Genomic DNA, 144,179 nt, shown 5'->3' on the forward strand with positions numbered 1-144,179 from the left:
TCCATGCTCAGATGATGAGGATGTTGGTGGAGATGAAGATGATGATGAGTGATCACAGCTTTCAGAGATAGCTTGCAGTCCCTTTGTCCTTAGTATGTCATTGTTGGACCTTTGTGGTGATAGATGACAAAGGGGGAGAGAGACTGATTAAAGCTTCAGGATATTTGTTTCATTTGCTTATCTTTGTACCTAAAGATATGTACTGCAGGCCGTAGTTTTTGAGCTTCATTGATGTATCTTGAGTTTGAGATAGATTGTATCATGTGAGAGATGAGACTTACTTATGCTTTATCTATGTATCTCTTGAGACATGATCTTTATTTATATATAGTGGCTTGTGGACTTGAGAAAATGTGTAATGAGTGCTATGTGTGACATACATGTGTTGTATTTATTTTCATAAGAACTATGCATGCTAGAATGAAAATATTTGATGTGATGCCTTTATATTTATTCTTGTGTGATATATCTTGTCATATGCATCACGGTTTTACTTTGTCACACACACATGCACCCCACGGATGCAATGATTTAGGGGGAGTCTCCTATATGTTTTAGTATGTGCAATTGACATTTGAGGTCATTTTGTGAATTCTAATCATAAGCACATATTAAGGGGGAGCCTCTCATAAATCATTGAACCCAAAAGCTTAAATGTTTATATTCTTTTGTAAGCTTTAATCAAGTTGTCATCAATCACCAAAAAGGGGGAGATTGAAAGTGCATCTAGCCCTTTAGTGGGTTTTGGATGATTGAATGACAACGTGATTAAAGGTCTAACCCGTTTGCTAAGTGTGGACAGGTAATAGGTTATCTCACAGGTACTTAATGAAAGCCAAAATGATGTGTTGTTGTATAAACAATCTAGTTCAAGCACAAGACAACAATGCAAATGGAATTCATGCAAAGGCTTATTTATTGTGGGATTTCCATGTACTATGTGAAAGCAAGCCCGGTAAAAATTAGTTGATGAGACATGAGGGATTGCATATGGAATGGTCTCATATTTGAAGCTTGCTAAATTGAAATAAAAAGATAACAATACAAATGAATGGATGATTCAACACAAGATGTGACTTGATGGCTTGAGATGGTGAAGATAGCAAGGAAAGGCTTCGAGGTACTAAGCAAGGGTGAAGGGCAAGCGACTGGCTTGGCGGCCGAAGAACCTAGCTAGGGTGAAGAAGAAAGTACTTGCATTTAGTTGAGGTACTAATCAAGCTATGATGGTCATATTGATGTGGAGGATCAAATCTATATTGGACAAAGTGTTGAAAGTGACTTGATGCATTTGGAGTTATTCATATTTAATGAATGGAATCAAGTCACGTGCTCAAGATGGCTATGCTCAAGTGAAAAGATCAAAGTTGACATGTTGGCACCCTCACTTGATGAAGATTGGAATACACGGCTTCGGTTGAAAGAGATCAACTCAAAAGGTTTAAATTTATTATACTCTTTAAATTTGAGTTAATAGGAATGCCGTACTATTAAGAGGGATGCATCATGTTGATAGATAATGTTTTATAAGTGCTCAAGCCAACCCATGTGAGTTTTAGAGTGTTTAAGAGATAAAAGAGCTAACTTGTTTTTGTTGGTCTGGTAATACCGGACGTGTCTGGCATGTGCCTAGCTATGATAAAATTCTTGATGTACTTGGGTTGGTTCGTTGGGAGTTCCAACATAAGTCAGGAGTTCCGACGGTCGGGAGTTCTGACGGTCGGGAGTTCCGGCAATGGTCGAGAGTTTTGACGTCTCACGCTTAACTGACTTGGAGTGTTCACTGTCCTGGTCATACCGGACATGGATGGCCAGAGGCCAACGACTAGTTTTCAAATGCCTTGAGGGTCAGGAGTTCTAGCATGCGTCGGTAGTTCCGACACCTCACATACTTTAACTCAGTTACCATAGTTTTCAAATGTGCTGAGGGTCAGAATTTCCGATGTGAGTCAGGAGTTCCGACAGTCAGGAGTTCCAGCATTCATTGAGAGTTTCGATGACTCACAACGTTATTGTAACTTAGTTACCGTTGGCGCAGTGTAAGTCATACATGCATACCGGATGTGTCCGATATGGCAATGGCTATAAACAACTAGTTTTTCCAAGGGGGCTATAAATACCCCCAAGCCTCCACCTTTGGAGGCTACTAATTCAGCTGGTTGCAATACACGTTTTTGAGCCTTGCTAACTCTCCTAAACCCTCTCTTAGTGAGTGTGTGATCCAAATCACAAAATCCATGTGGGTTAAGAGAGAATTGAAAAAGAGAGCAAGCCACCACTTGAGCACTTGTGCATATTGTCAATCTCGTGATTTGCATTTGTTACTCTTGGACTCTTTGGTCCTAGACAGTTAGGCATCACCGAAGAGCACCCGAGAGATTATGGTGTGCCTCGGAAAGTTTGTAACGGTCGATTCCGTCACCTCGGAATCAACTAGTGGAAGGAGGAAAAGGAGTTGGAAAAGACTCTCGGCTAGAGTGACCTTCGTGGTACCCTCTAGGGCTGACCTTCGCTGGGTCGCCAGCAGCCCCCTCAATGAGAGTAGGACTCGAACGAGTCCAAACTTCGGTAAAACAATATCGTGTCTCAATTCGTATTTATTCGATATTTGTGTTGCTCTAGCTCTTGTGCAGGTTCTCTGTGTATATTGTCATCTCTAGTAGATACCTGTAAGTTTGGTTTGAAGATAGAAATCGAAAGGAGCAAGTTTGGGGCTTGCTTGCAGAAACCGTGCATACCGGACACGTCCGGTATTTCCTGCCTGTGCTGAAATATATTAGTTTCTGTTCTAACTTTGTGTTGCAGGGTTGTAGCTTCTATATATATTCTTTATACCTTGTATACTCTGTGTCTAACTTGTGAGGGGTGGTATTACTCTTAATTTGGAGTTTCCATTTTGGAAACTCCCTTTACTAATAGTTTCCGCATTTAAAGGTGTTAACTTTTAGAAATGCCTATTCACCCCCTATAGGTGGCATCCTTAGGTCCTTTCACACATGGATCCTACAAACCCACTGCAACCCTAGCCTATCTCCACTGCTAGTAGCGTATGTCTCAAATTGTGTAATCATGGGTCATTGTCTATGTAATGCAAGGCCCACACTATAACACTCTCCATTGCCTCACAATGCTGAGGACATGGCATCCCATAGATGTTAGCCTACTAATGGACTATTAATGGCCTGGTTCTGGCCTAAATCTTCACACACTACTGATGTCAGCTGTCGTCCTTTGGCCCATCGCTCCACGAAAGTCCCACGGCGTACCCTAGTCGCTTAAGAGCTTGCTTGAGGAGAATGGGCTACAAGCCACATGTAGCATAGTGTGAAATCATAGAGCAAAACCTGCAAGCGGACAAACAAAAATATCAGGAAGCGCTCATGTAATAATAAGAATAAATAAACATTACTCTCATATCATATGCGACGTTCACGAAAATACCCTTAAGGTTTTAGACTATCAAGGTAGAAATTGTAAGTGTTTAGTGCATGCCTTTGACATGATGCGTAGTGTAAAACTCTCATCTACTTATATACCTACTAATGCATATGTATCCATTAAGGAAAAAGAACAATTGACTGATGCTAGCCTTATAGTTCTATTTTTTCCATTCTGCTACGAGTCTAGTAGGTTCCTAAGTTCACCATGGAAATGGTGCTATCACATTATCAGTCGCCAAAGATGACCGGGGAATTACTATATTTTGTGAGATTGATACAAATGAGGAGCACACCAAGTTGTAGAAACTCTGAACTTGCGTGAACTAAGGTTCAATGGAAACTTGGCAGGGCAAGTATGTTTGGGCTTCAGCGTATGCGAACTCGATGGTAAATGCAAGAGACAGTCGATTTATCCTGGTTTGGACCCTCGATCTTTGATCGAGTAATAGCCCTACATCTAGTCAGCGTTTAACCTTTGTGTTGGATTGATTGTAAAGTGTTGTGTTGTCAAAGTCGCCCATCCCTAGGATCCCTACCCTCCTTTATATAGTCAGGAGGTCAGAATCCTAGTCAGTTTACAATGAGAATTCCTAGTAGGATTATAGAATAATACTATTACTAAGATTACAGGGGAAGAATCCTAGTTAGACTAGATCTTCTCCCTTCCTTGCGGGGTATCCCATGGGTCCCACACCGACAAGCCCCTGAGCACTTCATGGTTGAGTTCTGGAAGCCTCGTCTTGCTCCTTCAAGTCTTGTTGAGTAGGAACAAGCGTCGTCCAAGTGCTTTCTTGAGCGAAACCGTGTAGCGCTTCATGAGATCTTCGCGTGGTGTGTACCTTTTTGAAGAAAAAAGTACTCCCATTTGGATGTAGCCCCCAAGCCTCTTGCTGTTTGGCCACGGTCACCTCGAGAGCTGGCAAATCAGCAGCTACGAACTCTGTAACCCTCACAGCCACCTCGGCGACCATGGTTTGACCACCGATAGCCTACCATGGGGGTTCCCGGGGCAGTATGTTTGGGCTTCAGCGTATGCGGAACTCGACGGTAAACGCAAGATACAGTCAATTTATCCTGGTTCGGACCCTCGATCTTTGATCGAGTAATAGCCCTACGTCTAGTCGGCGTTAGCCTTTGCGTTGGATTGATTGTAAAGTGTTGTGTTGTCAAAGTCGCCTGTCCCTAGGATCCCTGCCCTCCTTTATATAGTCAGGAGGTCAGAATCCTTGTCGGTTTACAATGAGAATTCCTAGTAGGATTACAGAATAATACTACTACTAAGATTACAGAGGAAGAATCCTAGTTACACTAGATCTTCTCCCTTCCTTGTAGGGTATCCCGTGGGTCCCGCACCGACAATCGATTTAAAGGATTCATAGAGATACAGATCCTAATGTTTTCAATCAAAGATTTCAAACAGTAAATTAGCAAGGGGCCCGATAGATAGATATTCCACAAAGATATCATTATGGTTCAGATTATAATACCCTCAAAATGATTCCAAATCTAGGATATCAAGGCACTCAGAATTTCAATTTGTAGATGGGTCAGCAATTGCCAAGAAATCCAAACTCAAATGCTGATGAATTATTGCTTAGAGTAACCAAAATGATGAAAATCAGTTAGGTTTAAAAGCAAAAGGGCAGACCTTTTCATACAAACGTCCATATCCAGAGTGGTATGATTTGGTGGCCCTTCCTTCGAACTACAGGCTTCTAGAATTTGCTAAGTTCACTTGTCAAGATAGCACAAGTACAATAGAACATGTCAGTCGATATCTTACTCAGTTGGGTGAAGCCTCTGTTGAAGAAGCGCATCGAGTTCGTTTCTTCTCCTTGTCCCTGTCAGGACCAACTTTCACTTGGTTTTCATCACTAGCGGTTTATTCTATTGCCAATTGGAGTGATCTTGAAAAGAAATTTTATACATATTTCTACACTAGGACAGGGAAAGAAAATCACATATTTAACAACTATAAAGCAAAGAGCTAATGAATTGAGTGCTGAGTTCCTTCAAAGGTTCCAAGAAACAAGAAACTTATGCTTTTCATTGAATTTGACTGATGATCAACTAGCTGCGTTGGCCATTCAAGGAATGTTGCCAACATGGAGAGAAAAGATGCTTGGGCAAGAATTTTCAATTTAGGTCAATTGGCTCAATGGGTGGCAGCACTTAATAGTCAATTCCAAAATATGCGCAGAGATACTCGATTCTAGAAGAATGCTGCAATCACAGAAGCTTGTAATACATATTTAGTCGATGATGATGAAGAAGAAGAGGAAATTACCGTAGCTGAATGCAATTGGGGTAAAAAGATAGTAATGGTTTCAAATCCTTGGGAAAAAGAAGTTGAAGAAAGTTATGATTTTGATGTTACAAAAGTAGACGAACTTTTTGATTTCTTGCTTGAGAAGGGACAGATTAAACTGCCTACCAATCATGTTATATTACCTCTCAATCAGTTGAAGAATAAGAAGTTTTGCAAGTACCATAACACTACTTCTCATACTACTAATGATTGCAGGATTTTTTGCAGCATATTCAGATGGCTATTCAACAAGGGAAGCTTAGATTTGATATAGCTCAAAAAATGAGAGTTGATAATAATCCTTTCCCAAAGGATTAGAACATGGTTGATGCTAAGTTGTTCAATGGGAAAACTAAAGTTTTGACATCAGCTAGGGCAAGAAAAACTAGAACAGTTGATCCAAAGATGCAAATATCGGCTGATGAATATAGAGAAATTAAAAGGCGTCGTGACCAATAAAAGAGCCAATATGAGCAGGGAGAAACATCGAGAGATGGTGCGATGAGACCACGTGTTACATCTTGAATTCTATTGAATAAATGGCAATGGCAGAATGAGAAAGATTATCAGCGCTGGTTAGAAGAGAAGAAATATCAACGTCAACAAAAAGAAGAGAGATATGAAAGAGAACAAGCTGAGTCACAGTGGAATTGCCTTTTCTTCAGATATTGTTGGAATGAAGGTTTGAGATTGCCTACTATAAATAATTGCCCAGAATGTAGCGAACAATATTAGTAATTTAGGCAATCTCAAGTCAACTGCCAATCTATCCATGATCGAATTGAATATCAACAAATGATGTGGATCGGCGCTTAAAAATAGAAGCATTCATGATCGGCTTGGAAAGCGAGTTGTTGATCAGAACTGGGCCGATTATGAAGAAGAAGATGATGAAGAATATATTTGGTAGGAAGGACAGTGGTGTTTAGGAGGTTTAACAAGATGTTAGAAGAGAAGAGTACAACGTCTAAGGAGCAGAGAATTAGAACAGGCTCAGAAATCTGGTAAACCACAAGTATGGCATGTTAAACAAGCAGTCGATAATGGTAAACCATTGGCTAATATTCAAATGGATTTTCTTTTACCATCTGAATTTAAAGCTCCAGCAGATTAAGAAGTCTATTCAGATTTTGATGAATTAGAGTATGAAGAGATGGCAGTCCAGTTGATATTGATCAACAAGCTATATTTAAACCAGTTAAGCATCGGCATTTGAAGGCTTTATATGTGAAAGGTTTTGTCGATGGGAAGCCGATGAGTAAATATTGGTTGATGGAGGTGCCTCTGTTAACTGATGCCTTATACTACTTTTTGCAAGGTTGGTAAAGGGCCAAAAGATCTGATTGAGACTGACATGATGCTTAAGAATTTTGGAGGTAATGCGTCCAAGACCAGGGGACAATAAATGTTGAATTAACAATTGGAAGCAAGACTTTGCTCACTACATTCTTTGTTATTGATAGAAAGGGTTCATATAGTTTACTCCTTGGTCATGATTAGATTCATGCCAATTGTTGTGTATCATCGACTATGCATCAATGCTTGATTCAGTGGCATGGAGACAATGTTGAGCTAGTTCATGCTGATGATTCTATAAGTATACCAACAACTGATCCAATGTATTGGGAATTAGAAGATTTTGAGTGTTTTCTGGCAAGCGATGGGAAGGAGGCTTCATTAGAATCAATGATGAAGGCCAACAGCCAATTCGAGCAGTTGGCTCTAAAAGTTTGTTTTAATGGATAATCTAATAGATGGTACAGATGGTAAACTAGGACATAGCTTTACATCGGCCAATGAGTTAGAAGAAATAGATATTGGTCCTGGACATAGGCCTAGGCCGACGTATGTAAGTGCTAAATTGGATCCTGAGTAAACAAGAATTGATAGATTTGTTAAAGGAATTTAAAAATTGTTTTGCTTGGGAATATTATGAAATGCCTGGCTTAGATCGATCAATTGTTAAACATCAGTTGCCAATCAAACCTGGATATCGGCCATTTAAACAAGCTCCAAGGAGATTTAATCCAAATGTTCTTAATGATATTAAGAAGGAGATTGAAAGACTACTAGAAGCAAAATTTATCCAACCTTGCCGATAAGCAGAGTGGATATCCAGTGTAGTTCCTGTGTATATTATTTCAGAGATTTGAACAAGGCTACACCGATGGATGGTTATCCGATGCCAATAGCCGATATGTTGATAGATGCAGCAGTCGGGTACAAGATAATTAGTTTTATGGATGGTAATATAGGTTATAATCAAATTTTTATGGCTAAAGAAGACATAGTAAAAACAACCTTTAGGTGCCCTGACGTAATTGGCTTATTTAAATGGGTTGTGATGACTTTTGGATTGAAGAATATTGGTGCAACTTATCAGAGGGCAATGAATTATATTTTTCATAAGTTGATCGGCAGGATTGTTGAAATCTATATTGATGATGTGGTGGTGAAATCCAAATGGTACAAAGAACATCTAGCTGATCTGCAGGAAACTTTGGAGTGCACAAGAAAGCATGGTTTAAAGATGAATCCTAATAAGTGTGTCTTTGGAGTGTTAGCTGGACAATTTTTGGGTTTTATAGTCCACGAGAGAGGAATTGAGATTGGTCAAAAAAGTATGAAAGCAATTGATGAGGCAGTACCTCCAACTAATAAAACAGAATTACAATCTCAGCTTGGTAAGATTAATTTTATTAGAAGGTTTATTTCAAATATGTCAGAAAGGGTTCTGTCATTTTCTTTTTTGTTGAAGTTGAAAAATGATCAAAAATTTAAATGGGGTGACGTACAACAAAAAGTGTTTGAGGAGATAAAAGAGTATATGAAATCTCCACCTGTGCTGGTTCCTCCTCAGCAAGGTAAGCCTTTTATATTGTACGTGTCGGTCGATAGCCTAACGATTGGATCGGCCTTGATGCAAGAGTTTGAAGGAAACGAATGTGTTGTTTTCTATTTAAGTAAAAGACTTTTGGATCCAGAAACAAGATATTCTCCTATTGAAAAGTTATGCTTATGCTAATATTTCTCCTGCACTAAATTGCGACATTATTTATTATCAGCTGAGTGTACAGTTGTGTCTAAAGCCGATGTGATCAAACACATGTTGTCAATGCCAATATTAAATGAGAGAATGAGAAAGTGGATTCTTGCATTATCAAAATTTAACTTGAGTTATGAATCGGCTAAAGCAGTCAAAGGGCAAGTGATGGCCGATTGTATTACTCACACCATAAACCAAGCATCGGCTATGTGGAACCTATGCCTTGGACATTGTTCTTTGATGGATCATCGCGTAAGCAAGGTGGTGACATTGGTATTGTTATTATTTCACCTCAAGGGGCAAGCTTTGAGTTTGCCTTTCAAATCAAACCAATGACCACCAATAATCAAGCAGAATATGAAGCTATTCTTAAGGGACTTCAACTTCTTCAGGAAGTAAAGGCCGAGCCAATTGAAATATTTGGAGATTCATAGCTAGTTATTAATCAGTTGATCGACCTGTATGAATGTAAAGATGATATTCTAAAAGGATACCATGATGAATGTCGAAAGTTATACTTGTGCCTTGGGTATAGGCAGGGCATGTGTTTTTTGGGGTACCCAGGGGGCATTGATTCGCGAATCACCGGGCAATCCGGTGCGGCTTGTTTCGTGTATAGCACCGTAGTAAGAACTGAAGATGAAAGATGGAAAAGGAAATCTGATTGCTTACCACCTGCTTGAAAGTAGTATAGGTGCTTACATAGAATGGTTAGTTAATGAACCAATGCGGCTATTAATAAAAATCGAATATAAGGATGCGCGCTTAGTAATGCTTCCTGCAAATGCAAATAACCCACAAGCCAGATAGCCTTGCATACTTGAAGTCTTTCTTTTCTCCTATCGGATAAGTCTTGCTGAGTATAATTGAGTACTCAGGGTTTTATTCCCCCTGTTACAGGTGACAGTGGATGCTAGAGCTGACCTTTGTGTGTGGATACCTCCTGGTGGGCTCAGCGAGGATTCCTTTACACTGCGATCGTAGTTGTTATTTATAACTCTCACCAAATGCTTTTATAAATGAAAGTTTCATAATCTGTTGTCATAGTTTATATATCAACACTTCATCATGCTATGAATGGCTATTTATTTTTGCTATAATTCTGATCACATGTTTATATTCTGCTGATAACTTAAATGGTTCATAACTCTGATAATATGATTACATTCTGCTGTTATAAGAATGATTATACTCTGATGTTGTATTAAAAGTGATGTAAGAAATGATAAAGAATAATGTAAGCTTTATTCTCTCATTTGTGATCCTGATGGCAAAAAAATGTGGATTTTCGAGTTCTCCCCTGGGGTGTGCCTGACGGAACCAAGTAATTTAGTGTTCTCTCTCGAGTGCTTAGTGTTTAATGGAAGACAAGCACTCTTGTGAGGCATTAGATTAGGCGGTTCTACCATAGGAACCGCCCCCTCCTTTCTTCTTTAGCTAGAAAAGGTGTTAGAAGAGATTGAAATGAGGGAGAATGCCAAGATACACCTCGCAGAAGTGGTAAACACATAAATGTGTAAGATGGTGTTCGGATGCAGATTACACAGACTCACTCTCTAGTACTCCAACAGATCCTACAAGAAATAATGTACAAGAAGCCCTAATCCATGTAAGAAATAATCTTCGAACACAACGATTTCGTCGGTGTGCGGCATCGGATAGGGCTCACCGTCGGCCGGACGCCATCTGGCGGTGATACGATCAGGAAGAATGCCGCCTCCACCATTTCGTTGAGCTCCATCTCCCCCATGAGGGATGGTACCCATTCCTTGTCATGACTCATCCCAGCGGGCGCCTTCTTCATGTTACACCTCCCCCTCTCGGCGTCATCCCTCGGATCTGGATTGGAACTGGCTTCTTTACGCAAGCTTTTTAGCCCTAGCGGTGGAAGCACGTGAGAATGTGGATGGGGGAGTGCGAGGGCAAGGAGGAAGACGAAGTGGCGGAGTGGCAAAGGTGGGAACACAGAGTGTGGCGATGCAGTTATAAAGGCACCCTCTCCACTTTTCGCATTCAAGGGTTTTTGGGAAATCACACCATGTTGATTTGCACCTTTTCAAATTCCCTGAAGTGGCGTGGTGGGCCATTATCTGGGCTTCCGACGCAACTGCAGCCCATATCGCCCATTTTTCGATGCAACTTGGTACTGCACGCCGAATATTCGCCGACTTCTCGCCAATACCATCAAGGCTCAGTAATTTCTACTTTACAGTCATTACTCCGGTTTTTTCTCCACGATTTGAGTAATCGACACTTCTCGATTTATCCAAAATTTCCACTTGTGGCTCGGGGACTATGTCATCATTATGACTTGGTTTCTCACCATACTAGGGATTTTTTGGTTGCTGTTTTCTGACCCTAGCACCATGTGACCACATCACCTACTGTCAGGCTCAGGGACTAAGTGGGCAAACTTCATCTTGCAGTGAATGTGCGCTTTTCATTTCAAGGCTCAGGCCGTGGACTGGTCGCCTGCTCGCTGGTTTTTTGCCTCTCTTCTACTTTCTGGACCCTGGCACCACGTGACCACGTCACCTACTGTCAGGCTCAGGGACTAAGTGGGCACACTTCACTTTAACGGTGAGTGTGTTTCTTTAATCTAGAAGACTCCGTGCCTCCTGAAGTTGAAGAAGATTATCTCCCTTTCTCTGGTCGAACTCTAAGTAGGCACATTTAGTTCACAACGAGAAATTTTTAATTTTGAACTTGAGATCATTACATCTTTCTGGTAAGCCTTACTTGGGTAGCTTGTGCTCGGCTGGATAGTTAAGCTGGTCGGCTACGATCCACAACTGCTCGGTGACTCATTATGGTGGTCGGACCATGAGTCTGACTGCTCGGCTTTGTTTACACCTGCTCGGACAAGCTCAAGATGGCGTTGCATAGCGGATATAAGGCGCTCGGGGACTAGCTGTGGGGGGTACGATCCGGATACCCATGGCATACTACATGGGCTGCGCTCCTAGGGGAGGTCCAGCCCACAAGACAAAGACCTATGGTGCACGGTACTACTCGGCGTGTACCACAAGACATCAAGGGCAATATACTAAAGATGCTACGAGATCTGTTAAGATACGTTCGATCTCATGATTCCTGTAATATGTTATTACTTACCGGTTATCTCCTGGATCTAACCGATTTGTAACCCTACCCCCTAGCTATATAAGGCGGGTAGGGGACCCTTTAAAACACACACAACATCATACGATAGCCAATATAAATCAACAGACCACAGGAGTAGGGTATTACGGGGGTGTTTGGTTGAGCTTTAGCTTTGGCTTTTGGCCCCAAAAGCTAAAAGCTCAACCAAAGGGGCTGCTTTTGGATGCTGCTTTTTCAGAAGCAGCTGCTTTTCCGTAGTTCATTTTGAAAGCTGGTTTGACCCTGCTTTTGGCTTTTGGCTTTCTGCTTTTCGAAATTGGTGGAATAAAAAGCTCTTCCATAGTTGTTTCAAGAGAGATAAAGATAAAAGATTATATTTTATACTTGTTTAAAACCAAACAGCTTTCAGCTTTTCTACAGCTCACAGCCCACAGCAGCTTTCTCACAGCTCACAGCCCCACAGCAGTTTTTTCCCACAGCCACAGCTCAACAAAACACCCCCTACATCGTGCTAGCGGTCCGAACCTATCTAAACTCTTGTGTCTCTGCTGCTTCTTGTTCCGGATTACGCGCACCACTACCGATCATCTACCTTCGTGGGATTCCCCTCGAAGAACTATCGACAATATTCTGTTGACAAACATAAAATGTCAGTTTCTAAACTATGTAAAAATGAAATTACAATTGCACCATTGTGTTTCCTATCTTATGATAAAATCTTTATAACAAGACCCCCTGTGTGGATACATTTGGATGATATTTTCTTAGAGGATATTTTTCTAAAGCTCAAATAATTTATTGAGTGGAAACAATATCCTTGGTTTACAGGCCTTATAGAGCAATATTAGGACAAAATGCCCTAGGTTAAAAGAAAAAAAAATTCTAGGTTGAAACAAAAGTGTTCTAGCTTCATAAGAAATGGGCTTGCATCCGCTTAGTTGTTAGATATTATGGGCTTGGCCCATTTATTTAATAACTCTATTAAACTCTATGGTCAGTACATGTGCATTAATGGTTTTTATACCATATGGGAATTTAATCGAGAGGCGACTCTACTTAAATAATTGGTTCATTGGCCGATCTGTTTGAGAAGAAAAAGTGGATCACCTGGATGCCACACGCGCACGCGCGCGCCGCCGCGCGCCGCCGCCGCCGCCCGGCCAGAGCCCGTGCGCGTGCGCGTGGGCGTGGGCGTGGGCGTGGCGTGGCGTGGCGTGGCGAGGCGAGGCAGAGGCGAGGCAGGCAGGCGGGCGGCGGCGAGGCGAGCGGACGGGCGGGCGAGGCCTTTATTTTTGAAACTGACGAATTGATTGGAATTGATTGGAGGAGTTTCTGGTAACTCCCGCTTGACTCCTGGCTCTCCGTCTCTGTCTCTCCCACCGCAGAAGGGAGGTGTGACCCCTCGGTGCCGTCGGCTTCTCGTCTTTCTGTTAAGCTCTCTTGGCGAAGTACACCACTTTCCAGCAGCGCAAGTTTCTTCCCGTTCCACCTCCGGCGAGCACCAGAGATGGAAGAGTAGGCCTCCGGAACGCGTCTCCGTCGTGGGCTTCACCTGCTCGAGGTGAAGACGGGCGATTACGTTTTTGGGGAGTGTCAGTGCTGGCACGACTACTCGCTGGTGAACCAGTAGCGGTGCTTCTTCACGGCGTCCTTGTCTGCACTGCATCGAGCGGGACGACTACAACAACAAAGCACCACCATGGCCTTTCCTGGTGCGAGCGGCTCCGCCGTAGGGTATAATCTTCTTCATCCTCTTCTGAGTTTCATTATTAATATCATGATGTTCCTAGGCAATACTGCTTTCATATTCAACATGCTCTGTTTGGTTGATTTGGATGATTATGCTAGTACTGGTTTTCTGATTCCTTTTATTTTTGTGATCATCATGATCTTGATATTTGAGAACACATCTTTTATATTTATAATCATGTCTGTGATGCTTCAGCTATGTAAAACTATGTTTCACATATGTTTTGGCTCTATAGTTTGTATTATCATCATGTTAACATTTGCCATGAATTGTTTCTGTCTTCTTATTCATGACTTTACTCTCCTTTTTGTTGCGTTATTTTTATGGATTAAAATAAATATGAAAATGCCTTATTTGTCAACATTCCAAAAACGTAATTTCAGGCCATTTTCATCTGTTGGCTTTGCGGGCATGCTAAAGCCTACGCCGTTTGAGGGCACTCACTACAAGAGGTGGCGTGAGAAAGCCCTTCTGTGGTTGTCGGCCATGCGCTGTGGTCATGTGCTCAATGAGCAGCCTGCTACTGTGAGATCCGATGAGGATGAGCAGGCTTGGGGACATGCTGAGACCATGTGCAAGGCTGCACTGTTGAGCATCATCAATGATTCTCTGGTTGATGCCTACATACCACTCCCGACTGGCAGAGCTGTGTGGGAAGCCCTTGAGGCCCGGTACGGTCTTTCCGACGCCTGGTTCTAAGCTGTACATCATGGAGCAGTTCCATGACTACAAGATGGTTGATAACCGTCCTGTAGTCGAACAGGCTCATGAGATACAGGGACTGGTGAAGGAATTGGAGCTATACGGACTGTCCTCTCCCTGACAGGTTCGTGGCAGGGTGCATTATTGCTAAGCTGCCACCTTCCTGGACTGATTTTGCTACTACCTTGAAACACAAGAGGCAACAGTTTAGCATTGCTGAACTTGTTGGCACTCTTGATGTTGAGGACAAGGCAAGAGCAAAGGATGTTAAGGGAAAGAGCAAGGGCGGAATGGTGAGGCGACTACTAGTGCACATGTGGTGCAAAAGTTTCGTCCTAAGCCACAAAAGAAGAAGCCCCAGCAGGAGCTCAAGCAGAAATCCACTACCTTCTTCAAGAAAGGTAATAATAAGAAGATGGGATTAGACAAGGCAAAGATGAACTGCTTCACTTGTGGGAACACTGGGCACTTCTCTAGAGAGTGTCCTGAGGCTAAGTGGAAGCCTCCACCAAAGGCGAAGACAGTCAACACCATTGAGACTGATGCAGACTGCTTCTGGGTACGGTAATTTATCTGCATTTACAGTTTGTTCCTCACCTGATTGGTGGGTTGATACAGGTGCAAATATACATGTGTGTGGTGATAAGTCCTTGTTTTCTTTTTACCAGACCGAGAGGAGTGGAGCCTTGCTGATGGGGAATGGCGCGCGTGCTGGTGTTCATGGTGTTGGTACGGTGGATCTGAAGCTTACTTCGGGGAAGACCGTGCAACTCAAGAACGTGCATCATGTCCCCTCAATAAGGAAAAATCTTATTAGTGGCTCTCTGCTATGTCGAGACGGTTTTAAACTTGTGTTTGAGTCGAATAAATGTGTTATGTCAAAGTATGGAACCTTTGTTGGAAAAGGCTATGAGAGCGGAGGCTTGTTCCGCTTGTCTTTGGTTGATACTTTACCTCTTGCAGTGAATAATGTCGTTAATAACGTTAATGTTGAGATGAATGTTTGGCATTCTCGATTATGTCATGTTAATCTTGGTTGCATGTCCCGCTTAGCTGTTTGAATTTAATTCCTAAATTTGACGTTGTCAAAAGCTCCAAATGTCATACATGCGTTGAGGCAAAACAACCTCGCAAGCCTCACAAGGCAGCTGTGGCGAGAGAGTTGGCACCACTTGAACTCATCCATTCCGATATTTGTGAAATGAACGGAATTTTGACAAAAGGTGGTAAGAGATACTTCATAACGTTCATAGATGATTGCACTCGATATTGCTATGTGTACCTAATTAAAACAAAAGATGAGGCATTACATTATTTTAAACCTTTAAAGCTGAGGCTGAGAATCAACTTGAAAAGCACATCAAACGGTTGCGGTCCGATCGCGGGGGAGAATATTTCTCTAATGAATTTTCTGAGTTTTGCGCGGTGCACGGTATAATTCATGAGAGGACACCTCCATACTCACCACAATCCAATGGGATTGCTGAGAGAAAGAACCGTACTCTAACTGACTTGGTGAATGCCATGTTGGAGACAGCTGGTTTATCTAAGGAATGGTGGGGTGAGGCAATTTTAACTGCGAATCATGTCCTAAATAGAGTGCCCACAAAGAACAAAGAAATCACTCCATTTGAGGATTGGGAGAAAAAGAGATTAAATATTTCTTATCTTCGCGTTTGGGGTTGTTTGGCCAAAGTGAACGTGCCAATAAACAAAAAAGCGAAAGCTTGGACCAAAAACTGTAGATTGTGTTTTCTTAGGCTATGCCATTCATAGTGTGGGCTATCGGTTTTTAATAATAAATTCTAGTGCTCCTGATATGGCTGTTGGAACGGTCATGGAGTCTAGAGATGCCACGTTCTTTGAGAATGAATTTCCAATGAAAATAGGTGCATCTAGCATGTCCAGTCATAATCCTAGTTCCTGAACTTCATGAATCGAAATATACACGCTGATGATAACACCAATGAGCTTGAGCAAAATCCTGAGGAGGATGATAATACTGTCACTCGAAGGAGTAAGAGGCAAAGAGTTGCAAAATCCTTTAGAGAAGACTTTATTATATATCTCGTGGATGACACTCCCACAACCGTTTCTGAGGCATATTCCTCTTCCTGATTCTGACATGTGGAAGGAGGCAGTGCAAAGTGAGATGGACTCCATTATGTCCAATGGGACGTGGGAAGTGGTTGATCGTCCATTTGGTTGCAAACCTGTGGGCTGCAAATGGGTGTTTAAAAGGAAGCTGAGGCCTGATGGTACAATTGAGAAGTACAAAGCTAGGCTTGTTGCTAAGGGTTATACACAGAAGAAGGTGAAGATTACTTTGATACTTACTCACCTGTTGCTCGATTGACGACCATTCGTGTGTTGCTATCCCTGGCTGCCTCACATGGTTTTATCATTCATCAGATGGATGTTAAGACAGCCTTCCTAAATGGAGAGCTTGAGGAAGAGATCTACATGGATCAGCCTGATGGGTTTATTGTAAATGGTCAAGAGGGTAAAGTTTGTAAGTTATTGAAGTCCCTGTACGGCCTTAAAGCAAGCACCCAAGCAGTGGCATGAGAAGTTTGATAAAACCTTTAACATCAGCCGGCTTTGTTGTGAATGAAGCTGATAAATGTGTATATTATCGGTTTGGTGGTGGTGATGGTGTGATACTATGCCTATATGTGGATGATATATTAATATTTGGCAACAATCTAAATGTGATTAAAGAAGTAAAAGAATTTTTGTCGAGTAACTTTGAGATGAAAGACTTGGGAGAGGCTGATGTTATTCTCAACATTAAGCTTTCAAGGGAGGAAGGAAATGGTGGGGTAACTCTTATGCAATCTCACTATGTGGAAAAGGTCTTGAACCGATTTGGGTATAGTGAGTGTACGCCTGCTCCTACTCCGTACGATCCAAGTGTTCATTTGAGGAAAAATCACAGAATTGCAAGAGACCAATTGAGATATTCACAGATAATTGGTTCTCTTATGTACCTAGCTAGCGCAACCAGGCCTGATATCTCGTTCGCTGTAAGCAAACTGAGCCGGTTTGTGTCAAATCCGGGAGATACTCACTGGAATGCTCTTGAGAGAGTGCTACGCTATTTGAAAGGGACAATGAGTTACGGCATTCACTTTTCCGGGTATCCGAGGGTACTAGAGGGTTATTGTGATGCTAATTGGATTTCTGATGCGGATCAGTTGTATGCCACGAGTGGATATGTGTTCCTACTTGGAGGTGGTGCTGTTTCTTGGAAGTCTTGCAAGCAGACTATCTTAACGAAGTCTACAATGGAAGCAGAACTGACTGCATTGGATACCGCTAGTGCTGAGGTCAGAGTGGCTCCGTGATCTCCTGATGGATTTGCCGATTGTTGAGAAACCAATCCCGGCAATTTCCATGAACTGTGATAATCAAACTGTGATCACTAAGGTAAATAGTTCTAAGTGATAACATGAAGTCCACAAAGCATGTGAAGAGACGTTTGAAGACTGTCAGAAAACTGAGAAACTCCGGAGTAATTGCATTGGACTATGTCCATACATCAAATAATCTGGCAGATCAATTCACTAAGGGTCTGTCACGCAATGTGATAGAAGGTGCGTCGAGGGAACTGGGTTTGAGACCCACATAGAGCCATCAACAGTGGTAACCTATCCTATGTGATCGGAGATCCCGTGAATTAGGATGGCGAAACAAGCTGTTGATTGACTGAGGGAGAGACCCCTTAGATTATAGCTCAGTTTGTTGGAGATGCACCGTCTCTCCAATACTGTTAGGCAGGATGATTAAGTTCTTAATGTGATCCGAGCGGCTTGGTATAGCGGGGATGTTGTCCTACAGAACATCCTATAAGGAACACACCTATATGAGCTCGATTGCTAGTCACAATCTATGAGATGTGGGTAATCTCTAGATGCTCATGAAAAGGCCTCGAAGTGTGACTTATATGCTTCAAACAGAGGGAAGGCACTTGGCAGCCTAGTATCAGTTAAGAGGCTATGTGAAACTCATCTCGCACAAAACTGTCAATTCAAGGTTCTGTCCATTGTTCAGTTGTGGATGAGTGTAGCTAGCTTTCTAGATGGATGTTCAACTTAACAGTCTCCTATCGAAACACTGGTATATAAAAGGAATGTGGTTCTGAGAACTCCAAACTGCGTACCCTAGAGTTTGGTGGGGATTGTTAGATATTATGGGCTTGGCCCATTTATTTAATAACTCTATTAAACTCTATGGTCCGTACATGTGCATTAATGGTTTTATACCATATGGGAATTTAATCGAGAGGCGACTCTACTTAAATACTTGGTCATTGGCCGATCTGTTTGAGAAGAAAAAGTGGATCACCTGGATGCCACACGCGCGCGCGCGCGCCGCCGCCGCCGCCGCCCGGCCCGAGCCCGTGCCCGTGCGCGTGCGCGTGGGCTGTGGGCATGGCGTGGCGTGCGGGCGTGGCGAGGCGAGGCGAGGCAGGCAGGCGGCGGGCGGCGGCGAGCGAGCGGACTGGGCGGGCGAGGCCTTTATTTTTGAAACTGACGAATTGATAGGAATTGATTGGAGGAGTTTCTGGTAACTCCCGTGACTCCTGGCTCTCCGTCTTCCGTCTCTCCCACCGCAGAAGGGAGGTGTGACCCCTCGGTGCCGTCGGCTTCTCGTCTTCTGGCCTCTGCCTATAAAACAAATCCTCTCCCTCTCGGTTAAGCTCTCTTGGCGAAGTACACCACTTTCCAGCAGCGCAAGTTCTTCCCGTTCCACCTCCGGCGAGCACCAGAGATGGAAGAGTAGGCCTCCGGAATGCGTCTCCGTCGTGGGCTTCACCTGCTCGGGTGAAGACGGGCGATTACGTTTTTGGGGAGTGTCAGTGCTGGCACGACTACTCGCTGGTGAACCAGTAGCGGTGCTTCTTCACGGCGTCCTTGTCTGCACTGCATCGAGCGGGATGACTACAACAACAAAGCACCACCATGGCCTTTCCTGGTGCGAGCGGCTCCGCCGTAGGGTATAATCTTCTTCATCCCTCTTCTGAGTTTCATTATCAATATCATGATGTTCCTAGGCAATACTGCTTTCATATTCAACATGCTCTGTTTGGTTGATTTGGATGATTATGCTAGTACTGGTTTTCTGATTCCTTTTATTTTTGTGATCATCATGATCTTGATATTTGAGAACACATCTTTTATATTTATAATCATGTCTGTGATGCTTCAGCTATGTAAGACAATAGTTTCACATATGTTTTGGCTCTATAGTTTGTATTATCATCATGTTAACATTTGCCATGAATTGTTTCTGTCTTCTTATTCATGACTTTACTCTCCTTTTTGTTGCGTTATTTTTATGGATTAAAATAAATATGAAAATGCCTTATTTGTCAACATTAGTAACAACTACAAATCGTTTAGAAACAATGCTTCTCGACTTGCGTGGTTTTTTATGATGTTACCACGTATCTTGGTAAGGGCTAAAATTTTTGTATGAATTTTTAATGTGAGTTCTTTATGGATCTTGGTACTCGTTAATTTTTTCTATCTACTACCTAAAATATTCCTAAGGCTATCGTCTGCTCCGCCACCTCCGCCCCACCCCACGGAAAAAAACGGTATCGCTCGCCTCGCTCCGTGTTCGTTCCTGAATTTAACGTTACGAACATGGATTAGATTAGGAGTGGGTAAGAGAATGGAAAGAAATACGAGGGTTCTGATATAAAGATACGAGAGAGAAAGAAAAGGTGGGAGGGCCTTAATAGTTTTTAAAATAGATCGAGGTTCCTGATGCAAAATGTCCAGATCCAAGTGGGTCTCCTAGTGGGCTTCTTTTTTTTTTAACCTGGGCTGAATCCTTGCAATTGGGCCAGCTTTGTTGTGGGCTAGACCAAGCCCATGCAAGACTTTTTCCTTTTCTTCGTTTTTTTTCTTTTTCTATAAAAACAAAGATCTTGCAAAATTCAGTAAAATCATAGAAAAATCAGAAAAATACCAAACTAGTTTTGTTAGCTTCAATAAAAATGTGATCTATCCATAGATGTTATGAATCTTGTTGGGTTGTTCTTTGTCTATCAGTGTGTTAAATCATCCTTGCATATATTGCATGAATATAGGTTGGCGATGACCGAGAATGTGCCAAAGGCAGACCCGAAATACGTGGAGGTGCCCGAGAAGAACGAGAAGGATGTCCTCGTCATAGGTGTTCCTGAAGCCTTCACTAACTTTTCGTTGTCCGGTTCCTATCCAATGAAGCCATGGTGTATAACCCCTACTTTTTAGTACTTTTTTTCTTCCGTTGCAACGTACGGGCATATTCCAAACCCTGCATGACCACATGCAAACATGCACGGAAAAAAACACCCCTAGAGTCCGGATCGACTTCATGAAATAGAAATGTCACCAATACACTTTACACCAATAACATCAAGTACTATGGAAAAAATAAGCATACTTCACACGAATACCTAATACATGAGGACTCTCATGCCTTACATTTCTTTAGTTTGGATTTGGACTTTCACCATTACCAGGTGTAATCCCAGGGTAATACCTTTTTCCATTGGGTTCAATTTCAATTGCTAATTAGTTTTTTTTGAAAAAAAATCAGCAAAGCGTATCATGTATATCATCGAAAATCATGCAATGAGTTAATGGGTACTGAGAAAGAGGATCCATTGCCTGATGAAATATAAAATATAGGTCATAGGTGATAAAGATCATTAATTACAAAAGTATTAAAAAAAGTAAAATCAATTTTGTTAGGCTTCTATAAACTGGATCTATATGATATAGGTGATAAAGATTATGAAACAGGCTTTATGTTTTAATGTAATTAAATTCGTACATTTCTTAATTAATTTGTTCGTTTAAGTTGCAAGCCACGCTATGTGGGCTAAAATTTGTGATTGTCGTGCAACGCACGGCACGTATCTTGGTAAGGGCTAAATTTTTTTGTATGAATTTTTAATGTGAGTTCTTTATGGATCTTGGTAGTCGTTAATTTTTCTCTCTGGTTACAACACACGAACATATTTTGCTATAAAGATGATAAGTGTAAAAACAAGGAATAATAAGAGACCATGATTGTTTGAATCTTTAACTCCATAATAAGAAACAAAGTTTTTGACCACTAAATTATTTTTATTATTACATGTTCTGTATGTAATTCGGACTCATGATCTGTGCTAATATGAATTGAACAACTCACTCACCCGTGTACCAATAATACGAAGTCCAATTCCAAGACGTATTGGATCCCGTTATTGCAACGTGCTAATTTGAGTTGAACAACTCACTCACACGTCTAGCAATAATACAAAATCCTATTTTAAGATGTATCGATCCCATTGCAGCGTACGAGCATATTTGCTAGTAAAGTAAAGATTAAAAAGAAAGAAATAAAAAAATTGCAAAATAATTATTTGAAACAAACTCTAGTCCCTTCATCCCTTGTATAGGGGTGGGTCAGAAATAAGCATAATAACTAGTCACGGAGCACACAATCATTGTGCAATCTTCTATGGTCCGCTGCCTGCTTAGCCCTTTTTGATTGGGCTTTCTAACCTGCTTTTACTTCTATAAAAGTCAAAAGCCAACTAAAGAGTTAAAAAGCCATAACTGATTTAGCCTAAAAACAACTTTCTCTCTAGTACAAATCTAAAAACAGGTTTCTCCCCCACATTCAGCTGCTTTACAGGAAAGAAATTATCTTCCTGCCCCTTGTTATGGAAAGAAAACGGTTCGTTTTGTTTCCCGACCGACTCGTCTTCTTCCTCAGTCGCGAGCGAGCGCGCATCCAGGTCTCCAGCGACAGATAGCCTCTACCCCGGCCCCGGCGGCGGGCGCTGCCCCGACCGCGGAGCGCGGACCGCGACCCTCGACCTCGTCGCGCGGGGAGACCTAGGCGAGCTGCGACGAGCACGGCCGGCTGCCGCGCTCGACGGGAGAACCCGCGGCAGCGGCGGCGGCGGGTGCTCCTTGCTCCAGCAGGCGCAATTCCGGTTGGCCGCGACGCAACTTCAGGCCGGCCCTCCCTTCCGGTGGCACGAGCGGCGAAGTCCACCAGGTCCACAGCCGGCAGGTGCGCGAGACCGGCACGCCATGGTCACGAGATACGGAATGCCATCTCGTACCTTCTGCAGTTACGAGTCCTTTTTCTTTGAGAAAGATCCGATTCATCCTTCCTAATTTTGATCCGTGCTCATGGTCCTCGGCCCCATCCGTTCAATTGTCTATCGATCTGCAGCCTTGCCATCTCCGTCAACCTGCAGAGCGAGCGCGAGCTCCGCAGCTGCCGTGCCCTCCCTCTCTGGCTGGTGGCAGCGCAGCATGTGCAGCAGGCTTGAGTGTCTCCTCTCCCTCGAGCTCGCACACAGCATGGTGCCCGGCGCCGGCGGCCTCATCCAGATGAACAGGAGCATGCTGGAGAAGACGAGGAAGAGAGAAGTGCATGACATGCATGTGGGCCATGTAGGTCCACTGTCAACAGTATTTGTAAAAGCTATAGTTCAACCAAACGGTCTTCTGTTTTTTTCACGGTTGCTTTTCACGGCTACTTTTTCACAGCCCACGGCTAATAATCTCCGAAACCTAACTAGCGACGTACTCCGCTCCGGACTCAACCACAACCAGGGGTCGAATAATCAAATTAGGCTTCGTGTGTTGGGCCAGCCCAATCGTGTGGATCATAAGCCTTGTTTTGAAGTCCGGCACAACAGCCAAGGGAGAGTGTAGACGAAGGAATTCTCTATCCTGCTTAGGCCGTGCAAGCGACGCCGGCGCAGAGAGCGTGTGCTCGTCCACGTCCCGCCTTCGCCTCGCCAAAGTTGCACCAGCGCAAGGTGCAGGAACAGGTGCGATCGGTGGCAAGCAAGGCGGACAGGTCTGCGTATCAGCGACCGGAGGCACAACGCCGGACGGGGCCGGAGGCCTGGAAGCTCAAGATACGGACCTACGGTGCCTCCATGCAGTTTCAATTTCCTAGACTAGAGTAGGAACAGAATTGCACGAATATGAATTGTTGGATGGATGTAGATAAAAGTAAACATATGCATACTGAATGAAAGCCAAATCTGAACAGAGTTGGGAAAAAAAAACGAAACTTGTCGCGCGTGCATTCCCAGAAGTGCGTTGAATTGTCGTATTTGTGGCAAAAAATTGGCTGCAACCGTGCAACGCACGGGCACATATCTAGTCTAATTATTAAAAAAAGTAAAGAGCTAGCTATATGAAACGATCTTAGGAGCTCGTAGTCGGGTGCAAACATACACAGCAAAGGGCCAAGTTAGCTCAGGAAAAAAAGACTGCTAGGGATCAACGAAGGGCACGGAATATCCCTACCCTGGTCATACAAGAGGTATATACGTCAGAAGGAAGCAGTTGAAATCCCAGATGAAGACAACCCCCATACGCGGGCAGTTAAAAACCCAGCAGGCAGCACGCTGCAAGCAAATTCGCAACAAACGGGGCCGGATTCAGGAGAGGACCATGCATGCATGACACGCAATAAGGATGACCGAGGCGAAGAACAACGAGCGAGGATAGGGAAGGGAGGCCGCCGCGCAGCCAAGGGCTAGGAGGCCTAGCTAGAGTTTCTTTTTTCTGCATGCATTGGTGAGATATAATAGGCGACCGAGAGTTTAATTTGGAAGCCATCATCGTCTCTCGTCTTCGTGGTCGTTATCGGACGAAGCTAGCTAGCTGATCATTATGGAGTCGTCGGAGGACGACTTGCTAAGCCAGTTGCCCAGCGACGTCCTAGTTTCAATCCTGCAGAAGCTCCCCCTCCGTGACGCCGTCCGGGTCGGAGTCCTCTCCCGGCGATGGCGGTGTCTTCCAGCTCAGCTGCCGAGGATTGTCCTGGATATCACCAGCTTCTTGCCGGGCAATGTGGAGTTCCTCGACCTTGACGACGGTATCGACTATGATCTTGACATCTAAGAGGAGGAGGACGCCGTCTATGATAATGACCCTGACAGCGAAGGCACTAGTGCAGGACTGGGTTGCAGGCTCGGTTGGGAAACCCGCTCTAGTCCCGGTTTTCCAACCGGGACTGCTAACCCGGGACTAAAGGCCCGCTCTTTAGTCCTGAGCCATCCAACCAGGATTGCATGGGGGCCAACCGAGACTAAAGGGGCTCTAGGTCGAGCCCGAGGGCGACCACCTCCAGTCCGAGACTAAATATCCTCTTTTTCTTTTCTTTTCTTTTTACAGTTTCTTACCATTCAATTTGTTTTCTTCAAATAGTTTTCGTATACTTATTATATGCTATACTATTGTACATCATCCATAAATAAGAATGTAACTAATTAAGAACTTATATATTACAATGATCATCCCATTCATCAAGTTCATATAAACCATAATAATTTAAAATAAGTCATTACAATAAACTAGATGTTCAACCCCAAAGTTCAATTACACACCAAGTTCATGCAAGCGCAAGTAGATCACCACCAAGTTGACTACGTCGTATTATGTACTCGACAAAATGTAGGTCACCGATTTTGTATCCACAAATATTATTGACGTAGAGCAACACATTAGTAGTGCACTCTCACTTGCTTCAAAAGTACGAGCATAGGGTCTACTAATGATGGTAAGCGGTGGTCGAGAAGTCAGTGGGTCAGATGATCCCCTCTTAGTCATAATCAACTTTTCCTGAAATCCTTCCGTAGTAAGTGTTGGCCATTAATCAGCATATTTCCAATCAAATCCCAATGCATACATTGTCTGGTTTAGAATGGCTTCAAAGCTACAACCTGCATATGTTAAGTTATAGTCCTCAACCTGTAATTGTTGGCACAAAAAATGGATATGAGAACTAAGCTTTCGAATAACAACAAATTTGAATATAAGATATGAGTTCGACTTCGACTTTACCACATCATTTTGGTTGGTTCGAGCAATCCTTGCACAGAAGCCCGCAACATCATGATACGAGCCCACATCTATTGCTTGTATCATCATGGAGGATAGTGTAGGCAGAGTGTACCCAATATTCGCAAGCTTATTCAAACATGATTTAACAACATATATAATTGCAACTTTCTTCTCAGGTGCCTTTACTCCACCTCTCAGATTTGTACAACACCTGTACCCCTCCTAGCGGCGATGGGAAAAGCCAATTCGAGATTGGACCAATCGACCATTATCTACATCAAAGCTCTCAACATCCACTCTCTCAACCGTAAAATATGAAAGTGTCTCTTCATGCCAAATGATTTGGTCAATTATCTATGGTACATTAAAGAAACACACATATATACATATCAGAAAAATATATTGTATACAAACGTATTTAAGACATATTAATGTATGAAAACATATATCGCTGCTTACTATGCTAGGATGATTGATCGGTACATCCGACAAACTTGGTTCGAATCCCCAAGCAATACAATAGCCCCAACCTGGGATAATCGGTTCATGGAGACGTCCAGCTATCTCTTCTCACTAAAGTTAATATATAAAAAATCATATCACTGGAGTCAATATATGAATTCATACACCAAAATTCATATATTCATAAGAATTTCCCTATATATATCACTGAAGTCAATATTTTTCATATACCAAAATGCATATCACTAAAGTCTACATACCAAAATACATATCAAAATTCACTAAAGTATGTTAAGAAATAAATTGCAGTTGCCTGGAGTGCCACTTGGATATGTGCAATGTATATATATACTTGTGATGTATGTTCAACGCTCAGTTTCACATAATAGGAAGGGATGAGGCGAGGCGATCGAGGTCGAATACCTGGTGGCAGCAGTGAGGACGAGGTTGAAAACGAAGGCGCCGGTGGAGACGATGTCGAGGCCAGAGATGAAGGCGCTGGTGGAGACAAGGATGATGGAGCCGTCGCACGCGCCGGACACGAGGACGAGGTCGAGGTCGAGGTGTGGCAGAATCGCCTGAAATAACACACTTTCGAAGGCGCTCGTCTTTCACTAGACACTAAGCACCCCAACAGTGGGCTAAAATGGGTAGTTCCATCAAGCACACTCCAAGGAAGAACTCGAAACAATCCACATTTTACATCCATAATCCAATAATAAGTACGAGCTTACAATACTTAGTCCATTTCATACAATATAGAGTCTTAGAAATTATTTATTACAATACCAGAGTTCAGAGTGCGATAATTAAACAGTAGAAAATGTAATAATCATCTAGCTGAAACGATACGCGGATCCATATGTGCCCACCAAAAGAATCCTCTACACAAGAGCTAACTCCTCAAGCTGCACCTACAACAGGGTAAAACAAACCCTGAGTACACAATGTACTCGCAAGACTTATCCAACTAGTGGGAATAATTTCTCGAGTCTCAAGGATATGATAGGCAATATGGTCTGCTGGTTTCTTTTATTGGCGGAAAGCATTACTAATAGTGCGTCTTTAAGGTCAAGTTTTATTAGCAGTCATGATTACTTTATTAGCTAACCATTCTAGGTAAGCACATATTCTACCTTCAAGCAAGGGTTGAGCAATCAAAACTATTTTACTATCTTTTATATTCCAGTTCTTACTACGGTGCTAGACCATAGCCAAGTCTACCTTCTCACGGATACGGTGATTCGTGAACCAATGTATCCTATCTAGGTACCCCGGAACACACGCCTCACTTGTACCCTAGGCACAAACGAGACCAACCCATTCCACTCATGTCGAGGGGTCCAGGTCCCCGCCCAAACTTAGACTCCAAGCCCCCACACTTGAGAACCGGTCTTAGCATGGTGCTTAGACCTCCATCTTTCCCCGCCTCCAATCAGTTGGTCCAAAAAAGCCAGAACCCACGACAAGAGCGTAATAAGTCTTCCCGCTCCCATAAGCAAGTATGTGCTCAGGATAATAAGTCTGTGACCTGACTATGATCCACAGTAATGGACGGTCCTTAATTGACACGGACATGGAAAACGGTGTAACCAAGCTAAGCCCCGTGGTCGCGGGTCACAACTTGTTACGCCCACCAGTAACCCATACCCTATCCCTATCCGGTCTCCATTTTCTCTTCATCCTTTTATTATGAGAGTAATAATAATCATCTATTGTGAGCAGCGGTAGGTTAGTCACGCTACCGATGACCTAAGCATAACATCTACTTGAACCCGCACTAGTAGAACCCATAGGGGTAGATATATATATGCATGTGGTTTCCACAAAATCTTCTTGCAACGTAAATGCACAACACATATATATACGGTGGATATGAAAAATAGAGGTTATGCACTGGAGCTTGCCTTGGGTAGGCGCGTTGTCAGCTGAGTCAGTCAGTGGCGGCTCCGGGACCTCCTCCTACACGAGAATCTCCTCCTCGTACTCCTCAACGATCTCCTCGAACTCGTGATCGCCAGTGGTCACGATCTCTGCCGACTCATTCTCTATATGCATGCGATGACGACGATACAACAACTTAGTATTTAAGCAACAACAACTCTTAAGATAAGAATACGCATGTTAAGCTACTAAACTAGCTCTAATGACTAAGATACTAAGCTAACTATCATCTTCATCAAGCAAAGCGTTGTGTTCAACTAACAAGCACCTAGTTTCGCAATTCAATGGTATGCCTTTATTTCTATTAAAGATTTAATGTATATTCAAACAAAGAACATTTAACTACCCTAATGTTTAGTCTAGTCTAAGGCCATAAAAATTACAGTGAGCACATAATAATACAATGAAGCTATGGTAAAAATTTTAGGATTAAAGCTATCACCAATCTACCACAAAAATTCCTACAATAATTATCCTAATAATATTAAACACTTTCAAGTGATTTAATAGACCTTGGTACCAACACAGATATGTATGAACTAACTATACTAACAGGTAGATCATAATTTTAGGAGCCTAGCAAAATTAGTTTCACAATATTTTTGGACACCGATACAATTTTATATTAAGTCTACAAATTTAGCTTAGAAATTAAATTAGAAAAGCATTAACCAATTCCTTAGAAAAAGAAAAATGATTCCAGCCGTGCGGCCCATTTACGCGCGGCCCACGCGCGAGACGGCCCGCGGCGGGGGAAGCCCGCGTGATGGCACTTTTGCAAAAGAGACCTCGAGCCTACCCTGAATTACACCTAAACCCGCTACACTATTCCTATGTCTCTCTAAAGAATTCATTAAACCCCCTGGCTTTACTCGAATTTCCTTGCGCACGCCCTGACGACTCTGTGCACGACGACACAGCGGGTGGTGGCACGAGGCGGTTACGCCGGCCACCAGAGGCCTGCGCAGGCCCAGCTGATGGGCCGACCTCCATGTACAGCCCTAGTGCCTATACTAAGCAGCGGTGAGATGAAGCGGGACGCACCGGAGCGGGCGGCAACGGTGCGTGGTCGTCCGCAACGGCGGCATAGCCGTTTCGGAGAGCTACGGTGCTAACAGAGCAATAGAGGTAGCGGAGAAGCATCAGGGGCTCACCATAAACCTAGCTGAGGTGATGGTTCGGTTGAAGACTACCTGAGTAGGGCTGGCCACATGCGACCAAACGGTGCGGCGATGCACCGCGGCAGACACGGCTGGGTTAGCGGCGCTGGGGTGGCGGTAACGGTAAGTCTAAGGCACACAGAAGGAAGAGGAGTTCTAGGCTACGCTAGTAGTGCAGCCGATGGCTCTAGGTGGTTGGCTGGAGGGCTGCCATTGGCACTTGCCGATCACGACCTTATCGGCCTGGTGGCGAGGAAACGCCCAAATTGGAGCTTGGCCGAGCGCAATTCAAGGCAGGGTGGGGATGGACGATCAGGCGACTTAATGGTGGAGCATGAGACATGACGAATCAAGTTGAGGTGACCTCTCCAAGCCAAATTGGTGAGCGGGGTCAGCCGGTCGGGATGGCAGAGAAGGGAGGGGGTAGGTTAGAGCTCGACTCGTCCTTGCCTTGGTGGGGCGCAAATGGGCCATTAGTGCGGCACACATGCAACAGCTATGGACAAAATGTGCGCATCCACGATCGGGCATGGCATGTGCGGCCGTAGTGCCATAAATGGTGAGGCGACAGCATCGGCAACGGGGCAAGGCCACACGCGTGGTGGCGAGCAGGACAACAGCAGCGTCGTAGCATGAGTCAAGGAGGACAGCGGCAGCAGCAGTGCATCAATGGATGAGGCAGCCACATGGTAGGGCGGCAACGGGCAAGGGGGCGTAGGGCCCTGCTGCTGGCCGTGCAGGTGGCCCGCGGCCAGCAGCGGGCGCTACGGCTAGAGACGACCAGGCCATGGCCAAGCCAAGGGAGGCCCTAGCCCACCAGCGCGCTGCCACGTGCGCGCGTGGCTCAGCCGAGCATGGGCACGGCGAGCACTAGAACGCGGTGACCACGCACTCTAGGCCGAGCGACCAGAAACTAATTTTAAAGCATCTGCAAAAATTAAACTACTGGAGTTGAAATTAAATCGCCTTCACTATGCTAAAGAGGGCCTATTAGACTACCAACCGAAGCTAAAACATGACACCACCTCTTAACTCAATTTCACAGGATTAATTCCCAAACATGGTGCTATCAAACTATCTTTAGACTTGAGGAATTTTCTAAGTCTTGAGCTGGACTCAATTTCAAGTTCCGTTTCTAAGCTATTAGAAATACTAGCTAGCAATGTTATTTTTCTACTACAAGAGTTGCATTGTCATCTACAAAGTTTGTACTTCAAACCTTATTTAGGTGTCACACACATGTTCTATAATACTTTTGCTTAATAAAAATTGGTTTTCAACCCTGCTTGATATATATGAGCTATTGAATCAACTTTTATTTAACATTTTTATTAGTGATTTTGGGTTACAAGAAATTGATCTACACACTTTATCACATGCTTTATCACATAAACATGATGCTCATGACATGATTTAGTGGTTTGTTACACCATGCCGGCTGGAGACAAGGGGGAGGGCGAGGCTGCGTGCGCCGGAGCCAAGGACGAGGGTGACGCTGGCCGCCGAAGATGAGGGAGAGGGCGCTGCACGTGCTGGGAAGAGAGGACAAGGATGAGGACAAGGTCGAGGCCGCACATGTCGGGGAGAGGATGAGGGCGAGGCCGGCCAGATCTAGGATGAGGGTTCTGACGAGGCCGCGCATGCCGAAGCCAAGGACGATGGCGAGGCCAGCCGCCGGAGACGAGGAAGAGGGTGCCGCGCGCGCGCCGGGGAGATGAGGCCGAGGGCGAGGCTAGCTGCAGACGAGGAAGAGGGGGGCTGGTGGCAAGCGCGGCTGGCCTGGGGGATTGAAGAAGCGCCGTGTGGCGGTGGCGGTGAGTAAAATTTTGGGGAGGAAGAAGAAAGAACACCCATATATATATATACGGTAGAACCCTATAGTCCCGGGTTGGGCCACCAACCAGGACTAAAAGGCCTTTAGTCCTGGTACTAAAGCCAGATTTTGGCGCACGGCGAAACTGCTGCCTACCACGCAGTTTCGTTTTCCGCCCATGCAACAGTTTTTAACATATCCTTTAACATAAATTGGCTAAAAATTATAAATTGCGTAGTAAAAAAATATAACTCAAAAAATTGCAATACAAAATTGCTTTCATATCCTTTAAATGTTTAATAACATATGCTATAAATTATAATTACATTTGAAAAATTGAAATTTCAAATCTAAGAAATCCAAACATAGTTTTCCTTGAAAAGATGATTTCTAATGAAAAAGTTGTCAACTACAAAGTTGCATAACATTTTGAGATCTATAACTTTCGTATTGGTTGTTTCTCCATTTGAGGTCATTTTAAAATTCAAATTTTAAATTTGAGAAATTCGAACATAGTTTTCCTTGACAAGATGACTTCAAATGAAAAAGTTGTCAACTACAAAGTTGCATAACTTTTCGAGATCTATAACTTTTGTATTGGTTGTTTCTCTATTTGAGGTCATTTTAAAAAATTTAAATTTTAAATTTGAGAAATTCAAACATAGTTTTCCTTGACAAAATGACTTCAAATGAAAAAGTTGTCAACTATAAAGTTGTATAACTTTTTGAGATCTACAACTTTTGTATTGGTTGTTTCTTTGATTTTTTTATTGCATATGCTTTTTAATCCTACACAAGTTAAATTTCAATCCATACAAACATAATTATAATATCCATACAAATAAACTTAATGAACATAATTGACATGCATACAAACATAATTAAAATATCCATACAAATAAACCAAATTAAACATAGCCATTCAAATAAACCTAATTAAACATAACAGTACGAATAAACCTAACTAAAACATTGTAAGTGTATCTAGCCCTTTAGTGGGTTTTGGATGATTGAATGCCAACGTGATTAAAAGTCTAACCCGTTTGCTAAGTGTGGATAGATAATAGATTATCTCACAGGTGCTTAATAAAAGCCAAAATGATGTGTTGTTGTATAAACAATCTAGTTCAAGCACAAGACAATAATGCAAATAGAATTCATGCAAACGCTTATTTATTCTAGGATTTCCATGTACTATGTGAAAGCAAGCCCGGTAAAAATTAGTTGATGAGACATGAGGGATTGCATATGGAATGGTCTCATATTTGAAGCTTGCTAAATTAAAATAAAAAAGAAACAATACAAATGAATGAATGATTCAACACAAGATGTGACTTGATGCCTTGAGATGGTGAAGATAGCAAGGAAAGCCTTCTAGGTACTAAGCAAGGGTGAAGGGCAAGCGATGGCTTGGCGGCCGAAGAACCTAGCTAGGGTGAAGAAGAAAGTACTTGCATTTAGTTGAGGTACTAATCAAGTTATGATGGTCATATTGATGTGGAGGATCAAATCTATAGTGGACAAAGTGTTGGAAGTGACTTGATGCATTTGGAGTTATTCATATTTAATGAATGGAATCAAGTCACATGCTCAAGATGGCTATGCTCAAGTGATAAAGATCAAAGTTGACATGTTGGCACCCTTACTTGATGAAGATCAGAATACACGGCTTCGGTTGAAAGAGATCAACTCAAAAGGTTTAAATTTGTTATACTCTTTAAATTTGAGTTAATAGGAATGCTGTACTATTAAGAGGGATGCATCATGTTGATAGATAATGTTCCATAAGTGCTCAAGCCAACCCATGTGAGTTTTAGAGTGTTTGAGAGACAAAAGAGGTAACTTGTTTTTGCTAGTCTGGTAATACCGGACGTGTCCGGTATTGATATTAGACGTGTCCGGTATGTGCCCAGCCACGATAAAATTCTCGATGTACTTGGGTTGGTTCATCGGGAGTTTTGATGTAAGTCGGGGGTTCCGACGGTTGGGAGTTCCGGCAATGGTCGGGAGTTCTGACCTCTCGCGCTTAACTGACTTGGAGTGTTCACTGTCCTGGTCATACCGGACGTGGATGGCTAGATGCCAACGGCTAGTTTTCAAATGTCTTGAGGGTCAGGAGTTCCAGCATGCGTCGGGAGTTTCGACACCTCACATACTTTAACTCAGTTACCATAGTTTTCAAATATGCTGAGGGTCAGGATTTCCAACGTGAGTCGGGAGTTCCAGCATTCATCGGGAGTTCCGATGCCTCACAACATTACTGTAACTCAGTTATCGTTGGGGCACTGTAAGTCATACCGGACGTGTCCGGTATGGCAACGGCTATAAAACGGCTAGTTTTTCCAAGGGGGCTATAAATACCCCCAAGCCTCCACCTTTGGAGGCTGCTGATTCTACTGGTTGCAATACACGTTTTTGAGCCTTGCCAACTCTCCCAAACCCTCTCTTAGTGAGTGTGTGATCCAAATCGCAAAATCTATTTGTGGGTTAAGAGAGAATTTGAAAAAGAGAGCAAGCCAACACTTGAGCACTTGTGCATATTGTCAATCTCATGATTTGCATTTGTTACTCTTAGACTCTTCGGTCCTAGACGGTTAGGCGTCATCGGAGAGCACCCGAGAGATTGTGGTGTGCCTTGAAAAGTTTGTAACGGTCGATTTCGCTGTCTCAGAATCAACTAGTGGAAGGAGGAAAAGGAGTTGGAAAAGACTTCGGCTAGAGTGACCTTCATGGTACCCTCTAGGACTGACCTTCGCTGGGTCGCCCGCAGCCCCCTCAATGGAGAGGACTCAAACGAGTCCAAACTTCGGTAAAACAAATATCATGTCTCAATTCACATTTTATTCGATATTTGTGTTGCTCTAGCTCTTGTGCAGGTTCTCTGTGTATATTGTCATCTCTAGTAGGTGCCTGCAGTTTGGTTTGAAGATAGAATTTGAAATGAGCAAGTTTGGGGCTGCTCTACAGAAATCGTGTATACCGAACACGTCTGATATTTCCTACCTGTGCTGAAAATATTTATTCTCTGTTCTAACTTTGTGTTGTTGGGTTGTAGCTTCTATATATACTCTTTATACCTTGTATACTCTGTGTTTAACTTGTGAGGTGTGGTATTACTCTTTATTTGGAGTTTTCATTTTAGAAACTAACTTTACTAATCATTTACGCATTTAAAGGTGTTAATTTTCAGAAATGCCTATTCACCCCCCTCTAGGCGGTATTCTAGGTCCTTTCAATTGGTATCAGAGCAAGGTTCTCACCTAAAGCTTCACCGCCGTGAGAAAAGGATGTAGACGCCTATTGAGTTGGAGCCGGTGCTTCTCCAAAATGATGGTTCAAACTTTCTACCTTGGTCAATTCATGTACTCAATACTTTTATGGATATTAGTCCTCTTGTTGAGCATATTGTAGATGCAAGCATACCTCTTCCTATAGTTGATTGGAGCAACTACAAAAATTTGTCAAAAGAGGAAGAGATATGCATGCAACTCAATGCTCAAGTTATTAATGTCATGTTGAGTACATTGAGTGCATAGGTTCGAGATGAGGCAATCTTCAATGGACAACCACCTCCGGAGAGTGCTCATCTTATTTGGACTAGACTTTTTGATTTATATGGAAAATCCAAATGTGATGATGCACTTGAGATTGAGTCAATGGAAAGTATGTCCATTGTGTCTTCATGCAGCGAAGAAGCCTCACAAGACCTCTAGAGCACCGAGCCAGAGCAAGAAGTGCAAGCAGCGCATGACCTGCTGTCTGCCTGCACATACCGGACGTGTCCGGTATAGTCGAGGTAGCAGAGCAGCAAGCAACTGTTTGCAACGATGCTCAAGCCCGGTGGCGACCAAGTGATGAGTCAACCTTAGTATCTCATGATACTCATCACTTGTGTCTCATGGCCAAGAAAAGCAAGAAGAAGAGTAACAAGAAAGATCAAGAAAAGGAGAAAGCACAAGTAGATGATCAAGATGAGAGTGATGTTGAAGTTGAAGACAACTACAACCTTGATCATCTCAACCGCAAGGACAAGTTCATCATCATGAAGATAGTTGTAAAGAATGATGAGCTTAAAGAAGAAATTGAGAAGCAAGAGCAATCACTTCAAAAGCAAGAATTGTTTCTCATCTCCAAGATGGAAGAACTAAAGGCTCGAAGTGAAAGGTATGAAAAATGATCAATTGAGCATGTTTTAGTTACTAACTCCTCTTCTAGTGTTTCACAACTAGAGAAGGAAAACTTGGAGCTCAAGGCAAGGCTAGATGAACTATCAAGCAAGTATAATGTGCTACAAGCAAACTATGTTCATCTAAAGTGCTCTCATGAGGAAGTAGTAGAATCAAGCATCATGCTTGAGGTAGCTCATGAGGTTGTGATCACATCGGTAAAATTTTCTCAACCTCTTACACATTCACTCACTAGTACACCATCTCAATTAATTATTTCTTGTACTAATGAGTGTGCTCCTCAAGCAAGCCAATCTTCGATTGAGCTAAATCTAATAGAAAACATAGAGCTCAAAGAAGAGGTGAAAAGATTAAAGATAGATGTGATTCGGTTGAAGGGTAAGGAGAAAGCACAACCTTCTCAAGATAACCGTGATAACATGGCAAAGAAGCTTGAGAAGGGTTCAAACCTTGCTTCCTCCAAAACCCAACAAAAGAATCACATTTCAAGTAAGGCCAACACAACCAAGAGCAAGAAACATGGAAAAAGGTTATGATATGGCTGTGGATTATATGGACATGAGTAGGCCATGTGTCCACATAAGAGTTGGGCCAACAAGTGTGAAGTGGTCGAACAAAAGGCCTCAAGCAAGTTGACCAACCAAAAGAAAAGTGATGGACAAAGCGCTTGTCTCATGAGCAAGAAACTGGGGCATCCTACCAAGAAATGCCCAATGTACAAAGAGGCAAGAAAGGAAGCCCAAGTTGCAACAAGAAGATGCTATGGATGCAATGAGATGGGCCACAAGGTTAATAGATGTCCATACAAGCAAAGCGAGCATAGAGCAAACAAAGGCCGCATATGCTATGCTTGTAGAAGAAAGGGGCACTTACGCTATGAATGCCCAAATGGTAACACACCTAAGCCAAACACATTTGTTTATAATGATATGCTTAGGAAGACTACAAATGGAGTTAGCACTAGCAAGGTGATGTGTTCACCATAAACTAGTGCTAAAGCTATTTGGGTGCCTAAGCACTTGTTGACTAACCCAAAAGGACCCAACAAGAGTTAGGTACCAAAGTGTGCTTAGGTTAATGAAGTAGCTACTTGGTGATGAGATGAAGGCTTCGGGGTGGTTGAGCAAGTAAATTGAAATTATTCACTCAATCTATCAACTAATTCTTATCATAATCTCTTATATGGTTGACCCAAAGATAATTCAATGAATATATCATCTATTTCATCCTCACCATTGGTAACAAGTACCTAAACCTTTTAGGATAGCCACTTTATTTGTTTTGTGCTCAATGACTCACAAATAGGCATATTTGTGAAATATTGAAAGTGGCTAATTAGATTCAATTGAAAAGTATTTTATTTTGCCATATAATGCTTTTAATGGCTCTCTAGTAGAGCAATTTATTTGTTGAGATGTAGGGCATAAAATAAATACTATAGCTAAAATGAAGAATCACAAACAACAGGCTATTTGTTTCTCTCCTGCACCTATCAGACATGTTCGGTATTACTATCGACGTGTCCGGTATGGCCGAGGACAGAAAGAAAGTGTTTCTATTCTGCGTATTCCAGACATGTCCGGTATTGCAGGAACCAGAACACTAATTGGATTACAAATGAGTCTTTGATCCATATATTTTCATATATCCTTAATTTACTCAGAAGCTTGTGGTTTATCAAATCTTAATGGACTGTGAGCATCTCTTGAACTCAAATTTAAATATGGCAAATTATTTGGTTGTGGTTCAAAATAGAAAATTGACTCCCAAATTCTTAATAGAATGAAGTGCTAGATGAAAGTCATTCAAATTACTTAAAGCACTTATTTAGGGGGAGCTCAGTTTCTATTTTGCACCTTGTGGACTAACAAATTTATCTTGCATTCTTTGTAGTCCTTTGGATGAAAAATTGATTTCGTACCTAGCATGATTATTTGGCAAGTAAGGTCAACATAAAGATTACCATGCTATGTATCTTCTTAGTGGTATTCTTGTGGGCTCAAGGCAAAGGTATGTATTTACATACATGCATTGTAAGTGCATCTAAGGTCCTTTATATATTAGAATGTGCATTTGTGTGACATAGGAGAGATGTTTTTCAAAACCCATAACTAACATGTGTAGGTGGTGTGAATTTGAAAAACTATTTGAATCTTGGTCTTTATGACCTAGCCTTGTCATATGATAATTATAGCTCACCTTGATTGTTTGATTGGCTAATTACACATGACATGGCTTTCTTAAGTCCACAATCTACTATGTCTCACAATATCTCTCTCAAGTAATCAAAATCTATATATGCCAAATATTTGGAAAAGAGAAGTGATACTCATGGCATTTGGATAAGAAAAGTAATTACACCTTATTTGGATAAAGGACATACATGTTTTTGGATCAAGAAATGATAGAGACGGGGATTGGAATTAAGTGAATGAAATTTGGAACAAAAATAGCCAGCCCACAAATACCGGACGTGTCCGGTATGCATCCGGTATGAGCGGGGTTATAAAACGGCCGGTACCCCTTCGACCCTGATCCTCTATCTCTCTTTTCTCTCCTCCAAGCCAACGCAACCACCGCTGTTCCACCGAATTGGTGATCGGGTGATTCCACTGAGAAAAAGAAGAGAGGGAGATTAGATCGGAGGAGATTTACATCAAGATCGAAGGCTCCAGGACTTGGTTTTCCAATCGCATCTTCATTCACTCTCCCAAGGTACTCTAATCCTGGACCTCTTCCGATCTAAGCGGTTAGGGCATGATTTTAAAATCCCTTCGGTAGAAATGCTATATTACCTGTCTAGAAGCAATGCCTAAAGTTTGGATTGAATTGGAGATGAGATTGAGCGTGAGCCCCTGATTAGGGTTGCTGTGTACATATACCGGACGTGTCCGATATGAGCTAGCAGTGTAGGTTTAGCTGTAGCCTCAACTCAATACTCATTGATTATTGTCCCTTTATGTATGATTGTTTGTCTAAATTAATTTTGTAAACCTTGAGCATGGTCGGGATAGGTGATTGCGAGATTTTGGATAAATAATTGTATATATATATATGGATGATGATATAAGAAATATTGTTTGGGCATGTATCTAAGATTCTTTGCAAATCTTTTTGGATACAGGGCAGCAACCATGAGTGGAAGACAGGAGCCTAGATCCAAGCATAGGCATGATCCAGCACTAGAGAAATACAAGAAGGCAAGGCACGACATGCATCCTAGATATAGTCAGCAGGAGCAGAGCAATAGCAGGGGACTCTCCAGAGCTACTAGGGGTGCTCCACAGTACAAAGAGAGAGACAACAGTTCTTTCTCTGATACAGATACAGAGGATATAGAGTGGAGCACAGTACCAGAAAGAGGAAGAGCACTGACAAAGGTTTAGATGGGGATAGCTCAGATGATGAGTAGGAGATTGAGGAGGAGTAGCCAGTACCTCTAGCTCAACACTAGCCAGGCCAGGGTATGCACTATGAATTACTTGAGACACATCCACCTAGTGTACCTTCTTATGTGTCTAGAGTTGACTATCGAGGGAAAGGCATGACCAGAAGAGCCAGAGATGAGAGGAGAATTGATCCAAGGGGCTTTCCTAGGATTCAGTTTGATCATCAATTTCAAACAGCCTTTCATATGAACTTCTACACCAGTGTGATCCTCACCAGGAACCTAGTGATTGCTAGGTCTCAGTGGATTGACTGGCAGTATGTCAGAGATTTATAGAAGGCCTCCATTGATCACGCTATTGCCATTTCCCAGCATATAGGGGTTTATGAGATTATGGAGTTCCAGCATGACTAGAACATAGAGATGGTAGCTCAGTTCTACACCACCCTATATGTTGAGGAGGATGAGAGGCGTATGCACTGGATGCTTGAGGGCCAGTGGTACAGTGTGGATTATGATGCTTTCGTCGCCCTGTTTGGTTTTTCAAAGGAGGATCTTCAGAGAGACAGGATCCATATAGAGCAGGTACTCCCTCCAGAGCAGTTGGCCTACATGTACCCACTAGGGGGTGAGAGAGGAGCAGTGGGGAAGGTTCTAGGTCTTCACCCTACTTACAGATACCTAGACAAGATGTTCAGGAAGACCATTGATTGCAAGGGCGGAGATAAGGGAAACATTGTAGATTATTCCAGGAACCTGCTCCACAGGATGGCACCTAATGCACGACCCTTCAGCGTCTTTGACTTCATATGGTATGAGATCAGGAGCGTTGGCGAGTGGCCCCTCAAGGGCTGTGGTTTTGCTCCCTACATTATGCACATGATTGAGTAGGTCACAGGGCATAACTTTGAGTATGACAAGGTACATAAGGCCCCGAAGATTGTTGTAGACTTGCCTGAGATTGGGGTACCTCCAGCAAGACTAGGAGGAGCAGCAGCACCACTAGAGGCAGATGCACCTACAGGTGGTGCAGCAGCAGCAGGAGCTTCCCCTCTACCACATGCTTCTTCACATTCTTCTTCACATCATCGTAGTCCTATTTCTCCTATTCATAAGATGTTTAGTGTTATCTTTGGGATGTGTTAGGACATATGGACCTATCAGCAGAAGGAGAGGGAGGCTAGGAGGAAGGACACTCAGACTCCAAAGCAGATTACTGCTAGACTTGAGCTTGATCCCCCTAGATCTCCACTATCAGATGAGGCAGCTAGTGAGCCTAAGACTGAGGAGCAGCAGCAGGGTAGGTACGACATAGAGTTTGCTGAGTTCCTTCAGCGACATCAGTAGTAGGCACCAAAGCACCCTGACACTTTACCACTATAGGCTCATGTGCCTACTCACTCTTAGCCATGTCCCAGTGCTGTAGATGAGTATGCTTCAGACTGGTGGAGTGACCTCACAGATAGTTTTGGCTACTATAGGTCCAGTGGCTATGACCTGTCTGGTGCGGGTGGTTCTCGTCAAGCCAGTGCTCCATGCTCAGATGATTAGGATTTTGGTGGAGATGAAGATGATGATGAGTGATCATATCTTTCAGAGACAGCTTGCATCCCCTTTGTCCTTAGTATGTCATTTTTGGACCTTTGTGGTGATAGATGACAAAGGGGGAGAGAGACTGATTAAAGCTTTAGGATTTTTGTTTCATTTGCTTATCTTTGTACCTAAAGATATGTACTGCAGGCCGTAGTTTCTTGAGCTTTATTTTAGTTTTTGAGCTTCATTGATGTATCTTGAGTTTGAGATAGATTGTATCATGTGAGAGTTGTGACTTACATATGCTTTATCTATGTATCTCTTGAGACATGATCTTTATTTATATATAAGTGGCTTATGGACTTGAGAAAATGTGTAATGAGTGCTATGTGTGACATACATGTGTTGTATTTATTTTCATAAGAACTATGCATGCTAGAATGAAAATATTTGATGTGATGCCTTTATATTTATTCTTGTGTGATATATCTTGTCATATGCATCACGGTTTTACTTTATCACACAGACATGCACCCCACAGATGCAATGATTTAGGGGGAGTCTCCTATATGTTTTAGTATGTGCAATTGACATTTGAGGTCATTTTGTGAATTCTAATCATAAGCACATATTAAGTGGGAGCCTCTCATAAATCATTGAACCCAAAAGCTTAAATATTTATATTCTTTTATAAGCTTTAATCAAGTTGTCATCAATCACCAAAAAGGGGGAGATTGAAAGTGCGTCTAGCCCTTTAGTGGGTTTTGGATGATTGAATGACAATGTGATTAAAGGTCTAACCCATTTGCTAAGTGTGGATATGTAATAGGTTATCTCACAGGTACTTAATAAAAGCCAAAATGATGTGTTGTTGTATAAACAATCTAGTTCAAGCATAAGACAACAATGCAAATGGAATTCATGCAAAGGCTTATTTATTATGGGATTTCCATGTACTATGTGAAAGCAAGCCCGGTAAAAATTAGTTGATGAGACATGAGGGATTGCATATGGAATGGTCTCATATTTGAAGCTTGCTAAATTCAAATAAAAAAGATAACAATACAAATGAATGGATGATTCAACACAAGATGTGACTTGATGGCTTGAGATGGTGAAGATAGCAAGGAAAGCCTTCGAGGTACTAAGCAAGGGTGAAGAGCAAGCGATGGCTTGGTGGCCGAAGAACCTAGCTAGGGTGAAGAAGAAAGTACTTGCATTTAGTTGAGGTACTAATCAAGTTATGATGGTCATATTGATGTGGAGGATCAAATCTATAGTGGACAAAGTGTTGGAAGTGACTTGATGCATTTAGAGTTATTCATATTTAATGAATGGAATCAAGTCACGTGCTCAAGATGGCTATGCTCAAGTGATAAAGATCAAAGTTGACATGTTGGCACCCTCACTTGATGAAGATTGGAATGCATGGCTTCGGTTGAAAGAGATCAACTCAAAAGGTTTAAATTTATTATACTCTTTAAATTTGAGTTAATAGGAATGCCGTACTATTAAGAGGGATGCATCATGTTGATAGATAATGTTTTATAAGTGCTCAAGCCAACCCATGTGAGTTTTAGAGTGTTTAAGAGATAAAAGAGCTAACTTGTTTTTGTTGGTCTGGTAATACCGGACGTGTCTGGCATGTGCCTAGCTATGATAAAATTCTTGATGTACTTGGGTTGGTTCGTTGGGAGTTCCAACATAAGTCAGGAGTTCCGACGGTCGGGAGTTCTGACGGTCGGGAGTTCCGGCAATGGTCGAGAGTTTTGACGTCTCACGCTTAACTGACTTGGAGTGTTCACTGTCCTGGTCATACCGGACATGGATGGCCAGAGGCCAACGACTAGTTTTCAAATGCCTTGAGGGTCAGGAGTTCTAGCATGCGTCGGTAGTTCCGACACCTCACATACTTTAACTCAGTTACCATAGTTTTCAAATGTGCTGAGGGTCAGAATTTCCGATGTGAGTCAGGAGTTCCGACAGTCAGGAGTTCCAGCATTCATTGAGAGTTTCGATGACTCACAACGTTATTGTAACTTAGTTACCGTTGGCGCAGTGTAAGTCATACATGCATACCGGATGTGTCCGATATGGCAATGGCTATAAACAACTAGTTTTTCCAAGGGGGCTATAAATACCCCCAAGCCTCCACCTTTGGAGGCTACTAATTCAGCTGGTTGCAATACACGTTTTTGAGCCTTGCTAACTCTCCTAAACCCTCTCTTAGTGAGTGTGTGATCCAAATCACAAAATCCATCTGTGGGTTAAGAGAGAATTGAAAAAGAGAGCAAGCCACCACTTGAGCACTTGTGCATATTGTCAATCTCGTGATTTGCATTTGTTACTCTTGGACTCTTTGGTCCTAGACAGTTAGGCATCACCGAAGAGCACCCGAGAGATTATGGTGTGCCTCGGAAAGTTTGTAACGGTCGATTCCGTCATCTTGGAATCAACTAGTGGAAGGAAGAAAATGAGTTGGAAAAGACTCCGGCTAGAGTGACCTTCGTGGTACCCTCTAGGGCTAACCTTCGCTGGGTCACCCGCAGCCCCCTCAATGGAGAGTAGGACTCAAACGAGTCCAAACTTCGGTAAAACAAATATCGTGTCTCAATTCGCATTTCATTAGATATTTGTGCAGCTCTAGCTCTTGTGCAGGTTCTCTATGTATATTGTCATCTCTAGTAGGTGCCTGCAGTTTGGTTTGAAGATAGAAATCGAAAGAAGCAAGTTTGGGGCTTCTCTGCAGAAATCATGTATACCGGACACGTCCGGTATTTCCTACCTGTGCTGAAAATATTTATTCTCTGTTCTAACTTTGTGTTGCAGGGTTGTAGCTTCTATATATACTCTTTATACCTTGTATACTCTGTGTTTAACTTGTGAGGGGTGGTATTACTCTTTATTTGGAGTCCCTTTACTAATCATTTCCGCATTTAAAGGTGTTAACTTTTAGAAATGCATATTCACCCCCTATAGGTGGCATCCTTGGTCCTTTCACACATGGATCCTACAAACCCACTGCAACCCTAGCCTATCTCCACTGCTAGTAGCGTATGTCTCAAATTGTGTAATCATGGTCATTGTCTATGTAATGCAAGGCCCACACTATAACACTCTCCATTGCCTCACAATGCTGAGGACATGGCATCCCATAGATGTAGCCTACTAATGGACTATTAATGGCCTGGTTCTGCCTAAATCTCACACAATACTGGATGTCAGCTGTCGTCCTTTGGCCCATCGCTTCCACGAAGTCCCAGGCGTACCCTAGTCGCTTAAGAGCTTGCTTGAGAATGGGCTACAAGCCACATGTAGCATAGGTGAAATCATAGAGCAAAACCTGCAAGCGGACAAACAAAAAATATCAGGAAGCGCTCATGTAATAATAAGAATAAATAAACATTACTCTCATATCATATGCGACGTTCACGAAAATAACCCTTAAGGTTTTAGACTATCAAGGTAGAAATTGTAAGTGTTTAGTGCATGCCTTTGACATGATGCGTAGTGTAAAACTTCATCTACTTATATACCTACTAATGCCTATGTATCCATTAAGGAAAAAAGAACAATTGACTGATGCTTAGCCTTATAGTTCTATTTTTTCCATTATGCTACGAAGTCTAGTAGGTTCCTAAGTTCACCATGGAAATGGTGCTATCACATTATCAGTCGCCAAAAGATGACCGGGGAATTACTATATTTTGTGAGATTGATACAAATGAGGAGCACACCAAGTTGTAGAAACTCTGAACTTGCGTGAACTTAAGGTTCAATGGAAACTTGGCAGGGCAGTATGTTTGGGCTTCAGCGTATGCGGAACTCGATGGTAAATGCAAGAGACAGTCGATTTATCCTGGTTTGGACCCTCGATCTTTGATCGAGTAATAGCCCTACATCTAGTCAGCGTTAACCTTTGTGTTGGATTGATTGTAAAGTGTTGTGTTGTCAAAGTCGCCCATCCCTAGGATCCCTACCCTCCTTTATATAGTCAGGAGGTCAGAATCCTAGTCAGTTTACAATGAGAATTCCTAGTAGGATTATAGAATAATACTATTACTAAGATTACAGGGGAAGAATCCTAGTTAGACTAGATCTTCTCCCTTCCTTGCGGGGTATCCCATGGGTCCCACACCGACAAGCCCCTGAGCACTTCATGGTTGAGTTCTGGAAGCCTCGTCTTGCTCCTTCAAGTCTTGTTGAGTAGGAACAAGCGTCGTCCAAGTGCTTTCTTGAGCGAAACCGTGTAGCGCTTCATGAGATCTTCGCGTGGTGTGTACCTTTTTGAAGAAAAAAGTACTCCCATTTGGATGTAGCCCCCAAGCCTCTTGCTGTTTGGCCACGGTCACCTCGAGAGCTGGCAAATCAGCAGCTACGAACTCTGTAACCCTCACAGCCACCTCGGCGACCATGGTTTGACCACCGATAGCCTACCATGGGGGTTCCCGGGGCAGTATGTTTGGGCTTCAGCGTATGCGGAACTCGACGGTAAACGCAAGATACAGTCAATTTATCCTGGTTCGGACCCTCGATCTTTGATCGAGTAATAGCCCTACGTCTAGTCGGCGTTAGCCTTTGCGTTGGATTGATTGTAAAGTGTTGTGTTGTCAAAGTCGCCTGTCCCTAGGATCCCTGCCCTCCTTTATATAGTCAGGAGGTCAGAATCCTTGTCGGTTTACAATGAGAATTCCTAGTAGGATTACAGAATAATACTACTACTAAGATTACAGAGGAAGAATCCTAGTTACACTAGATCTTCTCCCTTCCTTGTAGGGTATCCCGTGGGTCCCGCACCGACAATCGATTTAAAGGATTCATAGAGATACAGATCCTAATGTTTTCAATCAAAGATTTCAAACAGTAAATTAGCAAGGGGCCCGATAGATAGATATTCCACAAAGATATCATTATGGTTCAGATTATAATACCCTCAAAATGATTCCAAATCTAGGATATCAAGGCACTCAGAATTTCAATTTGTAGATGGGTCAGCAATTGCCAAGAAATCCAAACTCAAATGCTGATGAATTATTGCTTAGAGTAACCAAAATGATGAAAAATCAGTTAGGTTTAAAAGCAAAAGGGCAGACCTTTTCATACAAACGTCCATATCCAGAGTGGTATGATTTGGTGGCCCTTCCTTCGAACTACAGGCTTCTAGAATTTGCTAAGTTCACTTGTCAAGATAGCACAAGTACAATAGAACATGTCAGTCGATATCTTACTCAGTTGGGTGAAGCCTCTGTTGAAGAAGCGCATCGAGTTCGTTTCTTCTCCTTGTCCCTGTCAGGACCAACTTTCACTTGGTTTTCATCACTAGCGGTTTATTCTATTGCCAATTGGAGTGATCTTGAAAAGAAATTTTATACATATTTCTACACTAGGACAGGGGAAAGAAAATCACATATTTAACAACTATAAAGCAAAGAGCTAATGAATTGAGTGCTGAGTTCCTTCAAAGGTTCCAAGAAACAAGAAACTTATGCTTTTCATTGAATTTGACTGATGATCAACTAGCTGCGTTGGCCATTCAAGGAATGTTGCCAACATGGAGAGAAAAGATGCTTGGGCAAGAATTTTCAATTTAGGTCAATTGGCTCAATGGGTGGCAGCACTTAATAGTCAATTCCAAAATATGCGCAGAGATACTCGATTCTAGAAGAATGCTGCAATCACAGAAGCTTGTAATACATATTTAGTCGATGATGATGAAGAAGAAGAGGAAATTACCGTAGCTGAATGCAATTGGGGTAAAAAGATAGTAATGGTTTCAAATCCTTGGGAAAAAGAAGTTGAAGAAAGTTATGATTTTGATGTTACAAAAGTAGACGAACTTTTTGATTTCTTGCTTGAGAAGGGACAGATTAAACTGCCTACCAATCATGTTATATTACCTCTCAATCAGTTGAAGAATAAGAAGTTTTGCAAGTACCATAACACTACTTCTCATACTACTAATGATTGCAGGATTTTTTGCAGCATATTCAGATGGCTATTCAACAAGGGAAGCTTAGATTTGATATAGCTCAAAAAATGAGAGTTGATAATAATCCTTTCCCAAAGGATTAGAACATGGTTGATGCTAAGTTGTTCAATGGGAAAACTAAAGTTTTGACATCAGCTAGGGCAAGAAAAACTAGAACAGTTGATCCAAAGATGCAAATATCGGCTGATGAATATAGAGAAATTAAAAGGCGTCGTGACCAATAAAAGAGCCAATATGAGCAGGGAGAAACATCGAGAGATGGTGCGATGAGACCACGTGTTACATCTTGAATTCTATTGAATAAATGGCAATGGCAGAATGAGAAAGATTATCAGCGCTGGTTAGAAGAGAAGAAATATCAACGTCAACAAAAAGAAGAGAGATATGAAAGAGAACAAGCTGAGTCACAGTGGAATTGCCTTTTCTTCAGATATTGTTGGAATGAAGGTTTGAGATTGCCTACTATAAATAATTGCCCAGAATGTAGCGAACAATATTAGTAATTTAGGCAATCTCAAGTCAACTGCCAATCTATCCATGATCGAATTGAATATCAACAAAATGATGTGGATCGGCGCTTAAAAAATAGAAGCATTCATGATCGGCTTGGAAAGCGAGTTGTTGATCAGAACTGGGCCGATTATGAAGAAGAAGATGATGAAGAATATATTTGGTAGGAAGGACAGTGGTGTTTAGGAGGTTTAACAAGATGTTAGAAGAGAAGAGTACAACGTCTAAGGAGCAGAGAATTAGAACAGGCTCAGAAATCTGGTAAACCACAAGTATGGCATGTTAAACAAGCAGTCGATAATGGTAAACCATTGGCTAATATTCAAATGGATTTTCTTTTACCATCTGAATTTAAAGCTCCAGCAGATTAAGAAGTCTATTCAGATTTTGATGAATTAGAGTATGAAGAGATGGCAGTCCAGTTGATATTGATACAACAAGCTATATTTGATAAACCAGTTAAGCATCGGCATTTGAAGGCTTTATATGTGAAAGGTTTTGTCGATGGGAAGCCGATGAGTAAAATATTGGTTGATGGAGGTGCCTCTGTTAACTGATGCCTTATACTACTTTTTGCAAGGTTGGTAAAGGGCCAAAAGATCTGATTGAGACTGACATGATGCTTAAGAATTTTGGAGGTAATGCGTCCAAGACCAGGGGACAATAAATGTTGAATTAACAATTGGAAGCAAGACTTTGCTCACTACATTCTTTGTTATTGATAGAAAGGGTTCATATAGTTTACTCCTTGGTCATGATTAGATTCATGCCAATTGTTGTGTATCATCGACTATGCATCAATGCTTGATTCAGTGGCATGGAGACAATGTTGAGCTAGTTCATGCTGATGATTCTATAAGTATACCAACAACTGATCCAATGTATTGGGAATTAGAAGATTTTGAGTGTTTTCTGGCAAGCGATGGGAAGGAGGCTTCATTAGAATCAATGATGAAGGCCAACAGCCAATTCGAGCAGTTGGCTCTAAAAGTTTGTTTTAATGGATAATCTAATAGATGGTACAGATGGTAAACTAGGACATAGCTTTACATCGGCCAATGAGTTAGAAGAAATAGATATTGGTCCTGGACATAGGCCTAGGCCGACGTATGTAAGTGCTAAATTGGATCCTGAGTATAAACAAGAATTGATAGATTTGTTAAAGGAATTTAAAAATTGTTTTGCTTGGGAATATTATGAAATGCCTGGCTTAGATCGATCAATTGTTAAACATCAGTTGCCAATCAAACCTGGATATCGGCCATTTAAACAAGCTCCAAGGAGATTTAATCCAAATGTTCTTAATGATATTAAGAAGGAGATTGAAAGACTACTAGAAGCAAAATTTATCCAACCTTGCCGATAAGCAGAGTGGATATCCAGTGTAGTTCCTGTGTATATTGATTTCAGAGATTTGAACAAGGCTACACCGATGGATGGTTATCCGATGCCAATAGCCGATATGTTGATAGATGCAGCAGTCGGGTACAAGATAATTAGTTTTATGGATGGTAATATAGGTTATAATCAAATTTTTATGGCTAAAGAAGACATAGTAAAAACAACCTTTAGGTGCCCTGACGTAATTGGCTTATTTAAATGGGTTGTGATGACTTTTGGATTGAAGAATATTGGTGCAACTTATCAGAGGGCAATGAATTATATTTTTCATAAGTTGATCGGCAGGATTGTTGAAATCTATATTGATGATGTGGTGGTGAAATCCAAATGGTACAAAGAACATCTAGCTGATCTGCAGGAAACTTTGGAGTGCACAAGAAAGCATGGTTTAAAGATGAATCCTAATAAGTGTGTCTTTGGAGTGTTAGCTGGACAATTTTTGGGTTTTATAGTCCACGAGAGAGGAATTGAGATTGGTCAAAAAAGTATGAAAGCAATTGATGAGGCAGTACCTCCAACTAATAAAACAGAATTACAATCTCAGCTTGGTAAGATTAATTTTATTAGAAGGTTTATTTCAAATATGTCAGAAAGGGTTCTGTCATTTTCTTTTTTGTTGAAGTTGAAAAATGATCAAAAATTTAAATGGGGTGACGTACAACAAAAAGTGTTTGAGGAGATAAAAGAGTATATGAAATCTCCACCTGTGCTGGTTCCTCCTCAGCAAGGTAAGCCTTTTATATTGTACGTGTCGGTCGATAGCCTAACGATTGGATCGGCCTTGATGCAAGAGTTTGAAGGAAACGAATGTGTTGTTTTCTATTTAAGTAAAAGACTTTTGGATCCAGAAACAAGATATTCTCCTATTGAAAAGTTATGCTTATGCTAATATTTCTCCTGCACTAAATTGCGACATTATTTATTATCAGCTGAGTGTACAGTTGTGTCTAAAGCCGATGTGATCAAACACATGTTGTCAATGCCAATATTAAATGAGAGAATGAGAAAGTGGATTCTTGCATTATCAAAATTTAACTTGAGTTATGAATCGGCTAAAGCAGTCAAAGGGCAAGTGATGGCCGATTGTATTACTCAACACCATAAACCAAGCATCGGCTATGTGGAACCTATGCCTTGGACATTGTTCTTTGATGGATCATCGCGTAAGCAAGGTGGTGACATTGGTATTGTTATTATTTCACCTCAAGGGGCAAGCTTTGAGTTTGCCTTTCAAATCAAACCAATGACCACCAATAATCAAGCAGAATATGAAGCTATTCTTAAGGGACTTCAACTTCTTCAGGAAGTAAAGGCCGAGCCAATTGAAATATTTGGAGATTCATAGCTAGTTATTAATCAGTTGATCGACCTGTATGAATGTAAAGATGATATTCTAAAAGGATACCATGATGAATGTCGAAAGTTATTTGAGGAGTTTCCCCTTACTTCTCTTCAGCATATTCCAAGAGCACAGAATCAAGAGGCCAATCGGTTAGCTCAGAATGCATCAGGCTATCGAGTGTTCCAAGAAATCTTAAGTAGTGAGACCTTGGCTAATGATTGGAGAGTTAAAATAGCCAACTACCTCAAGAATCCATCATAGAAGGTTACTAGAAAATTAAGATATAAATCGACTAAGTATGGTTTGTTAGATGATCAGTTGTATTACAAAACAGTCGATGGATTTTTGCTTAAATGTTTAAGTCAAGAAGAAACAAGAGTATTGATGGGAGAAGTACATGAAGGAATATGCGGAAGCTCATCAATCGGCTTATAAAATGAAATGGGTTATTCGCAGGTCTAGATATTTCTGGTCAACAATATTAGAAGATTATTTTGAATATTACAAGGGGTGTCAGGATTGTCAGCGTTTTGGTAATGTTCAGAAATCGCCTGCATCAGCTATGAACCCAATAATTAAGCCATGGCCATTTCGAGGCTGGGGAATTGATTTAATTGGCCAGATTTTTCCACCTTCAAGTAGAGGGCACTAGTTTCTATTGGTAGCAACAGATTATTTTACCAAGTGAGTTGAGGTGATTCCTATGAAAGCAGTAACTTCAAAGAATATGGTTGATTTTGTCAAGGTGCATATTGTTTATCGTTTTGGAATTTCTCAAACCATTACTACTGATCAAGGGACAATGTTCACATCAGAAGAATTCAGAGATTTTGTTGCCAGTATGGGGATTAAATTACTAAATTCTTCTCCTTATTATGCTCAAGCTAATGGCCAGGCAGAGGCATCCAATTAAATTTTTATTACATTCATTAAGAAGAAAATTAAAGAGCAACCAAGGAAGTGGTACCTGACACTTAATAAAGCATTGTGGGCATATAGGATAGCTTGCCATGGATTGATTAAATCATCACCTTATGAGTTAGTATATGGGCATAATGCAGTTCTTCCTTGGGAGATTCAGACTAGATCATGACGTGTTACATTGCAAAATAATTTGATAGCTGAAGTCTATAAAAACCTTATGATGGATGATTTGGAGGACTTAAGTTGTCATCGGCCGCTCGCTCTTGAAAATATTGAGGCCAATAAATTAAGGGTTGCAAGGCATTATAATAAAAAGGTCAAGAACAATCAGTTTATTTGGTTCGGTCACAGCCACGTACCACATTAAAATAAACATCACATCCATCACAGATAGTTCACAATATGCATCATAGGCAGTTCATATAGATATATCGACCACATCATAGATGCAAATGAACTTCACAATCACAAATGCAAATAAACTTTAGAATCACAAGTACATAGTTCCCAGTCGCTCTCTAGGCTCATCAGGAATGCAAATAAACTATGACCATGGTGAGCACTGTGACTATAACAACCCAAAAATCCACACACCAAAAATCACAACTACAAAATTTTTCTTAAAAACTCCCATGTGATGATGAGTGTCATGTATAGAAACCCAACCTAAGAGATGCATTAGGTCTGACCCAACCAAGACAACACATAAGCATGGCATGCCATTTGTTGATTATGTTATTTAATTTCTAACAAATAAAGTGTTACATACATTGTTAATTCAAGTTGTGATTTGGACTTCCATTTGCTTTATGTTATGCTTAACAAATCCATTAAAGTAATAAACCATAAAGTTATTATTAAACAAAATTCCCTAAACTCCAACGAATAAGTTACCTCAGTTTTGAATCCAAATACTAAACCAAATTTGAAATCAAACAACGGAGAAGAAATGAAAAAAAGAAAGAAGAAAAGAAGAAGAAGGCCTCGCAGGTTCGGCCTGCGCCAACCAGCCCAACCGGCCCAGCCCTTCACATCTCCTCTCCGCTGGCCCACGCGCGCGTAGTAGCAGGCCGGCCCCAACTCGCGCGCAACAGCCCAGCTCGTGGCCCAGCGCGTCGCCCGCGCGCCCTGCTGCCTTTGCCAGCTACCGCTGCCACTTGACCCCATGTGTCAGCCGCACGTCGCCCATGCCCGCGCGTCTCCCCGCCTCCGCTTGCAGCCACTACCCGCTGGACCCCGCATGTCAGCCCTACTGTTCTTCTTCCCCACGCCATGCTCAACCACCGCGCGACTAAACACCGACAGCACTGGCAGGGGGTGGGCCAGGGGGTCACGCCCGGGGCATGCCCCTGTCTCCTTTGCGCCGCGCCCACGCAACCACGCGCGCACCGTTGGATGCAAGCGTGCACCTCCGATCACCTCTCGGCCTCCATCCACCGATCACCGAGCTCCATGGCCGAGCTCGGCTATAAAAGCCCCAGCCCCAGAGCCCTAGCGCTCGTCTCGTCGCCCGCCGCCACCTGGTGGCCGTCCACAGCGCATCCAAACCAAGAGAGAAGGGGGAGAAGGGGAAGAAAGGGGAAGGGGAGAAAATGCCGAAGCCACCGTGGAGGAGGAGGTCATCAGAGCCGAAGACGACGCCGACGTTGTCATCATTGACGCAGGCAACGCTGCACTGCACGGCTTCCGGAGCTACATAGCTACAATGCTTCACTGCACCGCTATCCCCTCTTCCACAACACCCACGGTGAGCCCCCTTCCGGTCTCTCTTTGCCCGCCACCGCTGAACCTCATCTCGTCGGCCATGGCGCTCCACCCTAGGAGCGTGAAGGCCAGGGCCATCTCCGGTCCATGGGAACACTTGCACCCACGCACACATCCGTGACCGCACCGTGATCACCCCGTTGGAGCCCCGTGGTTCACCCGTGCGCCTCGCCGTCGTCTTCATGACCGTCGTGGCCGCCGGGAAGCCCCTACCAACCACATGAGAATCCGAGCCCCGCCTTTGAGCCTGAACGTCCTCGTCGTGGCCCCACGAACCCGTAGAAACTTACACGCCCCCACCGCGACACTTCTTTGGGGTCATAGCCGCCTCATCGACGCCGCCGTCGTGCTCGGGAGGCCGCCGCCATGGCCAAAGCCACCGAAGGCCCTGGAGGACCCCTCGACATGCCCAACATGCCCGTTGGAGCGTTGTGTCGCCCACACGCACCACAGAATCGGCCTATGCCGTAGCACCGTGCCATTCCCTCACGCTGGTGGAGCTTGAGCCACCGTTCACCGTGGCCAGCGCCTCGGTGAGCCCCGGCCGCCACCTAGACCCCACCATCACAGTCGCCGTAGCCTGGGGAAGCCTTTCCCCTCCCCAATTGGACACCAACACCGCCACGGAGGCTCACCAGCGAGCTCGCCACCGACAGGAGCACCGCCGCGGGAGAAATAGGGGGGACACCCCCCTCGCTGGCCACCCGTGCATGAACCCGGTGCACGTGAACCACAGACAGAGAAGAGAGGGGTGGACGCGGCTCACCGAAAGAAGACGCGGTCCACCGTAGACCGGCGCATCTGTCCACCGTGGACCATGAGCCGTGGACCATGGCCCTGTGGAGGCCCATGGCCGTGACGTGGCTGCGTCACAGCATGCCACGTGTCCGGCCCGGCCTGGCCCAGACCGGCCCAACCCAAAGCCTGTTTGAGACCTGGCCGTATTGACCGTTGACTGGTCAACGTTGATCGTTGACCTAGCCCCACATGTCAGTGACACGGACACTCTAGACCCACACGTCAGATGCTGACGTCATGATGACGTCACGTGGGACCCACATGTCAGAAGCCAGCACAGCCGAGGTGACGTCGTGCTGACGTCACGCTGACATCAGCTGCTGACGTCAGCAGCCCAGGCCCCCACATGTCAGTGACCCTGACTGTTGACTATTGACCATTGACTGTTGACTCGCCATTGACCGACGTTGACTTTGACCGGACCCACCTGTCAGTGACCCAATAGCCTTTGGCCCCACCTGTCGGTGTGGATGACGTTGATGACGTCATGCTGACATCAGCTGGACCCCCCACCTGTCAGCTCAGAACCGTGATGCTGACGTCAGCAAGCCACGTGGACCAACCACAGCATGACACGTGTCAGCCCAGGATTAATTCAGCCTTTTTCCATTTTCAGAAATGATTTAAACTTCGGAAATTCATAACTAAATCATACGACCTCAGAAAAATATGAAACCAGGACCAAAATTCATCTAAAATCAAGCTCTACGCAATGAACCCATGTTTGAGTGCATTTGGCTCTTTTGAATTTTCATTGCTTCTTTGTGCTGCTCTATAGACGTCGCTAATGCGACTATAATGCGATCGTTTGCAGACTCGGAGGAGAACCGGATGGACGAGGATCGTGAGTACAGTGAGGAGTATGGAGACGACTACACCGAAGGTGCCACATCCCACCCAACCTCGTAGTACCTATTACGCATGGCTAATATAGAACTGCTATTGCTTTACTTTACTGCTACAGTCATATTATGATAGGAATTGCATGGTAGTATGCTTACTTGAAGGCCTTTACCTTGATGCAACCTTACCCCTACATACCCTGCTATTAGGCTAGACACACGCTTACTGCTATATATTTCATTACTTATACTTCTACAATGCTTATACTACATGCGTGGTGGAAACTGGTGTTATCTGGACTATGGAGAGAGTGCTACGTGTGTGACTTGGGTGTGTGGAGGGTGAGGGTTGTGTCGACCAAGTTGGAGTATACGACGAGTCTAGGGCAAGTCTTGCCATGGGGTGCTACCTAGGCACCCCTGGAAATGGATACCTGTGGTGGGTAAATGGTATACGAGGTTGTCCTGTGTGTGAACCTGTGATGGGAGGAGCTCGGGATGGAGGTGCTGTGGTGGCACGGTAAATGGAAACCCTGATGGAGACATTCTGGCTTGGTCACCCCTAAGGACTTACTAGTACTCAGATTCACCGAGAAGCCTTACGTACCACTCGCCCTATATGGTGTGGGACGGCCAGACTACTTGGTAGGATATTGCCACTACTGCTAGGTTGATAGCGGATAGTGTAAGGAGGTACGGGGCGCGGAGGATTTCCCCCACACCCTTCCGAGACTTCATGGAGACCTTGTGGACCCAGCTCATGACTCACAGTTTCAGCCACCCCAGACTAGACTTGGGGTGTACCAGGGCTGAATGGTAGAGTGGCATTATCCTAGGCTAGCAAGCGGTCGGAATCAGCCTAGTTGACGACGGTCAGCGAGGAAGGTGGATCTTGTGGTTATGTAAAACCTCTGCAGAGTGTATGGTTGATTGATCGATACATGTGCCGACTTGTTGGCTATGGACCTTTCCTGGGTTTCGCTTAAACTAGATAGCGAGATGAGTCCTTCTCTTCTTCCCCCGTGAGAGAGTGTTCGGTCGGAGCCAGGGGCTACGGGCCTTGAGACAATGCCGAGAGGGAGTTGTCCTATCGACTGAGCGATGGTATGGAATGGTATGGTATGGTATGGTATGGTGATGGTGTGGAGATGGTGGTATGTCGATCCCTGGGATCGAAACCTGGCTCTAGAATGGGAATGGGTGGAATATGTGTGGGAATGGTGTTAAACTTGACTATACTGTTATATACTTGATATGCTAAAATAACATAGGAAACCCTAGCCATATAGGTTCCTTTTGACTATATCCAACTTGCATCCAATTTCCACAAAGCAATGCTCATAGGGTTGGGAGTGGCCAGTACAAATCATACTGATAAATTTTGGCATACAGGTTCTACTGAGGAGTATAGCTCCGAGGAGTTTGACGGTTGAGGGGTTCATGCCTACGCTCGAGTTTGGCGATCTTATCTTCAAGCTGTTGTGAATGAATGCTACTTTTGATTCCACCAATGCGGCGATGTAATAAATTATATAATTCCGCACTATTTGTACTCTGATAATATCGTTGTATGGATGTGATATTCGACTAGAATTTGGGTAATATGATCTACCACAGTCTTATTACACTTCAACTATGTGGTTTTCCCTTCGTGGAAATTGGGGTTGTTTCAGTTGGTATCAGAGCCATACTTGACCTTAGGACGAAACCCTTAGAAATGGACGAAAGAATAGGACGTGAACAACCCTTCTTTCGGTTATATACCGACCCTGCATTTACTTTTCTGCAAGGCTTATCTATTATGGACCTGCTAACACATGTTCCTTAAAACATGCAGATGGCAACGAACGTCGACTGGCCGCCTCTAGGACCACTACCTCTGGACCACGCCAAGCTTACCTTCGACCTACGTGAGCTCGGGGGTTTTGCACAGACCCTCTGCTGAGTTCTCATCACGTTAGGTGTCCCCAACGAGCTTGTCAAGGTCACCTGCACCGGGAAGCTAGCTCTGGAAGGAGGAATCGAAGGACCGATTGTCACCTCAGTCGAGTTCCTAGCTAGCACTACCTTACCTTCTGTCCTAGCTTCCATCGAGTTGACTATAGAGGACACCGTCGAGGAGGGACTGCGAGCTATCTCGCACAAGGCACTTCGCAGAGTGATGAGGGACCACTATGAACACCCGAAGACGACAGAGTTCCATCTACTTCCCCAGGCCCTCGACCTCAGCCTTACCCCTAGTGAGCAGAGTTTCGCAGCTGGCAGAGTTATCCTTGCCGAGGAGGACAGATGCCTACGTGTCTCAGCTATCCACCTGCTGGAGCAGGACAGGTACGTGACCCAGCTGGAGAAGAGGAGACGTTAGGACCAGGCCCTCCAGTGGGAGTACCAGGAGCGAGACTCATAGAGAGCACATGAGCGAGCTAGTCTACTTGAGACAGTTGCCAAGCTGCAGGACGAGCTCAACCGCCATGAAGAAATCCATAGAGCCGAGGTCGATGACTTACAGGACAAAGCCGCTGACCTAGGCAACAGGAACTGCTACCTCGACAGTAAGGTCTTGGAGTTGCAGAGAGAGTTGGACGACAAGAAGGCTGAGTTCAACCACAGAGGAGACAGAGAGAGATCCAAGGGGATTGACATGTTGAAGATCCAGTCTCAAAACAAGACCATGACTCAAAATCTAGAAGAGTTCAGAAAGAAGCTGTTCGCAACTAGGGTCACCTGATCGAGGCACTCAGGCAGAACGAGTACCTACAGGACAAATGTGAGAGGACTCGATAGGCCTGGTAGAAGTCAGATAGGAAGCGCCTCAGGGAGATGAAGGGTATGTGGGATCAGCTACCCAAGGAGATTCGCAGCAAGACAAAGCCTAGGATAGAGGAGTTTGAGTTAGCCCTGACTCACCTCAACCTAGATGCCTGCCCTACCCTACCTGGAGCCAAGCCTACTGAGGAGCTTGCCGAGGCCTTGAAGTACGTATCCTGACTTCACAAGTCTGATGAGGAGATCGAGATCGAGAACAGTCGTATCCCAGGGGTGTACGAGTTAGAGTAGATGACCCCGCGTGGTCATGAGTCATGTCAGTAGCTTCCGTAAGTTGTACCCCATGATGTACCCCTTATGAGATGTATTATGAGACTTTATGCATAGTACGATTCTCGCACGTCTTCAAGTGTATCTACTAGAGATGATGCTATGTAATAAAACCCATGTAATGAATGTTTTGGATCTTATTGCATCTTATGGATCTTATTGCTTCTTTGTAATGAGTGTTGGATAGTATAAATGTTTTTCTTTAAATCGTCAAAATCATATCAAACTATAAGCACTCATGGCACAAGCACTAAAGATTCTCTATGATCCGTGTTGCAGATGCCGAACCGCTGATCCAATCGCCTAATGAACCGTGGACGTGCGCCCACCCCTGACCCAGTTGAACCAAATGGGGGACATGGTGGCAACAACTGTGGCTGTGGCCGTGGCCATGGACGTGGAGGGATACCCTTCCACCTGGAGAATACTCCGTTGCCTGAGGAGAACATTCCTCCACAACCACCACCAAACCTGGTAGAAGTGATGGCATAGTAGACCTAGCTTCTTGCAGCTCTTGTGGAAGGAGCAAACCGTCGCCAGGGAGGTCAGCAGAATGACTTCCAAAGGAAGCTGGAGGGATTCCTGAAGCTAAGGCCACCTACCTATGATGGCACCGACCCTGACCCACTTGTAGCCGATGACTGGCTCAAGGAGATGGAGAAGAAGCTTGATCTCACTACTTTCACCGATGATGAGTGTGTTGGAGCTGCCACACACCAGCTCACAGGTGCAGCACACACCTGGTGGGACAGTTTTAGTGATTCCCATGAGGACCCTACCAACATCTCGTGGGATGAGTTCGCCGAAGCATTCACTGAGTATCACATTCCCAAGGGTGTCATGGAGGCCAAAGCTGAGGAGTTCCGCAACATCAAGATGGGAAAGGACAGGGTGACCGAGTACACTACTCGTTTTACCAATCTTCTTCGCTATGCACCTCCCTATGTTGTGAACTCTGAGAAGGAGAAGCTGTACTATTATCGCAAGGGACTTAACCCGCACATCAAGCTGAAGTTTGGCGGTATTGAGAGTAACACATTGCGTGCTCTGGTGGATCGCTGCATCCAGATTGAGAAGGACCGTGCTGAAGCTGGAGAAGAGTACAGGGAGAGGAAGCGTAAGCCTGAGGAGTCTCTCCGTGGTCGTGATCGCAAGAGGTTCCACAGAGATGCACCATCCAGGGAACGCTCTCGCCACAACAGGGATGACAACCCTGGATCGAGTAGGGGTAGTGGAGGCTACACTGCCAAATACTCCCACCCTGCTCAGGATCGTTACACCCGGGACCATTATGCTCAGGACCGTTTCAATTGTCCTCACTCAGCGAATGAACGCCCAGCACAGAACCGCTCCGCACCAGGCACTGGAACTGGAAGGCACCCGCGCCAACCCCTACGGGCGGTACGCCTTTCACCTACTTTGCTTGTGGCCAACCAGGTCACAAGGCCGTTGAATGCCCTCAGAACTCAGCTGCTTAGAAGTCTCAGCTCAAGGGATCTGCTACTCGTGGACGTCTCAACCATCTGGACGCCGAGGAAGCACAAGCTGCCCCTGACGTGGTGTATGGTATGTTTTAGTTAATGGCAACACTGCATTAGTTCTATTTGACTCTGGAGCAACTTGTTCATACATATCATCCAAGTTTGCACGAGAGCATGACCTGCCTGTAACCCCACGTGAAAAGCCTATCATCACCAGTTCACCGTTAGGAGACCTAAAATGCACCCACATCTGTAAGGGAGTGAGTCTTACCATTGAGGGTCTTGTCTTTAAAGCCGACCTAACCCTTTTACCTTCCACTAGCCTAGATGTCATCCTAGGTATGGATTGGTTAACCATTCACCAAGGTATCATATCATGTTCACCTAGATACGTCCAAGTGACCCACCCATCAGGCCAAGTCATTAGATGTGAGCCCCAGTCTGGAAAGTCCACCTCTATCCTATGTGCCCTTAAAGCAAGTTCAGAATCACAAAAAGAGGAGAAGACAGTTCATGATGTGCCAGTAGTCAGAGACTATCCCGATGTATTCCCTGAAGAATTACTGGGTATGCCACCAGACCGTGATGTAGAGTTCATCATTGATCTGTTGCCAGGAACGGGACCCATTGCCAAGAGACCCAATCGCATGTCATTTGATGAACTGGCTGAGCTCAAGAAATAGCTTGATGAGCTCATCTCGAAGGGATATATTAGACCCAGTGCTTCACCCTGGGGATCCCCTGTTCTGTTTGTCAAGAAGAAGGATGGTTCAATGAGAATGTGCATTGATTACCGGAACTTAAACGCAGTCACCATCAAGAACAAGTACCCCCTGCCAAGAATTGATGATCTGCTTGATCAGCTTCGAGGTGCCAAGTATTTCTCCAAGATTGATCTCAGATCTAACTATCATCAGATGAAGATTCGAGAAAGTGATATTTCAAAGACAGCTTTTGTGACTAGGTATGGGCAGTTTGAGTTCACTGTGGTGTCCTTTGGACTCACGAATGCTCCCGCATACTTCATGAACATGATGAATAAGGTTTTTATGGATGAGCTGGATAAGTTCTTGGTGGTATTCATTGATGACATCCTTGTCTATTCATCCACCACTGAAGAACATGAACATCATCTGAGAATGGTGCTCGAGAAACTAGCCCAATATCAGCTCTACGCAAAGTTTAGCAAATGTGAGTTTTGGTTACAGGAAGTTGCCTTCCTAGGCCATGTACTATCAGCTGAAGGTGTTGCAGTTGACCCAGCTAAGGTTGAGGCCATGAAAGAATGGGATCAACCCCGTAATGTGATAGAAGTTAGAAGTTTCTTGGGATTGGCTGGATATTATCGCCGATTCATTGAGAACTTTTCCAAGATAGCTCGTCCAATGACCAACCTTCTGAAGAAGACCAAGGAGTTTGAATGGACGCCCGAGTGCGAACAAAGCTTCTAGAAATTGAAACAGAAGCTTACCATAACTCCAATGTTAGCATTGCCTGCTATCAGCAAAGATTTCGTGGTCTATTGTGATGCATCCCGTCAAGGACTTGGTTGTGTATTGATGCAAGATGGAAGAGTGATAGCTTATGCTTCTCGACAGTTGAAAAAACACAAGAACCGTTACCCTACTCATGATCTTGAGTTAGCAGCAGTTGTGCATGCCTTAAAAATCTGGAGGCACTACTTGATAGGCAACAAGTGTGATATCTACACTGATCACAAGAGCTTGAAGTACTTTTTCACTCAAGAAGATCTGAATATGAGGCAACGCCGATGGCTAGAGTTGATCAAGGACTATGACCTGGAAATTCACTATCATCCGGGAAAAGCTAATGTAGTCGCAGATGCTCTCAGTCGCAAGAGCTACTGTCACACTTTGATCACTGAATCCGTACCACCTAAGCTCAAGGAAGAGATTGATGATTTCCAACTTGAGATACTACCACACGGCTTGTTGAATGAGCTCCGCATACAGTATGATCTCACAGAACGCATCCATCAAGCTCAGAAAGATTATGAAGAAATCGAATATCTCCGTGGTCTGATGAAACTAGGCTATAAGACCAACCACCATGAAGATGAACAAGGAACCATCTGGTTTAAGAACAGAATCTGTGTTCCATCTGACCCAGTGCTACGAGAGGAAATTCTATCAGAAGCTCACGATTCTATGTACTGTATCCACCCTGGAGGTTCAAAAATGTATCAAGATTTGAAGAAACGCTTTTGGTGGAAAGGCATGAAGACAGACATTGCAGGACATGTGGCATGATGTGACACCTGTAATAGAGTCAAGGCTGAACATCAATGACCTACAGGTTTCCTAAAGCCTCTTAACATTCCTGAGTGGAAGTGGGAGAGCATATCCATGGATTTCATAGTTGGATTGCCCCGTTCACAGAAAGGCAATGATTCCATCTGGGTGATTGTTGATCGCTTGACCAAGATTGCTCACTTTGTACCAGTAAAGACCAAGACCAATGCCGAAAAATTAGCAGATCTATATATTGAGCATATTCTTAGACTGCATGGAGCTCCCTCTAGTATTGTATCTGATCGTGGTCCTCAATTTGTGTCCTGATTCTGGGAAGCTCTGCACAAGTCCATTGGAACTAAACTTGATTTCAGTACCGCTTACCACCCATAGACAGATGGATAGACAGAACGAGTAAATCAGATCTTAGAGGACATGCTTCGTGCTAGTATACTGAACTATGGCTCTGATTGGGAGAAATGCCTACCTTATGCAGAGTTCTCTTACAACAACAGCTACCAAGCTAGTATCAAGATGTTGCCATTTGAAGCTCTGTATGGTAGACCTTGTAAGACACCTTTGATGTGGTCCCAACCGGGAGAAAGATCGTTCTTTGACTCCGCTAAGATTCAAGATGCAGAAGAAGGAGTTGCGTAAGTGAAGGAGAATTTGAGAATTGCTCAAAGTCGATACAAGAGCTATGTTGACAAAAGGAGAAGAGAACTTGAGTTCAATGTGGGAGATTTTGTCTATCTCAAGGTATCCCCGCTACGTGGAACTGTTAGATTCCATGTGAAAGGGAAGCTTGCCCCTAGATTTGTTGGCCCATACAAGATTTGCAAGAGGATTGGAAAGCTCGCCTACGAACTTGAGCTACCCGAGGAATTGATGGGTGTACATCCCGTATTCCATGTCTCACAGCTACGCAAGTGTTTGAGAGTACCCGATGAAGTAGTTCCAACTGATACACTTGACATTCAAGATACACTTGAGTATAAAGAACATCCTATCAGAATTCTGGGCAGAGATACCAAAGAGACCCATAGCAAGACTATTCCTATGTGCAAGATCCAATGGAGCAATCACACTGAGAGAGAAGCAACATGGGAGAAAGAGTCTGACCTCCGGCTATGATATCCTTACCTCTTCGAAGAGTACGTTACGCTTTAATCTTGGGGATGAGATTCTGTTAAGGAGGTAGGACTGTAACAACCCAAAAATCCACACACCAAAAATCACAACTACAAAATTTTTCTTAAAAACTCCCATGTGATGATGAGTGTCATGTATAGAAACCCAACCTAAGAGATGCATTAGGTCTGACCCAACCAAGACAACACATAAGCATGGCATGCCATTTGTTGATTATGTTATTTAATTTCTAACAAATAAAGTGTTACATACATTGTTAATTCAAGTTGTGATTTGGACTTCCATTTGCTTTATGTTATGCTTAACAAATCCATTAAACTAATAAACCATAAAGTTATTATTAAACAAAATTCCCTAAACTCCAACGAATAAGTTACCTCAGTTTTGAATCCAAATACTAAACCAAATTTGAAATCAAACAACGGAGAAGAAATGAAAAAAAGAAAGAAGAAAAGAAGAAGAAGGCCTCGCAGGCTCGGCCTGCGCCAACCAGCCCAACCGGCCCAGCCCTTCACATCTCCTCTCCGCTGGCCCACGCACGCGTAGTAGCAGGCCGGCCCCAACTCGCGCGCAACAGCCTAGCTCGCGGCCCAGCGCATCGCCCGCGCGCCCTGCTGCCTTCGCCAGCTGCCGCTGCCACTTGACCCCATGTGTCAGCCGCACGTCGCCCACGCCCGCGCGTCTCCCCGCCTCCGCTTGCAGCCGCTGCCCGCTAGACCCCGCATGTCAGCCCTACTGTTCTTCTTCCCCATGCCGTGCTCAACCACCGCACAACCAAACGCCGACAGCACTGGTAGGGGGCGGGCCAGGGGGTCACGCCTGGGGCATGCCCCTGTCTCCTTTGCGCTGCGCCCACGCAACCACGCGCGCGCCGTTGGATGCAAGCGTGCACCTCCGATCACCTCTCAGCCTCCATCCGCCGGTCACCAAGCTCCATGGCCGAGCTCGGCTATAAAAGCCCCAGCCCCAGAGCCCTAGCGCTCATCCCGTCGCCCGCCGCCACCTGGTGGCCGTCCACAGCGCATCCAAACTAAGAGAGAAGCGGGAGAAGGGGAAGAAAGGGGAAGGGGAGAAAACGCCGAAGCCACCGCGGAGGAGGAGGTCGTCGGAGACGAAGACGACCCCAGCGTTGTCGTCACTGACGCGGGCAACGCTGCACTGCACGGCTTCCAGAGCTACATGGCTGCAACGCTTCACTACACCGCTATCCCCTCTTCCACAACACCCACGGTGAGCCCCCTTCCGGTCTCTCTTTGCTCGCCGCCGCCGAACCTCATCTCGTCGGCCATGGCGCTCCACCCTGGGAGCGCGAAGGCCAGGGCCATCTCTGGTCTGTGGGAACACTTGCACCCACGCACATGTCTGTGACCGCACCGTGATCACCCCGTTGGAGCCCCGTGGTTCACCCGTGCGCCTCGCCGTCGTCTTCATGACCGCCGTGGCCGTCGGGAAGCCCATACCGGCCACATGAGAATCCGAGCCCCGTCTTTGAGCCTGAACGTCCTCGCCGTGGCCCCACGAATCCGTAGAAACTTACACACCCCCACCGCGACACTTCTCCAGGGTCATAGCCGCCTCATCGATGCCGCCGTCGTGCTCGAGAGGCCGCCGCCGTGGCCAAAGCCACCGGAGGCCCTGGAGGACCCCTCGACATGCCCAACATGCCCGTTGGAGCGTTGTGTCATCCACGCGCACCACAGAATCAGCCTATGCCGCAGCACCGCGCCATTCCCGCATGCCGGTGGAGCTTGAGCCGCCATTCGCCGTGGCCAGCGCCTCGGTGAGCCCCGGCCGCCACCTAGACCCCACCGTCGCAGTCGCCGTAGCCTAGGGAAGCCTTTCCCCTCCCCAATTAGACACCAATACCGCCACGGAGGCTCACCAGCGAGCTCGCCGCCGGCAGGAGCACCGCTGCGGGAGAAACAGGGGGACACCCCCCCTCGCTAGCCACCCGTGCATGAACCCGGTGCACGTGAACCACAGACAGAGAAGAGAGGGGTGGACGTGGCTCACCGAAAGAAGACGCGGTTCACCGTAGACCGGCGCATCTGTCCACCATGGACCGTGAGCCGTGGACAATGGCCCAGTGGAGGCCCATGGCCATGACGTGGCTGCGTCACAGCATGCCACGTGTCTGGCCCGGCCCGGCCCGGCCTAGACCGGCCCAACCCGAAGCCCGTTTGAGACCCGGCCATATTGACCGTTGACTGGTCAACATTGACCGTTGACCTAGCCCCACATGTCAGTGACACGGACACTCTGGACCCACACGTCAGATGCTGACGTCATGATGACGTCACGTGGGACCCACATGTCAGAAGCCAGCACAGCCGAGGAGACGTCATGCTGACGTCACGCTGACATCAGCTGCTGACATCAGCAGCCCAGGCCCCCACATGTCAGTGACCCTGACTGTTGACTGTTGACCGTTGACCGTTGACTCGCCGTTGACCGACGTTGACTTTGACCGGACCCACCTGTCAGTGACCCAATAGCCTTTGGCCCACCTGTCGGTGTGGATGACGTTGATGACGTCATGCTGACGTCATGCTGACGTCAGCTGGACCCCACCTGTCAGCTCGGAACCATGATGCTGACATCAGCAAGCCACGTGGACCAACCATAGCATGACACGTGTCAGCCTAGGATTAATTCAGCCTTTTTCCATTTTCAGAAATGATTTAAACTTCGGAAATTCATAACTAAATCATACGACCTCAGAAAAATATGAAACTAGGACCAAAATTCATCTAAAATCAAGCTCTACGCAATGAACCCATGTTTGAGTGTATTTGGCTCTTTTGAATTTTCATTGCTTCTTTGTACTGCTCTATAGACGTCGCTAACGTGACTATAATACGATCGTTTGCAGACTCGGAGGAGAACCGGACGGACGAGGATCATGAGTACCGTGAGGAGTACGAAGACGACTACGCCGAAGGTGCCACATCCCACCCAACCTCGTAGTACTTATTACGCATGGCTAATATAGAACTGCTATTGCTTTACTTTACTGCTACAGTCATATTATGATAGGAATTGCATGGTAGTATGCTTACTTGAAGGCCTTTACCTTGACGCAACCTTACCCCTGCATACCCTGCTATTAGGCTAGACACACGCTTACTGCTATATATTTCATTACTTATACTTCTACAACGCTTATACTACATGCGTGGTGGAAACTGGTGTTATCTGGACTATGGGGAGAGTGCCGCGTGTGTGACTTGGGTGTGTGGAGGGTGAGGGTTGTGTCGACCAAGTTGGAGTATACGACGAGCCTAGGGCAAGTCTTGCCATGGGGTGCTACCTGGGCACCCCTGGAAATGGATACCTGTAGTGGGTAAATGGTATACGAGGTGGACCTGGGTGTGAACCTATGACGGGAGGAGCCCGGGATGGAGGTGCTATGGTGGCACGGTAAATGGAAACCCTGATGGAGACATTCTGGCTTGGTCACCCCTAAGGACTTACTAGTACTCAGATTCATCGGGAAGCCTTACGTACCACTCGCCCTATATGGTGCGGGACGACCGGACTACTTGGTAGGATATTGCCACTACTGCTAGGTTGATAGCGGACAGTGTAAGGAGGTACGGGGCGCGGAGGATTTCCCCCACACCTTTCCGAGGCTTTGTGGAGACCTTGTGGACCCGGCTCATGACTCACAGTTTCAGCCACCCCATACTAGACTTGGGGTGTATCGGGGCTGAATGGTAGAGTGACATTATCCTAGGCTAGCAAGCGGTCGGAATCAGCCTAGTTGACGATGGTCAGCGAGGAAGGCGGATCTTGTGGTTATGTAAAACCTCTGCAGAGTGTATGGTTGATCGATTGATATATGTGCCGACTTGTCGGCTATGGACCTTTCCTGGGTTTCGCTTAAACTAGATAGCGAGATGAGTCCTCTTCTTCCCCCGTGAGAGAGTGTTCAGTCGTAGCCAGGGGCTACGGGCCTTGAGACAGTGCCAAGAGGGAGTTGGCCTATCGATTGAGCGATGGTATGGTATGGTATGGTATGGTGATGGTGTGGAGATGGTGGTATGTCGATCCCCGGGATCGAAACCTGGCTCTAGAATGGGAATGGGTGGAATATGTGTGGGAATGTTGTTAAAACTTGACTATACTGTTATATACTTGATATGCTAAAATAACATAGGAAACCCCAGCCATATAGGTTCCTTTTGACTATATCCAACTTGCATCCAATTTCCACAAAGCAATGCTCATAGGGTTGGGAGTGGCCAGTACAAATCGTACTGATAAATTTTGGCATACAGGTTCTGCTGAGGAGTATAGCTCCGAGAAGTTTGACGGTTGAGGGGTTCGTGCCTACGCTCGAGTTTGGCGATCTTATCTTCAAGCTGTTCTGAATGAATGCTACTTTTGATTCCGCCAATGCGGCGATGTAATAAATTATATAATTTCGCACTATTTGTACTCTGATAATATCGTTGTATAGATGTGATATTCGACTGGAATTTGGGTAATATGATCTACCACGGTCTTATTACACTTCAACTCTGTGGTTTTCCCTTCGCGGAAATTGGGTTTGTTTCAGTGACCACTGTCGGTCATAAGGCTCATTCGATGCCATAGATTGATTCTGCACAAAGGACAAGAGATAAATCATTATAAGTGATTGAGAACGAAACATTCAAGTATTAGAAATAAACTAGCAACTAGAAAAAGTGATTAATTCTACGGAAACTAAAAGTAGCTAAGTTACAGTGAGTGAGAACGAAACAGTGATTACAAGGTTAACTACAAACTAGAAATAAACTAGAAATTAGAAACTATAAACATATGTATATCACAAAGGAGAAAAGATTGATTCTGTATAAACTAGAAACAGTGATTATAAGGCTGTGAAGTGACTCATAGTGCCTTAAACAATATTAGGAGCAGGTTGAGGAGGAGAGATTGGCATCGGTAGCAGAGGTTGACCGATTATAGCGTAAACATCCTTCATATATTCAAACATCTACAGTCGCTCTGCCTCCATCCTCTGCCACTTTACCTCCATCCTCTGCCGCTCTGCCTCCATCTTCGCCTCTAGCTCCTCCCGGTGCCTCGTTTCTTGTTCTAGCTGAGCCTACAATATTTTATCCTAATGTTACAATGCAATGCAAAAGCATGTAAAAATCAGTGAACGATGAATAAAATAGAAATAATCTGGAGTACGTTCATCTGGAACCGTGTAGAGTCTGACCATGGGCGTATCGCTGGGTTGGAACTCATGCTCCGTGCTCGAATCTGGGAGAGAGTGGGAGTATTGGCCGTGTCGATTGTGCTATCGCCAATCTAAAACTGACCATGCTTCTTGCCTCCTCCCGTCCTCATGAACACTTCTCCATCAAGGTCATGGGCGCTCGGATCGTACTTTGGGCCATGGATCATCCTTGCCATCGATGTGTATCCATTGAGGCGGCTGTGGACGGACTCGTTGCTATACGCCGAGGGCAGGTCCTCTGGGTTGTAGGCGACGTCGACCGTTGCCTTGCCCTTGTGGGCCAAAGCATATGCAATGAACTGGGAGCAAGGCTCGCCACCATGTGCCGCCGACTGCAAAAAAAAAAAGCAATATCTCTATTATAATTGACCAATTAAAACTATACTAGGTCTCCCCAGTAAAACGTCCCCTGCTGAGAGCCTCCAACCATTATGCACCCAGAAAAATACACATAAAAACTCATCTCTATTAAAATTAAAGGCTAATAAAACACCTAAACCAAATTCGATGGACACGATTCTGTGTGTGATGCCAGGCCCCCGCGCCCTCCTCGCACTTCAACGCACGCAGCCTCACCCAGCGCGCCCTCCTCGCACTTCAACTCGCAGGAGGCGAAAAGCAGATCCGCCTCCCCGACCTCGACCGGCGATCGCCCCTTATTGGTAGGTGTTAATCCGTTCCCCAATCCCCCCTCGTCCCTCTCATTTTTTCTCTCTCTCTCTCGGTTTGGTCGCTTCGATCCGCAGCCTGTTGGTACCATAGCTCGATCCAGTGGTTGGTTGGGTTCGTGTTTCAGAAGGAATTGTTTATGATTATTGGTGATTCCGTTGTTTCCGCGGCTGTGGATTGATTTGGTGTGTCGCCTCTTCGTTGTCGCAGACTTGTAGCCGAAGCCATGGCGTCGCCAACGCTAATCTGCGACACGGAGCAGTGGAAGGCCCTCCAGGTGCGTGAACCTGTCGCCGATCGCATTGCGGCGAGTCCTATGCTCTGATTAGCTCACTGTTTGTTTCCGCTTCCACTCGTGCGGATGCAGGCGCACGTCGGCGCGATTCAGAAGACGCACCTGCGGGACATGATGGCCGACGCTGACCGATGCAAGGCAATGACGGCGTAGGGACTCACGCCTATGTTCGTGGAATTTCGTTTCCCGCGTGTGCACGGATTCTGTTTGCGTACCTGAAAGGTGTCTGGTTGCAGTGAGTATGAAGGGATCTTTCTGGATTACTCGAGGCAGCAGACGACTGGTGAAACTATCGACAACCTACTTAAATTGGCTGAGGTGACGCCTCTGTCGCCTTTTCATTTTGGAGGTGGGGATTGCACTTTCCTGTGGTAATTTGGGATTTGTTTGGTTTGTTATAGGTTGTGAAGCTCAAGGAGAAGATTGAGAAGATGTTTAAAGGTGAAAAGGTATATGTGATGATCTGAAACTTCTCCTCAGTTGCTCCATCACAAACGTAGATTCAGGCCACATGCTGTTGCAAAACATATGATTACTGTCAGTACTAATCTTAAGGTACTTCTGAACCTTCTATTGTGATTATTATACCTGTCTATTTAGCTTATCAGTTAACTGACGCCTACCTCTTGCCTCACATCTACTTGTCTTTTTGTTGTCAAGAATATTAATTGGCTGATTTTGTTAGAGTTGCCTTTGGTATGCCAAGTTGTATTTCAGAAAATTGTTGACTTGAGAATAGCAGGCTGAACCTTAGCCAGTTGGAGCAGGAGCTCCAGCGTGCTCACCAACAGGTATGATCGTCATGTACTCATCTTGTGTTCTTTGGATTCGACAAAATCTGCAGTTCCTGTTGAACAAACTGTTTTTTCAACGTTTTGCTAATTGTTCAGGGCATTTTTATTCCTACTCCAAGAGACCAGCCTCATTCAACTGGTGAAAATGGTAATTTACTGTTTTTTTTGTGTGTCAAATGTTTAGATCACACTGGACAGTATCATGAATTATCCGTATTTCTAGGTGCTTTGGCATTTGACATGGACTATAATCGATGGCAAGATGATCACATTAAGCAGATAAATGAACTGAGGGCTGCACTCAATGCACATGCCACTGACGATGATCTTCGGCATATTATCGATAGCTTCATGGCACATTACTACGAAGCTTTCAGGCTTAAGGGTGTAGCAGCCAAGGCAGACGCTATTCACGTGCCGTCAGGAATGTGGAAGACCCCTGTCGAGAGGTGTTTTTATGTGGTTAGGTCGATTTTTGACCATCAGAGATTCTGAAGGTTTATGGTCTCTGCTCACTTGTTCTTATTGCGTCATGTGCTTCTGTCAAAGTTGAAAGGCTTTCCGGTTTCTTTTTACATAGTTGCTTGCAAGACTTCTGGAACCCCTTACTGAACAGCATTAAAGTTGTGCATGAAGGTGCATGTTTGGCCAATATGTCATGTCAAAGATTGAGTATTGTTTTTAATTTTGTGTCAAGAGTGATATCGTTGAATCCGTGATATTAAAGCTCTCTTTGGCAAAGAGGTGGGTGTCCTGTGTAATTTTGGATCAAGATCTTTTGAAACTAAGTAGTGTGTTGGTAAACTTTTTTTTGTTGCGTGATTTGTATTACCAAATGTCACCGTAGCGTTAGCACGGGCATTATACTAGTAATTAGAAATTATGCAGAATTGAGTGTTAGAATAAAGAAATGAATTCGCGTACCCATCTAGCCGCGTATTCTGAGAGGTTGAGGTTGCCTTGATGGTGTGGTGCACCCAGCATCAGCAAACGCCGCTCCCGGCAAGCGTTGTGATTCTCCTCCTAAACGGGGTTGCACCACCTGTCCACCATTCGAGCTCAGCACTGCAGATCGTAGGCACACCACCACGGAGGCACCAACGTCATCAAGTATATGACATATAAGAAGATGAAATTAAGCGTAATTAATCTTAGAAAAAATAAGCATTAATGTTCTATATTTACCTCCAGGTATTGTTTCGGGGTCAGCCTCATGGTTCTTGCCGCACTTTTTGGGACCCTCACTCTAAGAATTTCCGCGTGGTATTGGATCACATACCTCCTCCTCCACTTGTACCTCCTCCTCCTCAGAGGATGAGTGAGCGGAAGGTAACTCAGACGGTGATGAAGGTACCTAGTGCGTGAGCGGGGCAGTGGTGGGCGCGGAGCAGGCGGCGGGGTGCGGGCGCGGGGCAGGTGGTGGGGGCCGGGCGTTGGCGGCGGTAGGCCGAGGGTAAGGGGCAGTGGTGTGTGTGTGCGCGCGGCGGGGTAGGGGGCGTGTGTGCGGCTGGTTGTGTGTGTGCGTGCTGCTGGGTGGGGTGGATATGAGGAGGGTTTGCCGAGTGCCCCTGATCTGACACTCGACAAACCCTAGCTTTGTCGAGTGCCAGATCAGGTGCACTCGGCACACCTATTTTTTTTTTCATTTTTACACTATGCGTGTGTGCGGCCGATGGGGGGGAGGTTTGCCGATCAGGGACACTCGGCAGACCCCAGGTTTACCGAGACCCAATTTTTTTTATTTTCCTTCTTTTCCTTAACGTGTTTTTCTAAATTTGTTCCGATGTACTTTGAAAATACCTTCTCAAATTCACACAACAATATATATTTGATTTTTCTATGAATATTATTCCATTATTTCATGCAGTTATAACTCAAATTAAATTTATATCAATTAAAATTCTATAATTACACTTAATAAATTAAAATTATCAAACGAATCCAAAAAATTACCAAAATTTCACATAAAACAATCATTGTTCTCTATTGCCTATACAAAAAGTTTTGAAACCAAACCCCAATTTGACCATCACTTTGACTTTAAATGTTACCGAATCCTTCTCAACGCTACGATTCTTCTTCTGAGATGCTTCGGTTTGTAAACATCGTACGTGACAAATTGTGTGAAACCTTCTCAATTTTTTACCACAACCTCCACATATGATATCATCACATCATGACAAATCTCATAATTTTCTAACTTCGTTTGTTTTTTTAGAATTTAAAAATCATTTGGCCACATATTCGTGGTCGTGTTTCCTAAACAAGATGTTCGAATTTATTTTTATTTCTCGGGTAAGGCCTCACAATGGCTTAATAACATGAATATTATTTTTCTACTCATTTTATTCTATTATTTGAATCACTTGCAGTTTAAATTTGACTTATACCAAAAAAATCTTTGAAATACAATAAATTAATTAAATATAGCAAACAGGTCAAAAAATATACCAAATCTTAACATGGAGTACCACATGTTGTACGTGGAGAGCAGAAAAAGTTTCAAGGTCAGAAGAGAAAAAAAACTTGTTTCTTTACCGAGTGCCAAACAAGTACACTCGACAAACATATTTTTTTGCCGAGTGTTAGATAATTACACTCGGCAAACATATTTCTTTGCCGAGTGTATTTGTTTGCCGAGTGTTTCCACTAACGGACACTCAGCAAACGTACTATCTGATGGCACACTGACTAACGGTTGTCCACGTGGTGGTTCTTTGCCGAGTGCCTATCTTTTGCCGAGTGTTTTTTTTTCTGGTTTGCCGAGTGCCAAACTTTGCCGAGTATTTTTGTCTTTTTTGCCGAGTGTTTTTTAAAGCACTCGCAAAAGAGCTTCTTTGCCGAGTGCCCAATATAATGCACTCGGCAAACAATCTTGCACTCGGCAAACACCCTGTTTCCGGTAGTGGGTGCAGGCAAACCGGCCTGGCTGATTCCCAAACCGGCCTGGCCAGTTCTGATGCAGTCCGGTGCAGAAAATCTGCCAAAAATTGTAATTAATTCATCCGGACTCTAAACGAGGCAAACCATATATGTTTTTTGATCAGCTCGACAAGAGAAACATAATGGTGCAATCAAATCATGCATTTAAGGAACTTTCCAAAACCGGCCTGGCCGGTTTGGGAACCGGCCTAGCCAGTTCCAGTAGGGCCAGCGCCTCCGAAACACTGTTTCTTCGTCCAAATAGGATGATCCAAATATGTTTGCTGACCGTCTCGACAATAGAAACATGATGGCGGAGTCCATTATATGTTTTGGTCACTTTTGGTTGTCAAAAGAACCCCTTTCAAAAAATTGGGAAACCCCTGGTTGTCTTTCCTTTAGTGGCGATGTTTTTTTAATCAAAAGCAAGCTCCTCGTGGAGAGCAGAGACGCGCACAAGGAGTCAAAAGAGTGGGTGGGGAGACATGGGCACATGCACATTGTCGCTAGCTACGAAGAAAGCAGTGTATAATGCATCAACCTCTTTAGTTTGATCAAAGGAGTGGATGAGAATCTACATACCAGCCGTCTAGAGAAAATGGCAAAGCTAGGGCGCTCATGTAGTGCCAAGCTTTGGCGGGAAAAAAAGAGAGAGACAGGGGCACGCAAGAAGGAAGCAAATAAAGCACGCATGGAGGTACGTAGCTAGGCAGCAGCAGCAAGCAAGGGATCAATGTTACCGCTTTTGCTTTGCTATTGGCTTAGGATCGTATGACTGATCGTGATCGATACCATGCTTACGGACAGGCAGGCATGCTACCCCAGAAGGCCAGAAGCCAGAACACTCTCCCTCGTTCGCTTCTTAGCTTGCTCTCGCACTATTCATCATGCATGGTTATGGATCACAGCAAATATTGTAATTAAAATATAAAAGGTATGTGCGTTCCTTTCTGATCCTCCTCTTATATTATGCGTTTGACATCAAAGTAAATAAAATATAGTTAGGCCTGGTTTAGTTCCAAAAAATTTTCGCCCCAAACTATCATATCGAATCTTGCGGCATATGCATGGAGTATTAAATATAGACGAAAACAAACTAATTGCACAGTTTGGTTGGAAATCACGAGACGAATGTTTTAAGACTAATTAGCCTATGATTAGCCATAAGTGCTACAGTAACTAACATGCGCTAATGATAGATTAATTAGGCTTAATAAATTCGTCTCGCAGTTTCCAGCGCGAGCTATGTAATTAGTTTTTTTATTAGTATCCGAAAACCTCTTCCGACATCCCGAAACATTCGATGTGACATCCAAAAATTTTTATTTCGCGAACTAAACACACCTATTATGCGTGTGTGTGTGTGTGCATTCAGGGAGTACAAGGTGAGGATATATATATATATATATATATATATATATATATATATATATATATAGAGAGAGAGAGAGAGAGAGAGGGGGGGGAGTGATCTTTCATTGACTCATCATCATGGGTTAGATTAGACCCATCCATGGATTCATCGATAACAACAATAGGCGGCTGCGCGTGTCTTCCGTCCAATTAGTTCCTCTTCTACACAGTAGTGAACGAGTTCCATCATGAAGAGAGAGGTACTTCTACTCTATTTGTTTTATGCATATATACACACACACACACTTGCCAGTTTTCTTTTCTTTATTTACCCAATTCCTTGTGTGCCTTATCAATAGCTATATATTAAACCCACCTGTACGTTCCCGTATTTCAGGGTCTTGGCTACGACGTGAGAGATGTTGTTGGCGCGAGAGAGGAAATACTTAATATTATTGAGAGGAACATCAAAGACAACACCCTCATCATCTACTTTGATGGCTGGGCTGGCTTTGGAGCAACTACTGTTCTTAGATCCATGGCACAAGTTCTTCCATCAATGAAAGCTCCTTCTCCAAAATTATCCTTTGGCAAAACAATTTATATTGATTGCTTAATGTGGAAGAGTAAAAGGGTGATGCAGAGGAAAATTGCAGAGGAGCTAAAACTTGACCCAAATACCATGGCCATGTTTGACAAGCAGGACGGGGAGGATGACTTCAATGGAGTGGACCTTGGCTCTAGGGATGTGATACCAGGTGTTGCAGCACTGATTGATAGAACCCTGAGGGAGAATAGATTCATGATGATTTTTATAAATGGGAGTGATGAAGAGATTGACCTCCTAAGGAGATTTGGTATTCCAGGATACAGTGACAGCGTAATAGTATGGACTTTCAGTAAAAAAAGGTTTGTGATGATGAACAACAACTCAAGGTTTGAGATAACAGATAAGCTAAGATATGTAGATGTTTTCATTCAACACTACTACAGTGTCGATACTTTATCAAGTTCACAATTTATTGCACTGTTTCGTGAAGAGGTTGCTAACATATTCCTCGCCACCCATATATGTGGGGCATGGACCTCAGAACAGTGGTAAATTGTTGTCTCTATGGGTTACTTCTATATTACAGTTTTCATAGCACCACTGGATTTGATTGGCCAGCTCATGCTCCCAACTATTGGATATGTGATGAGGTAATACAAGGAGAGAAAGCACGGGAGATCAGCAATGCATTGCATCAAGAAATAAGCTTCAAGTGTGATGCTGATGTGCTCAATCGTGTGTTTAGAAAGTTGGAGCATGATCCAAACACTCGTTTTCTTGTAGTTAATGATGATGATGATGATAATGTCTACCACAAGAGGCCTAATTGGCCTAATTACCATTGGGTTGATAGTAGATTAGGATCACTTAGCTGCAGATCTAGCAGGTGTAAACTTGCATTTGGGATAAAATCACCTAGAACAAGTACGGGAGAAGAGAGTGAGAGAAGAGATGGGGAAAAAGGACATGTTACCGTTCATCGGTAGGCTTGGCAGAGGAGGAGGCCATGGAGTCGGTGGCGAGGTTGACGACGGGGTGAGTGGCTCTGATGAAGGTGCTAAGGTACTCGTCCCGGGGGCGTAGATCCAGTGGTGAGGGAGGTGGCGAAGGTAGTGGCGCTTCCCGTCGCTGTCAACGCTACCCTCTGGATCGATTAGGGTTTAGGTGGGGTTTTGTGGGTGGCAGCGAACCTCGTGTCTCGAGCCCCAGCCCCCACCTCCTATTCATAGCGCTGCGCGACGGGGGGCCACTAGCCAGAAGAACGGCTGGGCACCCCCAATCAGGGCGCGAGTCAGGGTCCGACTCGGTCGTTGGACCGAGCCGGGTGGAGATCAATCTAACATTCTCCCCCTTGATCTCACCTTATAACTTAAACTTATTTCACTTTATTTCTTTCACATTCAATCACAGATTAGTGCATAGAGCATGCCTCGTCATAACAGTTAGTACTGTTAGATTAACAGCTACAAAACACCTCTCTGTTTTAAAACAGATTCTCAACTAGGCCCTTAGTATCCAGAAATCATAGGCTTTCCCATAAACCCATGTCGACTGTGTGTTCTCTGAACGCACTGGGTGGTTAGCCTTTGGTAAGCGGATCCGCAAGTACTTGCTCGGTACTTATATGCTCAATGCTTTCAAAATGATTCTAGATTTTCTCCTTTACAACATATAACTTAATGTCAATTTGTTTGGAAGCACACTTGACTTGTTGTCATATGAGTTAGCTACTTTAAATGGTTATTGTTGTTGTCTACCATTGTTAAATCAGGGTACAAATTTCCTTAACCACCTTTTGCCTGTTTCTGAAGCCTCATGATAAGCTATACTATGGATATGCATCATTGATGATACCACAACTATTTCTTTGAGCTTTTCCACAATAAAACTCTAACTGCGAGTGTTAGCTACTACTATGGATTTCACTACACATCTTGCCGAAGTTTAACATTTGTACCCACAACTATTTGAGAGTACCTGTTCTATCTTACTCAACATGAGGCCTATAATACTTCGCAAAATTGCAAGACATTCTTAACTCCATTCCAGTGATCTATATCTGGTCTGGACTTCTGCCAAAACATTCCGGATATGTGAGCTACATCAGGGTAAGTTCTTACTTGTACACTCATTAAGCTTCCAACAGCTGAAGCATATGGAACCATGTTCATTTGATCGATCTCATATCGGTTCCTGGAACACTGAAAGTTCCCAAATCTATTACCCTTGACTATAAGAGCAGGCGTAGGTTTACTCGCATGCATACTTTATTACTTTAGAATCTTTTCTAGGTATGCCTATGCTATAGGCATAATACCTATTTTCTTCTATCTCGGTGAATTTCAATTCCTAGAACCAATGACCCTTCACCAAGATCATTCATATTGAAACTCGAGGACAAGAACTTCTTCTCCAATGGTAGATTAACATCACTACTAGTGAATAGGATGTCATCCATACACAGGATGTGAAAAATGAATTTTTCATTCTTGAACTTTTGCATAAGCGCTATTGTCCTCCTCATTCTCTTTAAACCCAAACTTTCTTATTGTTTCATCAATTTCAAATACTACTGTCTAGAGACTTATTTTAATCCATAAATGGATTTCTACAGGCGGCATCCCATACGTTCTTTTGCTTCCACGACAAAACCTTTGTGTTGTGCCATGTAAACATTTTTCATACAAATCCCTATTGAGGAATGTCGTCTTTACATCCATCTGATGTAACTCTAAATCGTAATGTGCCACTAACGCCATTTTGATTCTAAAAGAATCCTTGCAAGAGACTGGAGAAAAAACTCTCATTGTAATATATTCATTCTCTTGGTGTAAAGCCTTTTGTTATAAGTCATGCTTTATATTTTCTATATTCCCTTTGGAGTCACATTTTGTCTTGTAGACACATCCATAGCCTACTGTTTTAGCTCCATTAGAAATTTCTTCTAAGTCCCAAACATCGTTGGTATTCATCGAATTCATTTCAGCTTCATAGCTTCTTGCCATTTAGACGAGTAAACGCTTCTCATGACTTCTTTAAATGAGGTGGGATCACTCTCTATTTAAATTTCTTCACTAACATAGACTTTATAGTCATCAAAAAAAATTGGTTTGCTAATTCTTTGAGACCTTCTGGGGCCTCAGCTACTACAACTTTCATATGGGGCTGTTGTTGCTCTTCATTGCCAAGAGACAATTGATTCTACAGGCTCCTGTATCACAAGATCCTTGTTTACATTATTTATTTTTTCCGAAGAGCTAACAACAGGTGTTGTGTAAGTCATACAACATCAACAGGTATTGAGAAATTTGTTGCTCTTGAATCACTAGAGTGGACACGCAATCCCTCTTCTCTTCAAGCCTTAGGTCTCTACATACCTCCATATACCATGCTCCCTAGATTATGCCATCTTCTATCAAGATAGTGTATCTTTAAATTTCTTATTTGGGTTTAATCTGTTAAAACCTTATATGGCGCTTTAAGCACCGCCTTAATATCTTTGATGCTCGTCTAGTATGAATTCTGGCTAACTACGCTATCTTCCTATCGGAACTATAAAAAGTCCAAGAATTTATCTATTTTTCTGCTTAGGGGTATCATTGTTAGGGGTATCATTGTTGTGACTGTTGTACTCCTCCGACGGTCACATTCATCTTAACTTATCTTTATCTCACTCTTAATAAATAGTATCTTTCTTCATTGATCTTTATCTCACTCTTAATGAAGAGTATCCTTCTTAATTGATCTGTATCTCACTCTTAATGAAGAGTATCTTTCTTAATTGATCTTTATCTCACTCTTAATTGCTCTCACAATCCTCTCCCTCGAAATATGGCATAAACTTTACTGCCATAATTTCGAGAACTATTCGGAAAACCTATGAACGAGGAGACACTTATGACTTACTTCATTCACATGATTATATCATGCAAACAAAGTTATTTCTTGATTCGTATAGGAGTACACTGTCCTCATTCCACTTCAAAAACTCAACGAGGTCTTTTATTAACAGTACTTTTGCAAGCACGCTTGCACGCTTTTCTTATCCTTTGGTTAGTATTGACCATAACGGTGCTTTTCTATTGTGCTATGGTCAATACTAAGATAGCATAAGAGCTACCCCAACTTCTCTCGCTATGCGGGATAAATCTATATACAAACACGCATGCTTAATCCAACGTTGTTCAAATTAGACATGTATATTACTTATTGCAACTCTTATCATAATGATGGAAAAAATATATACTATTTACGGTAACAAAAACTTAGTCATGATGACTAAAACATTCACTTATACTTTATTTTCTAGTTAAATCTTCTCGTTGGTTCTAATTTAATCAGAAAATTAATAAACTAACAAAAAATAGTCCAAAACTGGCTTAACTCAAGCCTTTTTATTCACATAGCCTAGCATTGCAGCCCATTGGCATGTTGTTGAGTGATTTCGTCGGTTAAAATTAAAACATACAAGGTGCTTCTGCATTAATTCCACATCACCGTTAGGCAGAAAATAGAATTAATGCATAAAACTCATAAATAAAAAATTATTATATTACTATCATAAACTTTGCTATCATCAACTTTTGTCAGAAAAATAGCAATATCATAAATACTATATTCTTCTACATGAATTCCACATTACCGTTGGGCAGAAATGAAATTATTGCATGAAAAAACTCATGAATAAAATTATAATATTGTTATCATCGACGTTGGACAGAAGAATAACAATATCATAATTAACTTGAAAAACATATAACTACTCTTCAAAATTAAATTCTCTCATTGATTCAAATTTAATTAGGAGATAATTAATATCATTGAAGCGGAAACATGAGAATAAAATACATTCTACTAGTTTAGGAGCATTTCTTGGTCCTTATCTACTCTCCGAAAAATTGATCACGTTGATGCAAAATTTATTAGAGATTTAAACTTCAAACTTAAACTCATAAATAAAATTATAATATTGTTATCATCAACGTTGGTCAGAAAAATAATAATACCATAATTTAACTTAAACAAATATGACTACTCCTCCAATTAATTTTTCCCATTGGTTTCAATTAATTAGAGGATCATAAAAATCATCTTTGCAGCGGAAACATGAAAATTATACAAAAAATATGTTATTCAGAAGCATCTTTACGTACTTAACTATTCCTTGAACAAATTCTTCTGTTGGTTCAAATTTGTGCAAAGATTGATCATCAAAACTTCACAAAATTCAGCAGAAATTGCTTCTGGAAAATAATAAAACTAAACCAAAAACTTTATTCTCATTCGGCCCGTCAGCGAATGAGCGGCGCGTGGCCCATCCCGCGTTCACGCACGCGCGTGCCAGCTCGTGGTCCAATGCGCGCTGCCGCGCTCCCCGTGCCTAGGCGGCAACCTGGGCTTGGACCGGGATTTCTCCATCCTGCCTGGGCCTAAAGTGGCCCGGCCGCTGTCAGCCATCGGATCCGATCCGACGGTCGTCCGCGCTGCTCGTTGGAACAAAACCCGCTGCAGCCGGCCTGCTCTCTGAACCCTAAGTCATTTGCTTCTTCCCCTTCTCTCTCTACACCGCAGCCGAGTAAGAGAGCGAACGGTGGCGGCCACCGATGGCGGCGCCACCGCAGGCCCCCTCGCCGGCGCGCGCATTCGCCTGAGGGTGAGCGCGCCACCGTCGAGCGGACTTGTAGTGGTGCCCTTGGCCGGAGCTCAAGCGCGTAGCGACAAGCGGCGGCCGACTTTCTTCTCGCATGCTGGCGATGTTGGCGAGGAAAACCAGGTAGGTTCCTCCCCTTCTAGGGTTAGGGTTAGGGTGGGGTTTCAACCCGATTTGACTCGATTCGTTCATCTCCTTCTAAATGCTAAAAACTGATACTACCCCGAACTAGATCTACAACCTAACCTGGCTTACCATTGATAGTAGATTAGGATCACTTAGCTTCAGATCTAGTGGGTGTAAACTTGCATTGGGGATAAAATCACCTAGAACAAGTACGGGAGAAGAGAGGGAGAGAAGAGATGGGGAAAAAGGACATGTCACCATCCATCCGTAGGCTTGTCAGAGGAGGAGGCCATGGAGTCGGTGGCGAGGTCGACGCCGAGGTGAGTGGCTCCGATGAAGGTGCTAAGGTGCTCGTCCCGGCGGCGTAGATCTAGTGGTGAGGGCGGTGGCAAAGGTAGTTGCGCTTCCCATCACTGTCAGCACTACCCTCTGGATCGGATTAGGGTTTAGGTGGGGTTCTGTGAGTGGCAGCGAACCTCGTGTCTCGAGCCCCAGTCCCCACCTCCTATTCATAGCGCTGCGCGATGGGGGCCCACCAGCCAGGAGAACGGCTGGGCACCCCCGATCAGGGCGCGAGTCAAGGTCCGACTCGATCGTTGGACCGAGCCGGGTTAGATCAATCTAACATGGGTTTCAGTCACCATGAAGAATAAGAAAGTACATTCTGGGATGCAAAATTTATTTGTAAGGGCATCCTCAATCTTCGTAGCATTTGAAACAAAGGATAGCCCAGGAGCATTGCTAGATGAAATTTTCAAACCATGCAACAACCTTGGTGTGCTGGTTCTCTCTTGTGCGTTCAGTTTTGTATCGCCCCCTTTCCTCAATTGCTTCAATTTAAGATTCCTTGGACTAGAAAATTGTATGGATGATCACATAGTAGAACTTGAAGGAAGGGGTTGTACAACCAAATGCGCATTTTTGGAGAGGTTGAGAGTGATTGACCTATACTACACAGAATGGGCTCAGATTTTATCCAATATAGAACTCATGTTTAACCTCAAGGAGCTAAACATAGAGGGAGTTAGATGGTCACGGTGGACAATTCATCAGTTACAAAAAAATTTCCTTACCTCCAACAGTTTCGAATAATCAGACGTATATATGCCAGTGTGGAGACATGAAATTTTCGTATTTTGGTCTCTTTTGAAAACAATTTTTAGAAAAATACCAACGCCAAAACATTTTATGAAAATAAACCATTTTTAGGCGTCTTAGCACATGACGCCGAGATATGAGGCTCGGCGTCGTGTCACACGACGCCGAGGTATTGCCACGTCACGGACGACCGAGATCGTCGTCGACACGTTGGCGCGTGGGTCCGAGACATCGGCGTCGTGTCAGCCAACGCCAAGTCCCCAACCTCGGCGCGGTTGGACTGCGCGCCGAGCTACTGGCCACATCCGGAGCGCGGCCCAGGCGGCCCAACAAAGCACGGTGGCCCAAAAGCTCGGCGTTGGATCACTTAACGTCGAGCCTCCAGGCCTCGGCGTGGCCCGACTCAACGCCAAGGTCTAGACCCTTTAGGCCGCGCCGAGGCCCCTTCTTCTTCCTCCCTTCATTCTGAAACCGCCGGCCTCCCTCTCTTTCTCTTCTCCCTCGCACCGCTAGCAAACCCTAACCTCCAAAATCGACCCCCGGTGCCACGATCTCGGCTCCCGAAGCTTCCTCAAGGTAATGGTCCCTCCCCTCCTCCATTCTATCCGCGTAGATGTGCTTACATTGTCCCTAATCATGTGGAATCATGGTTGTTTGGTGATTTGGTATATTTGTGTTTGCATTTGCAAAATGTATGGCTTAGGATGATTGAGTGCATTGTTGTTTAACTATTTTATGTGATGAACATGTTAGGTTAGTTTGGTTTCTAGTTATTTTGGTCATTAGGATTATTTGTTTATTGTAGGTGTCATTAGGGTTAGTTATTTGTTGGTCATTAGGGTTACTATGTATTTTATTTATTTGTTGGTCATTACATTTCAATTTGTTATGACTAGAAATGATTATGTTGTTGGGGTTGAAAAATGATGAAATGATATATTTTAGTTTCTACTTATTGGATTGAAATATATTCATATGTTACACTACTTGTTGTGTGATGGCTGTAGATGGATAAATTAGTGAGGTTGCATCATGGAGGCCGTATTGTTAAGACAAGAGATGATAGTTTGGAATTTCTGGATATGTGTGAGGAGTTGTTGATTTTTTCTGAAACACCATCTTTGACCCAGTTAGTGGAGCGAGTGAAGGTTATGTTAGGCTAGAATGAAGGAGATGTGCATGTTCAGTTTGAAGGTGTCATAGATGTTGGGTCATCGAAGGGTCCTCGGATCAAGCGGTTGCTCAAAATTACAAGCGAGACTGAATGGAATGATTACAAGGCAGTTGTATTGGCCTCAGAAGTGTGATCTTTGGATTTAGTAGTAAGTAAGGAGTCCGGCTTAGGAAATGATAACTTCGAAGCATGGCCATCTTCCCCCGCTCACATAGGTTATGGTCCTTTGCCTGAAGAAGAAATACTTGTCACACAACTAGGCTACGGTGGAGATGAGGAAGAGAATCTGGTTGCCGATGGTGAGGCCAATCATGATAGTGATGAAGAGGATGATGATTATGTAATTGTTGATGCAGAAGAAGGTTTGGACGACGCTAGCGGAGACTTTTCTATTGAGGATGAGCTTAGCGACGAAGATGATCTTAGTAGTGAAGAAGACTTTGGTGATGCTAGGGCTACGAACCGTTTTGACATGGAGATAGCTGGAGATGATGAGTCCTTCGTAGAGGAGATAGCCGAAGACTCTAATGACGATCACCCTGTTGGTCGTCTAAATTTTAGGGAAATAGAGATATTGTCTAGGGTCTTGCCTTGGAGAGATCCACTAGTTGGTGATTTCGAGGACCTTAGCCATGGTCATAGGGCAGTAGCTGATGGTGGGCCAAGTGATACAACTGTGCCTGATGTTAGCGGTTGCCTCATCATACGGAAGGGCATATTGTTTGCTACCATGGATGAGTTGAAATCATGGTTGCAAGAGTACTCCATTGTACACAACCGACCTTTTAGGGTCATCAATTCATTCAAGGAGAAGAGGTACACTGTTGCTTGTGAAGAACAATAGTGTGGTTGGAGAGTATGTGCTAGGAAGACGAAGGCAGGCAAATGGAAGATTACCTCAGTGAAGGAACCACATGTTTGTGCCACTGCTGAGGCAGAAGAGAACCATCTACAGCTCAATTCTAGGTTCATTGCAAGGCAATTATGCCCCGTGGTGAAGCATATGCCAACCATTACGGTGTCTGCGTTGGTTGAGATCATCTTCCAACGGTACAATTACTATGTCAAGTATGGGAAAGCATGGAGGGCAAAGCAGCGTGCACTGGAAATAATATTTGGAAATTGGGAAGAAGCTTATGAGCGCCTCCCTGTAATGTTGAACGCAATGAGGGCTGTAAATCCTGGGATGCACTTCGAGTATTTACCTAAGGAGGGTGAAACAAGGAATGGTAGCCAGGTATTTGGAAGGGCATTTTGGGCGTTCAGGCAGAGCATCGAAGCATTCAAGCATTGCAGGCCCGTCGTCTCAATTACAGTCTGTCGCCTTAGACGTGTTGATTATAGCCTGTCGCCTTAGACGTGTTGACCCTGAGGTCTTGCTCCCACATGACTACAGCCTGTCGCCTTGCTCCCACATGATTACAGCCTGTCGCCTTAGACGTGTTGACCCTAAGGTCCCTCCCCGTATGGCCGCGGAGTTCTCTTTGAGGAACCTAATGAGCACCTGGAATCCTCAGTTCGAGCCATTTCTTGACGAGAGTCAATGGCCTACTTATGATGGCCCCAAGTATGTGGCTGATCTTGGTTTACTCTGGAAGAGTAGAGGACCTAGGCGGCAGAAGCGGTTCAGGATGGACATGGACCAAGCCACGAAAGGTAGATCAACCACGAGTAAGGTTGGGAGACATTTTGTAGAGGACACCCAAAAGAGCCGTTGCTCTGGTTGCCATAAGCCGGGCCACAATAAGAGAAAATGTCCTGAACTACTTAGACAACAGGTATCCACCAAGCTAGCTACTAGAATTGCTTTGTGCAATGGTACATTGGTTTACTTTTATTTTTTTATTTTTATGTTACTTCGTACCACATACACATGCTTTAACTTATACTAATGGTTTGGCATTGCTTATGTTGCAGGATGGATCGGTTCCCCCTTCTTGATCCAAGGTTCGATGAGCCTCCGCTCCCTCCGCCGCCCCCTTTCCTCTCCCTCCGCCGAAACCCTTTCCACTCGAGGAACCTCCGCTCGACATTTGCTAAAACTAAACCAGAAAACAAGTTGTGTAGATGTGGAGCAAGACATGGAGCACTATATATAGAGATGAAGGCAGGGTCACCATGAATGCTACTTGACAAAAAGCATGTGTGCGTACTCATTTATTGAATCTGCAAAGGCTAGATGCTTCATCTGAAAAGCCTACAACCATGACTGGTCATTTCATCTGAAAAGGCTATACCTGTGTTTTGTCACTTCATCTAAATGCAGTACATCACTCTGATATTAATTCATTGCGTATACGGATACAATAGTAAACGAATCTAGGCTTTTCAGTGAGTTTTCAAATAGACTTGTAGCCCTTTCAGTGACTGCAACAGTACTTGTAGCCCTTTCAGTGACTGCAACAACACAAGTAGTCTTTTCAGTGATACAAACAGTACCACTACAGTCTTAGGATAGTTAACGAAGTACAGGGCATAAGACCATCTGAAATAAAATCATAGTGCATTACAACATAATAAAAAAAGTCCAGGGAATAAGTTCATCTGAAATCAAAGCAGAGTGCATTACAACATAGTAAAAAAAGTCCAGGGCTACACGACATCGCTCGTGAATGAACCAAATACCTACTGAGTGCAACGAGGCCACTTTCCCTTCCTCTCGGCATCGGGATTCTCCTCCATCGCTGCCTTCGCTCGGCGCACACGCTCAAGCTTCTTCTCCCTCTCCGCCCTGTATGTAGCAACACGCCTCCTTTCCTCCTCTTCCTTATGCTCCTTTTCTATAGCCTCCAGTCTGCGTCTCTGCTCAAACCTCTCCTTAACCTCCGCATCCCACTCCTTTAGGCCTTCTAGACGCTGCTTGTCCGACTCCTTGATCTCAGTGTCAATCCACTGCTCAAAGTCACACAGTGGTAGAACGGTCTGCAAGAAAAACAAATTGTTACAAAACAAATAAATAAGCAATACTTAATATCACAAGAAAATTAATTAACACAATAAAAATTCCTCACAAACGATGCACGGCGCTGTTGCTTTGTAGGTTCCCATGCATAATTGGGACACATCCAGTACCTCTGTCTATATGTTTCCTTATCTTCAGAGATGTCTACCTTGCAAGGATCACCACAAAAGCACATTGGTCGAGGAACACCTTCAGGGAGAGGCTTTAGGTCGTAGGGATTTGCCCTCTGGCGACCATAGCTACAATTGAAAGAATTTAGTCATATTAACGGAGAACCAAACCTAAACCTAGGGTTTTCTATTTGTTGCACAGATAATGAATAAACATTGGGATTACCTTAGAATACGAGCTTTACCACGCCTTGGCATCCTAACATTACGTAGAAAAAAAATCAATCCAAAGTACCTTGCAACGAATGTAAAGGTACTAACACTAAATCACCATACCTCCCAAATAAGCTTTTCATTACAAACCCTAAACAAATTTGAATCCCAACAAACACAAAATTTAACTCAATGATTATAAACCATAACATATACAACAACAACAACACCAACAACCATACATTTGGGTCATTCAATCATTTGAACCACCATACATTGCACGAATGACATGAACATGAACCAAACCTATAATGCCAAGTTCAAAAACAAACAAATCTAAATGGATGAATTGAAAGAGGGGAAAGAGGAGTACCTTGGCAAAACGCCTTGGTCATAACAAATTGAAATGTAATCACCAACAAATAAATAAAATATATAGTAACCCTAATGACCAACAAATAACTAATCCTAATGACACCTACAATAAACAAATAACCCTAATGACCAAAATAACTAGAAACCAAACTAACCTAACATGTTCATCACATAAAACAGTTAAACAACAATGCACTCAATCATCCTAAGCCATACATTTTGCAAATGCAAACACAAATATAACAAATCACCAAACAACCATGATTTCACATGATTAGGGACAATGTAAGCACATCTACGCGGATAGAATGGAGGAGGGGAGGGACCATTACCTCGAGGAAGCTTCGGGAGACAAGATCCGGGCACCGGGGGTCGATTTTGGAGGTTAGAGTTTCGTGGGGGCCGTGGGGGATTTGGGAGCCGGCGGGGGAATGGAGGAGGGGAGGGAAGAAGAAGAAGGGGGCCTCAGCCTAAAGGGTCTAGACCTCGGCGTTGAGTCGGGCCACACCGAGGTCTGGAGGCTCGGCGTTAAGTGACCCAACGCCGAGCTTCTGGGCCACCGTGCTTTGTTGGGCCGCCTGGGCCGCGCTCCGGATGTGGCCAGTAGCTCGGCGCGCAGTCCAACCGCGCCGAGGTTGGGGACTTGGCGTTGGCTGACACGACGCCGACGTCTCAGACCCACGCGCCAACATGTCGACGACGACCCCGGTCGTCCGTGACGTGGCAATACCTCGGCGTCGTGTGACACGACGCCGAGCCTCATATCTCGGCGTCATGTGCTAAGACGCCTAAAAATGGTCTATTTTTAGAAAATGTTTTGGCGTTGGTATTTTTCTAAAAATTGTTTTCAAAAGAGACCAAAATACGAAAATTTCACGTGTGGAGACAGCGTCAAGTGACATTACCGACTTGTTTCTTGGTCTGGACAACACAAGCCCACTTGAAATACTTGATTTGTCTGGAAGCAACAGAGGCATGGGAAGAAACCTACCAGCAAGCATATCGAAGGCAACCTTAAGCTGCTTATACTTGATGGTTGTGATGGGTTGGAGGATGTTGTGCTTTCTAACAACTCCTCGTTAAGGTCATTCAGCTTTGATGGTTATGGACCAGCATCTCGCCGGACAACAACGGTTGATCAGCTACCTCCTGTAATATCTCGACCGGAGCATCCACTTGATGCAGAAAAGAAGAGTGTTGTCCAAACCTCCAAGGTATCACTAAAAGGCTGCACACAGCTGGACAACCTGTTCTTGCGTGGGCTTCCCAATCTGGAGGAGTTAGACCTCTCAGGATGTGCGATCAAGGTACTTGACTTTGGAGCTATGGTGGTGGATGTCCCGAGGCTCAAGCGACTCTTCCTGCTAGGTTGTGAGAACTTTCGTGCAATAAAATGAGGCTCATATGAGCAACGACCGATGCTAGAGTTGATCTGCATAGACACACGGCCTAGAGTTGGATGTGCTCGGCCATTGTCCCTTTGCGCCCAACAAAAATCCTTCCAGCTGCAGGTGTACGCAATCTTTGCGGATGCTAGGCTTGCTCGGTCCCTTTTGGATCCCATAAGTAGTGCACATTCCAATGCCCGTTATTTCAACATCAGCATCACCTCTTCAGCTGCATGCATGGAGACTATTCAACCTGAAGCAACAACAAACAAGGAGAAAGTGTCTGGGTCCATTGATCATCAACGATACTATGGCATAGCTGCTAGAGACATATATGGTGATGTCTTTACCAAGGTTGGTGATGACCTAGCCCCGATGCAGGCCTCCCCGCCGGGCCCGACGGGGCAATTGGATCGCCATATCGAGATTGGTGACGGAAGCCGTAGCGTGCAGAGTGAAGTGGAGGTATAGATGGCCAACGGGCCAGAACGGCACGCCGTGCCTCCCGGGCCGTGCCTCCCAGGCCCACGAGCCTTGCCTCCGGCCCAGGCACGGACACTATGGGCCTGATTTTCCGTGCCGGGCCTGGCCCGCGAGGCACAGCCATTTTCACAGGCCGTGCCAGCCCACGGCCCGCTCACTGGAGGAGGTCGCCCTGTTCGCTGGATCCGGTAGTTGCTCGCCAGATCCGCCCGGCTGCCACCTCGCCGGATCTGGCCAGTCTCCACCGTCGTCACGTGCGGGCGCCGCCGGATGGAGGAGAGGAGAGAGGGCGCCGCCGGAGACCTCCCCGTGCCCGCCATAGCTGGATGCCTGGATCCGGCCTCCCCGCGCAGCGACGTCGCCGGATCTGGCGTCCCTGCGCCGTTCTGGCACCGTAGGGAGGAGAGAGGGCGCACGCCGCCGAAGGGAGAGAGGCAAGAGAGAGGGCGCGCGTGGGCCGGCTAGGGGCCAGCGCCGCCGTGCTCATAGGGCCACCGCGCCGCTGGAGGGTGAAGGCCGGGTGCCACATCTCGGAGACGGAGAGGGAGAGGGCCCGAGAGCGAGAGGGTCGGGCGCCGCATCTCAGAGACCGAGAGGGAGGGTCGGCCATGGCATCTGGGAGAGGAGGGAGGAGCCTTGGGTGGGGGCTGCCATGGGAGAGAGAGAGGTGAGGGAGAGGGAGCGGCGAGTGAGGGGCGTCGGGTGCGGCTGAGGGAAGGGGCGACTGGGTGGGCGAGCGGGGAGTCCTGCTAATGTATGCGGGGCGCGGGCGGTTGGCAGGCCGGGCCGTCACCGGGCCGCGCGCTTTGTAGCGGGCCGTGCCGTGCCGGCCCACGTGCCTGGGGTAAGGCCCAGGCACGGCCTGCCCCTCCGGGCCGGGCCAGCCCGAGCCCGCTAGCCTCCGTGCCGGGCCGTGCTCGTGTCGGGCCAAAAGGCCGGGCTTCGGGCCGGGCTGCCGGGCCTCGGGTTGCATACCCAGGTATAAGTGGAGGCAAATCCTTATGGCAGTAATTTGGCTTCATTGATGAGAATGTATACTGAATCCCTGCATGTGCATCATGTCTCCACCTAAAAGAGAATGGGGTTCCCTCAGGTGGTGCCGCGTCGAGAGGTGCCCCAACATGGACGCCGTCTTTCCTCCGGGCTCAGAGGATCTTTATGGTAAGCTGGAGACCATCTGGGTATCGGATCTCCTGATGGCTCGTTGTGTATGGAGCAAAGGTGTCATTGACAATTCTGCTGGTAACTTCAAAAGCCTACGGCACTTGGACCTGCGCTGCTGTCCACTCTTCCAAGTACGAAGCACCGGTGCACTCGCGCTGCTACAAGAGGCGCACGCTCAGAACCACCGTTCTCAGGTAATAATAAGTACATATATACAGTAGTAGTTCTATATACATAGAGAGTATATTCAGTAGCCAGCTACAAAATAAGTTATTCCGTAGCCACCTCCATTTACGATAATTTTATATACTTATTTACGATAATGTCAATACATATTTACGATAGTTAGGTTATTATAACACATGGAGATATTTACTATAACGTTATAGTAGATAACTTAGTATGGAGTTAATATAATCTCATAAATTAACATAGTAATTATCGTAACTCAAAGTGGCTACATAATAAGTTATTTTGTAGCCAGCTACAGAGTAGTAGTTATATATATATATATATATATATATATATATATATATATATATATATATATATATATATATATATATATATATATATATATATATATATATATATGGAGAGTATATTCAGTAGCCAGCTACAAAATAAGTTATTCTATAGCCATTTTCATTTACGATAATTTTATATACTAATTTATGATAATGTCAATACATATTTACGATAGTTAGGTTACTATAACACATGGAGTTATTTACCATAACGTTATAGTAAACCACTTAGTAAGGAGTTACTATAATCTCGTAAATTAACATAGTAATTATCATAACTCAAGGTGGCTACAGAATAAGTTATTTTGTAGCCAGCTATAGGGTATTAGTTCTATATATATATATATATATATATATCCCAATTAATAATAAGGCAGCTTATTATATACTTGCTCTTAATTGATTTGCTTTGTTTCTCGATCGCTCACTCTGCTGCCACCAGGTGATTGAAACTAGTTCTGAAGTATATGCATCTGCTGCTGCTGCTGCTGCTATGTCGGTCGTCTCTGTGGATCAATGGATGCTGCCTGCCTACTATTGATCAGTTTGTTTGTTGTGTGAAAGGCCAGGGAAGGTACGGGGCTTCAGGTTAGCTCCTGCCTTTGGTGACCAGCCGGCCGAGTTGGCCAGCTGCCCCCGTCTGCAATTACAAATTGCAATTATCTGTGTGTTTGGTTTGGTTTTGAAATAAGAAAGACGGCCATCTCAGGCGCCTGATGACTGCACGCCGGTGTTGTGTGCAGGCCTGTCCGTGAGGCAGCCACCTACCTAGCTGTCTGCAGTGTGTGTGTGTTTGTGTGTTTCAGCCCAGCTCGTTTGACGAGATGCTTTAATAAGAGGCGTGTCATCCGCACTTGGTAACTATTCTCCTTTTTCTCCAAGACGTAGTAGGCAGCCAATTTGTAATACCTTAAGGATCCCCTGCATACTGAGTAAGGCCACGGCCATTTGGACAATTATAAGGTGTCAGTTTGTAAAACTCAGAATTAGCCTACCTCAATTGTTACAATACCAGTCACTGACAATCACTTGGATTCGATCGCACCACACATAATGAGCCATAAAAAAATCCAACAAATTTCAGTTCCATGCATGGGCCTCCATAGAGCTTATACCACTTGTTCACACTTCACAGCTGGTCAAGCTCGACAGAAACAGAGATGCCTAGACAATTATTCAGAACAATAGATTTCTGTGAATAAACACTAAGCGATTTGATATATCATATATGAAACCAGTGGTGTCAATGGCATGAAGCATCACATAATAGTTTCACTTTGATAAGTAAAGTATTCCTTCGTGTTTATGTCAAACGCACATCCTAAATAAGAGTGGGGAAGTAATATAATAGACCTGAGCACATTATTTTCTGCACTGAGGTTACAGCGCAGCAAATCAAAGAGAGAAGATCCGCATTGTTAAATTTTGTGTCAGAAAACATATTCTGCTAGCACTTGCAGCTTGAAACCAAGCATGGCAATTGACAACTACAAGCTGTGGCTTTTCAAAGATGGAAACAAACAATGTGATTCTCAGACTGCAACTGTTGCATCTTCAGAAACCATGCTGACCCACATGGGCAAAAATCCTAGAAACAAGTTGAAAGCCTCATTTTTTAAGTGCGTTCACCCTGTCCCTCAGGTAATACAGCTTAGCTCTCCTCACTTTCTTCCTGTCCAAGATCTTGATTTCTTTGATGTTTGGCGAGTAACTGAACAAAAAGGAGAAAATCGCATCAAGAAAATTGTCCAAACAAATAGTTTATAGCTAATTAGAAGAAAGGCAGGTGGCCGCTCAAACAATGAAAGATAACAGCGGCAGGTTTCCCTTCAAACCATAAAATAAAATTTGATGAAATCTCAAGCCAATCTAGTATCGTATATGCATTGTCATATGTAATGATATCTTTCCATGGTTATGCTAGTTCTAAATATTAAAGTTGAATGCTGAACGAAGCACAAACATCCTGATAATTAAAAAAAGAAAGAAAATGCATATAAACTACTACTCATAGCATTCTTTCAATGTATTTGTTTCCATGGTAAATGCAGAGCAAAGAAAGAATATGCTACAAATTCAGAATTGAGGTATGAGCATAACTGGATAACGTGTTTATGAAACTATAATCTCCACTCGTACTAGGATGCTTGCTAACAGGGCGCAAGCAGTTATGTCCATCATTCTGCAAAATGGCCAATCTGCCTATACTTTTCGGTACATCATCATTAACTTGCTTCAGGGTCATTAGTTTAGCGATGTGTCATACCATGGTTAATATAGTATTCATGGATTGATTACAACAAAAAGAACCAAACCTAACGACCTGAGCACAGTTTTCCCAGTTTTGCAAACATCCAACTACATTTCTCTTGCAGGAATCACACATGCCACATCTACTGTTTAACTGGCCTTAATTTATCAGAGTATATTGTAAGGTTATGCACAAACAGAGGACAAGAACTCCATGTCTGCCATCATAACAGACAGGAAGAAAGGACCAGATAGTAGAAACATCAAGTTTAGTGGTGGTTGAAAAATTATCAGGTATCAATGAAGAAGTTAATTCTGGCAGCACAAGAATATTAAAGAATCTATATAAGAGTACTTCAACCTCAGCATAATATGTTCCAAAACAAAGCAGCGTATAAAAAAGTATAAATTACAGTAAAGGAGCACATGTTTGGATTGACTTACAGTGGAAAGACAGACTCAACTCCAACACCAGACACTAATCTACGCAATCTGAAGGTTGTATTGATCCCAGCATTGCGCCTTCCTAGCACAATCCCTTTCAATGTCATTTCGCGCCGTTTGTTCTCAGGAACTTGCTGTTCAATCGCCAGAAGGATCAGTACCAGAAACATATCCGAACAGCGCTAAAGCAGGAACACAAAGAAATGATATACCAATCTCATCTGAATCATACATCCAGGCTGCACATCAGGAATCTCCCTCTCCGCGCGGACCTTTTCGACTGCCTCTTTGTTCAGGATCTGCATAGTCAAACAAGCAGATTTATCTTTTTGTGGTGATTTTGTAAGTGTCACTGGATGTATCAAATAACAATATAGTCCCTGCAAGTATGTAACACTCACTCAGGTTACATACATTCATAATGTGCCTGGCGGTCTTGTCGGGCCTCTTGAACTTGATGCGCGGGTGGTGCTCAACCACAGGAGAGGTGGAGTCGTCCGAATCAGAAGCAACCTCAGCAGCATTCCCAACCGTCGACAAACCCCTCGTCGCACCGAGAACTTTTGCGCAGAGACCGAAGCCGGAGACGGCAGCGGCAGGAATGACCCGGCTCTGCACACGCCCGGATTGATCTACCCCGATCGGGCGAGCGAACCCGTAAGGCTGCCTGAGGTGCTTGACGGCCGAGGATGGCTGCGCCGCCCCCGCATGAGCCGTGGCTACAGGAGCAGCTGCAAGCTCCAGGAGCCTCGCCGCCGCTCCACGGCTTCCGGATCGGCAGACATTCCGGACCAAAGATTGCATCCTGACGCCCGTGCCCTGCGAAGAAATTGCTCAGTAAACCACGGGCGAATCGAATCCAGCATAGGACTGTTTTTTTGGGCGAAAAATCGGAGTTATATGCATGTCGTTAGGCAGGGGCGGATCCAGTAAAGAGGTTTAGGTTAGGGTTTCGGTGCTCAGCTTCGCACAGGATGAAGGGAAGGGAAGGAAAGGGGTGGGAGTACCTGGTGGGTGGTCGTCGCCGGCGAAGAAGAGACCAACGAAAGCCTCAACACCTGGCAAGGGCGGCGGCGGCGGCGGCGGGACTTGGAGTACCAGGCGGAGGGATGAAGAGGACGGAAGGGGAATGCAGCGACGGCCGGCCCAGTCGGGTTTGTTGGGCGCACCCACACGGGCTTTCTTCTGGGCCGTTCTTTTTTCACACATTTATTTGAAAATTTCTTTTTTTATTTCTCTTTCTCTTCCTTTTAAATTTTCTATTTCTTCTTGATTTCATATCTATCCACTTCATGGGACACTGCCAATGGCTAGTTCCACTGGACCAAGCTTATGCTATGGATCAAAAGAACCAAGCTTACAAAAAACCAAGCTTAAAGCTTGCATGAGCTACATGACCAAGCTTATGCTATGGATCAGCAAAACCAAGCTTACATGAGCTACAAGACCAATGTACTAATAATTCTGAATGTTTACATTGTGTTCAGAGCGTGATTTCCAGATTCTGCTATAAAAAGAGCAATCGTGATCAGGGGTTTTAAGTTTCTAGCATTCCTTTTTTTTAAAAAAAATGGCTTGGATCACAGAATGAATTCCGTTTAAGATTTTGTCTGGAATTGGAATTCAATTTTGTGTGATTTTCCCCCAAAAAAAGTATTTCCCAATTTCACCAACAAATTCGTTTTTGGAATATTGTGGCATACTACCGACTTTATTGCTATATGAACCACTATGTACTGAACTGAAAGTGAACCATCACGGCCATGGTTCAAGTATTCCTATGATGGCGATGGCTATGTATCACGATCTGAAAAACAACAGCAGCCTATAGATAGAAGATAGATAAAACTTGTCGCCAATCAAGCATTCACACCTGGGAAATGAGCATGACTGCATGAGTAATCCTCCCAAAATGTTTTGCATTGCACTCAAAATGTCTTTGATCAGGTCGGCCAGACGCAAGACAAAGATAAACTTGTGACATAGTATGAGCTGCACCTAGCGTCGCAGAGGGTTGCACCACCCCCAACGACGCGACGCCCACACCACACGAAGCTACCCGACGTCTCGCATGGTTCACTGAGGAGGTGCAGCTCGGGCGAATGCCGCCATTAATCGCCAGCCCACCCAGGCAGAAGGTGGCGACCATAAGGCAACACATGTCAAAACGGAGCAGACGGATTGCCGCTCAGCCGCTGGCGCACATTCCGATCTCCAAGCGGGGCGAGGTGCTCTTCATGCGAAGGATGGGCTTTGCACCGCCGACAGGTCCAGTCTCATCCGCGTCCAAGAGAGCTTACGACGACTTTTTCGCAAGGAACTTGACGTCGAGCGAAGTGAAAGCATTGGACGTGCTGTTCCCGGCGACCAATGCTACGACTGGTAGAAGACTCTTCTCGGATGACGAAGCAGAGTCGTGCGGCCGCTAGCGGAGACGCCCAGCTCCGTAGGTTACTGCGCTGCTCGTAGTTTGGTTGTTACTTTTATGTAATATCGAAGTTTGAAACAATCTATTAGGAAGGTCCAGTCACAACTGTAAGACCTCTTAGGACGCTCATTATAAGCGTGTCGTATGTATGGTTAAACTCTTCCTCTTCTTAATTACAATGATACGCAAATCTTTTGCGTATTCGAGAAAAAAAATGATGTCTCTCTTCCGACAAAAGTTTATGGGGACAAGCTGAAAACCGCTAGTTAGGTCATTTCTTCATTCAGATAAAATACAAAATGAGAGTTTTGCAATAAAAGGTGCCATATAAGTACAATAGTTTGAAATTAACATGAGATAAAAACATCTGTAACAACTAATAAGATCATAATTTAAAAGTTAATAATCTAAATTTATGACATCATGAGACTTGAGTTGCAACAAGACACCGTAACGATTCATTAAGAAAAAGAGCCACCATAACCTAAGATTTTTTATTAAGTGTATGTTTGCGTACGGAAGACACGTGTATGTTTGTGTATCGAAGACACGTAGAGGTGATGCAAAATAAAAGTCTATGATACGGATGGAAAAACCTACGAAGTAATTGATAAATTTAGTATATAGCCTGATCGATATTACATAGCATCTATATTCATAGTTGTGTTACAAAATGAACATAAAGGAGAGCATAAGGATAGGTATTAAACATGAGTTAATAGTTATAACAGCATTTTTTTTAACAAAAATAGTTAGAATAGCAGTATCCCATGGTACAATGTTTTTCTCTCACAACAAAATAACATCAGCCGGCTTATCAACCGCAAAAACCATCAACCGAACAGCTCCGAAGGATAGTGTTCTTTCAACAAAGTATGCAGGCAAAAAGATAAATTAGCTATCGAATCAATGAACGCAACAATTATTTAATAAGCACTAAACAGTAGAAGAGTGCACATGGCGCGCGCTACCACCAGCAGGCATCGTCCGGCGACGATGAGGCACCACGCCTTCAGCCCTTCACATGGCACTCACGGCCTCCATGAACACCTCATCGGCGATTAGCCTGCCGAACGCCTCAGGAGACAGGCACACCTCCAAGGCCATGCTGCCTCCGCCGGCGCATCCCTCGTACACGGTCACCTTCCCGTCCACCTTGTTCCCAGCACCGCTCCGAACGGCCAACGGCTGGCCCCATCCAAAGTCATTGCCATATACGTCGAACCGTGGCGAGCTCCCGGTCACGGTATGCGCACGGTTCCTGGAGGGTCTCACATACAGCAGGTTGGGCTTCTGGGCAGATTGTTCCTCACCTACGCCTCGTCGAACGACGCCACAACGCGGTTCAGGAGCCACGCCGCCCAGCCGAGCCCTTTGTCCAAGACGTCGCTGACAGTGGATTTTGCAACATCAAGTACCACAGCATTACCCATGTACTCTTGTGGTGTACTCTTCACCCGAGCGCGGCATCCAATGGCAAGCTTGTACGTGGTCTCCAGGTGTGGTGCGAGCCCCTGGGTTCGGCACACCGCTAGCCAAAGGTGAGCGAGAAGGGACTGCAGCGAGGAGATGGTTGTCGTCGCAGTTCCCGCCATCTCGGCATTTGCCTTCGTCTTGAGCCTCTTTATGCTCTCCGCAGAGAAGTGAAGAAACATTCCTGCACCGGGGTGTACTTGGGTCGCTGGACGATGTCCTCCATCTTGCCGAAGGGTGGAGGGACTGGCACAGGGTAGGTGTCGAGGAACCATCTGTCCAGCACAGGCGGCGGTGTGGACAGCTTGTACTCTTCACCTCCACCGCTGCTGCGCCGGTTTATCTCCGACCAGGTGTTGAACAACAGCCAGAATACGGCCCCATCAGCGACGCCATGGTTGAGCGACATGGCAATAAAGATGCCATCTGTGAGCTCGGTGACCTGTGCGGCCAGCACAGGGAGGGAGCTCACGACAGCTTCCACATTCAGCAGCCTGTTCAGCGGGAAGGACCACACGACTGACGGGATGTACACTGGGGTGGTTATGTGGCTCACGGTGACCTCAGGAGCCACGGCATGAATGAACTCGGCGCCTTCACCGTTGCAGCAGAGAGAGATAGCAAGGCTTGGACTTGAAACACCGTCCGTGATCTCTGAGGCAGTGAGACGGCCAGCCAGTGGGTAGAAACGGCCCAGCGTGCTAGCGAAGGACGAAGCAAGGTCGTCGATGAGTAGTGCACCTCCTGCCCCGGGCTTTGGCAGAAGGATCCCCTTCTGGATGTGGTCCACCGTGATCAGCACGAGATCCCATGGAGTCAAGTGAATGATCTCTGGCTCTGACGGCACCATGTTTGGTGAGCTTCCTGACTCTGGCTGGACCAAACGCCTAGACACGATTTGGACACTGCCGGTGGAGCCTTCCATTTTTGTCATTATGGTTGCCAGTTGCCGCTCCAGGCTGCTGAGTAGACAGCTTATAATCTGAGACGCCCACTTAAGTGTGCCCAACAGAATGCTGCCTTATTGCCGTATCTGATACTCTGGTAGTGGTACGCAAAGCATGGCCTGCTACTTACTTTTCTGAAAATGGAAGCAATCACCATTGTTAGTTTGGTTGTCTTCTAACGAGAAGATTCCAGAGACATAATGCATTATTTTTTTCTACTACACATTGACAGATAAATCCCAACATATTTGATGTCCCAGATTTCCCATGAAAAAGCATGTGGGTCTTTCTAAGTCAGTCCATCCCCATCCTTTTCCATGAAGGTCCAATGGAGCAGTATCACTATTTTATTAATATAGGTTATGAGCTACTGTAGTTTTGCATAATATAATGGAAATAAAGATTCAATACCAAGAAACTATACAAACACAGTAATCAATGGATACATGAAAAGGACAAATAAAAATAAACACAATGATTGTGTGATAGGCTAAAGCTAGAGGCCAGAAAAAAGAAAAGCTAACAACAGCCCCCGTGTCCAAAAAAACTACTGAGATAGTGAACACGCCTTACACTTGACGGCTTCTGGCAGCTGGCCTCCATGCACAGGTGAGCAGCAGCTTCAACCACACACCACACTGGTTATAGGCTAGAGGAGGAGGAAGAGGGGTGGCAACTAATTGTGTTCTCTCTGTTCCATTCCATAGAGTATATACATCTAGGAGTATTAGCTGAACAACTACAAGCTAAACTAGTACCATGGCTGAGATCAGCCTCAGCTACTCTACATGGCTTACATCAGCCTTGACTTAGTGGCCTGTTGCCATACCAGCTGCAGTAGAGAGGGGAGAAGAAAAGGATAGCAAGGAATTGACATATTGCCAACTTCCTGCAGCAAAATACAAGAGCCCAGCAGCAGATTATCTTACAACAGCCTACTCAAACAACCTCAAATCAAATGAAAAACAAAGTTTGAAGTTTTCTTATGCTGATATGCTCCAGTAAAAAGATTATCAACTTCCATAAATGATTGAACAAATTTACCAGAGCTCCTTCATTCGTGCAATTCAGAGGTTGGCCAGCTGCTCCAGAGGCAACAGAGGTGGTAGAGTGGTTCTGAAATTGCAATGAGCATGATGAATCACATGAGTGCAGAAACAGTAAAAGAACAGTGTCAAATGATAATAGTATGCAAATTTTTATATTACCGTGCCCAAATTGTTTGTGATCGTGCTTGAAGGTAGTACCGGAAATGACATCTTTAATTTGTATGTAGCAATGCAAGGTCTTCTGTTAAAAGAACAATCAAACAAAGAGAAATCAGTGCATCAGACGCCAATATGGTCCTCATGTTTGTAAGAACTCGAAACATAGATTGCTAAGATTGAGTCCCTTTCGAGAAAAGAAAGGGCACAATGGTTCAGTCCAATGCCTCTACTACTTAGCACGAGACTACAAGAGGTAAAATGACCTCTACTATCTTCTTTAATATCTTGCTATGTGAGACAAAATACCACAGAATCAAATCAAGAACAGATGTAAAAGAACCTGGGAAAAAATCCAAAGTGCCAATTCAGAAAATTGTAGCTCAAAGCCTCAAACAACTTCTATCTAGGAAATTATACAGCATATCAAATTTGCTGTATAAGTTCATCCCAGTTATAAGTAGTTCAAACCTCAAAAGCGAGCACGTGTAAACAAATATCTCTAATTTCTAAGCATGTAGACAAAGTACCAGCAAGTAGCATGACAGCAAAAAAAAAACATATTACCTCTTCCATGATGCAAAGAACACAAGTTGTTAAGATATTTGCCTAAAATGAAAGCCATGATCCCAAAAAAACCTATTGGATTCCAGCTTTACTGTTACCCACCAAAAGCTTCATTGCATTTCACTTCCTCACTACTAGAGAAATCAGTATCTGTCATGTCATCAGACAAGCCTCCATGCATACTGCCGTTTAAGCAACAATCTTGTTTGACTGGACACATGTCATATTCTGACTCCAGTAAGGAATGAGTTGGAATCATATTTAGCTCCATGACGCTCATTAATGATCTAAGCTTAGCTAGTTCTGGCCAGCGCTTTGCTGATATATACATGTTTGCAATCAATTTGTAGTGACCGGGGTTGTTTGTCCTCATGGCCAGCAGCCTCTTTGCAGCTCGATCACCAACTTCTGTTTTTCCATGGATCCTGCAAGCCTCAATTAAAGTTGCCAACATCGCGGCAGTTGGCTGGAATGGCATCTTGTTAATTATCTCCTCAGCCATACTCAGCAAACCCTCACGGCAGTACAAATCAACCATGCAAGAAAAATGCTCCACCCTTGGTGCAATGCAAAACACATCAAACATCTCAGCAAATCGTAGCTGCCCTTGAGTTACCAGCCCAGAGTGGCTGCAGGCTGAAAGAACAGCAACCATAGTTACATGGTCCACCTTGATATTGTTGGCGATCATTTCATCAAAGAGCTTCAGTGATAGATTCCCTTCTCTTTGCATTCCATAGCCCAAAATCAGTGAAGTATAGGCATGCCTGTCTTGAGATTGCATCTGGTCAAACACTCTCTGGGCAGTTGCCATCTGTCTAGACTTTGAGTACATATCGACAAGTGAGTTCTGCAGTATGTTAGAGGCACCGAGTCCATGCTTGAAAATGTAGCAGTGCATTTCCCTTCCGTGACAGAGGTGTCCAAAACGTGCACTAAGTGAAAGCATAGTTAACACAGTAACATCATTTGGAAAGACAGAGGAATAAATCATCTCTCTGAAAAGCAAAATAGCTTCCTCAACCTGGTCCATGAATCCAAATCCTGCTAGCAATGAATTCCATATTACTACGCTCTGAGTCGAGCATGATCTGAACAGGTGATATGCAGAGCTCATCATCTGGCATCTGGAGTACATTGTGATCAATGAACTCTCCACGTGCTCGAGCCTATCAAAGCATAGACGAACAGACGCAGCGTGCAACTCCTTGCCAATCTTCAGATACCCACCCCTAGCACATGCCCTGAGGCCGATGACAACAGTCACAGAATCCAGCCCCGGACCATGGCAACTCCTCATCTGCCACACCAACCTCATCACCTCGCCGTCGTTCCCCGCCTTAAAATTTCCAGCCGCAACCGCGTTCCAGGTGACAATGTTCGCCCCAGGAACCCACTGCAGCAGGTCAAACGCCTCACCCCACAAACCAGCCGACGCGTACCCAGACACCATGGCGTTCCAGCTGACAACATCCCGCGCAGGCATTCCATCAAACACCTTGCGCGCGTCCTCCATCTCCCCGCACTTGGCATACATCCCCACCAGAGCGTTCCAGACGTACATGTCCAGACCATATCCCCACGACCGAACGCGCTGCTCAATCTCCCGGCCAACGGAGGCATCCCGTAGCTCGCCGCAAGCGCGCAGAACCGACGGGTACGTGAACCTGTCGGCGACCACGCCCAGCGCCAGCATCCTGCGGTACGCGAGGACCACGTCGCCCCACAGCCCACGGTCGGCATACCCCCAGATGAGCAGGTTCCACGGGAACGCCCGCGCCTTTCCCGCCGCACGCTCGACGGCGGCTCGCGCGGCGGGGAGGTCGCCGAGCGCGATGTAGAAGGTGGTGAGCCTGGGGAGCACCGAGGGGTGCGCGCCGAGGCCGAGCGCGACGGCGCGTGCGTGCGCCTGCTCGCCGGGGCGACGGGCGCGCTGGGACGTGCAGGAGCGTATGAGTGATGAGAGGGACGCGGGGGAGAAGTAGGAGGCAGGTGGCGTCGGCTGCGGCGGGGACGGGTCCTGAGCGGGGATGGCATTAATCCAAACGGGTGGCAGGCAGCGGCGGATGCGGAGGAGGTGTTGCCTGGAGAGCGCGCCGCGAGGAGGCGGCCGTGGGCGCATCAAAGGGGCGGCGCCTCCGCCGCCTTCGTGGCATCACACCTGTCCGCCGGCTGAGAAGGCGGCGGGCAGCGGGCAGCGCGCAGCGGGAGAATTGGGAGAGGAGGGAGCCAGGGAGGCTCTGAGCGTCTGGGGCTCTCGGCGCGCCAAGACGCCTTGGTGGGCCCACCAAGTCGGGTGGCACTCCAGGGCTATGGGGACGGGCTCATGCCAGGCAACGAGGCTGGCCGTGTGAGCAGAGTACAAGCTCTTGGGCTGGCCCATTACGGACATGTTTCTGCTCTGTTTGCGGAATTTTTATTTATTTTTATATAAAATAAAAAAAACAGTCGTAGGATTGGTCCCATTTTCTTCATTCGTGTAGGTCCTCTATGTTCGTGTGTAACCACGATAGAACTATGACCTGCTCATCGTCTACGAGGTTTCGTGCGGCTTCGTTGATCTCCAGAAAAAAAAAGTACAGGGGGGTGTGCATGTGTAGTGTGATTGCGTTGGATAGAGTTCAAATAATACAACTTGTATACTATGAAGATTTTAGAAAATTATACAGGTAGTTTTTTTTCGTGAATAAGATCACTGAGCTTCGACTCCATTTGTTCTTTTCTAGAGCTATACCCAATGTATAAACGAGCACAATGTGTATGTACAAATTGTTAGAAATTTAGGCATTTTCATTATCAGTTTAATTCAGAAAAGTAACATCAGCAGGTTCGTGACGGCATATATGTGCATGTGTATATCTCTAATGAACACTACAGCATGCAGTGATAACATACAGATGAACCCAGTAGCAGCGAGTACAGTAATCACAGAGATTAGAGTGTACCCAGCGGAGGGTCCTATGCCGAGGGCATAGGAGGCTCCATTCGTATTAGTTGACATAGTGCGTTGCTGGAAATCGTGGACCACAGTCGGTGCAGGACGATGTTCGCAGTGCAGTCCCACGAATGGATCACCGGGAAGAAGACGCCTTGACGTTCCGTAGACAATCACCGAGAAGATGTACGTGGACGAGCAGTCGCGGATCGCTCCCTAAAAACCTAATCGACGTGCACCCCGCGCAAGGTTCTCTGGCGGACGAGGGTTCCGGAGGCACCTGCTCTTCCGCTACTCCGTGCGCGTAGAGGTACGGGACGGGGAAACCAGGGACGGAGACAGAGAGACGGAAGCGGAAGAGACAGTAACTGCCGTAATCAGTTCGCCTCCACCATCAAAGGGAGTAACTCCCGTTGTTATGTGGATTAAGTGGTATAAGACTGGCCACGCCTGCCCGCTCGCCGCCCGCCTGCCACGCCTCGGCCTCGACCCACGCCCACGGCCCGGCCCGCCATTGTCCTTTTCTCAGCTTCTCAATTTAGATGAATAATTTCCAACCATATAAGCTGAGTCAACGTTCAGTCAAAACCCCGTATGGTATTAAACCAAACAACGCTTAATGTTACGCACCATAGAGTTTTATTTGATTCATTAAATATTATATGGGCCAAGCCCATATTATATCCAACAATCCCCACCAAACTCTAGGGTTTGTAACAAAGTAGTCTCAGAACCACATTTCTTTTATATACCAGTATTTCGATGAAGACTGTTAAGTTGAACATCCATCTAGAATAATAGTTTCACTCAGTCACAACTGAACAATGGACTAAACCTTTAATTAACAGTTTTGTGTGAGGTGAATGTCACTAAAGTCCTTAGCTGATACTGGACAGCAAAAGGCATCCCCTCTAGTTGAAGGATATAAGTCATACTTCAGTGCCTTTTATGAGTATTTAGAGATCACCTAAATCTCATAGACTGTGACCAGCAGTCTGACTCATATAGGTGTGTTCTTCAAAAGATATTTTGTAGGACAACATCTTTGCTTTGACAAGCCACTTGGAACACATTAAGGCAAAAGCCAGCCTGCCTTACAGAAAGGAAAGATATGCATCAGAAATGAGTCTTACTAAGGATCTTTCCTCATAATTTACTACTAGCTTGTTTCACCGTCCTACTTCACGGGGTCTCCGATCACATAGAACAGGTTACCACTATAGTAAATTTCAAGTGGGTCTCAAACCCATCTCTCTCGATGCACTTTCTATCATATTGCGTGATAGACCCTTAGTGAACTGATCTGCCAGATTGTTAGACGTGTGGACATAGTCCAACGCTATTACTCCAGAGTTTCTCAATTTCCTGATAGATTTTAGTCGTCTCTTAACATACCTTGTAGACTTCATGTTATCCTTGGAACTGTTAACCTTTGTAATCACAGTCTGGTTATCACAGTTCATAGAAATATCCGGTATGGGTTTTTCAACAACCGGTAAATCCATAAGGAGATCACGAAGCCACTCAGCCTCAGATCTAGCAGTGTCTAATGCTGTGAGTTCTGCTTCCATTGTAGACTTCGTTAAGATAGTCTATTTGTAAGACTTCTAGGAAACAGCACCACCTCCAAGCGAAAACGCATATCCACTTATGGCATAAAGCTCATCAGTATCAGAAATCCAGTTGGCGTCACAATAGCCTTCCAGCACTTTTGGATGTCCGGTATAACAAATACCATAGCTCATGGTCCCTTTTAGGTAGCGCATTACTCTCTCAAGAGCACGCCAGTGATCATCTCCCGGGTTTGATACAAATCGGCTCAGCTTGCACACAGCAAATAAGATGTTAGGCCTTGTTGCGCTAACAAGATACATGAGCGAACCAATGATCTAGGAATATCTCAACTAATCCCTTGCTATTCTCCGATTTTTCCTCAATAGCATGCTAGGGTCATAAGGTGTAGGAGCAGGTGTGCAGTCACTAAACCCAAAGTGACTCAGTACCTTTTCCACATAGTGGGTTTGTAACAGAGTTACCCCACAATCACCTTCTCTTAGAAGCTTGATATTAAGAATAACATCAGCCTCTCCCAAATCTTTCATCTCAAAATTTTTAGATAGAAATTCATTCACCTCCTCGATCACTTTGAGGCTAGATCCAAAGATCAGTATGTCATCAACATATAAGCACAAAATGACTCCTTCACCCTCACCATACCGATAGTACACATATTTGTCAGCTTCATTCACAACAAAGCCAGCAGATGTTAAAGTTCTGTCGAACTTCTCATGCCATTGCTTAGGAGCTTGTTTTAGGCCGTATAATGACTTTAATAATTTACACACCTTGCCTTCTTGACCATTTGCTACAAACCCATCAGGCTGATCCATATAGATCTCCTCTAACTCTCCGTTTAGGAAAGTTGTCTTAACGTCCATTTGATGAACGATAAGACCATAAGAGGCTACCAGGGAAAGCAAAACTCGAATTGTGGTCAATCGGGCAACCGGTGAATAAGTATCAAAGAAATCCTCGCCTTCCTTTTGAGTATAACCCTTAGCCACAAGCCTTGCCTTGTACCTCTCAATAGTACCATCAGGCCTAAGCTTTTTCTTGAACACCCATTTGCAACCTATAGGCTTGCACCCATAGGGATGATCAACTATTTCCCAAGTTCCATTAGACATAACAGAATCAATCTCACTCCGTACTGCTTCCTTCCATAAGTCAGCATCAGGAGAGGAATATGCCTCTTCAATGGTCGTTGGTGTGTCATCCACAAGGTATACAATATAGTCATCACCAAAAGACTTTGTAGTCCTCTGTCTTTTGCTTTTCCTGGTGACTATAGTGTCATCCTCCTCAGGATTTTGCACATAGGGTTCCTCAATTTGTTCTATCAGAGTAAAATTTTCATGCTTATGGGGAATTATAAATTCATGACTAGTTGTGCTAGGTGCATTTTTGTCACACCCAATTTTAAGGACAAAATTGAATGCACAAAACTCGTGTGTGCCCAGGAATTAATCACACACACAAGCTGACAAATTACATATAGTATCATCACGGTGTCTCATACATTAGAGTTATAATAAAACTTAGTCTTATACATCACAGCGGAAAGATAAAAAGATAATAAACTCTCGTGGGCTTCATCACAGGGAAGGTCAACTGGTTGACCACAAGCCTAATAATCCTCTGGGAAATCCTCATACCCGTTGTCATCTGTTACCCATTCGGGATTTTTATCCAAATAAAGAAAATAAACAAGTGTAAGTACATTCCGTACTTAGCAAGCTAACATGGGGTTATGAAGCTCAAAAAGGATAGACTCTGGTTTACTGCAGTTAGCATTTTTAATAGGTCAAACTTTTATTCTCAAGTATTATCAAGTTTTGCTTAAGCTCCCATTTAATTCCCATAAGAACATATATCAGAGTCATGTGTACCATATATCATCATTAAACAGCTTTATAAGATCATCATCAAGTATCCAGTTATTCTGTGAGTTTTCCAGGCCGCTCGTAACCGTGAGCACGGCTGTTATAACAGTTTGTTACCCTCTACAGAGGTGGTGCACATTCACCGCGAGTCGTGATCCGCATATGCCCAGGTTAATTACTCCCATGTCACTACCAAGGTGAGCGGGCAGGGTACACTATGAAGCCATTTCATAGGTTTCCCTAACAAGTTAGGGCCGCTAGGTTTCCTTGGCAGGCAGATGTAGGAACCCCCCTTTCCTATGGCACATATCCATCGCGGCTATACTCATAGGAACAGAGGCAGCCCTATACCCAAAGTGGCAAGCCCCATTTGCGCCAAAAAGGTAACCTCTAACTAGCTAGGAAAGATCCTATTACTGAGCTAAAGTCAGAGCCATATGACTCTCCCGGTTGCACTGTCAGTCCTAGCTTTTGCCGACAGATAAGTCCTTATGGAGGGCCGGGAGCAACATGAACAAAGGTCATTTGCACTTTCGCCCTATAGAACAGTTGTTATAAATCATGTTACTCACTTTGTTCCATAGTATCATTCATCAACATGTATGTCAAATTCAGTTAGAGCACTAGCAATCTACCCATATGCATTTAACCCATAGGAGACAAGGAACAGGATAAACAATCACTAGGATGTCCTTACAGGTATCAAAATTAGACACATGCAAATGAGTAATTGATTAAAGTGAAATAGGACATCAAGGAAGGCCCATGTTATACTTGCCTTGGTTCACAAACTCATGCTGGTCCTGCTGGTCATCGAAGAGTTCTTGGTCTCTCACGTTTTCCTCACCGTCTGAACGCGATCAACACAGCAACATACAACATTCCAAAAGCATTCATGCAAAGCAAACATTCCTATCATTAGAACAGTACACCAACAATATTGAAAACAAGATAAAATATTTGTAAACATATTCTACGTCTCGCTACGATCACGTCAACGCGAAGTTCACGAAAAACGGAGCTAAAATGCGAAAGTTATGATTTAAACGGGTTTTCCTATAGCCATATATTTAATTAAATCTAATCATGAAATTAAAAAGTTATAAACTTGACTAACAGTAGCTCCAACATGTAGCTTATGAAATTACGAAGCTAACGCGATTTGAATGGATCAATTCGGAGCTAAAACGACAATTTTATAAGCAAAACAGTTCAAATGTCATTTCTGTAATTACTGAAAACGTATTTTTGACTTAAGCCGTGGAGTTTACGCTTTCCAATCGAGATTGCGCATTCGGGGAAATACGTTTTGGGCTGCGGGTTAGGACTTAAAAAAGTCCAGGGACTCTTTTGCATAATTACCCGTGAAGGGGTAACTTCTAATCCTGGCCGTTGATCTCGCGATGGGCGGCTGAGATTAGACCGAGGAGGGAGAAAAGGGGGGGGGGGCTGGCCGAAACAGGGTCTCCGGCGGTCAGGCGCCATTGCCGGCGATGTGGAGGTCACAGTCGCGCGCGGTTAGGGTCTAGGGTTCACCAAATGGACCTCCAAGGGCACCGGTGAGCGTGGGGGAAGAAGGGGGGTCACGGCCATGCCGTTTCAGAGGCCGGGAACGGCGGCTAGCGCGGTGGCCGCCATGGCCGGCGACCATGGCTCGCGGAGCTCACGGCCAAGGCTCGAGAAGCCAAAAAACAAGAAATAAACTGCTCGGGGAGATAGAGGGGAGAACGGCGAGTCTCACCGCGGTGAAAACCGGAGCAGAGGCGGCTCGGTGATGGAGGTTCGCGCGGAGGTGGACGGCGGAGCTCAGAGACCTCGGGGCGGTGGTTCTCACGGGCACGGCGACGCGGGAGGGAGCGAGGAAAAGCAGCAGCGGATGCAGGGACGGCCTCGGCTTCCTTTTGTAGAGGCAAGGGCGCGAGGGGAGGGGGCGCTCCCACGACGCCGATCGTGGGCGGCGGTTGCGGCTACGCGGTTGACAGGCGCGGGGCGAGCGGGAGGTTGGGGGCGGTGCCGACAGGTGGGGCTAGGCGGTCAGCGGCTGGGCGTAGGCGCAGGCGTGCGGCAACGGTTGGCGCGGCTGCTGGGCTGGCGCGGCTGCTGGGCCGAGCGGCCGAGGCGCGCGGCTGGGCCGGCGGTTGGCGGGCCGAGCGGGGAAAAGGGGAGAGGGGCCAGCAGGTCGAAAACAAGGAAGGAGGGGGAGATGATCATTTTTCCTTTTTATTTTTCCAAACATTTTTTCCCAAAAGCATTTTCAAATAATTTTTGATTTCATTTGAACTCTAATTCAAGAACAATCATCCCATGAATAAATATTGCAGCAGCATGTATGCATCAAAAGTTTCAAATCTTAAACAATATTTGATTTTAATTTTATAAAAATTATTTGTTTCCTATATTTCAATGCTCACCAAAATTGCTTAAATAAATCAATTTGGCTATTTCTAGAAAATGCAAATTTAGGGTGTTACAATTCTACCCCCCTTAAGATGAATCTCGTCCTCGAGATTCGGGTGATTGCTTACTCAAACAGTTGGGAATAAGTCTTTCTTAGATCCTCTTCTCTTTCCCAAGTAGCCTCATCTTCTGTATAACGATTCCACTGCACCTTGCACATCTTTACTATTCAGCTTCTCGTAACTCTTTCGGCAGTTTCCAAGATCTTTATCGGATACTCTTCATAAGTAAGATCTTCCTTGATAGCAAGTTCTTCCAAAGGTATTTGTTCTTCTGGTACCCTCAGACACTTTTTCAATTGGGAAACATGGAACACGTCGTGCACACCGGACAAGCTCTCAGGCAGTTCCAACTGATAAGCTACTTCTCCACATCTCTCTAGGATCTTAAAAGGTCCTATATACCTTGGTGCTAACTTTCCCTTCATATTGAATCTTCTCACACTTCTCATTGGTGACACTTTCAAGTACACATAATCACCAATCTCGAAAGTCAGCTCTCTTCTGCGGGTATCAGCGTAACTCTTCTGTCGGGACTGAGCTACTCTCAAATTGTCTCTAATCATTCTCACTTGTTCTTCCACGTCTCTAAGGACATCGGGTCCAAACACTTGAGTTTCTCCAGTCTGATTCCAGAACAAAGGCGTTCTACACTTACGTCCATACAACGCCTCGAAAGGTGCCATCTTGAGGCTCTTTTGATAACTGTTGTTGTATGAGAACTCTGCGTAAGGCAGACTCTTATCCCAACTATCACCATACTGAAGTGCACAAGCTCTCAACATATCTTCCAAAATCTGGTTGATCCTTTCAGTCTGTCCATCGGTTTGCGGGTGGTACGCAGAACTGAAATTCAACTTTGTCCCCAAGGATCTATGCACTTTATGCCAGAATTGTGATGTAAATTGGGTGCCTCTATCCGACACAATTTTCTTGGGAACACCATGTAAGCACACTATTCTTTCCATGTACAACTCTGCTAATCTTGCACCATTATAAGTAGTCTTGACTGGTAAAAAGTGAGCAACCTTGGTGAGTCGATCCACTATTACCCATATCGAATCATAACCTCTTTGAGTGCGGGGCAGTCCTACAATAAAATCCATACCAACTTCTTCCCATTTCCATTTAGGAATCTTCATTGGTTGTAGTAACCCTGCAGGTCTTTGATGCTCAGCTTTCACTCTTTGACAAGTGTCACACAAAGCCACATATTCTGCCACATCTCTCTTCAAACCATACCACCAATACTTTTCTTTGAGATCCAAGTACATCTTGGTACTTCCGGGATGTATAGAATAAGCAAACTCATGGGCCTCTTGCAGAATTGCATCTCGGATAGCTTTCATTTCCGGTACACATATCCTTTTCCTGAACCAAAGAGTTCCATTCTCATCCATTCTGAATCCGGGTGCCTTTCCAAGCACTACATTCTCTGCTATCTCCTTAAGTTTTTCATCCTCCAATTGTCCTTTGCGTATCTCCTGCTCCAATGTAGGCTCTATCACCAATTCCATTGCATTAGTGACCAGGCTCAAGTTGAGATACTCCATTTCAGCACACAACTCTGCTGACATAGATGTTATCTGGGTTCCATTGGCATAGCTCTTTCTGCTAAGTGCATCAGCTACGACGTTTGCCTTTCCCGGGTGATAATGCACTTCCAAATCATAGTCTTTGATCAATTCCAACCAGCGATGTTGTCTTAGATTCAGATCTGATTGGGTAAAGATATACTTCAAACTCTTATGATCAGTATAGATATCACTCTTATGTCCAATCAGATAATGTCTCCAGATCTTTAAAGCATGAACCACAGCTGCTAATTCCAAGTCATGAGTAGGATAATTCAACTCATGCTTCCTCAATTGTCTAGATGCATATGCCACCACTCTTCCTTCTTGCATAAGCACACATCCGAGACCCAAACAGGATGCATCACAATATATAGAGAAGTTCTTGCTTAAATCGAGCAAAATTAATACCGGAGCTGTAGTCAATCTCTTCTTTAACTCTTCAAAGTTTGCCTGGCATTTATCTGACCATACATACTTAGCATTCTTTTCCAACAGAGCTGTCATGGGCTTGGCTAGCTTAGAAAAGCCTTCAATGAACCTTCGATAGTAACCAGCTAATCCCAAAAAGCTACGAATCTCACTTACCGTTGTTGGTGGTTTCCAATTCAGTACATCTTGCACTTTGCCTGGATCCACTGCTATTCCACCATTGGAGACAACATGACCCAGAAAAGAGACTTCCTTTAACCAAAACTCACACTTGCTCCGCTTAGCGTACAACTTATGTTCTCTAAGCTTTTGCAAGACCATCCTTATGTGTTCCGCATGTTCTTCTTCAGTTTTGGAGAATATTAGTATGTCATCTATGAATACTACCACAAATTTATCCAGAAACTCCATGAACACCTTATTCATCAGATACATGAAGTATGCAGGTGCATTGGTCAATCCAAAAGACATAACGGTGTACTCATATAATCCATACCGTGTAGTGAATGCTGTCTTGGGTATGTCCGAGTTCCAAATCTTAAGCTGATGATAACCAGATCCGAGATCAATCTTGGAGAACACATGAGCTCCTCTCAACTGATCAAACAAATCATCAATCCTAGGCAAAGGGTATTTATTCTTGATTGTAACCTCATTAAGTGAGCGGTAATCCACACACATCCATTGACTACCATCCTTCTTATCCACAAAGATCACAGGTGCCCCCCACGGGGAAGAACTAGGGCATATGAAACCTTTTTCTTGCAACTCTTTTAGTTGTTTCTTAAGCTCTTCTAATTCATTAACTCCCATTCTATATGGATGTTTAGCTATTGGTGTAGTTCTAGGTAATAATTCAATAATGAATTCAATGTCTCGGTCAGGTGGCATACCTGGCAAGTCATCGGGGAAGACATTCGGGAACTCCTCCACGACACGATCTTGTTCATTGACTTCACCTTCTAGCTGATTCACTGTGGCTGTAGGCTAAGCTTGCACTACTACTTCTACACAGATTCTATCCCCATTGAGTGATGTCACAACCACAGATTTCTCCTGACACTGAATCACTGCCCGGTGTTGTTTCATCCAATCCATTCCCAGAATAAGATCGATTCCCGCTGTTCTCAACACAATAGGCTTCACCTTGAAATCTACCCCCCTTAAGGAAATGCTAGTTGAGGGGCTCCAATAAGAAGTGGGCATACTACCTCCTAGGGAATTCACTAGTATAGGATTTTTCATGGCACACAAAGGTATGTTATGCATTCTAACAAAAGCTTGGGAGATAAAAGAATGCGAAGCACCAGAATCAAAAAGTACGGTAGCAGAAATAGAGTTGACGCTGAACGTACCCAACATGACCTCAGGCGTCTCCTGAGCTGCATCAGATGACACATAGTTCACCTTCGCTGTGAGAGGTGGTCGGGCGTTGAACTTCTGATTGTTGGTCTGGTTCTGAGGTGCTTGTTGGTTCTGCTTCTTAGGACACTGATGAGCATAGTGACCTACTTCTCCGCATCGGTAGCAGGCATTGGGATTATTGGGTGCACCACTCTTCATAGGAGCATTGTTAGGCACTCCCTGGCATGTTGCAGAATTGCTAGTCTGTTGCGGGGGACGTTGATTTCCAAACTGTTGCTGATACTGAGGGCATTGCTAGAACTGGTTCTGCTGAGGATACTGACCACGGTTTCCCTAGTGAGTTGGTCCTTGATTCCTCTACTGGAAACCTTACTGGGGATAAGCACGTGGGTGAGTGTTGCTTCCAGAAGCTTGCCCTTGGAGCCTTCTCTTCTTAGCTTCCATCTCCTTGCGCTTATCATCAATCACGATTGCGCGATTCACCAAAGACTAGAAGTTAGGATAAGTATTAGACATCAGCTGGAGCTGCAGTCCATCATAGAGTCCCTTGAGGAAACGGCGTTGCTTATCCTTGTCATCCGCTACATCATTAGGAGCGTAGCGTGATAGTTGTGCGAACTTGTCCCGATACTCCGCCATAGTCATTGATCCTTGCTTGAGAGATCTGAATTCTTCCTGCTTCAGTTCCACTAGTCCATCAGGAATATGGTATGATCGGAAACTGTCCTTGAATTCCTGCCAAGTGATTGCAGGAGCATTGTTGGGACGTCCAAACTGGAATGATTCCCACCAATCCTGAGCAGCTCCTTGGAGTTGCCCGGAAGCGTACAACACCTTCTCAAGGTCATTGCACTGTGCTATGTTCAGTTGTTTCTCCACAGCACGCAACCAATCATCAGCCTCCATAGGGTCTGAGGCATGGGTGAACACCGGTGGACGACCTTTCATAAACTCTCCACGCTTATCTCTAACCTGGACAGGCGGTGGCCCTCTTGCAGGTTCATTGTCTAAGCGCTGCATCATAGCTTGCATCAGCTGCGCTTGCATTCCCAATATCTGTTCCATGGTCACAGGTGGCGGTGGTGGATTTATAAGAGCATCACGCCCACGACCACGGCCTCTGCCTCTTCCTCCTCTTGTGGCCATCTGTTTTCCAACAAATGTGCAAAATTTAGAGATTTTTTCCAATTATAGAGAGCTTACAAAAGATAAGAAACAATGCTGAGAATTTTCTGGACAAGATTCAAATTCAGCAGTTCAGTAAAACTGTTATAACTCGAGTTTCAGAGATCCAACAGAGGTGCACCAAGATTCGTTAGAAAGCTTAGGACATCAGCTACAACTTTCCTTTAGACCACTTTTACAGATTCAGACTCACACATAGTCAAAAGTAGAGCTAAACCGAAACTGTTCTAAGTTCCAGACAGCGCAGGAACATCAACTTGTGTCAGCTAGATCTCCCAAACCTAAATAGCTATTGACGTGATTCCAAAGACACTTGAAAGATACAGAGGTCTAGTTTTCTCCACAAAAATTTCAGAATTTTTATCATCCCAGAATTCCAGATACCAGATAAAGAACACAGGCTGCTCCAGAAATCAGCACAGCAGAGATAAGATAAAACGAAACATCTGCATTAAGATTTCATTCTAAATTTAAAGTTCCCATCTAAGGAAGCTGTGGACATGCCCACAAACTTCCAGCAATCAAGCAAAATACCAAATCAACCAAGTTCACAAATCAACATCTAATCAACCAAGTTCACAAGACCAACAAGACTAATTAAGAACACGAATCTATCGACGTGGTAATCTAGATCAAGGCACCTAACACCTATGGAGCGGTGTCAATCATGGTGAAGGAATGACGCTTCTTCTTGTAGATGGAAGGCTGTCCAAGTTGTGCTCGAAGTTCATCCACTTGTTTCTGAAGACGTCTCTGCGCCCTCTGAGATGCACGCAGTTCTCCTTTGACTTCATCATCCACTCCCTGCATAGCGTGGACATGCTGCACCGTTGCCTTCAGAGTTGGGTCATTCTCTGGTGGAGCCAAAACCTGCCAAACACCCTCATGATCATTTCGAGGAAGGAACCTGAAGCGATCCTCCCTCATGGCCTCAAAGCGACGACCATGGTAGTGGATGTAGGCATTCTGTGCTGCATCCTCCATGCCATCCAAAGCATGGGCTCTCCTGGCAGGGGCACAGTGGACAGTCTCCACCTCATGTCCATTAATGATATCGTTCCATGCGGTGACCACTAGCTCTACCTTCTAGAAGGTAGCCTCCAGTGGGTGCCTGTACTCGGCGTAGTGGTAGCTGATGGAGGCGTGCAAGTCGGGGAAGTAGTCATCCAGCACGTGGGTGAGGAGAGTGTGGTAGTAGGCTGTCTCTGGAGCTGGCTTGAAGTAGTACTTGCACTTCCAGCCAATCTCCTCGTCCTCCATGGGGGCAGCGGGGGAGGGTGCAGGTGTAGAGGAAGTAGCCGTTGACTCCTCAGGTGTAGCTACCACAGGGTAGACGGGCATGGCGACTGATGTAGGAGCAGGTGTAGGCGTCGGTGTAGCTATCTCCTCGTCGTCAGGGATGATCACAATCTCCCTCTCCGCCAGTGGGGCACGCGGGGTGAACATGGCATGATAACCGGCGGTGCTGAGTCGAGCAGTCTTCGGATTATGAGACATCTATAGATTTAAAGTGAGATAGAATTAGAATCAATAATTTTAAATAATAGATTAAGGTATGAAAAGCATAAATGTTTTAATAAAATAACAAGAATAAGTCAGTAAGCAAGAAACCAGAGGAGCAAAGATGCTAAAACGACCATTTTCTAACTAGGCTTGCGTCCTACAGTCAACACGTCTCTGATACAAATTTGTCACACCCAATTTTAAGGACAAAATTGAATGCACAAAACTCGTGTGTGCCCAGGAATCAATCACACACACAAGCTGACAAATTACATATAGTATCATCACGGTGTCTCATACATCAGAGTTATAATAAAACTTAGTCTTATACATCACAGCGGAAAGATAAAAAGATAATAAACTCTCATGGGCTTCATCACAGGGAAGGTCAACTGGTTGACCACAAGCCTAATAATCCTCCGGGAAATCCTCATACCCGTTGTCATCTGTTACCCATCTGGGATTTTTATCCAAATAAAGAAAATAAACAAGTGTAAGTACATTCCGTACTTAGCAAGCTAACATGGGGTTATGAAGCTCAAAAAGGATAGACTCTGGTTTACTGCAGTTAGCATTTTTAATAGGTCAAACTTTTATTCTCAAGTATTATCAAGTTTTGCTTAAGCTCCCATTTAATTCCCATAAGAACATATATCAGAGTCATGTGTACCATATATCATCATTAAACAGATTTATAAGATCATCATCAAGTATCCAGTTATTCTGTGAGTTTTCCAGGCCGCTCGTAACCGTGAGCACGGCTGTTATAACAGTTTGTTACCCTCTGCAGAGGTGGTGCACATTCACCACGAGTCGTGATCCCCATATGCCGGGGTTAATTACTCCCATGTCACTACCAAGGTGAGCGGGCAGGGTACACTATGAAGCCATTTCATAGGTTTCCCTAATAAGTTAGGGCCGCTAGGTTTCCTTGGCAGGTAGATGTAGGAACCCCCCTTTCCTATGGCACATATCCATCACGGCTATACTCATAGGAACAGAGGCAGCCCTATACCCAAAGTGGCAAGCCCCATTTGCGCCAAAAAGGTAACCTCTAACTAGCTAGGAAAGATCCTATTACTGAGCTAAAGTTAGAGCCATATGACTCTCCCGGTTGCACTGTCAGTCCCAGCTTTTGCCGATAGATAAGTCCTTATGGAGGGCCGGGAGCAACATGAACAAAGATCATTTGCACTTTCGCCCTATGGAACAGTTGTTATAAATCATGTTACTCACTTTGTTCCATAGTATCATTCATCAACATGTATGTCAAATTCAGTTAGAGCACTAGCAATCTACCCATATGCATTTAACCCATAGGAGACAAGGAACAGGATAAACAATCACTAGGATGTCCTTACGGGTATCAAAATTATACACATGCAAATGAGTAATTGATTAAAGTGAAATAGGACATCAAGGAAGGCCCATGTTATACTTGCCTTGGTTCACAAACTCGTACTGGTCCTGCTGGTCGTCGAAGAGTTCTTGGTCTCCCACATTTTCCTCACCGTCTGAACGCGATCAACACAGCAACATACAACATTCCAAAAGCATTCATGCAAAGCAAACATTCCTATCATTAGAACAGTACACCAATAGTATTGAAAACAAGATAAAATATTTGTAAACATATTCTATGTCTCGCTACGATCACGTCAACGCGAAGTTCACGAAAAACGGAGCTAAAATGCGAAAGTTATGATTTAAACGGGTTTTCCTATAGCCATATATTTAATTAAATCTAATCATGAAATTAAAAAGTTCTAAACTTGACTAACAGTAGCTCCAACATGTAGCTTATGAAATTACGAAGCTAACGCGATTTGAATGGATCAATTCGGAGCTAAAACGACAATTTTATAAGCAAAACAGTTCAAATGGCATTTCTGTAATTACTGAAAACGTATTTTTGACTTAAGCCGTGGAGTTTACGCTTTCCAATCGAGATTGCGCATTCGGGGAAATACGTTTTGGGCTGTGGGTTAGGACTTAGAAAAGTCTAGGGACTCTTTTGCATAATTACCCGCGAAGGGGTAACTTCTAATCCTGGCCGTTGATCTCGCGATGGGCGGCTGAGATTAGACCGAGGAGGGAGAAAAGGGGGGGGGGGGCTGGCCGGAACAGGGTCTCTGGCGGTCAGGCGCCATTGCCGGCGATGTGGAGGTCACGGTCGCGCGCGGTTAGGGTCTAGGGTTCACCAAATGGACCTCCAAGGGCACCGGTGAGCGCGAGGGAAGAAGGGGGGTCGCGGCCATGCCGTTTCGAAGGCCGGGAACGGCGGCTAGCGCGGTGGCCGCCATGGGCGGCGACCATGGCTCGTAGAGCTAGCGGCCAAGGCTCGAGAAGCCGAAAAAAACAAGAAATAAACTGCTCGAGGAGATAGAGGGGAGAACGGCGAGTCTCACCGCGGTGAAAACCGGAGCGGAGGCGGCTCAGTGATGGAGGTTCGCGCGGAGGTGGACGGCGGAGCTCGGAGACCTCGGGGCGGCGGTTCTCATGGGCACGGCGACGCGGGAGGGAGCGGGGAAAAGCAGCAGCGGATGCGGGGACGGCCTCGGCTTCCTTTTGTAGAGGCAAGGGCGCGAGGGGGGGGCGCTCCCACGACGCCGATCGTGGGTGGCGGTTGTGGCTACGCGGTTGATAGGCGCGGGGCGAGCGGGAGGTTGGGGGCGGCGCCAATAGGTGGGGCTAGGCGGTCAGCGGCTGGGCGCGGGCGCAGGCGCGCGGCAACGGTTGGCGCGGCTGCTGGGCTGGCGCGGCTGCTGGGCCGAGCGGCCGAGGCGCGCGGCTGGGCCGGCGGTTGGCGGGCCGAGCGGGGAAAAGGGGAGAGGGGCCAGCGGGCCGAAAACAAGGAAGGAGGGGGAGATGATCATTTTTCCTTTTTATTTTTCCAAACAATTTTTCCCAAAAACATTTTCAAATAATTTTTGATTTCATTTGAACTCTAATTCAAGAACAATCATCCCATGAATAAATATTGCAGCAGCATGTATGCATCAAAAGTTTCAAATCTTAAACAATATTTGATTTTAATTTTATAAAAATTATTTGTTTCCTATATTTCAATGCTCACCAAAATTGCTTAAATAAATCAATTTGGCTATTTCTAGAAAATGCAAATTTAGGGTGTTACAATTTTTCATGGGAAACTCATTCTAAAAAATGTAGCGTCTCTAGATTCCATGATTATATCAACAGCCATCTCAGGAACACTAGAGTTTATTATTAAAAATCTATAACCCACACTATGAATTGCATAACCAAGAAAGACACCATCAACAGTCTTTGGTCCAAGCTTTCGTTTTTTGTTTATTGGCACATTCACCTTTGCCAAACAACCCCAAGTTCACAGGTAAGAGAGATATTTAATCTCTTCTTCTCCCATTCCTCGAATGGTATGATTTCTTTGTTTTTTGTTCTTTGTGGGCACTCCGTTTAGGACATGATACGCTGTCAATATAGCCTTACCCCACCATTCCTTAGATAGTCCCGCAGTCTCCAATATGGCATTAACCAAATCAGTTAGAGTGCGGTTCTTTCTCTCTGCAATCCCATTGGACTGTGGTGAGTATGGTGGTGTCCTCTCATGAATAATTCTATGCACCGCGCAAAACTCAGAAAATTCATTTGAGAAATATTCTCCCCCGTGATCGGACCACAAACGCTTGATTTTCTTCTCAAGTTAATTTTCTACCTCAGCTTTATAGATTTTAAAATAATGTAATGCTTCATCTTTTATTTTTAATAAATACACGTAGCAAAATCTAGTGCAATCATCTATAAATGTCATGAAGTATCGTCTACCGCCTTTAGTCAATTCGCCATTCATTTCGCATAAATCAGAATGAACGAGTTCTAATGGTGCCAAGTTCCTCACCTCAGCAGCCTTGTGAGGCTTGTGTGGTTGCTTCGATTGCACACATACCTGGCACTTAGAATCTTTGACTAAGTTAAATTTCGGGATTAAATTCAGATTTGCAAGTCGCGTGAGACAGCCAAAATTAATGTGACAAAGTCGTGAATGTCATATATTCGACTCATCCGAAACATTAACATTGTTCACCACTTTATTACACACATCATCAAGCAAAGATAAGCGGAACAAGCCTCCGCAATCATAACCTTTTCCAACAAATGTTCCATGTCTCGACACAACACATTTATTGGACTCAAGTACAATTTTAAAGCCATCGCGACACATCTGAGAAGCGCTAACAAGATTCTTCTTGATGGAGGGGACATGCTGCACGTTCTTTAATAGCATCGTCTTTCCCGAAGTAAACTTCAGAACGACCGTACCAGCACCAAGAACACGCGCATGCGAACCGTTTCCCATCAGCAAGGCTCCACTCCTGCCGGCCTGATAGGAAATAAACAAAGAAACATCAGCACACATATGAATATTAGCACCACTATCCATCCACCACTCAGGTGAAAGACAAACTAAAAGAACAAAAGGTAAAGAATTACCATATCCAGATGTTCCTCCTTTAGTCTCGCTAATTATCATGTTTGCGGGTTTCTTTTCTTGCTTATATTTGCGGTCTGGGCATGCACTTGCCCAATGCTCATCACTCCCGCAAACAAAGCATCCTCCACCTTTCTTGTTGTTTTTCTTCTTAAACTATGCAGTCTACTTAGGCTTTGCATTGTTGTTCTCTTGCATGTTCTTCTTCTTTTTATTACAAGATGCAAATGAGTTTTTCTTCTACACCATATTGGCGGCGGAAGACTCAACTCCTTTTCCACGATTGTCTTTTGCTCTCACCCTCTCCTCAACATCAAGAGATCCAATAAGCTCAGCCACGCTAAACTCTTGTCTCTTGTGATTTAGAGAAGTAGCAAAATCCTTCCAAGAAGGTGGCAGCTTAGCAATTATACCGCCGGTCATAAACTTGTCGGGAAACAAACATGGGAAATATTCTAGTTCCTTCGCTAGCGCCTGCATCTCATGAGCCTGTTCGATCACAGAATGGTTTTCAACTATTTTATAGTCATATAGCTGCTCCATAAGGTATAGCTCACTGCCAGCATCAGAAACCCCAAACTTTGCCTCAAGAGCATCTCATAACTCTTTGCCTGATGTGCAAGATATATAGTTTTTCTCATACTTGGGATGAAGTGCACTAATCACAGCGCCTCGAAATAGGTTATCGGTAGCTAAGAACTTTCGCTCCTCCTCAGGAGTAAACTGTTCAGGCTTCCCCTATGCGGCGTGATAGCAGTTCATCACAGTCAACCACAACACTATCTTGGCACGCCATATCATGAAATTCTTGCCATCAAAATTATTTGGCTTCAAAGCAGCAGCAAAACCACTGACAGAAAATTGCCTATTATTAGGTTTTTGGATTGTTAGAAATTTAGGCATTTTCATTATCAGTTTAATCTAGAAAAGTAACATCAGCAGGTTCATGACGGCATATATGTGCATATATATATATCTCTAATGAATACTACAGCATGCAGTGATAACATACAGATGAACCTAGTAGCAGCGAGTACAGTAATCACAGAGATTAGAGTGTACCCAGCGGAGGGTCCCATGCCGAGGGCATCGGAGGCTCCATTTGCACTAGTCGACATAGTGCGTTGCTTGAAGTCGTGGACCACAGTCGGTGCAGGATGATGTTCGCAGTGCAGTCACACGAACGGATCACCAAGAAGAAGACGCCTTGACGTTCCATAGGCAATCACCGAGAAGAAGATGTACGTGGACGAGCAGTCGTGGATCGCTCCCCAAAAACCTAATCACCGCGCACCCCGTGCAAGGTTCTCTGGTGGACGAGGGTTCTGGAGGCACCTGCTCTCCCGCTACTCCGTGCGTGTAGAGGTACGGGACGGGGAAACCAGAAGGCTGTGGAAGTGTGGTTCTCTCGGGAGTGGTTGCGGAAGTATAGGATTTGGACTGACGGAAGACTCGGATATATGGACGGGGAGAAGAGAGGCAGCGGAGAATCCCAGGAGACGGAGACGGAGAGACGGAAGCGAAAGAGATAGTAACTGCCATAATCAGTTCGCCTCCACCATCAAGGGGAGTAAATCCTGTTGTTATGTGGATTAAGTGGCAAAAGACTAGCCACGCCCGCCCGCTCGTCGCCCGCCTGCCTCGGCCCACGCCCACGGCCCGGCCGCCGGCGGCGGCGGCGCGCGCGCGCGTGTGGCACGCCATTGTCTTTTTCTCAGCTTCTTAATTTAGATGAATAATTTCTAACCATATAAGCTGAGTCAACGTTCAGTCAAAACCCCGTATGGTATTAAACCAAACAACGCTTACTGTTACGCACCATAGAGTTTTATTTGATTCATTAAATATTATATGGGCCAAGCCCATATTATATCCAACACAAATTTACAACCTACATGTGTTTCAATGGCATGCAAATTTGCCATGCGAAATAGTAGTCGAAAGCTGTTTTGACCACGTATAATTTTGATACTTATTGCCTTGCTGTGTTGCAGATATATCCATTTTGATGTCAGATTTATTTAGGCCTTGTTCTCCCCAAAAGTTTACATCTTATTCATCGAATATTTTGACACATGCATAGAGTATTAAATATAGACTAAAATAATAACTAATTGCACATATTGCGACTACTTTGCAAGGCTAATCTTTTAAGCCTAATTAGTCTATGATTCGACAATAAAGTGCTACAGTAACACATGTGTAATGATGGATTAATTAGGCTTAATAAATTCGTCTCGCGGTTTGCTGACATATTTTGTAATTTGTTTTTTTATTAGTATCCAAATACCCGATGTGATACCCTAAAACTTTACACCCAGAAATTAAACAAGGCCTTACATTAAATAGGGAAATTATCAAATTTATTTAAAATTTTTTACAACTACAAATCGCGTCGGTTCCTCGCACAAAAGCCCCTGCCATGTCGCCCTGAATTCACCCCGCGCATCCGATCTCGTGTTCCCTATATGTTGGCAATAGTGGAAGGACATATATGATGTGCATTTATGCAAATCCTGTTTGTGCATTGTAGTGCCCGTATTGCTTGTGGATACGCCATTCATAGGTGTCACGTGTGTCGTATTGTGCACGACTAACTCATTCCTGTTCTAGAGTTATTTCTGCACTGTGGCTTCGTGCTCCGCGTTTGCCCGTGGTTCACGCCTGTTGTGACCCACGTCTCCCCATACTCTTTTCTGCGCTCTTGTCAGACCCTTGTCTTGTAGTCGTACTAGTTATTAATGGCCTCGGACATCGCTCGCCTCGAACACGCAAAAAATTTAGTCGATTCGTTCGTAGTGATCCCATGCTGGAACCTTGGTGGACTGCGCTAGGTCCACTGACCTCTCTGTCTTTATAAGTAGGGCCTGGCCTAGCCATTGATACCACCACTCGGTGCACTTTAGCTTGCTTAGCTTTTCTTTTAAGCAAGCTTTTCGCTCAGTCCTTCCTTGCAACCACCGCCAGGGATGGTAGGAGCCTGCGTTAGTAGTTACTGCCTGAATGCTGAGAGTTTTCCTAGAATCCTGCTTGCCACCCTGCAAAAGCTCAGAGTCAAAGATCGTCCCGATTATGAGGGCCGTGAGTATGAAAAGCATGGCACTGAGCGGTGTGAGGTTACCGTCTACATTGGGAAGAGTGAAGAGTTCCCTAACATCACTGAAGCCTAGAATGTGACCGCAACTGGGTTTCGCTTTGTCAACACCTACTAGATTGTGGCCCGCAAAGCCTTGTGGTATCTTTGCCAAATCTATGAGGAGGCCATTGCTCATACCCCCATGAGGTTCTTTCCACCTTTGGAAAAGAATCGACGAGCATGGAGGGCTCGCATGGAGGCTTTGTAAGGTCGGGATGCGCAAGAAGACAGTCCAACCATGGTGTATTTGACCATGTACCTGCTTGCTCTGGATGAGCAGTATAACCGACAAGCCTCAAAGCTGAGGAAGTGCCTTCATCGAGCTGAGGAAGCTGAGATCTTTCTCTAGGATGCTCCAGGTGCAACTTGCCGAAGCGCATGCCAGTGCGGTAGCCGTAGAGAGTTGGGAGACTGCCATATCGGAAGCCCTAAAGGAGGCCAAATATTGACATGCCCATCAGTTTGGGGAGGCCTACCTTGTGAAAGGTCCTAATATGGCTAGAGGGGGGGTGAATAGCCTATTTAAAAATCTACAAATCAACTAGAGCAATTTGATTAGTATGACAAATAGCAAAATGCAAACTTGCTCTAGCTCTACAAGGGTTGCAAGCCACCTATCTAACAATTCTAGTTGCAATAATTACTAGGCACACAACTTGCAATGTTAATACTCACTAAGAGCTCTCAATCTTGCTACTCTAAAGAGCTCCACTAGATGAACTTAAAATAACAAAGCAAGCTCTCAATTCTAATTACACTAAAGAGCTTGCCACAACTAGTTTGCAAGAATATAAATGAGTGAGTAGGGTGATTATACCGCCGTGTAGAGAAGTGAACCAATCACAAGATGAATACTAAATTAATCACCGGGAGAATATCAAAAGGTAAGAGACAACCAATTTTTCTCCTGATGTTCACGTGCTTGCCGGCATGCTAGTCCCCGTTGTATCAACCAACACTTGGTGGTTCGGCGGCTAAGAGGTGTTGCATGAACCTCGTCCACACAATAGGACACTGCAAGAACCTACCCACAAGTGAGGTAACTCAATGACATGAGCAATCCACTAGAGTTACCTTTTGGCTCTCTGCCGGGGAAAGGTCAAGAACCCCTCACAATCACCACGATAGGAGCCGGAGACAATCACCACTCTCCGCTCGACGATCCTCGCTGCTCCAAGCCATCTAGGTGGCGGCAACCACCAAGAGTAACAAGCGAACCCCATAGCGAAACACGAACACCAAGTGCCTCTAGATGCAAACACTCAAGCAATGCACTTGGATTCTCTCCCAATCTCACAAAGATGATGAATCTATGATGGAGATGAGTGGGAGGGCTTTTGCTAAGCTCACAAGGTTGCTATGTCAATGCAAATGGCCAAGAGAGTGAGCTTGAGCTGGCCATGGGGCTTAAATAGAAGCCCTCTCAAAATAGAGCCGTTGTACCCCTTCACTAGGCACAGCACGGGGTGACCGGACGCTTCGGTCAAATTGACCGGATGCTGGACCCCAGCGTCCGGTCGCCCGATGCTTGCCACGTGTCATCGGCTTCAAACACTGATCACCCGATCTCAACAGTCAAGTGATGACCGGACGCATTAGTTAGAAAGTGACCGAACATAGGACCCCAGCGTCTGGTCATTTCCAGTAAGGTTCCAAACGTGAAATTTCACGACCGGACGCATCCGGTCATGCTCAACCAGACTCACCCGGTGTCCGATCACTCGACGTTTCCTCTGTGTGCCTCATGTCAGCGTACGTCAGCACTGACCAGACTTAGACCATGAGCATCCGGTCAGTTTACATGCTAGCGTCCGGTCATTGTACCACCAGTGTTCGGTCACTTTGTGAACCCCTGTCTTTTCTATATAGGGCGCCGGTGGCACCGTTGGACTGTCCGCACTCTACGGGCAGACACTCCACTGGTGAAGTTTCTAACCCTTGCTCAAATATGCCAACCACCAAACGTATCACCTTGTGCACATGTGTTAGCATATTTTCACAAAATACTTTCAAGGGTGTTAGCACTCCACTAGATCCTAAATGCATATGCAATGAGTTAGAGCATCTAGTGGCACTTTGATAACCGCATTTCAATATGAGTTTCACCCCTCTTAATAGTACGGCTATCTAACCTAAATGTGATCGCACTCACTAAGTGTCTTGATCACAGAAACAAAATGGCTCCTACTATTTATACATTTGCCTTGAGCCTTTTGTTTTTCTCTTTCTTCTTTTCCAAGTTCAAGCATTTTATCATCACCATCATCATGATCTTCACCATTGCTTCATCACTTGGAGTAGTGCTACCTATCTCATAATTACTTTGATAAACTAGGTTAGCACTTAGGGTTTCATCAATTAACCAAAACCAAACTAGAGCTTTCAATCTCCCCCTTTTTGGTAATTGATGACAACCCTTTCACAAAGATATGAGTTGAAATTTAATTGAATCCATGTTGCTTGCCCAAGCATATTTACCATGTGTAAAGGATATGGACAAGTTTCATGAATCCCGAATGGTAGCAATTGCTCCCCCTACATATGTGCTAAGAGTTTGGATTGTAGCTTGCACATATGCTTAGATAGGAAATGTAGGAGACAATTTCTACCGTATGATACTAAGGTATAAGAGATGGACCTTTGAAGCGTGATACCAATCGGAGTGCACCAATATACCATCCTTAGCACCATCAGTAACCATATATACACAAAAACTAGAATACCCCATGAGATCAACATTACAAGCAATGGTCTAGTTTCCATAAAATGAACATAAGTCTAGTTACTTTAGCCTATGCATGCTAGTTTTTCATTTCACCATTCAAGCCTATAACTAGCATACACCACACAAGCATGGATATTGAAATTTAAGACTTGTGCTATGCAAGCAAATATGCACATTCAAATACAACATTCAAGTTTATGAGCTTGCTCCCCCTACTTGTGTGCATTTTTGATTGATCCCCTTACAATGTCATTTCATTTGCTTGCTCCTCCTATCTTACTATCTTTGTGAATTTCTCTCCCCCTTTGTCAACAATTAGCACAAAAGGTGAGCTCAAATTATAGATAGGTTGAGGTAAAACTATGTGAAATGAGGATCATTTTCCCAATTTGGTTCAATCTAGATCACTTGCAAAAGATATTTAACTCGGTTTGATCCAAGGATAAGCTTCTTCACTTCTCTAAATAAGGGTTATCTTATACCATGTTGAGTTAAACACTTATAGCTTATTTTCTAGATCAAACACTAGGTTTACAAGTCCACAAACATATCATATGCTACCACTAGATCATTTCAAGCATACAAGCAATAGTGGTACCATACAAGCATCAAATTCATTTGATTTTCATGAATGAGCCTATTCAAATGTGAAATATATCTAGATGCACTAAACATGTCCTTAGCAAGGATGTATGTCATGCCAATCAACTTTTACCTTGGATTGCTCGAAGGAGAAGCATGTCATATAAGTGGGGGTGCATCAACACATATTGGAGAAGTCAAGTATGTTCAATTCATTCCTTAGCTTGCAAAACCACTTTTCATCAAGTGGCTTGGTGAAGATATCGGCAAGTTGATCTTTGGTGTCCACACTCTCAATGTAAAATGTCCCCTTTTTGTTGGTGATCTCTTACGAAATGATGGCAGACATCAATATGCCTTGTTCTTGAATGTTGAACCGGGTTGTTGGTGAGCTTTACGGCACTCTCATTGTCACATAGCAATGGCACTTGCTTCAATTTAATTCCAAAGTCACTCAAAGTAGCCTTCATCCAAAGTAATTGAGCACAACAACTATCAGCCGAAATGTACTCCGCTTCGGCGGTTGAAAGTGCTACACTATTTTGCTTCTTTGATGACCAAGACACAAGTTATCTTCCCAATAGTTGACATGTGGCCGATGTGCTCTTTCTCTCAACTTTGCATCCCGCATAATCGGAGTCCGAATATCCAATTAACTCAAATCTTGCTCCTTTGGGATATCACAATCCAATATTTTGTGTATGCTTCAAGTACCTCAATATTCTCTTTGTTGCCTTCAAATGACTTTCTCTTGGTGAGGCTTAAAATCTAGCACACATGCATACACTAAACATCACATCCGGCCTTGATGCGGTCACATAGAGTAGGCTTCCAATCATAGACCGATACATCTTTTGATCCACCATGTTGCCACTAGCATCACTATCCAAGCTTCCACTTGTCCCCATTGGTGTACTAATATACTTGCCTTGACTCACAAATGTGCCATTCTTCATTTGCTTGATTTGAAGACCAAGGAAGTAGCTAAGCTCTCTAATCATGGACATCTCAAACTCACTTGCCATCATCTTGCCAAACTCCTCACAAAAATCTTGATTTGTTGACCCAAAAATGATATCATCAACATAGATTTGCATTATAAACAAGTCATTTCCAAGCTTCTTGGTGAAGAGAGTGGTGTCAACCTTTTCCATCTTGAATCCCTTAGAGAGTAGGAAATCTCTTAATCTCTCATACCATGCTCTAGGTGCTTGTTTTAATCCATACAAAGCCTTTCTCAACTTGTAAACATGGTTGAGTTTCTTCTCATCTTCAAAACTGGGAGGTTGCTCAACATACACAAGCTCATTGATGTACCCATTGAGAAATGCACTCTTCACATCCATTTGGTACAACTTGATGTTGTGGGCACAAGCATAGGCTAACAAGATTTTAATTACTTCCAATCTTGCAACCAGGGCATATGTTTCTCCAAAGTCAAGACCTTCAACTTTAGTGTAACCTTAAGCCACTAATCTTGCTTTGTTCTTTATTACTATCCCATCTTGATCTTGCTTGTTCCTAAAGGATCTAGTTTTCGAAGAAGTTCAAGTCCACCGTTGGTTAGTTTGGTCTTAGGGTTCACGATGTTTGACTTCTCAGTCTCCTGTTTCTAGATCTCTTGGTCATACGTCATGTTTTGGATAATCATTATCTTGTTGTTTCTCCATTGCCCTTGTCTATCTTGACTTCTGGATTAAGCCTCGGTTGTATTAGGTTGCTCTTAACAATGTATCCCTAATTCCCGTGTGGTTTAGTATTTGAAGTTGGGTAATCTTTTGTGTATTTTCTAATCTACGAAATGTAATCGTGTTTCCCCTCTTCTGATTCTTGCTCTGAATCTCGGGACGAGATTCTTTTTAGGGGGGTTGGTTGTAACACCTCTGGTGTTATGAGCTCACTTAGCACTGAGATTATGGCCTGAGAAATAGATCTATAAATATAGTGAGTTAGTTACTTAAATGTGCTAATGAAAATCTTAACAAGAAAATAGGGAAAATACTTTTAATTGTTTGGCACAAGAAGCAATTTTTATCAATAAAATAAAATATAACTTGTATTTAGTACTTGAATAAAATTTGGAGCGCAAGTTTAATAGATGAAAATGCAACTCTTGTTTTGATGAATAAAAGTTGTTCAATAGTATATCTGATAGCTCAAAAATCGAATCCGACATTTAAACTAGACCTTTCATGAATCGACAGGGAGTTGAAATTATAGTTAGCATGCTACTTTTGACTACTTATATTAAGCAAAATAATGAAGAGGCGTTCAAATGTTTTGCTCCTGTGGGTTAGTATGGAGTATGGGCTATGTCGTGCTATGTTTGTTAGTTGAAATCATCGAGGTTTAGACCTTGCAATAATTATGGCAAAGTGCATGGGAGTGTTATTTCTAACTAGAACGCGTTGCGAATTCAATCTGGTGCTCATTCGCGAACCAGCGTTCAGCATCGTTTATGGCCGTTCATTTCACCTACCACAGCCTACTCTATCCTTGCGACCTTCCTACCATAGCTATGAACAGCAAGGCAAGCAAGCACGCGCACGGGTAGGTAGCACAACACTGAGCTCGCACTAAAGCCGATGACCGCTTGACCCACATCTATCGTGCCATTACTCTGCATGCATGCTCCATCACCTCAGCGCCACCATCATCGTAGGCAAGCGACGCTCGCAAGCCGACGCCAGGCTGCTCTCCAACACCGCACTGAGCTACCGAAGTCACCAGCGCATAGCTCAAATATGCATTTAAGTAGCAAATATGCATGCATCATTAGCAGCTCACAGTACTAGTAGTGCTCAACAGATACAACCTATTGGCAGCACGCCATCATAGTAAGAGCAAGCCTCAGTTGTTGCCACCCCCGCTAAGCACCACCGTCCAACTGCCAGCTTCATCACATCACCCGGCAGCACCATCAACGCCTCTGCGCCATGGCCGCCCAGCTACAACATGCAGTGCCATAGCCATGCCATAGTCGCATCCTATGGCTACCCTGGTCACGCATGGCCCAGGCCAGGCCACCCTAGCCGCCGCTATCGTGCTAGCGCGCCGCCACCGTCTGAGATGGGCCACCCCTGCTGCTGATGCCCACCGTGAGGCTCGAGCTCGCCACTGCTCGGTGCCTTCCCATGCTTAGACACTGGCACCATCGCCTCTGACTCGCTCTCCGCTATGCCTCATGTGCGCTCGCCATAGCCCACGTTGTCGGGAGCTGCCGTGGCCCCTGCTCGAGCCATCACCGCGCTGCACGCACGCGACCAGGCCACTGCGCCCTACCCCAGCACGAGCAAGGCCTAGTTGGGGGTGCGCCATGTCTGTCCAGTGTCGAGGAGCCTGCCCTCGCCAGCCACCGCACCCAGCAGCACTACCACTACATGCTGCCTAGAGCCGGCAAAGCAACCGTCATCGCGGCTAGTGGCGCGCATGGCCAGCATGGCCCGGTTGCCTTCGCCCAAGCTGCGCCCCGCTTGTGGGTGCACATGGGCCCTAGGGTGTTGTGCCACCCCTCCATCATCACCTTTGGGACCTCGTCAGCTAGAGTCACTAGTGACTGTCGCTGCCACAAGCCATCGGTCGTCGCGCCCGCCGCTGCGCGCGGCCGCGTCTCTATGGGCCACGGCGGGGATAACCTTGGCCACACCCGTGCGTGTCTAGGTCTGTCGCTGCCTCGTGCCATCTCCCCACCACCGGCGGGTGCGCAGGATGGCTGGGATTTGGCCGGCTGAGCCCGTCCCGTGCCTCGTCTATTCGTAGAAGAAGAGGAGGAGGTGAGAAATAGAAATAGAAACTTTTCCTTGGGTCCTGATGCAAAACACTAGACTTAGATGAATAGTACTGTGTAGTGTCGGATGTACTGTGGGTTGAATTGTTAAAAGCTTAGGGGCCTCTTCATAAATGAGTCGGCGCCTCTTGGGTTGGGCCACGCATGGGCTGGCCGCTTCCGGCTGCTGGGCCGCCGCCTGCCCGCCTAGGCCACCTGCGCCGTTACCGCCGCCACTAGGCCGCGCCTTGCCAGCAGGTCACGCACGCGCCTACGGGCCGAGCCTGGCCGCTTAGGCCTTTTCTTTTTGTGTTGTTTTTATTTTATTAATTTAGTGCTCTCTAAAAATTGAAAATAAAGTGTAGAAAAAACACAAAAATGTCAAACTAATTTTGTTAGGCTCCTAAAATCATGATATATCTATTAGCGTATTTGGTTCGTCTAGTTTTAAAATGTTTCCAGGGTTGCTCTAATTATTTTAAAATGTTTAATATTGTTAAAATGTGAACTTGTGGGAATTTTTGTGAGAAAATGGTAATAGTGTTGACCCTAAAAATTTTACAGTAAATCCCTAATATTATTAGCTGTTCACTCTAATTTTTATAGCTCCAGAATAATTAGTTTGCTAGATAGATAATAATGCCCTATTTCAAATAAAGATTAAATCAACAGGATGAAATAAAGAAACACCTTGAAATTGTATAACTAAAACACTTGTTGGGAATTGACATCTTTCTCGATGATGTTGATACGTAGATTAGTACGTAAGTCATTAGAGCTAGCTTGTTAGTTCGTAGTATGTGCTCGTTTTAAGAGTTGTTGTTGTCTTGTTAACTAACTGTTGCATCATCTCTGCATCACATTGCATACCATAATAGGGACGATGATGGACCGTGGAGTCATCTGGAGTATCAGAAAAGAAGGTGTCTCGATGATCGTGTCACCAAGATGGAATACTAACTTTTGGTTATATGTTACCCTGGCAAGCCCCGGTGCATAACCCCTATTATTCTGCACTTTAATTTATGCTTGTGCATTAAGTTTTAAGGAGTTGAATGGAACCCACTTGCATATACATATCTTTATCCTATGAGTCTTACTAATATGATAGGATCATGTAGATAGCTATGCTACAAGACTCCGGTAGAAGTCGAGTGATTGCCTATCACTCGTGAGAGATAGAAAATATATTATTGTTGTTACTATATTATTATCACCTGGAATATATATGAATGTTAATTGGAGACCGGGCGGAATGGTACTTTGGATCTGGACTTGGTTGGGCATTCGAGCGAGGCTCGGATTGCATTTGTTCTGCCTGTGTTGGTTAAGAACCGGCCGTTGCATTGGATTCTAGGCAGGTCACAGACTTATTATCCTGAACACATACTTATGTGTGGGTGCGGGAAGACTCATTGCTCTCTTATCATGGGTTCCGACTCTTTCCGGACCGACTGATTGGAGGAGGGGATGGTGGAGGTCTAAGCACCGCACTGAGTCCGGGACTCAGGAGCAGGGGCTTGGAGTCCAAGCTTGGACGGGGACCTGGACCCTGTGATAGGAGGGTAGTGGGTTGGTCTTGCTTGTGCCTAGGGTACAAGCGGGGCATGTGTTTCAGGGTACCCAGCTAGGCACATTGATTCATGAATCACCAATGATCCGGTACGACTTATCTACAATCTAGCATCTTAGTAAGAACTAGAAGATGAAAGATGGTAAAATGATTCTGATTGCTTACTACCTGCTTGAAAGTAGCACACGTGCTTACATAGAATGGTTAGTTAATAAACTAATGATGACTGCTAATAAAATTGAATATAAGGACGCACGTTTAGTAATGCTCCTACAGATGCAATAAACCCAGAAGCCAGATAGTCTTGCATATCCTTGGAGTCTTTTCTTTCCTCCTGTTGGGTAAGTCTTGCTGAGTACAATTGAGTACTCAGGGTTTATTTCCCCCTTGCAGGTGGCAAGCGGATGCTAGAGCTGACCCTTGTGTGGACTCCTCCTGGTGGGCTCAGAGAGGATTCCTTTATGCTGCAATCTTAGTTTTTATTTATAACTCTCACTAAAAGGTATTATAAATAGAAGTTTTATAATCTATTGTCATAGTTTATATATTTATGCTTCATCATGTCATGAATAGATATTTATTCCGCTGTAACTATGATCACTTGTTTATATTCCACTGTTAAATTAAATTGTTCATAACTCTGATAATATGATCATATTCTGCTATTATAAACAATAAATATTGTACTCTAATGTTGCATGAAAAGTGAAGTAAGAAATGGCTAAAATATTGTAAGCTTTATTCTCTCATTTGTTATCCTGATGAAAAATGTGGATTTTCGGGTTCTCCCTTGAGGTGTGCTCGACGAAACTGCGTAATTTAGTGTCCTCCCTTGAGTACTTAGTGTCTAATAGAAGATAAGTACTCACAGGAGGCATTAGATTAGGTGGTTCTATGACATAATGTTCCTATGGTGGAGTGTCTTCAGAAGCTCATAATCTGCAAATGAAATGCACCGATGGGACCTTAGTTGTTTCCTTCTTCCTGTCTGCTTCACCAAGGGATGTGTGTGTTCTGCTTTCATCACAACCACTCTCCATTTACCGTCCCATAGACCAACTGCCATAGGTGCCTTGCAGTCGTATTTCTTGACAGTGCTGCACTTCTTTAACGTTGTGGTTAGTATAGCCGAAGAACTCTTCTTCTTTGAGGCCTTAGCTTGTGCTACATCTTTGGTCAAGCTCTTTCTCTTTGAGGCCTTAGCTTTTCATACATCATTGGTCACCATGCTAGTTGAAGTGTTGTCCTCCTGCTCACTATCTGGCCTTCTAGTATGTGTGCACTCAAATTCCTTCCTAATAAGCTCCTTAGTAACAGTACTGTTCGTTGATGATGCAACCCGGATACTGAAACCCATTTTGAATGCATAAGCATTGTAAACTCTCCTTGCTTCTTCAACACTGTCAAATTCCATGCCCACAAATGGCACAATAGGTTGTGACCACATAACATCTTCTTCTTCATGGTAAACTTCTTCTTCATATGACACATCCACATCAATATAGCCTTGCACATCAGTGGCATTGTTGGAGACACTCTAATTGATATCAATTTCACCTTGGCCCTACAAAACAATGATGCAAAAGTTTTAAGCATGACACACATATGCACCCTCCTTAAAGGAAACTAATGAAACAATGCTTGATGTAGTAAAAAGATCTTACTTCAGCAACAATTCCACGTGATATATGAACAATTGTGTGACTGCAATTGTTATTGCTCGAGCTTGCGGCATTTTGTGGTAGTCCAACAAATGTTTGCTATTGCATGTTGGCACTATTTACATACTGCATATACCCCATGTTACAAACTGTATAAGTAGATGTTTCACGTGCTATAATTCTATGTTTCCTTGGTACAAACATGAAGACAAGCAACCATGGACTAGATCAAATGAACATAGTAAATACATCATAAATTCGAGGTCATCCTGCTTTACACCCCATGTTGCAAACTGCATAAAGTAGATGTTTCACATTCTATAATCCTCTATTGCAAATGGTAATCTGCATACAGTCTGCTATAGATAAGAACAAGGAACTATCCACTATTGCAAGCATAGGTCGGAAGAAGCTAGAAATCATAGATCTTACCTCAGCCATGCCATGAATAGATATGGGAATGCTCCTAGAAATGATTGCTACGAGATCTCCATCTAATCGACGAACTAGTAATCTGCTGCTCAAAGCACCTCCTCTGTGAGTCTGCTTGAACAAATCCGCCGAATCATTTGCAACAATTGGGGGTGGGTGATGTGCATAGGGATGATTCTCTGGGGGAAACTCAATTTGTTCCAGTAGGTGAGACATTGGGGGTCAATTGTTGCAATGATTGTCGAGCAGCGCGTAGCGCGAAAGAAGCACGGTCGAGCGGCATGCGCGGCACGGAAGAAACATGGTCGATCGGAGCAGCATGTGATAAAGAAGAAAGGGAAGCAAGATTTCTAGGCCGTTCGGTACATGGGCTATGTGTTGGGCTTGCATCATGGGAACCGTTCGATGCATCCATGCATCGGTATCAATCGGACATCCGAGCGTCGGTGCTCCCCTCTTCTCACCCCTCCTCGCTCTCTCTCTCCCTCTTTTCCCCCAACACGGACAGGGGAGACGTCGCCGGCCATGAGCTGGAATGGCAGTGGCGGTGGCCGCCGTGGTCCTCCTCCTCCGTCCCCTCTCTCTCCATCTTCTGCCTCTCACCTCCATTTGTCTCTCCCCTTCCCTCCTGATGTGGCAGCGTGCTGCGTGGTCAGCTCCCCGTGCGGCATGCAGCCGGCCCAAGGCGATGCTGTCGATACGGGACCCATGGGGTTTCCCACGGAGAAGAGAGAAGAAGACCTAGTCCAACTAGGATTCCCTACATGTAATCCTACTAGAACTAGTTACACATAATCCTACTAGGATCTCTACTTTGTAACCGACTAGGACTCCTGCCTCTCCTAGACTATATAAAGGAGGGCAGGGTCCCTAGATCGGCAGCGACAGACATAACCGACAGAACTCACAACCACAACAAATAGCGCAGGGCGCAATATACTATCCACCCCACACTGGACGTAGGGCGCCGTGATTTTCCGGTGTACCGAACCAGTATAAATCGTTGTCTCCCTACGTTTACCATCGAGTTCCTGCAAACGCCGATACCCCTCCGAACAAATCACCGTCCCGGGTACCCCGTGATGGGTTGCCGGTGGTAAAACATCGACAGCTGGCGCGCCAGGTAGGGGACCTCGGCGCTTTGCGTTCGAGAGCTCGGTGGACCTTAAGATCAAGACATGCTGTGACTTTCGTCGGCTCCCGTCAACAACTCGCCGCAGCTCTAGTCGATCTTGTCAACAACTCGCTGTGTCCACACTCATCATCACCATCGTTCGAAGAAGAAAGTCGACCGGTCCTACTCCGATCAACACCAGATGTAGGGTTCTCGGCCTCAACGACCACATATAGATGTGGCACCTGCACGGGAACCTGTCAAGGAACGCAAGCATTGTAAGGCTACGAACAGCAAGCTTGCAACACGTAGAAACAAGGATTTCCTGCAAAAGTCAACCAAGTCACCGTACAAACCAAAAGGGATTAGCAAGCGTCAATTATGGAAATAGTTTTTGAGCCGCACTCGGATACGACCACCAAGAGTCCAAGACCATATACAACTGTGTATACGTATACATTTCAAATTGCTTTGAAGCCACAAGCAAGAGAAGGAAGGAAGCATGCAAGCAAGAAAGCGCCACACGGCAAGCAAGTATTCTACCAAAGGAATTACATCACACGTCACCATCCATACGACATGCACATATACAGCTCATCTTCACGTGGATTCAAGTCCAACCCAGAAACAAGTCCTACTCCTACTCGAACAAGCAACAGAAGTTTGTACAAGTTCAGAGCCAATTCTATCGAAGACAAGTACCGAATTAGTGCAGAACAGAGGAATATCAGGTTACGACGTCGTACCAAAAGAACTCGACTACATCAAGCGTGGAAGTAGTCCAAGCCTAAAGCGAGCGATCCGTCCGATGACTCTGATCCAGAAACAAATTGTACTGCTACAACTTCATATACGAATACATCACGGACATGCAAGAAGCTAACAAAGGAAGCAAGCAAGCAAAGCCAAAGGTGTTTGTGCATTGATTTATACATACGACATGCTCATACGAGAGAAGGTCAAGAAATACAAGCTACATGGTCAATAAAGAGAAGACCACCTACAGCAAGCCAACAAGTCACGAGCAAGCAACCAAATTCTGGGAACCCGGCAACACGTTCCAAGTTGTTTCGAGTACTCGACATGACAGTCACTCGTCTGGTTAAACTCATCAGCAAACAACTCGGACGAGTTGTCCGACGACTTCATCATGCTGTTCAACTACATCAAGCAAGTTGTCGACCCATGAGGGTAGCTAAAAGCTAACACCCGAAACAAAAAGCAAAATGGCTGAAAACATGCCTGAGCATCCCGGCCGAGAGTAAAATAGCTGAAAAGACGTTTGAGCCCGCCGATGAGGGTAGCTAAAAGCTAACACCCGAAACAAAAAGCAAAATGGCTGAAAACATGCCTGAGCATCCCGACCGAGAGCAAAATAGCTAAAAAGACGCTTGAGCCCGCCGATGAGGGTAGCTAAAAGCTAACACCCGAAACAAAAAGCAAAATGGCTGAAAATATGCCTGAGCATCCCGGCCGAGAGCAAAATAGCTGAAAAGACGCTTGAGCCCGCCGATGAGGGTAGCTAAAAGCTAACACCCGAAACAAAAAGCAAAATGGCTGAAAACATGCCTGAGCATCCCGGCCAAGAGCAAAATAGCTGAAAAGACGCTTGAGCCCGCCGATGAGGGTAGCTAAAAGCTAACACCCGAAACAAAAAGCAAAATGACTGAAAACATGCCTGAGCATCCCGGCCGAGAGCAAAATAGCTGAAAAGACGCTTAAGCCCGCCGATGAGGGTAGCTAAAAGCTAACACCTAAAACTAGTCGACCGAATCGTTCCGAAAAGCAAGAGGCTCGGGGGCTACATCCAGATAGGAATACCTTTTCCTCAGAAAAGCACAAGCGCCACTCAAAGAAAGCACTCGGATGCCGAAGTTTGTCAAGGCAACATTCTATGCCGAGTCATTTTACATAGCGCAGGTGAAAGGTTGTCAACACAAAGATCTACATCTAACAAGTCATAGCATGGACAAAGCACTCGACGGATCACAAAAGAGGAAGAAAAGAAAAGTACTCGACAAATCGAGGGATTTCGTCAGGATAACGCACAGAGTTGTTTACAGGGCAGAGTACAACCACGACATGCACATATGACGTCCGAGAAGCAATAGCGAGCAAAAGATTAAGATATATGCATATATACACTAAATACACATGCACATATGGATCTGCATGCATGCAAATGAGGAAGCCATCAATTTACTGGACACATAAATCATGATGGGACACGAACGATCCAACAAGGTGCAAGCACACGTCAAGTCATATACAAGCTGTCATCACATCTACAACTCCGAAATATCAAAGCCAAATCAGAACCAAGCCACGAGCAGCAAGCCGTCCGAGACCAAAGATAGCAACCTGTCCGTTTGAATGTCCGACTACTTCGAACACACGAGACGTCCAACTGTGCATCAAGATAGATAACAAGCAAGCCAGGACTGACTACTCGGCCGAGGAGTCCGAGTACTCGGATACGATTTAAGCAAGAAGAACACGCGATCTACATAACAACTCGGATACGGAAGCCAAGCCAAAAAGAGGAAGGCACACAAGAAAACCCAAAGCTACAGGCTAGACAAAAGTACACCGAGTCTGCGCGAACGCAAAAAGTTAAGATGAACTCGGATACGAAGACCTCAGCATGAACGGTACAAAATCAAGATCAACTCGGATACGGAGGACTGACCATGAAGCAAGACGAACGACCAAAGAAGCAGGCAAGGCCAAGGCGTTTGTGCACTATTTATGTATGTGCACGCACGTACATATCAAGGCTCGTACATGATACGTACATTCCTGTCGACAAGCTGTTCTAGCTGGCCAACAAGCAAGCCATCCGACTAGAAGCAAGCAGGCCACTACGATAGCCCGGTAATAGCGCAACACTCTCCGAGTACTCCACGACGACGACAGATTCCGGCTACCACTACAACAACCCACCGACTCCGCCGTGATGCTCAATGACTACCTCGACTACTACTCAGGACCAACAAACTAGTCGGTGATGAATTCTGGATGCTCGACGTGTCTACAACCAACTACTCAGACGTGGTATCCAACTACTCGTCCGAAATACCCAGCAACTCGGCTGCGGCGATCAACAACGCGGCCACGAACCAAGGGAGCTACATCTATACCATGAGATCAGGAAAAACACGCTCTTGAGAGCTATTTTACTCAGACAAGTCCAGAAACAACCTGGTTTGATCAAAAAAGAACCTCAACAAGGTGCGGCAAGAACCAAGACAAGCTCAGAAAGAACCTAGATTAATAAAAAAAGAACCCCGACAAGGTGCGGCAAGAACCAAGACAAGATCAGAAAGAACCCGGATTGATCAAAAAAGAACCCCAACAAGGTGCGGCAAGGACCAAGACAAGATTAGAAAGAACCCGGATTGAAGAAAAACATCACAGATAAGTTGGGAACAGAAATCAAGACAAAAAAGAACTTGGATTGATAAGAAAACAACCCAGATGAGGTACATACAAGATCAGAAAGAACCTGAACGAAGTGCAAACAACCTGGAAGAGGTACATCAAGAACCAGAGAAGTCTAGAAACGGCCCGGATGAATAAAAAACAACCCGGATGAGGTACATACAAGATCAGAAAGAACCTGGATGAAGTGCAAACAACCTGGAAGAGGTACATCAAGAACCAGAGAAGTCTAGAAACGACCCGGATGAATAAAAAACAACCCGGATGAGGTACATACAAGTTCAGAAAGAACCTGGACGAAGTGCAAACAACCTGGAAGAGGTACATCAAGAACCAGAGAAGTCTAGAAATGACCTGGATGGATAAAAACAACTCAGAAGAGCATCACGGCTTAGTCAAACACTAAGCTCGGGGGCTCGGCATTCGCTTCAACTACGCTCGGGGGCTCGAATTCAAGGATGAAAGACCAAGAATACAAGTACTCAAGACTACAACAAAGACAACACATCAAGACCCTTCATCCGATTTCTATTCTAAAGAAAAGTACTCGGAGAAGGCTCGGGGGCTGCGGGATACATAACCCCAAAATTTTTTTGAAGACAAGAATCTAGACCCTCCAACTTTTGCAAGCAAAAGCAAGAGGCTTGGAGGCTACACTCAGTGAGTGCAATTTTTATGAAAAATTGCACCCACCGAAAAAGAACTCGGAGCAACCAAGAAGACTAAAGGGACCCTCTAGCTTCTTGTCCCAACAAGCAAGAGGCTCGGGGGCTACACTCACTGAGTGCACTTTTATCCAAAAGTGCACATCAGCCGAAGAAAAGACAAAAAAGACCATCTCAAGGTTTCACTTCAAGAAGAACCTCGAACGGATTTACAACAACTCAACGAAGACCAAGAAGAACAAGAAGGCTTCCGAAGCTCATCCATGAGATGCTCGGGGGCTTGTCGATACGGGACCCATGGGGTTTCCCACGGAGAAGACAGAAGAAGACCTAGTCCAACTAGGATTCCCTACATGTAATCCTACTAGAACTAGTTACACATAATCCTACTAGGATCTCTACTTTGTAACCGACTAGGACTCCCGCCTCTCCTAGACTATATAAAGGAGGGCAGGGGTCCCTAGATCGGCAGCGATAGACATAACCGACAGAACTCACAACCACAACAAATAGCGCAGGGCGCAATATACTATCCACCCCACACTGGACGTAGGGCGCCGTGATTTTCCGGTGTACCAAACCAGTATAAATCGTTGTCTCCCTGCGTTTACCATCGAGTTCCTGCAAACGCCGATACCCCTCCGAACAAATCACCGTCCCGGGTACCCCGTGACGGGTTGCCGGTGGTAAAACATCGACAGACGCCTCGGCGCCACCGCCGCTTCCTTCTGCACACTCATGTGTTGCTTTCATAGGTGTTTTTGTCTTCATTGGATTCTTTGCCTTCACTCTTGCCTGTTCTAGGGTTAGGATTTTGACCCAGCTCTAGGTACAAAGAGTTTGTTCTAGGGTTATGAGGAGTTTCCCTACAATTTTAGCATGCATGTTGAAAGATTTCATAGATTCATTCATATCCCCAACCTGTGATATTTATTTACTACTTTCTGTGCATGTCCTATGTGGTTGGAAGAAATTATTTTTCTCTTAGCTCAAATATGATGCTCTGGTATGCTCTACGAGTCTCATGCCCTTTTGGTCTATGGTCTTATATTCATGTTCTTGGGATAAAATTGATAGTCGAGCCTCGTTGGGAAAAATTATTTTCCTCTTAGCTCAAATATGATGTTCTCTATTATGCTCCATGAGTCCCACGCCCTTTTGGTGTATGGTCTTATATTCATGTTTTTTTAGATTTGGGATAAAATTGATAGTCGAGAGTTTTAGTTTCTCAATTTTTTAGGACAACATCCACGTATCGCCACATCAATAAAAAACTATTACACATCATTAAATGAGGGGGTTTATTCTAGGGTTATTTGGATTGAGGCCATTATAATTCTTGAAGTTCTGAGATTTGCCATTACTATTCATCTATCCCGAAGCACGCCATTATAATTTTCGCATACATTGATATATGCCACACTGTACAACCGCAGAATGCTTGGGCCCACTCACAGGCTTATGTGGCTCACACTGCACCATATCCATCCATCTTCTGTTCCTCAAGTCTGACGGCTCGGTTACCTCCACCGTCTCCTTAGTCTCACTCTCCCGCACTCCCCCTTCTCTTTTGCCCTCACTCAAACCCTAACTCGGTAGTGGTGGTGGTGACTTCGGCGATGGCGGCGGTGACAAACCTGACGGCGGCGTGGCACAGCAGGGACCCGACGACTACGATGCAAGGGGCTCGTGGATATGAGCTTGAGCTCCACCGCTGGTGGCACCAGAAGGGGGCAGGCCCCCCTACTGGACTGCCCCGATTGCCATGTTCCTCTGATCCGAATCTAGAGCAAGCAACCAAACTCGTTGAACGAGTGGTTCGTGAAGTGCCCCAACAACGCAAAGGTGAGGATTTGTAGCGTTTTTTGATTTTTTCTGATTTGGTTTTAGTTGAACTGATCTAGGGTTAGCAGGGTGATCCAACAACGTGTGGATGGATCCAGTCTGAGGAATAGTACGAGGCCTTTGTGCGATTAGAGGCTCAAAAGCATGGGAAGCAGATTCAGAAGCAGGTGCCACTTCATGGTGGAGATGACATTGGTGATTTGAAGGAACAACTAGCTGAAGTGAAGCAGAGACTAGACAGTGTTGTCAATGAAGTTTGGAAAATGAAGATGCAAACCGGTGCGTGGCCACTTGGTGATGTTCGTCTAAGGCAGGATAGTGTCAGTGAACCAAGGCAGGATTTGGGTCATAGGAAATTGCAAATTATGTTGGATGTATTTGTTATTGTAGGTGAGGTGTGCTTATTGGTGCAATGCAAGGTTTAGTTGTTGCCCAAATGTTTAAGTGACTGTGAATCAGTCTTAATGTAATGAATTGAGAATGAATCAATGGATGGATGGATGTTGCTTGAAGTTATGTGTTTGTTGTCTGAAACTCTTGTGATGCATCTTGATCGTGACGCAGGTCTAGCTATAACTATCAAAATATTAGGTGAATGCAAACTGTCCATTTTTTAGTTTGTTCCTACAGCTGATACTTCCATTTTTAGTATTCTGTAGCAGATATGGGGCTAGAAGTCCTGGGATATAAATTGGTTTGGTGTACATGGTTGAAATTTGGAAAGGATTTTTTTCTGTACATAAACTTGTCCCTTGAATTCTGGTCAATAAGCACAAGCTAGCTTTGGGGGAGAAATCATTTTGGGTATATTTCTTTTAGGCTATATAAAATAGTGTGAATCTGATAGCCTCTTCTAATCTTGTTTCTTATACCTGATTCACTCGTTTAAAGAGCTACTGCAAATCAAGTTCAGTCTATGCAGATTCGTGCTTGTTGGAAGATGTTAACCATAGTTTGATAAACTTTCAATTCTAGATATAGAATAGAATCTGAACTTGCAGTTCGTGCCTGATTTTGCTGGTGTTGTTCAGCCTTTAGTAGACAGAATGTTTGTGTAAGCTAAGGGAACTCACTAAGAATGCAGATTCTGTCAAGATGTTGTACTGACAAGGTGCATATACAACATAACACCTTGCACAATGTAACAGAAACATGCTAATATAATTGACAGCTGTAACAAGTTCACAGGCCATTCAGGCAATATTACATAAACAAGTTCACACACACACTTGAACTCAAACAAGTTCATAGAAATAGGTTCAGGAAGGCCAATATTACAAGTTCATAGGCCATTACTACATTACAGGAGCTAACAAGTTCAAAGCCAACCACCTTAGATTACTACTACATCATAGCGCCAAACCACCTTAGAAGGCCAACAAGTTTAGATTGCTTCCAAAATGACAGGGCCAAGTTTAGATTACTATGTCACAGCGCCAAAATGATAGGCCAGCAGACAACCATTTGACAGGCCACCAAAATGACCAAACCCCAACAAGGTTATTCCACTGAGAACAGCAATTCCTTGAGGCTTTTAACCACTTTAGGTGCTGGAGCAGCCTGCATCTTTCTTCTGCTTTTTCTTCAGTGGTGTCTTCTTCTTAGGTGACTTCTTCTTAGTTGCCTTCTTCTTAGGTGCCTTCTTGGATGGGCCAGCAGTGTCAACTTCATCTTGCCTCTTCCTATTACAACAGCTTCAGTTAGTACAGATGTAAATGGAAATAAAATAAAAAATAGTATAGATTTAAATGGAAATGAAATGCAAAAATTAGTATAGATTTAAATGGAAATGATTGTTGACCTTTTGTTTGTTCTAGCAGTTTCACCATCTTCACCTACCATCTCCAGCTTGCATGTCTTGGAGAATGTGTCCAAAACCTCCACATCTTTTGCACCTTACTTTCTTCTTGCTGGCTTGTTTCTCTAGGCAGTCCCATTATCCTTACTTTCTTTGGCCTGCCTGCTCCTCTCCCAAGCAAAGGTGGATGTACTTTGAACCCAAGCTGAAATTTAGGCCACTGTGTTCTATCTGGCATAGGCTCAACTCTTCCTTCATATGCAGATCTGAATCTAGCAATAGAGTAATACTCATGCACATAATCTGCAATTTTAACGCCTCTGTTTGATAGTATCCTAGGCCAAGGCATGCTTGCATGGCTTCCCTAGTAATCTACCATTCCCTACAGGAGCACTTGTGATTCTTCAAGTCCACTGTGCACCTCTTCTAGGTTATTCCAGTCATCAAGAATAGTCACCTCTGCAAAGTCTTCATCACTTACTACAACCTTAACAACTTTGAGATTCTTGCTTATCAGGTTAAGTTCCTTGATAACACTTGGTAGTATGCCTTCTTCCCACTGCTGTGCTATCTTCTTTCTGACATACCTCTTCTCCATTATCAACTCCCTAAGTCTATCCACTAGCTCATGGATATGAAATCCCTTCAACTGCTTAGTCTGAGCATTGAAACTCTCAGACACATTATTTGTCAAGTAGTCACACTTGCTCTCCTCTGAGAAGGCACACATGTACCATATTCTGCCATGATAGCGCTCTAGAAAGTCAATTGCACCTAGAGCGAATTCATAGATTTGCTGGATATGCCACTAGAAAAGCCCTTCTATGTAGCTCCTTGCAGCAGGGTACATGTGTTCAGTGAAGACATCCCCTAAGTAGTGTTTCATGAAGTTTTGATACAGGTGTCTCATGCACTCTCTGTTCTCTGCCTATGGGAACACAGCACCCATAGCTTTCTCTAACCCTTTACAAGCATCTGAGCATAACACCAGACTTGGAGGGTCTCCTATGACTGCGTGCAAATTCTCCAAAAACCACTTCCTAGTTATCCTCAGTCTTCAGAGTCAAAAATTACATATGCAATATGGTACAACCAGTTGTGCCCATCCACCCTAGTAGCTGAAGCTAACTGTCCAGTATATTTTCCATGCAGACAAGATGCATCTACACCAATGAATGGTCTACAACCAGCTAAGAAGCAATCAATGCATGGCTTCAAAGCAACAAATACTCTCTTGAACCTATTCTTTTTATCCAACCTTCTCTAACTCGATTTGTACTCTACTTCTAGGAGAACTAAGTTCAATCTATGTAGCCCAATTGAAAAGGAGTTGAAAGCTTTCCTCATACTTACCATGAATGTGGTTTAGAGCTTGCTATAAACCAGACCATGCTTTTGAGTACTTTAGCTTTATACCAAAATCACCCTCCCACTTGTCTCTAGCATCCTTGGCTCCCTTAGTTGGGTTCTTCTTAATCCAATCCCCAAGTCTATCTGCACACCAACCCTGGGTAGCCATTTTGCCTTCTCTAAGCTTGGTGGTAGGACAGTTGTGCTCGGCAGGGTAGGACTTTGATCTGAAAAAGACATATTACAATGACTTAGTCACACATATTGACATGTACAAGGCATAATAAGGTTGATATGAACTTACCTGTATAGTTTTCTTGTCAAAAATGGTAGAAGCATGTATGCGCCAAGGGCAGTCACTAGCAGCACACCTCGCAATAAACCTTGTCTTGTCTGTTCGGACCCCAGGTGCAAACTCAAAACCCTTGACGACAGTGTAATGCCTTATGGCTTTCCTGAATGCAATGATATCAGAAATAGCTCCCCCTTCTGGATTTTTGGATTCAAAGGATCATGCAGAACATGAACATCCAAAGGGTCTTTATCACCAACCTCTGCCTCATCAACAACAGGAACAACATTATCATCATTATCAATACCAGAAGCAAATGCATTTTCAGATACCTATGTATTATCAGACTGTGCATTGTCAGGATGTGGATTGTCATCAGCTGCCTCTGCATTCCTAGTTGCCTGTGCAGTTGGCACTGGAATATACATAGCTTCATCATCCACTCCAACATATTCTTCAGCATTATGGAACATATCAAGCACTACATCTACATCTACAGCAGCTGCCTTTGGAATGTCATCAGCAGACACATTGCATTTGGTTGTAGGCTCTGTAGGCATGTTAGCATCAAGGTTGCCTAACTCTACATCAGGAGGAACCACACAAAGTGGCTCCAGTGCATCAAATTCATCATCTGAACAAGCTGCCTTATCAAACACTCCAACTACAACCTAACAGCTCCTCTCCTCCTTGTACATTTCAAACATATCAACCATCTGAATCTCATTAGCTAACCTAACATCCTCATGCAGTCTTTTGTCATAGAACCACACTGTAGGTTTCTGAGCAGAAGATAAATTCAACTCCTTACACAGACTACTCAGCAGCAACTCAAGTGTCAAACTCCCAAACTCGACATCCCACTTAAAAATAGTTCCCTTCGTGTACGATTTCCTCCCATCAGAGCCATTGGAAGCGAAAGCTTCCACTTTAACCTCCAGCGCGAACATCTCACACCTAACGCAAATGAAATTGTAAATTTGTAGAATGGCTGTACATCTACACTAGCAAGCACATAGAACCCTAATCCGAACCCTAATCCCAACACTATGATGGACAAAACGACATCAAGAGTGCAAGAAAGTTACCTGCTGTCATCGTCCTCCATCACCACCACCACCAATTGCCGTGGAGCACCAGTAGGGGTTATGGGGGCTCCATCGCCTTCGGTGCAGGCACAGTCGCCTCTGGGATCCCCAGCCGCCACCGCATGCTTAACCCCCACCGGCCCCTTGCGTCGCCGTCGTCGGGTCCCTGCTGCGCCGCGCCGCCACCATCGCCGAAGTCGCCACCACCACCGCCGGGTTAGGGTTCGAGCGAGGGCGAGAGAGAAGGGGGAGTGCGGGAGAGTTTGACTGAGGAGAAGGCGGAGGTAACCTAGCCGTGAGACTTGAGGAACGGAAGGCGGACGGATATGGTGCAGTGTGGGCCACGTAAGCCTGCAAGCGGGCCCACGCATTCGGCGGTTGTACAGTGTGGCATATATCAACGTATGCGAAAAATGTAATGGCGTGCTTTGGGATAGACGAATAGTTATGGCAAATCTCCGAACTTCGAGAATTATAATGGCCTCAATCCAAATAACCCTTTATTCTAATACAAAATGACTTCAGTATTCTGTACTCCTATATATAATGTTTTGTCCTTTCTGGTGCCAGTTAAAAGTCTAAAATATCTTAGGCTAACTAGATGACATGTTGTGCCTTGTTCTTTTTAATTTATCCCGGTGCTCATATTTCCTACTCTCTTTATTTATGCTGGTAGCTAAATATCTATTGGAGCAACTACATCAAACCACTCTACCACTGCGTCCTGGTTCTATGGTGCCTCTTAACTCATGTACACACCTATATATAATGTTTCCTTCATTTTATGGTGCCAGCTAAAAGTCTAAAATATCTTAGGCTAAATAAATTATACACCATGCCTTGTGCCTTTTCAGCCTATCCCGATGCTCATATATTCTGCTCTCTTCATTTATGTTTATAGCTAAATGTCCAAAGTATCCTCTAACTATTATTAAATATCTTATTATATTTTTTTACTAATCTTCCTTTTTATTATTGGTAACAACTTCAGCTACACATGGCAACATGCATAACACTACCGATTAGTATGAATCTTTGTTCTAAATAAATCTCAGTAAGTTACATTTTTATCATAATGAAACCTGGGACTCATCCTTTGTTGTATTGTATGTACCTATTCAGGTCCACAGTTCAGTGATCCACATACTTGAAAAATCAGATGGTTTGTGTCTCTAGATAAAAGCAGCAAACCTTGGTAAGTCATTGTTCACCCTGCTGCCAAAAAGTGACGACACTCTGTTTGCCTGGTAATGTATCATAGCTGACCCTTTATTTTTGGCTATGAGTAGGCTACCATCGCACTATATTTTCCTTATAGAAAATGTATAGATTCATTGTTGTGCGTTTTAGTATAATTATCATGGTGTCCTCCTGTGTAGGAAAGTTGCCTGTGCCGTGGTTTGTATTGCTGCAAGGGAAGCAGGAAAGACGAGTACGTTAGCTAGCCAACACAAATTGCTCTTAGTTGGCAAGAAGTTCAATAGAGATAGTTTATCTCTGACCTTTCTGCAGCAACATTAAGTCCACCACTGCACCACAGCGTTGTTTCCTCTTCTGAAACTGTGAAGGTAGCAACTAGATACTTTACTTTGTATTATGCAGTTCTTTCGGTGCTTCAAGCAAGATTGCTCATATTTTATGCTTCATCTTGCAGCAAATATTAGATGATGTAGTGTGTTCGTCTACTAAAATG

The 144,179-nt window shown here is 44.4% G+C and overlaps 3 protein-coding genes and 2 pseudogenes across 7 annotated transcripts; 2 read left to right on the forward strand and 3 right to left on the reverse strand.

Moving 5' to 3' along the window:
- Positions 1 to 16,325: 16,325 nt before the first annotated feature.
- LOC136472428 (glucose-6-phosphate isomerase, cytosolic-like) lies at positions 16,326 to 69,025 on the forward strand. Of its 5 annotated transcripts, none has more exons than XM_066470134.1 (8): positions 16,326 to 16,338; positions 67,088 to 67,149; positions 67,367 to 67,433; positions 67,524 to 67,600; positions 67,688 to 67,769; positions 67,853 to 68,242; positions 68,342 to 68,393; positions 68,469 to 69,022. In XM_066470134.1, the coding sequence occupies exons 3-6, from the start codon at positions 67,383 to 67,385 to the stop codon at positions 67,916 to 67,918; spliced, it is 276 nt and encodes a 91-aa protein (XP_066326231.1). In that variant the 5' UTR covers positions 16,326 to 16,338; positions 67,088 to 67,149; positions 67,367 to 67,382; the 3' UTR covers positions 67,919 to 68,242; positions 68,342 to 68,393; positions 68,469 to 69,022. The 5 variants fall into 5 exon arrangements, with proteins under 5 accessions (XP_066326231.1, XP_066326232.1, XP_066326233.1 ...); XM_066470135.1 differs by lacking the exon at positions 16,326 to 16,338 and having other exon boundaries at positions 67,018 to 67,149; positions 67,853 to 68,006; positions 68,112 to 68,242; positions 68,469 to 69,023; XM_066470136.1 differs by lacking the exon at positions 16,326 to 16,338 and having other exon boundaries at positions 67,018 to 67,149; positions 67,853 to 68,006; positions 68,137 to 68,242; positions 68,469 to 69,023.
- A 3,615-nt stretch (positions 69,026 to 72,640) lies between these two features.
- LOC136469294 (uncharacterized) lies at positions 72,641 to 88,881 on the forward strand (annotated as a pseudogene).
- Positions 88,882 to 89,587: 706 nt separating this feature from the next.
- LOC136472429 (large ribosomal subunit protein bL19cz-like) lies at positions 89,588 to 92,189 on the reverse strand. Its single transcript, XM_066470139.1, has 5 exons — positions 92,042 to 92,189; positions 91,449 to 91,853; positions 91,247 to 91,333; positions 91,035 to 91,168; positions 89,588 to 90,051 (listed from the first exon to the last, which is right to left on the reverse strand). Exons 2-5 carry the CDS (start codon positions 91,836 to 91,838, stop codon positions 89,949 to 89,951), a joined length of 714 nt encoding a protein of 237 aa, XP_066326236.1. The 5' UTR covers positions 91,839 to 91,853; positions 92,042 to 92,189; the 3' UTR covers positions 89,588 to 89,948.
- A 1,862-nt stretch (positions 92,190 to 94,051) lies between these two features.
- Positions 94,052 to 97,708, reverse strand: LOC136476599 (protein ENHANCED PSEUDOMONAS SUSCEPTIBILITY 1-like; annotated as a pseudogene).
- Positions 97,709 to 97,748: 40 nt separating this feature from the next.
- LOC136469295 (pentatricopeptide repeat-containing protein At1g71490-like) lies at positions 97,749 to 99,776 on the reverse strand. Its single transcript, XM_066467538.1, has one exon. The coding sequence runs from the start codon at positions 99,774 to 99,776 to the stop codon at positions 97,749 to 97,751; it is 2,028 nt and encodes a 675-aa protein (XP_066323635.1).
- Positions 99,777 to 144,179: the final 44,403 nt, after the last annotated feature.

This window comes from Miscanthus floridulus, chromosome 8 (assembly GCF_019320115.1).
Source record: "Miscanthus floridulus cultivar M001 chromosome 8, ASM1932011v1, whole genome shotgun sequence".
NCBI classification, from domain to species: Eukaryota; Viridiplantae; Streptophyta; class Magnoliopsida; order Poales; family Poaceae; genus Miscanthus; species Miscanthus floridulus.

What these genes read in the sequence shown, in the direction of transcription:
- LOC136472428 (XM_066470134.1), top strand. Translation starts at nt 67,383, where the DNA reads ATGGCGTCGCCAACGCTAATCTGCGACACGGAGCAGTGGAAGGCCCTC. An exon ending in CGATGCAAGGCAATGACGGC is followed by an intron (nt 67,601 to 67,687) that starts GTAGGGACTCAC and finishes GTCTGGTTGCAG; the next exon opens with TGAGTATGAAGGGATCTTTC. An exon ending in ACCTACTTAAATTGGCTGAG is followed by an intron (nt 67,770 to 67,852) that starts GTGACGCCTCTG and finishes GGTTTGTTATAG; the next exon opens with GTTGTGAAGCTCAAGGAGAA.
- LOC136472429 (XM_066470139.1), bottom strand. Translation starts at nt 91,838, where the DNA reads ATGCAATCTTTGGTCCGGAATGTCTGCCGATCCGGAAGCCGTGGAGCG. An exon ending in CCGCCAGGCACATTATGAAT is followed by an intron (nt 91,334 to 91,448) that starts GTATGTAACCTG and finishes TTGACTATGCAG; the next exon opens with ATCCTGAACAAAGAGGCAGT. An exon ending in GTTGAGTCTGTCTTTCCACT is followed by an intron (nt 90,052 to 91,034) that starts GTAAGTCAATCC and finishes CTTTTTGTTCAG; the next exon opens with TTACTCGCCAAACATCAAAG.
- LOC136469295 (XM_066467538.1), bottom strand. Translation starts at nt 99,776, where the DNA reads ATGCGCCCACGGCCGCCTCCTCGCGGCGCGCTCTCCAGGCAACACCTC.